General features: G+C 35.9%; 2 protein-coding genes and 1 non-coding gene across 5 annotated transcripts; 1 reads left to right on the top strand and 2 right to left on the bottom strand.

Moving 5' to 3' along the window:
- Positions 1-59,521: 59,521 nt before the first annotated feature.
- On the bottom strand, positions 59,522-103,929 carry SNX5 (sorting nexin 5). Its single transcript, XM_003758152.4, has 13 exons — positions 103,799-103,929; positions 76,839-76,943; positions 76,515-76,625; positions 75,137-75,258; positions 72,699-72,822; positions 71,739-71,834; positions 69,614-69,719; positions 69,435-69,510; positions 68,024-68,063; positions 67,844-67,930; positions 62,582-62,741; positions 61,577-61,662; positions 59,522-60,485 (listed from the first exon to the last, which is right to left on the bottom strand). Exons 1-13 carry the CDS (start codon positions 103,844-103,846, stop codon positions 60,435-60,437), a joined length of 1,212 nt encoding a protein of 403 aa, XP_003758200.1. The 5' UTR covers positions 103,847-103,929; the 3' UTR covers positions 59,522-60,434.
- On the bottom strand, positions 92,737-92,981 carry LOC111718648. The gene has a single exon (XR_002769177.2). It is a non-coding gene; the product is annotated as a small nucleolar RNA SNORD17 (small nucleolar RNA).
- Positions 103,930-104,195: 266 nt separating the features above from the next.
- Positions 104,196-123,726, top strand: MGME1 (mitochondrial genome maintenance exonuclease 1). 3 transcript variants are annotated; one of them, XM_031951071.1, is made up of 5 exons: positions 104,196-104,307; positions 107,207-107,810; positions 114,015-114,234; positions 122,420-122,552; positions 122,980-123,726. In XM_031951071.1, exons 2-5 carry the CDS (start codon positions 107,297-107,299, stop codon positions 123,139-123,141), a joined length of 1,029 nt encoding a protein of 342 aa, XP_031806931.1. In that variant the 5' UTR covers positions 104,196-104,307; positions 107,207-107,296; the 3' UTR covers positions 123,142-123,726. The 3 variants fall into 3 exon arrangements, with proteins under 3 accessions (XP_031806931.1, XP_003758199.1, XP_031806932.1); XM_003758151.4 differs by lacking the exon at positions 104,196-104,307 and adding an exon at positions 104,501-104,588; XM_031951072.1 differs by lacking the exon at positions 104,196-104,307 and adding an exon at positions 104,730-104,989.
- Positions 123,727-144,179: the final 20,453 nt, after the last annotated feature.

The raw sequence follows: 144,179 nt of genomic DNA, 5'->3' as shown, positions 1-144,179 counted from the left end.
TTATCTGGTTACATAATAAGTAATAATATTGTATAATTATGTATTATAATAATGAACTTCATTTTACAAGAGAGGGAGCTAAGGTAAAATAACCACTCTAAGATGTCTCATCTAATTAGTGGTTAAAAAAAAAAACTCAGAAATTTATCTTAACAAAATTATAATCTTCCCTCTGGTTCTCTGAAGTTTCACCAGAACTAGCATTTCCCAAATTGTGTTTTTTTCTTCAAAGGAAAGAAACAAACATGTTTCTAATTTAAATTACTATGACTACTTTATCAAGAGTATATGAAATCCCAGGTGTGTGGTCTTCATTGGAATTTCTAGCTAAAATGGTAGCCCTAAATAGCATCTCCATCTGTTATGAACCTCTACATTTCTTACATCTGTCCCTTTCCATTCAGACCCTCACCACCAGGGCTTCATTGCCTTTATTGACATGTCTTCCTCTTTCTTAGAGTACTCACAGCTTTCATTCTTTCCTTTCTCCCTATCTTCCTCTATCTTCCACAAAGCTACCAAAAGAATCTTCCTAAAGTATAATTTCTGTGATTCTGGACAAGTCACTTAATCCAGTTCACCCCAGTTTCCTCATCTGTAAAATGAGGTGGACAAGGAAATAGTAAACTACTTCTCTGCCAAGAAAATTTCAAATGGGGTCACAGAGTCAGACAGAACTGGAACACAACTTAACAAAAGTACACTTTGACCATGTCACTCCCTTGCTCAAGGAATATCAGTGGCTCTTTGTTTTATTGTCTCTAAAATAAAATAGGAACTCCTTACCTAGGCACTTAAAATTCTTCTAGTATCAGTGTACTTTTGAATTCATTTCATATTACTCCCCTTTGTGGATTCTGCCTTCCAGCCAAACTACCTTGTGGCTGTCATGCAATTTCCCTCAACTGAATTCAACAATTAAAAGGCAGGTAGATGACATAGTAAATAAACCCCTGGACCTGAAAATAGGAAAATCTTAGTATAAATCCAGCCATGAAACCCTGGGCAAGTCACTTTAGCAATTTGACTTGGTTTTCTCAACTGTAAAAAAGGGAATAATAACAGCATATACCTCACAAGGTATTTGTGAGAATTAAATGAAACAGTATTTATAAAAATGCTTAGCACAATGCCTGGCACATACTAGGTGCTATATAAATGTTCGGTTCCATCTGTTTCCCTACTGTAATTCAACAATTGTTTTAAGCATGTGCTATAGAAACATAAACAAAATAAAACCATTCCTGAACTTTTGAGGAGATACAAGGTATATACAGATTAGTAAATACTATATAGTAATTACTATATTAATAAATACTATTTAGTAAATAATATATTACTATATTAATAAATACTACATAGTAAATATAGACAAAATTGCACAGAGGAAGTACAAACATGCACACTGGAACGGACCAAGAAAGGCTACATGTAGAAATTGGCACCTGGGTTTAATCTTGAAGGGAGCCAGAGGTTGGAGAAGATGGAAGTAAGGAAGGAAAATGTTCCAGGTATAAGAGAGACTGCCAAGGAAAATCCAGGATGCAGCATAAAAATATATACTGCCAAGAAGTCAAGAAAGAAGATAACCCAATAATTAAGAGCTCGTTGGTCGCTTTGTGGAGAAAGAAGGTGCAATCCAGTTCTCAAGTTAAAATTTAGATCACAAGGGGTTGGGAAGTGGACATAGTAAAATGAAGTGAAGGTTAGATAATTTTCTATAGGAGTCTGAATAGGAAAAGGAGCAAAAGCTTAAGGCAAGAGCATAAGGGTCAAGTGAGGATTTTTTGAAAAAACTGAGAATTAGACATGTTTGTAGGTACCAGAGAAAAGGATGGGAGATTTGAAAAATAGGAGGGAGGATTAAAGAGGCAAATCTGTGATGGATGTTAAGTATCAGTAAATGAAACAATGTAGCAGTATTCTAATACTGGAAAAAGCTCCAATACTCCATTTGCCACTGCAGAAACTACTACATTAAAAACACACACACAAAACAACATACAGCTAAAGGCATTCAACCAGTAACATTTAGTAACAATAACAAAAATGTAATTAATTCACTGCATCACACCACAGCGCCCTCTGGTACTGGTTTGGCTGAGAATGGGGAGAGAAGGGTTTCAGGCACTCTGAATTCTGTTTGTAATTTGCCTTTTCTCCTATCAGGAATTCCCAGGCCAGCCTATGGCACAGCTGGTGGAGGCCTGAGGCAAAGAAGCTCAGCCATGAAATGATCTCAAAGTTGAGCAGCTGCCTTAAAGTCCTCTCCTCTGGAAACCTCTCCAAGCCTGACAAACCAGATCCTGTGGCTCTGTCTTCCACTCACTTCCATAAAGGGATTGCTCTGTGATAATTTAAAAAAAAAAAAAATCTAAACAAAAGCTGCCTAGGGAAATATTGGGCTGCAACCTCCTCACCACCCCACCACGGGCTGGGAATTTCCTGAGTGGGATCCCCACCTCTTCCCCAGACCCAGGATTTTTTTGTATTGGAACAGTAGGAGTGAATTGGGGGAGAGGGCATGGAATAAAATCAGTTCTTTTTAATGAAACTTTAAAAGGAACCTCCCTGGAGTTTCAAGCAGAGCAGGTTCTGAGACTGGTCCCAGAACAGACTTTATACTTGCATTTGTTATCATCAGGAATCAGTTATCAGAAGCCTCGGGCCTGGGTAGGTTTATTGGAGGTGGATAGCCCACTGTAAGTTCCCTAGGAGTCAATATCTATAATTTGGCAGCTGGTTCTTGACTGCTGGGAAGTGACCCCCACACACTCCAACTTTATAAATTCCCAGTTCTCCTCCCTCTCTCTCCAATAGGTGAACAACAGGTTTTCTGCTTCTGTCCTCAGTTTTTCTCTGAGGAAAAGCAGCCATGGCTAGAAGCAAACCATTTTAACAGTTATCCTCCTCAGGCTCTCATCTACCCCTATTCCAGAACACCTGCTGCTATGAAATCTCTTGGGAGTATGAACAGCTGGCTCATTTCCACATTCTGATTACTAGGGGAGGTCCCTGAGGCCTTAACTAGGACTCACTCCCTTAAATCCCTTTGAATTTTCAAATGAATACTCTCCCACAAACACATTAAAAATACAATTCCACTGGGACTGCTAGTTGCTGGTACTTTATAGGACACCTGGGAGCAGCTAATGGGGGTGAACATGGTGACAAGCCCCACTGGAAAACACCTATTATGCAAAATTCCTTCTATCCCAACATTCTACCCCCTTTACTTTTCTTCCTGCCAGGGATGCTCACTGCCCTAGAGTTTTTACCTCAAGGCTGCCCTTGATATTCATTCTAATAAAAATATTTATCTAAATTTTCTGTGTGGCTTGAAGGTAGGGCAGATGGAGAGATCGGGACATAATATGATTTGCTACAGATCCCATACACTCCATGCAGTCCATTTGAACCTAAGAGAAAAAATTAAAGTGTGCCTAGAGAAACCATATTCTCTGAAACAAAAATTGGGTCAAAAGGTCTTCCTTTTGCAAATGCTTTATTCAAAGTGCTTTTACTTGAAGGGTAGTATGACATAGTTAATGGACCTTGGGAGTTAAGAAGTCCTGGGTTCAAGGCCTGTCTCTGACTTATTGGCCAAATGACCTCAACTGAGTTACTTCTCAATGCCTAAGGCAATTCTCAGAGATTATAAATAGTATATAATAGGTGCCCATCTGCACTAGTAGAGGTATTTTTCTCAGCTAGCATCCTATCAATGAAATGATAGTTGTGGTCCAAGAAAAAGAAAAGCGTACTTTCTTGTCTAGAAATTGAATAGAAAGAAGGAAAGAAGCATTTATTAAATGCCAACTATATGTCAGGTACTTTATTATTTTTTCTAGTCCCCACAGCAACCTTGAAATGTAGGTGCTATTATTAACCTTATTTTACAGTTAAGGAAATTGAGGGAGCCAGATTATTTGACTTTCCCAAGATTACACAGTTACTACCTAAAACCAGATCTTCCTGAAGTCCATCATTTTATTCATTTATTATCTGAGAAAGGGACTGGTCTAAAAAGTCTATAATGTCCAATCACCCTAAGTTTTCCTAACAAAGTCTTCTCTCAACCAGAGCAGGTCCAGAAATTTGGAGTGTTCTGGGCTTTAGTAATAGATTTCATTAACTTTATATTTTCTCAAAGCATTTTCACATATATTAATATTGTTTTATTTTCACAATAGTCTCATGAACTGAAAAAAGCAAATATATTTAGATCTATTTGACAAAGTGAGTCTAAGTTTTGACCACATTAAGTGACTTGCACTGGCTAACATGGTTAGTATCAGAGACAGGATTAGAATGCAGGTTTCCTCATGCTCCTTAGTCTATCGCTAATCTACATAGAAGGGTTGGCTCATAGAATCATACATTTAAAGCTAGAAAAAGACCCCTATGGATCATCTGAACTAAAAAAGCAAGTGAAGAAACTGGGGCCCCAAGAGAATTAAGTGATTTCTCCATATGTGACACTCCTACCACCAAATCATATTGTCTTTGTTCTCAGACATTTGGTAGATTCCTTTCCCTACCTACCCTGTGTCACCACCCTGGGCTTCTGGACCAGGAGAGGAAGAAGGGCAAGGGAAAGATGAAGGAGGCACCTGAGAGAGTGGGGGATGAAATTTCAAGTCTAAATAACATTGGCAGTGGTTCAGCTCTCTTCCTTGGGCAGGGTAGCAAGTCCTGCTTGGCCTATAGCCACCCTGATCCCTTTGTCTCCCACATCATATTTTATTACTGAGAAAAGGGAGCAGTAACTGTCTTACACACAATTTGCTTAACCCATTGTGGAGGTGTAGGGACCATCCTACTTGAATGGCATTATCAGAGAAACTCAGAAATGCTTGGATGTCTAGATAAATAGATTATCTGCCTGTCCGACAGGCTAATTAAAGAAGTAGCCAAAAGTCATTTCCTCAGACTGTCCTAAATCTTTGTTCTTTACATATGAGGGGAACAAATGTAATCTGAGACTCTTGGAGCTATGCTGGGGTAGTATCCAGTCCAATTCAAACACTGAATTTGAAACCATGGGGATATTATGCCAAACCACCCTTCATTTCACTAGGTACATTTATGTGCAAATATATATTATGCCAAACCCAAGATACCCTTTCCAGGAATGGGTTATGTGGATTATGATAACAACAGACAGGCGTGAGCTGCCATGGAAAAAGGCTAGAAATGTGTTGGTAGGAAGAGCAGGCAAGAATAACGAGAAGCCTGAAGCAGACAAGGAAAAAAAAAAACCCAGAGATTTAGAAACAACCAGGATCTTAGTGACCATCTAGCTCAACTTTTTGATTTTAGAGATGAGGACATTAAGGACAGAATGTAAGTGACTTATCCAAGACCACAGAGATCACTAGGTGCAAAGCTAAACTAAACATTCAATTCTCTTAAAACCAATGCAGCATCCTTCCTGCTATAACATGCCAGCATATCAGGTCCTATTAAAAAACAAAACAAAATTTAAAAAATTAAAGAATGAGCGCTACTAACCAACTATTCATAAGCATATCTATTATTGTGTATAAGTGGTATTCAAATGAGGATAATGGGATTTTCTCAGCCTGGGGAAATTTCCTCAGTGCAGATAAGCATATCACTGTATATCTAAATCCTGTGAGTTGTTACTTTGGGGGTAGAGATATGAAGTAGTTTGCCCAGGTTTCTATAGCTAATTAGAGTCTAAGACCCAGCAGGGACTCAAGTTGACTCCATCACAAGTCCACTATTCTATGCTCTATGCTAGGCTATCTCTTGTGTGTGTCTGTATATATGCATAAATGTATATAATAGTAATAAAAGCTAGCATGGAAAGTAGGCACCATTATTATCCCCATTCTATAGATGAGAAAACTGAGACAAACAGGGTTGGGTGACTTGCCCAGAGTCACATAGCTAGTAAGTGTCTGAAGCTGAATTGTTACTCAGATCTGCCTGACTCCAAGGCTGATGCTATCTTGTCCTATCCACTGCATCACTTAATTGCCTAGAAGATGTAAATAGTAACTTGCCATTTTCTTCTCTAACTCATTTTATAGATGAGGAAACTGAATTAAACAGGGTTAACTGACTTGTCCAGAATCACGTAGCTGGTAAGTGTTTGAGGCTGGTTTTGAATTCAGATATTCCTGATTGTAGATTCAGCACTCTATTTGCTATGCTGATTAGCACAGTGTATGTACGTATGATACTTGATATGTGCTAGATATCTACCATTATACACATTTATTTAGAACTTCAAGTTTACAAAGCATTTTCCGCATAATAACCCTGTGAAGTTATATTTCAAGTATTAAAACCATCACTCTTTTACAGAAACTGAACAAAAGGAGGCTATGAGAAATAGAGTCAATCACCCCATCACACAGTTGCTTCCAAGAAACAATGCTGGCATGTAAAGTCAAATCTTCTATGCTGTTTTTACTGTTATTCCCATTCTCACAACAGTTCCCAACCCAGGAGCTGAGAACCCCTGGGGGTGTAGCTGAGTTATTTTAAGGAGTACATTTTCTATTAAATGACTCAGTATAACAGATAGGCAAGCTGAATAAGATCTCACCTATCTATGCAATATTATTTTTCAAACATATGTAGATGCTGTTATAGTCAGTGAAATACCAATTTACTTAAAAGTATTGATGAATTCACAGTAGCTTTTCTGTCATTAGGTATTTTTTCAGTTAATAATAGCTCACACTTACATAGCTTAATCTGTCAATCAACAAGCATCAACTAAGTGCTTATTATGTGCCAACTATTGCTCTAATGATCTATAGAAAGGTAAAAAGGGAAAAAAAAAAAAAAAAAAAAGAAAGATAAAAACAATCCCTACCCTCAAGGAGCTCCTATTTATGAGAGACAATTCGGTACATAGCAGATAGATACATATAGAGTAAGTGGAAAGTAATCTTAGAGTTACAGGGGAGGGGAAGTGGGGGGAGTCTGATAATATCAATACTATTATCCCCATTTACCAACTATGGAAACTGAAACTTTTGAAGATTAAATGGTTTCATAGCCACAAGTGTTTAAAGAGGGATTCAAATCCAGAGCTCCTGACTTCAGATCCAAAATATTATATATGTAACTTTTTAACAGAGCAAATATTAATAACAAAAGTATTCATATGGGTTAGGAAAAATACTTAATATTTTTAATGTTAAAAAAAAGAGCAGTAAGATTACAGATTTAGAATTAGAAAGGTCATTAGAGATCATTTAGTCCAACCCCCTCATTTTACAAATGAGGAAACTGAGGCAAGAGAAGTTAGGGTAGAAAGCACCAAAACTGAACTTCAAATCCAATTCTGACTTTGAGACCAGCAGTTTTTCCATTACACTATACAGGCTGGGAACCTATATACTATCTCAGGAAACTAAGAATAAAAGAAGGTCCTATCTGTCAGAAGTTTATAATTAGGTAATAACAACAGCAATAATTAACAATAACCCATATTTGCAAAGTGCTTCAAGGTTGACAAAATACGTGTTTCAAAATAGTAGGTAGATACTACATGTCTTATTATATACCCTTTATATAGATGAGATTATTAAGGCTCAGAAAATATTTGCCTAATATCTCACAGTTAGAAGATTTAAAGGAGGGGTTTTAACCTGTGCTTTTGCTGTCTCCAGAACTTTTTCAATTATATTACAATATAATACATGAAACAAACAATATCCTAGGCAAATAGCATGACAAAAACTTACATGAAAACATCTGAGGTTACTTCAGCAACAACAAACTATAATAGTTCACATCTGTATAGTTTTATACTTTCATACAAAGCTTACTTTACATAACTGTGACTTTTAAAAGTTAGAGGCATAGTTTCTGGATAATTAATCATTTTATTAATAATGCTAGCATTTTATTAATAAAAGGGTCAGTGACACTCTCAAAAGACAAAGACAATCATGGTTTATATGCCCTTGTGAAAATAGGTGTTCCAAAGATGGCTATCAACCCTTATTGGTTAACAATTAATGATAGCAAAATCTACTCTTTTTTTTAAATTTTTGACAAGGCAATTGGGGTTAAGTGACTTGCCTGAGGTCACACAGCTGGTATATACCAGATAGCTGCCCAGGTGGAACTATTCAATGAGGGACTGGAAGAGTGACATTATGTCACTCTTGGAATGACTCTACAGCCTTGGGCAATCTAGACAGAAGATCTTCCTTTGCCCAATAAACTTCCACAATGGGCAGGAATTCATTTTAGATTAGATGTCTGATTGAGTTGGAAAGGTAGCAAAACTCAGAATGAGGAAAATGTTATTCTTATCTTCCATCAGCTCTGTCCTTGAGAAAGTGGACTTTGAATAAGGAAATAGGACAGAGAAAAAAGCTTTATTTTCCCCAATTTTAATAACTGACTATTAATATGAAAAAGAGAGAGAGAGAAAACACATATAAATATTATATATAAATATATAATGTATAAATATGTATATTTTAAAATCTCATTTGATCTTCACAACAATCCTTCCCCATTTATAAATGAGGAAACTAGTAGTAAAGTATCTGAAGAAAGATCTGAACTCAGGTCTTTCTTTCCCCATTAGAGGGTAAGCTTCTTGAGAGCAGGAGCTGACTTTTGCCTTTCAGAATATCTCCAGTGTTTAGTGCAATGCCGGACAAATAGTAAGAGTTTAATTGATGTTTATTGTCTTCAAGTCCTGACCTTTATCCACTATGCCAAAGCTTCTTAAACTGTGGATTCAATTCAATAACTGAATGTGAGGGTCATGAAATTATGATTTATTATCAGTAAATGTCTGACTAGTATACCTATTTTATATACTTATATACCAGGGATTGTATAAAAATTTCTTGTGCAAAAAGAGATCATGAGTGGAAAAAGTTGAAGCCCTGAATGATGTCATCTCGCTATCTTCTGTCATAGGTACTTTGGGTAATATCAATCAGGCAATCAGTCAACAAGCAATGATTAATCCCCCTACTGTATGCCAGACTTTGCCAAGTGCTGGGGATACAAAAAATGAAAAAGACAGCCCTTCTCTAGAGAAGCCAGCTCACAGTCTAATAGGTGAGACAACATGCAAATAATAACATATACAACAAGCTAAATAGAGAATAATTAAGAATGAAGATACTAGAATTAAGGGAGATTGGGAAACGCTTCTACTATAAAGTGGACTCTTATCTGAAACTTTGGAAGCCAGAAAGGGAAATGAAGAGGAAGAAAATTCCAGGCATAGGGGAGAACCATGGGAGAGATGCCTGGGACCTAAACATAGAGCATCTTGTTCCTTCCAGTTTTGTTGACTGGATCATAGGGTGCACAAAATTAAGTAGGGCATAAAAAGATGAGAAAAGTAGGAGATGGCTAAGTGCTAAATCACAGAGGATTTTCTATTTAGTCCTAGAAGACAGGAAGCCATTGGAGTTGACTGAATGGAGAGGAAAGGAGGTCATGTGATAAGACCTATAATTTAGAAAGTTCAACTATTTGACAGCAAAACTGAAGATAAACAAGATTGGAGGGAGACTGGTAGCAGGCAGACAAACCAGCAATTATTCATTGGGATAATCAAGATGGGAGGTAATGAGATTCTACGCCAGGGTGGGAGCAGTGTCAAGAAAGAAACAGGTATATCAAAGAGATGTTTGGGAGGTAACATAGAAAGGACTTTGTCAATTAAATGTATTCATTTTGTATTTAAGAATATGATCTCTCTAAGGACTGCCTTTCTATCTCCAACTCCGAGTAATAGCACCTTTCCTGCCATATGAGTAATAAGCTCTTAATAAATGCTTGTTGACTTGATTGACAATTTGGAAATCAATCACATCTGTGTGCATATTTTATTGTAATTAATACCATATACATAGAAAATTCTTTTTTATTAGCTTTTCCAGTTCTTGCATAGTCCTGGCTCATTTTCTTTCCTGCTACTGCCATGAAAATGGCATTCAAACCAAAAATAACAACCCTGTCTGAATATTTCAGTTTTGTAGAACCAAACAGGGAGTTTCCAAAATCCTATAAACAATATTAAAATCCATCAATTCACATTCAGTTTTTTGGGTTTTTTTCTAAATCATTAAACTAAAGTCTGAACTCCTGGTTCTAGAAACTAAAAAGATGGGCCTGGAAAAACCAACTCTTTAGCAAGCAGTAGTGAACTTTTAAAAATGTCTTTTCAGCTCAGCAAATAAATTGCTTTTAAATTCCATACTGTCAGGCCTAATGTGGCTGAAGGTAAGCCTAGCCTGCTGGGACCATTTGAAAGGTGATTATTATTTACATGTTAAATCTTTCTTCTATAAAAAGGAGGTTATAAAAGGCAGCTGAACTTTAAAAAAATAAAATAAAATAAAAATGCAATGATTACTCTTATTTCCAGAGGACAGATAATGAAATATGCTTCCTCCCTCTGAGTTGGGGAATAAAATCAAGAGGTTGATATTATATATTATTGACAATGACAGATAGGATCATTGTTTTGGTTTTGTTTAATTGGTTTTTGTTGCTGTTATTACAAGGCATATTGAGGGTGGTGTAATAAACAAAAGAAATCTATAAAACTTCTCTAGCATTGTTTAGGACTGGGATTCCATTAATGAAGGGGATTGTCAGTGAGGAACATACTAGAACTACAACTGGTCTGCAATTCATAGTTATAGAGTTGTTTGGGCACTACCAGCCTGTGACTTATCCAGGATCATAGAGTCAGTATGTATTAGAGGCAGAATTTGAACGTAGGTTTTACAGTCTCTGAATCTACCTCTTTATTCATTTTACCATGCTACTTTTCATATATATGTGTGTATTTATATAAACATACATATATGTCTTCAAAATAAATACATGGTGAAAATATGTTTAGAAGAATTGTACATGTTTAACCTATATTGGATTTCTTGCTGTCTGGGGGAAAGGAGAAAGAAAAATTTGGAACACAAGGTTTTGCAAGGGTAAATGTTGAAAACTATCTTTGCATGCATTTTGAAAATAAAAAGATATTATTAAAAATCTAAAAATAAATCTTTTAAAAATTAAATAAATACATGATTGAGGCAGCTTTGATGGCACACCAACTCTGGATTCAAAAGGACCTAAGTTCAAATCCACTCTGGGCAAGTCATTTAACTTTGATTGCCTCAAAAAAAAAAAAAAAAAAAAAAAAGCAATAATAATACAGGAGAGGCAGAATGACATTCTAAGTAAGGAATCAGACTTGGAGTCTGAGTTCAAGACCTGAATTCAAATCATACCTCAGGTGTATGACTGTGGACAAATCAATTAACTCCTCTGTGCCTCAGTCTCCTAATTGGTAAAATGAAGGAATTGTACTTGATGATCCTAAGGTTCTTCCCACTCCAAATTGATGTTAGGAAATAAACAGTAATTTAATGAAAAATAAGTCATTTCACCTTATCAGTGTTTCAGAATTATCCTCTGCATTAATTTTTTTAAAAAATCTTTTATTTGCTTCTTGCTCCCTACAGCTGCATATAATGAACCAAAATACAGAGGAAAGAGAACTTGCAATTGATAAGTTTGCTAAAGTCAAAGACCACCCCTTCTACCTCCCATACCCATTATAACATACACACACACACACACACACACACACACACTTGCATGTACAATGGGAAAAGAAACTTCTGCTTACTAGGTGATAAACTCAGAAGGAGTGAAAGTGTTGTCAGTGCTCCCCAAGTTCTGTGTCTTGGGACAAAATTCCAGTCATTCTGGACTAGTTCTGGCTCTTGGTCAGCTGGCTCCATTTGGTATACTTGCTGGAATATAAGAGGAAATTAGAGTCACAGAGCATTGCTTATACTCCAGCAAGCATAGCAACCAAATATTGCTCTGTGACTCTATTTCCCCTCATACTCCAGAAAGCATCACAGCCAAATGTTGCTCTGTGACTCTATTTCCTCTCATACTCCAGCAATCATACTAGTCTAACTGACGTGCTGCCTTCCCCTTCAGGTGATCAGTTCCTACCAGAAGGTCCTAGTGGACTCCACCTAGTTAGCAAACCAAACCAACCAGGAAATGCCAAGAAACTAATAGCTGTAGCAGAGTAAGAATAGGTAGCAAGAAAAAGAGGCCTCTTCTGCATCTGTTCCTACCCTTTGAGCAAATACCATACTGTAGATAGATGGCTGGTGGAAAAACAAATATTGACAGAGAAGGTAAGGAACAGAAAGAGTGCCAGGCTGTCTGTGGTTTCACGGAAATCCTGTTCCTTGTAAGGAACTGTTAAAACAATCTAAGGCTTCTATGTCCAGATCTATCTGGCCATCCTGATTTAACAATGGGAGAGATCATAACCAATAATTAATCAATCAATCAATAAACATTTATTAAGTACCTCTGTTTTTTCAGGCTCTTTATTAGGTGCTTTTGTTGTTCATTTGTTTTAGTCAGATCAGACTTCTTATTTGGAGTTTTCTTGGCAAAGATACAGGAGTGGTTTACCATTTCCATCTCCAGCACATTTACAGATGAGAAAACTGAGGCAAATAGTGCTGACTGACTTTTCCAGGGTCACACAGCTAATAAGTATCCAAGGTTGAATCTAAACTCAGGCTCTCCTTACTCAAAAGCTGAAGCTCTATCTGCACCCAGCTATGCTTAGCTGTACTAAGTGCTAGAGGCACAAAAAGAGGCAAAAGGTAGCCCCTGCCCTCAAGGAGCTTACTAACAGAGGGATTTATAATTTGATGGTTATTATTATTATTATTAGCAGTAGCAAAAACAGCAGCAGTAGCAGCAGTAGTAGCAGTAACAGTATTAGTAAGAGTAGCAGCAGCAGCAAAATTAATAATAGAAGAAAAAGCAGCGCCAACATTAGTAATACTAATAGAAATAGTAGTAGCAGCAAGAGCAGCAGCAGCAGTAATGATAGAAGTAATAGCAGCAGCAGGAATAGAAGTTCTTATTCACAACTCTCAATTTGCCTCTGGAGTGAGTGCCCATGCTAGAAATTCCCATGTTAGTGATATTTACATAGTGATACTGTGGTTAGTTCCATAATAACCAGTAATAAGTAGTGGTCAATCAGTCAACAAGGATTTATTAAGCATTTATAACCATTTTAGAAATGAGGGAACTAAGGTCCAAGAAAATTAGATTAGGAGAGGCAGGAAGTCACATCTGAAGACTGAAATTTCCAACTACTATTTTGGTTGAAGAAACAGCTAGGAAAAGAATGAGAACAGGGAGCCCAGTCACCCAATACTCTTGACAGCCTTGATGGTGGAAAGCAGTGCTCTTCTCTTAGGAAAGGTCTTGGAAGATAGCCTAGCTTCCTATTTTGTTGCTGCTGCTACCACCACTGCTACATCTACTCTTTCATTGTCTTCTTTGCTTTGTAGATAGACTTATGTAGATGTGCTTCAGGAATTGCTCAGTGTTGAGTATATAAAAAAAGGACAAAAACAGTCCATGTCCTTAAGGAGCTCATAGTCTAAAGTCCAAACAACATGCAAACAGCTATGTTCATGCAAGATCTATACACAGTTAATTGGAGTTAATCTTAGAGGGAAAGAACTAGCATTAAGAGGGAGAGGGACTTTAAACATATGGATAAACTAACTGCTTTTTTGCAATTGAATAAAAAATATTAAGCTATTTATTCATTTCCTGTAGTCTCAGCAAAAGCAGTTTCAAGACAACTCCAATAGCAGACTTAATAAGGGGAAATGATGTTTACTAATCCTGTGCCCTAAGAGAAAGATAAGAGATAATATATGTCCAGCAAGTAAAAACACCACCACCACCCCTTTAACTACCACCTCCCTTTAGCCTTTGATGGAGATAGAGAATGACAGTGTCCCACAGACCCCTCACTGGTCCATTTTTAAGTCTAGCCTTAACAGCCATCATCCTATGAAGTAAGGAGGAGCTAACCATTCACATCAACTATTTCTAATGAACAGATAAGTCAAGCCTGGTTGAAGCAGCAAGACACTATAGCAAGAGGCAGTATGTGGCAGGACAATTAAACCACTACCATCAGCCCTTAGGCCCCAGTAGAAATAAGAACTTTAGGAATAGCAATAATCTTTAGCCTACCAGATCCATAGCCATCACCAAGTGGAGAAATTGTCATTTAATAAGGGGCCACCTTCCTCTTCACTAGGAGCACCAACGGCTGACCAATTATTACCAACAGACCAATAAACCTAATAGTACCTTCCAGACCCTCAATCTTACTTCATTCCAGCTTTACAACCATCATCCTGGAAAGCAACCCTTTTGATAATGCAGCTACTGACTGCTATAACCACAACTATGGAAAACCTAGGGGGAAAAAAAGTTTTTGCCACCAAAGTCGCTGGTACATTCAAGTGGTTCGAAATCAGAAACTGATATGATCTTGTTGCTAGAAATGACATTAAAGAAGAAATATTATCATCTGGTACCAAAACCCCAGATGCTTTGTAGCTGCATTCTAAGGATCATGGGAACTTTTCCATCTGATTTACACCTGAATCCTTCTATAAATGTTATCTGCCTCCATTAGAATGTGAAATCCTTGAGAACAGAGATTGTCTTATTTGGCACAGTTCTCTACACAGAACAAGTACTTAATAAATGCTTTTTCATTTGTGTTTCTTCTGCTAGGTCTTTACATTTCAAAAGGGCTTTGTTGTTGTTGTGATTTGTTTTTGTTGTTTTTTTCTGACCAGACACTCAAAGGACATCAGAAGCTTTCAGTGTTCTGATCCAGACACTAAAATGAAGCAAAATACACTCCAAGTGTGTACAGTACTAGGGTGAGAGAAATGATTGCTTCTCTCCTATATTGGCTAAATTATTGAATTAGGACTAAGGTTTTTTCCTCTTTTGTCCTGCATCATTTAGAAATCAACTCCTGTAGGTTATTCAGAAAGTCTGTGAAATGCAGGACTCATAATGAGATGAATTCTTGGGCAAAATTGACCCAACTGGAAAACTTGGATCTCATCAAAAGGTAAAGAAATCTTAGGTTAAGCAAATTAATGGATTCCAGACCATTATGTTTTATTCAGACAAGTCTAGGTTAAAGTGGATTCTGCATTTTTTTCTAAAGTACCCTAGATGGAGTAATTTGGATATAGATCAAAATGGAGTGATCAAAGTCCCACCCCTCAGAACCTTATTAGAATAATCTCCCCTCTCATTATAATATGCATTCTCTTATCACTTGTTAATTAGTCAAAGTTAATTTTCACTCTCAGGAATATCTACTCTTCCAAGGGCATTTAAGCTCTGAGTGAGTTCCATGAGGGGTCTTTGGCATTTGAGAAAGCCACTAACTTCTTTTATTAATTATCTGCTAGCATGATTAATAAAATGATTAATTATCCAGAAACCACGTCTCACAAACTTTCATCTGTCAGAAGAGGAAGTGAAGAACATAGAGGATGTGCCAGAAAGGGACCTCAAAACAGATTGTTCTTAGCACAATCACATGAAAAAAGATAGAAGTGTTAGGAAACCAGAAAAAAGATCAGGCCCAAAGAAAGCCTCTTCATCCTTATCCAAGACTATAGAAAAGTAGAATTTAACCTTAGCAAAAATCCTAAACCAGTAACAAAAACTAAAGATACAAAGATACAATAAAGATATGAAGATATGATAAAAAGAACAAAACACAAAAAACCATGAAGGCATTTCCAGCTAGATAGTACAGTGTATAGTGTGCCAGGCTTGAAGTCAGGAGGACTGGTTTTCTTGAGTTCAAATCTGATCTTAGATACTAAGTCACTCTGGACAACTCACTTAACCCTGTTTGTCTCAGTTTTCCTCATCTGTAAAATGAGCTGGAGAAAAAAATGGCAAACAAATCCAATATCCTTGCCAAGAAAACCACAAGTGGGATCAAGAAGAGTTGGACATAACTGAAACAGCTGAACAGCAACAAAATTTATACACGATGTTAAGCTAGAATAATAGGACAACTTCCTAATAATTATAAGCTGAGGGGCCTTGGGGAGGGGAGGGAAAATGACCACAAGAACAATAATGAATAAAAGAAACAAGAGATAAAATTGAAATATGAGCTTTAGAGGAAAAATTCAATAAAACCCAAAACAAGACTTGAGTAAGCTGACCCAAGATAAGAATGTTTGGGGTGGATCCAGGACTTTGAGCAACTAAAATTCTTTGTATCCATCTCCAACATACCTGAAGAGTTACTGAGGTCAAGGTGAGATTCTGGATGGAAACAATATTTAATCACCTTAAGTTGGATTTAATAAAGTATTTTTCACAAATGATATAAAGAATGATGTAAAGAAAAATAATTTTGATAGCCAACTTTGTCTCTAGAGAAAGTATAATGAAACATACTACCCACCTCCTGACAGAAGTGATAGACACAAAATATAGGAAGAAGCATGCATTTTTGGACAGGGCCACCACATGGGATTCACTTAGATTTGACTATTCTTAAGCGTTACAAGCAGTTTTTTCCCCTCTTTTTTGGGTTTTAATTAGGATAAATTGGGGGGGAAAGGAGAGATTAGTAATTTTGTTGTCTCTCCCAGAGAAGAGAACCATTTGATACATTTTTTAAAGTGACATAGAACAAAGTATTTTCAGAAGAAAATACGAAAAAGCTTTAAAAGTAATGTGCAAATTTTATGGGGGTTTTTTTATTAAAAAGCAAAAGTTTTGAATTGGTTTCCCATATAATCCTTTTTGATGTTCTGCTGTGTACATAAAAATGCTCTTTTGGGATGCTAAAATTTAGAATAAGAAATAAAAATGTTAAGAGAGACCATTGGTAACTTTGGAAAGAGAAGTTTCCATTGAATGACTGATAGGGGTACTATCAGTTCTAGACAACAATAAAACCAAGGGCTACTTTGGGTGGGCCTTTGCCTCTATTCTTGCCATTACAAACCTGTATCTCTATTATTGCCTCTAGGGCCAGTCTCAGAGCCAACTCAACCAGGGGCAAGCACTGCCCTCTTGTGTCAAGCTTGAACTCCACTCCCCTATCCCAGAGCCCAGACACTGGGAGTTTCAATGTTTCTGCCCTGCCAGGCAGGAGGGCTTCTGTAAGCACCACCATTATTTTGGCCTTATTTTACCACATGTGCTCCTCTATGGGGACTGGCTCCTTTCTCTCTTCTCTGCTCCCTCTCTCCTGCTACATGCCATAAGCTAAGCTGCTCTAGCTTAGGTCTAACATATTGATGAGGTCAGGTTAAGTCCACACAGGGTGTGGCCTTGGATCTGGCCACTCACTCCAAGGGTTTCTGGCCAAAGGGACCAGTATTTATATGCTTCTTCCTGTCAATGTTCATTCTCAGGAAGGAAATTTTTCCAGATGCCAATTATTCATCACTGAGGGATCCAGGAGTTCCTGATGTCTCAAACTCATAATGCTAATTCCTTAATTAATAAGTCCTAATAATAACAATAATATAAATAATTCCTATCCCAAGACTAGAAATTCATCATAGAATCACTCACTCATCTATACTCAGAGAAAGAAGAGGAAGCAAGAAGTAGACTTTTAGGTTCCATCTTCCATGTATAAGTAGTCACTTGTTAGTTAGATTGGGGTTGGCCATTAATTAGGGTGGGCTCTAAAGAAACTCCTCATCGGTTTGGCAATTGTTAATGCTGTAAAGTTACCCATGCATATATCCTGTAAATAAAAGGTTATAAAAAAAAAAAAAGAAAGAAAGAAAGAAACTCCTCATCGAATTCTTACTGGGAAATGGAGAGGAAAGGCAGAGACACAGAGAAAGTCATGTTGCATAGATTAGAGAAAGAGCAGATTTTTAAACTTTAAAAATTGATACAGACTCTCCTTATCAAGCATTGCCTTTGCCCATTGCTTCAATTCTGGAAGAATCGCTGGGAAGATCAAATATAAGTCTTCCCCAAATTTAGATACCAGAAAATCCCAAACAAGTTCCCTGTGCAAAGTTCCCAAAGGCCTCCCAAATGCTTTTTTTTTTTTTTTTTTTTTTTAAGTCTCAGCAGTTCCTACTAAAACCAAACAGTTCTTTTTTTCCCTAGTCACACACAAATCTCATGGTAAGGCACAACAGACAAAAGCTATTTTTTTGTAACCCTCAAGACACAAAGATTTTGAATTTACATTACAAATAACTCCTTAGAGCCAGGGGCTTTCTTATTCAGTAGACTTTCTAAAGATAATTAGATGATGACCATAAGTAATACAAATCCATCTAGTCCCAGCAGGAACAGAGGCATCTTTTTCTGCTAAGGAAAAAACCTCCCATCTTGAAATTTCAATACCTCCCTGTGGTTTCAAAGATAAAGTGAGTTCTGAGGAAATCCCTTAACCAAGGTTCTTAATTGGAGTCTGTGTGAATCCGTTTTTTAAAATGTTTTGATAATATAATTGGCTTCCTTTATAATCCTATGCATTTTATTTTATATGTTTAAAAATACTATTTTGAGAAAGTGTTCATAATTTTACCAGACTGCCAAAAGGGTCCTGGACACATACTCACAAAATATTAAGAATGTAGAGGCTTAAATAACCAGTTTGGAAGGTCTAAGATCAAGAAATTTGTTAGGCTTGAAATGGAATTCATTATTACTCCCAAATTAAAAAAAACTTTTTGTTACTCAGTTGTTTCAGTCCTGACCAATTGTTCATGAACCCATGTGGGGTTTTCTTGGCAAATATATTAGAACAGTTTCCCATTTTCTTCTCTAGTTCATTTTACAGTTGAGGAAACTGAGGCAAACAGGATTAAATAACTTGCCTAGGATCACACAGCTAGTAAGTGTCTTAAGATCAGATTTGAACTCAAGATGATGTCTTCCTGACTCCAGCCCCAACATTCTATCCACTGGCCACCTCAATGACCGTACAAGAATTATACAAATCCAACAAATTACAATTGCAGTTATGTTCATAATATAATTCCTAAAGATACAGAGCTCAGATAAGCCCCACTGGTCTCTGTTGCTGAATGGCCACAATTAATTAACTAAGTTGAGAGGATTACTTATGATTACCATGATACTTCATTGTAAGGACTTCTTACCATGAAGCAGCTGCCATTTCCAGAAGCAATATCAGAAAGCATGGAATGCCAGAAGCCTGGAGGGAATGTTGATGAGGTTATTCCCAGACAGGGAACCAAATGATGTAGTTAGTAGCGATGCAGAGAGTTGTGGGAACCTCTCTTTGGTCGGTGCAGGTCCAACGTGAAAGAATTCACAAACCCAAAATATTAGACTGGCAAAAGTTTATTGGCACTGAGAAATCAGCTTTTGCTAGAAGACTGACATCTTCAGTGGCAAGGTCCTGACAGAGAGACAAAGGTTCTAGCAGAGAAATCCTGGCAGAGAGATAAAGAGGGGTTAATGCTGAGAAGAAAATGTCTTCACAGCGGGCAGGGGTCCTGGCAGGCAGCTATGCCAAAGAGAAGTCCCTTGGCATGGCATGATTTCTGCTTTTAGGCCTTTGCAAAAAATGAGCCCCAAATTGCCCTTTAATAGAAAATCTGAGACTGAAGTTTCAATTGAATGAAATTACTGCCCCCAGGCACTAGATTTCCAGTAGAATAAGACCACTTAAGTTTGAGCTAAGTAACACCAAGAGAAGATTGTATATGAAAACATACATTTCAAACTACTTGGTTTAAAAAGCATTTTTTAAAAAGGACATAAATTCTGCATTCTACTAAAAGCAATCCTTCCTTTCTGTGCTTCCTTCTGAAAATCCTTTGTTCTTTTCTGGGCCATTAAAAAAATATATTGGCAACATCAAAAAATATTTTGGAAACATCAATATTACTAATATCTCCTTTTTAATTATCTCAGTAGTCACCTCTATATTCCCAGTCTTGACTCTGAGAACATAGAATTCAAGAGCTGCATGAGAAACTATATCCCCAGCAACAAAAGAACTCCCTCCCCCTTATTATCTACACTACATTATTATATATTAATACTTTATACTAATTAATCAATACATTACACTACATATAATACAATACTACACTACATTATTACATATATTACATATTAACTACACTACAGGGCTAGTGGTCCTGCCCAGGGATCTATCCCATGGGGCTTTTATCAAGGAAACATAAGTGGCAGAGAAGGGAAATTGCTACCTTTCCTGCTACTGGATCTTGTATTCCAAACCTTCCTAAATCTACATTAAGATATTTGTGGGGTCAGCTAGGTGGTGCAGTGGATAGAGCACCGGCCCAGCAGTCAAGAGGTCCTGAGTTCAAATCTGGTCTCAGACACTTAATACTTCCTAGCTGTGTGACCCTGGGCAAGTCACTTAACCCCAATTGCCTCAGCAAAACAACAACAACAAAAAGACATCTGTAAAGAATTTTTTTTTAAATATCCAATGACCAAGGAAAGCAGAGCCATCAACTCAGACTCAAACATTATAGTATAAATGTGCTTATAGAGAAACTTGAAATTGCATTTAAAAGAACAGAAAAAAAAGTTTTTATTAAATCTGAACTAGACAAATGTATAAATATAGACATCCATGATGCTGGAAATGGAACAATTTAAAAAGAAATTAGAAAATTATTCTTAAGGTATCTGAAGGAGGCAGAGACAGAAAAAAGGGAAAAAAATTTTGGACTTTATTATTCAAGAGGTAACTTAGAAAATATCAACAACTGTTGTACCTCATACATACTTTCCTATCTGCGTAAATAATAATGAGATATTCTACACATTCACTGAGGTCATCAAGGATATTTATTAACCAGGCAGGTTGAAAGACTGGATGTGATACTAAGTGAAGTAAACAGAACTAGGAGAACATTTTATACAGTAAAAGAAATATTGTGTGAGGAACAATTGTGATACATTTAGCTCTTCTCAACAATACATTGATCCAAAACAATTCCAATAGACTTGGGATGGTCAATAACATCCATATTCAGAGACAGAACCAAGAACTGAAGCATACTATTTTCATCTTTTTCGTTTGTTTGTTTTTTCTTTGTCCTGCTTTTTCCCTTTTGACCAGATTTTTCTTTTACAATATGACTCATATGGAGAAATGTTTGGAATGATTGTATGAGTATAACCTATATTTGATTGCTTGCTGCACTGAGGAGAAGGGAAGAGACATGATAGAGTAGGAAGAAAAAAAAAGAAGTAGGAAAAAAAAGGAAGGGACATGATAGAGTAGAAAGAAAAAAAAAATTGTAACAAGGTCTTAAAGGGATGAATATTGAAGGCTATCTGCATGTATTTGGAGAAATGGGATACTATTGGGTGAAAAAAAACAAAACATGCATTTTTTACAGGAGACCACATCTTTACCATCACAAAATTTCTGGGTTTTGTATAAAAAAACTGTTATTTGGTTCAATAAAGTAAGAACCTGCCTCAAGGCTATCCTTTAATTCCAAAGTTTCTTAACCTAAGGTCCATGTATCCCTAATAGTATATGGCCAAGTTTCAGGAGGTCCAAGGACTTGGACAGGAAAAAAATTATACTTTTATTTTCACCAACATCTAACTGAAATTTACCATTGTCTTCCATTATAAATTTAACAAAAACTATTCTGAAAAGAGGTTCATAGATTTCACTAGATTGCCTTTGGGGTCCATGTTACCAAAAAAAAAAAAAAAATGTTAAGAACTCCTATTATTGACAATACATAAATCAGAATTATATAAGATACTTTAAAAGATATAACAAAGATAACCTTGTTTGATGGCCCTTTCATAATAAATATTAAGTGAGATATAAAACAAAGCCAATATACTTGCTCATGAGGGAGAATCAATGCAGAGTCCAAGTTGAAAGGAATTTTCTGAGAGATGGTGAAATCTACATTGCAAAATCTCCTTCATGAGAGCCCCTAATCAACAAAAATAGTTTGCTTTAACTATTCACACAAAAAACTATCCACAGGAAAAAGTAAAGAATAAAAAGAAAATGCCTACAAATTATTTTATATACCTACACACACACGCATATATATACACATACACGTAAATATATATATATGGCTGTGTGTTGATAAATATACATATAAATTATTGTAAATATATAATTATATATAAATCATAAACAACTATACATAAAATTACAAATATATATTTTAGACAGACAGTAGCAATAGACAATGAGGTCTAAAATTGAGCAGGGAGAAGAAAAAAGGCTGGATTTAAGAATTTAAAGTTTAAAATTCTTTTCATATTTTCAAATTTCTTCCTGAAACAAAATTCTATCTTAAGAACAATATTCTTCTAGTGATATTGCCTAAACATGAGTCATGAAACAGAATAATCTCTGAAAAACTGAAAGTAAGGGTCATCCAAAGTGCAAAGGAGAGCCAAAGTAATGTGTCTAAGCAGATTATATAACAAATTCCAAACAAAGAATTTCAAAGGAGATTTGGAATAAAAGATATCAGTAAAGATACTTTAAAAAAAAAATGATAGGCCAGTAGCATAAAGAGTACAAGGAATAACTAATGAATGACCCTCTTCATGGTGTTAGGACAACATGAAAAAGGCATCCAGCATCTCAGATGGATCCATCCCTAGTGAACTTCTGGGCAGATGTGGATTAGATTTACATAGAATGGCCAGGCACTGACAGATTACAATCCAAATGTCTTCTTTTAAAATGAATTCAATAACTATTTATTGCATATATTTCATATTCACTGGAGAACTGGAATATACATATTGGTCTCTCGTTAGTCTTCCCAGAATAGCTTATTCCGTCAATCTGGTTTTTAAAGGGAGGAGTTTTGTTTTTTTAAACTCTTCTGTGGAAAGTGCTGGAATTATTTTAAAAGGATTCCTAAGAGAACTTGCTTGTTTAATTGTCCAAGTTTTTATAGCTAATATGGACCTCACTTGGACAAAACTTAATTTATAAAGGGACCTATCAAGTTTTAAAATGTAATATAAAAAGCTATTTTAATAAGCAATTCTTCAACTCTCAAGAGACTTGGAGTCAAGGCTATGTTGCAAGAAATGTGCATTCCCTGCCAGCATCATCAGACAAACAATGGGATTTTTATATTTTGCTCAGAGTCAGCAATTGCCTGTTCATATTCATTCATTCAATCATCCCCAGCAAGTCAGTAAACAAACATTTATTGAGTACCTAGGATGTACGCAATGCTGAAAATCATCATGGTAGTGGTGGATAAGAAAAAAATATATAATGAGAACATTGTGTTTCAAGAGTATACAATCTAGTTGAGAAAACAAGGTATACAAACAAAATTAGATCATAAAAGCATAAGTTTAGAGCTATGTAATTTTAGAGACCATCTAGTCTAGCCCCTTTATTTTATAGGTAAGGAGACTAAGGCACCAAGAAGTTGTGTCTTTCTTATATCTCTTATAAGAGGCAATATTTGAAGCCAGGTCTGTAAGTCAAGGGTATAATCAATATTACCACAAATTTGCATATAAAACTTTTTTCTATTTTTTCATTATTTTTTCCTATTCTCTTATGATTGTCTCTTCTTCCTTCCTTCTTTTCTCTTCTACTGTAACTTTTGTCCAACAGGGTTAAAAATCTGAACCTCTTCCCTACACACACACACACACACACACACACAAAACTGCCAAAAATACTTGTAAAGGGATATTCATTAAATGTAATTACAGTGAAGTGCTCTAGGACTCTAGATATGTGAGGGTGTTGGGGCCCTCTCTTATCCAGAACCATAATGAACCTCCCCTGGGCAAATCGGGGTTTGAATTAGGACCAGTTCCTATTTGATACTGAATCCAGTAAAATTTCAAAAATTTGAAGAAAAAGTGATCCAGAAATCACTTGTTGATAAACAAGCTTGGGAAGGAGAAGCCTATGTGACCCAGTCTAGCAGTTGGTCAATGACGGCCAAGACTCCATCCCCTCCACAAAGAAGTGGCTCATCCATCAGCTATGACAAAACAGAAATGAACTTGGTGGGGGAAATGCTTTGTTGATTAATTTAAAGTAGAGCCCACTTTCCCTAGGAACCAAGATAGTATGGATGAGAATCCACTCCTAGATCATTATATACTTCAACAACAATACTATATGATGACCAGTTCTGATGGACCTGGCCATCCTCAGCAACGAGATCAACCAAATCATTTCTAATGGAGCAGTAATGAACTGAACCAGCTATGCCCAGAAAAAGAACTCTGGGAGATGACTAAAAACCATTACATTGAATTCCCAATCCCTATATTTATGCACACCTGCATTTTTGATTTCCTTCACAAGCTAATTGTACAATATTTCAGAGTCTGATTCTTTTTGTACAGCAAAATAACGTTTTGGTCATGTATACTTATTGTGTATCTAATTTATATTTTAATATATTTAACATCTACTGGTCATCCTGCCATCTGGGGGGGGGGTAAGAGGTGAAAAATTGGAACAAGAGGTTTGGCAATTGTTAATGCTGTAAAGTTACCCATGTATATATCCTGTAAATAAAAGGCTATTAAATTAAAAAAAAAAAAAAGAGAGAGAATCCACTCCTATATACTTCAGTTCAGAGGGTGGTGCATATATTTTAATTTCTGTTCATCTTATTAATTTATCTCTGTAAAAGTTCATTGGCATTCATTAATTATATGACCAGAACACTAATCATTGATTTCTCCTACTAATATTGGGGAGAAAACATCAAAAAGCAGTCTCAAGCCCATAGGACTAGTAGAATTCCAGCTCACTAGGGGTACCTCTTAGAACCCTGAGAAGGAGAGGCAGCTAGCCAGACCTCTGGGGACTTGACTCATCTGAGGAAGTGGGTATTGTGATAAGAAACCCTCAGAGTTTGTATTGCTACGTAACAATTCTCATTTATAAAACCCTGCCAAGTCGCAATAACTCTGCATGATTAGTGGTATAAATATTATTTCCATTTTATAGATGGCAAAATGTACTAAATAAATACTTGTTAACTGGTTGATTGATTGATTACCTAGTATCAAACAATTAATTATTAAGTGTTTGAGGGAGAATTCAAGCCAGTTTTCTCACTTGAGTCTAAAACGACATTCATTTCACAATCTTGTTCCCAGACTCTACAGGTCTTTGGAAACCACTCTTTTCTCATTCATATCTAATCCTTATCTCTCCAGGTAGGGGAGAAAGGAAGAAGGGGCAGGTTATAGTAGTATTTTCATTAACTGATAGGAGTCAGTAGGCTGGGAGAAGCATGGCCCTCCTGAGAAATTATAGAAATAGGACATGGGAATAGAGTGGTGGGACACAAAATTACAGAAAGGAAATGGCCAACCCTAGGCACTTCTTATCAAGTCTCTATGTGATATAAACACACATGGATATGGCCCAAGCAGGACAGACTTCAAAAAAAGCCTTCCAAGGAGGACAAAGTGCTGCCTCCTTTAGTCTCCCAATTCCACCCCATTTTCTCCTCAATGATGACCTTCCCTACCTTATACCACTTCAATATATGCATATATATTCCCTGGGCTTGTGTGTGTGTGTGTGTGTGTGTGTGTGTGTGTGTGTGTGTATGGCTATGTAGGGATAAATAGACAGACAGATAGATAGATAGATAGATAAATGTATATTTATACCTATCTCTATCTTCACAATTACTTTCACAACTGACCTCTTCCCTCTCTTTAAATGACTACCACCATGTGAGTGCTACCATTTATATTTATACATGCAATATTTACTTTCATATGTATTTGTTTGTCCTTTATAAGTAGGGTTTAATCCATGGTTTATACTTATATTCCCAATGTCTGGCATAGTGCCCACCAATAGGTGCCTAATAAAAGCTTGTTAATTGATAAAACAGCCTGATTTGAGATCTTTTTTTAAAAAGGCAGATGTAAACTTGTCAAGTATGTCATAAGAAGATTCTATTCACATATAAATTAATTAGATGGCCACAGAAGATACCTTCAACCTTGATATTTGTGTCTCTTTGGGAAATAATACAAGTGCTTTGCAAATCAGTGTTCGCTATTAATATCCCAATGAAATTTGCATTTTAACTGGGAAATAAGCTTTAAGGTACAAGGAATTTCAGTCTTGTACCAAAAGGCCTTTGAGGTAAACTGAAAGCCACTGACTTATTGATTCATTCCTTCAAATCTTTATTGAGACCTACTGTATCATAGGCTTGTGATAAAAGTTGGAACCAAATCTCATAGGGAGTTATCTACTTCACCTACTGGGAAGTCCAGGTGTGAGCCTGAACATTTAGAAGAATTTGGGCCTACTATTGCATAGTATACTGGAAAGAGCCCTGGAATTAGAATCAGAGCACTGTGGCCTTACTAATAGTAAACAGTAATCCTCTCTGGCCCTCAGCTTCCACTTCTAGTTCCTCCCCTCCTATAGGTTGACAGGGAGCACAGTATATTGGAAAGAATACTAAACCCCAAGTTAGAACATTAGCTCTGCTGAGGGTGACTTTGGACAAGTCAACTTCCTTACCTGTATTTAACCACTAGGTGATACTGCTGGTCAAATGTTTGCTCTTCAGTGAAAAGAACCAAGTGTTAGTCACTATTTAAATGGTATAGTGGAATTATCACCAGCTAAGGGGTCTAAGGACCCCAATTCCCAGATTTCTCATCCCAACAGGAACTTTCCCACCAATATAATATAAAGCACTTATTTGCAAATCCCCTTTTTGACTCCTGCTCTTCTCTTTCCCCATTCCAGCAAACCACTTTCCTTCTCTTTCCCCATCCTCTCTCCTCACTCCCTGCCCAGGCCCATTCCCACCTGCCCCAACCATGTATTTTCTCTGCCTGGCAAGTGCATTAGCATCAGACAAGTCAAGGAGGTAAAAACTATAATGACGACAAAACCAGACTTTAGAAAAAACACTGTGCGCAAATAGTCGCTTCTCGGGGACAAAGATTGTGATTTACAGTCAGAGAGTTTCCAATGTTTTCTGAGCTGGGGCAGACTTGGGATTTCCTGCCCTCCATGGCAACAGTCCTGCCCTCACGGAGAAGGGAGACCAGGCCAGTAATTGCTACAGAGTCAGGGACTGATTTTTCACTGTCGACTTGTTTTTCAGATTTAATTAGACCTTTTTTTTTTCTTTTTCTTTCATCCTTTTAATATTTTAGATTTTATGGGTACACACAAATACAGATACACACACAGACACTCTCAATCACACACACCCACAATCTGCATTCAGGCAGAACAGACTTTTGGTATCACAACAAAAATATAAAGATTTCAGTCTATATCGAAAAATTTTAGATCTACTGGTGAGGAGCCTAGAAACTGGCTGGGGCTAGAAATGATTGCTTTAAAGAGGAGCCTGACCTAAAGTCAACCAAAGGCTTATCAATAAACATTTATAAAATGCCTACTATGTGCCATGCAACATTTTAATTGCACAAAAAGGCAAAAGGCAGTTTATATCCTCAAGCTCATAATCCTATGGGTTAGACTTAGAAGAAATCCCTGGTCATCTAACATGGAGGAGATCCGTCAGAATTAAGAATTGGCAAATCATTAGTATCAAAGATTTAAAATTGGAAGGAACCTTTGAGGCCATCTAGTCCAAGCTAGTCCAACCTCCTCATTTTACAAATGAGGAAACCGAGACCCAGGACTTTCATATTAAGTAGAAGAGCTGAAATATAAGTTGAGGTCTTTGGACTACAGATCCAGTGCTGATGAATTGCACAATATGTATGCATGCATGCATGTGTATATTTATGTGCATATTTATACATATATCAATAGTTCACATATTCACCAAAGAATATGTGTACTCATGTGTATATATAAGGAATATAATGTGTTCATATATGTACATATAAGGAATATAATTTATGGATTCATGTGTGTATATATATATATATATACATGTAAGAATATAGTCTATAAATTCATATATGCCTATAAGGAATATCATGTTTGCATTCATATATGTATATATAAAGGATATAATGTGCTCATATAGTATATATGAAACATAATATGTGTTCGTGTGTGTACATTTAAGGAATATAAGCTATGCATTCAGGTGTATAAGGAATATGTGCATATATGTATGTATATACACACATGTAAGAAATACAACCTATGCATACATATATGTATATAAAGAATATAATATGCATTCATATGTGTGCATGTAAGGAATATAACATGTTTGTGTATATGTAAGCAACATATGTATTTATATATACATTAAGTAATATAATATATGCATTCAAATATATATATAAGGAATATAATTGTGTGTTCATATATAGAAGGAATATAATTTGTATGTTCATATACGTATATATGGAATATAATGTGTTCATATATAAATATATGTATATATTAAGAAATATATATATTCATATGTACAAAGAATATAGTATTTGTGTTCATATATGTATAGATAAGGAATATATGTTCATATATAAAGAAACATATTTGTATTTATATGTGTACATTTAAAAATATAATATGCGTAATTATATGTCTATATAAAGAATATAATTTTATGTTCATACATAATGAATGCAGCATGTATATTCATGTGTGTGCACAATGAATACGTGTTTTATATGTATGTTAAGACCTCTAATGTGTGTTTGTGTGTGGAATGTGATATTCGTGTGCATGTGTGTACATGTAAGGAATGTAATATGTGTTCATATACATAAGGTATAAGTGTTTATGTATATTAAGAAATAACATATGCATTTATATATGTATATAAGGAATAAAATATTTGTGTTCACATATATAAAGAATATATGTGTTTGTATATACAAGAAATATATGTATTTATATGTGTATATTAAGGAATATCATATTTGAATTCATATATAGTTAAGAATAAGATATTTGTGTTCATATATAAGGAATATAACATGTATGCTCATCTATATATAAGGAATATGTATATTGATATATATTAAGGAATATAATATATGCATTCATATATGTGTGTAAGGAATATGATGTTTGTGTACATGTGTGCATGTAAGGTGTTGCTATGTGTATATATTTTATATGTATATTAAGAAATATAATATTTGCACTCATATATTATTATAAGGAATAAAATATTCATGTTCAGGTATGTATATATAAGGAATATAATAAAATACATACAAGTCAATCCTTCTTTGATAATTCAGAAACCATTTCAGGAACAGAATTTCTGTGTTGTTGTGGATACAGTGTGGTTTAATGGAAAGAATGCAGGACTTTGAGTCAGACTCCCTGAGTTAAATCAGCTGTGACTTTAGGCAAGTTCCATCATCTTTCTGGACCCGAGTTTTCTCACTTCTAAATTGACTGATTCCGTGAGGCAGCTTGAGGTTGTGAAAGTTGGAAGAAGCCTCAGAAGCATACTGGTCATGTCAGTACCTGAACAGGAATCTCCTAAGAAACAATACATTTGCTAAATTGATCATCCAGCTTTCATGTGTTCCTCTCCAGCAGAGGGGAATCTGTTACCTCCTGACAGGCACTATGGCCATTTTGTATACCTCCGGTGGGAAGCTGTCTTAAAGATAATAAATAACAATAACAATAATGATGACATATTGTAACGACTTCAAAGTTTGTGAAATGTGTTCATTCATTCAATAAACATTTATTATGTGCCCAAAATGTACCAAGTCTATAATAATAACATTTCTATAGCATTTTAAGATTTACAAAGCACTTTATAAATAATTGCCTCGTTTATTCTTAAAACAATAACTGAGAAATGAGTACTATTATTAAATTCCATTATGTAAATGAGAGAACTGAGACAGAGGTTGTGACTTGCCCAGAGTCTAAGTGTCTAAGGCTGGGTGTGAACTCATGCCTTATTGAGCCATCATTCTGTCCAGTTTCATATAGCTGGTTTGAGCTTCACAACAATCCCATGCAATAAGAACAGGTATTATCAGTCCCCTTTTAGGGATGAGGATGCTTGTACTGATCGAAGGTAGGATTTGAATCCAAATCTCTCTGACTTCAAAATCAACCCTCTATGTATTATGTGATAACTCCCACTCATTATTATTAGGGCAAAGTAGAACAGGTCAGTCTTTCTTCCTTGTGTCAACCCCTTAAATATTTGAAAAAAAACAGTAAATCTTCAAATACCAAAATTTAGATATTGACTGATTTTACAACCGAGGGAGTCACTCAAGCTTTCGGAGCTTCAGTTTCTTCATATCTAAATCAGGTATAGTAATATCTGCACTATCTTCTTCAGAAGCTTATTATGAGGAAATACTTTATGCCCCCATTAAATGCTGCATGATTATCAACTACTGCTAAGAACTGGCTATTGAATCATAGATGGAGTACTGAATTGAGCATAGAATAGTTGGCTTGAGGTTGAGTAATACCTGAACTAGTAATAAGACCTTACTTAAAGAAGTCATTTAATATCTCCATCCCTCAGTTTTTCTGTAAAATAAGGGGATTAGAATAGATAACCTATAAAATTTGCATTTGGAGTCAGAAATTCAATTCCATATTACATGCTAGCCATCTCCCCCTGGATGTTCCATAGATATCTTAAATTCAATATGTCCAAAACAATCTTCACCCACCCATTTTCCAAACTTTTGTCAAGGATACACCATACAAAATATTTAAAAGGATTGTACATGTTTAACCTATATCAGATTGCTGGCTATCTTGGGGGAGGGGGAGCTACAAGAAGGAGGGAGAAAAGTTTGGAAAACAAAATCCTATAAAAAATGAATGTTAAAAACTATTTGGGGGCAGTTGATGGTGCAGTAGATACAGCGCCAATCCTGAAGTGAAAGTGAAAGTGAAGTAACCCCAATGTATTTGAGAAATGTATGTATTTGAGAAAAGAAAATTCTATTGAGAAAAAAAAAAAGGATACCACCATACTTCAAAGTCACAAAGATCTGTTACCTCAGAACTAATTTTGATTCTTTTCTCTCCCTCACTGCCCATATTTAATCATTTCTTGAGTAGTAATGATTCTGTTTCCTACAACCTATCTTGAACTAGTCCCCTTTCTCTCCATTCATAGCTACCATGCTAATACATGCCTTTATATCATACATTACATCTGAATTTATGCCTTTATCATTTTTCATCTGTCTTCCTAAATTGTTTTCTTGCTCCCAGAAATTCTCCTTTTAATGCCGTCTTCCACTCAGTTACCAAATTGATGCTCCTAAAGCATAATTCTGATCATGTCATTCCTCTGTTTGTGAAACTTCAGTGGGTGCACATGTATAACCTATATCAGATTGCTTCCCATCTCAGAGAGGGGGAAGGAAAGGGAGGGAAGCAGAAACAGAATCTGGAACTCAAAACTTTTTTTTTTTTAATATTAGAAATTGTTTTAACATGTCATTGGGGGGAAATAAAATATATATATTTTTAATCTTCAATGGAAAAAAGAAAAGATTCTTTAATGGTTCCTTTTAAGCTCTAACATGAAATAGAAACAATTCTATTTGGTCTTTAAAGCTCTTCACAATCAGGCTCCAACTTCTCTCTCCAGACTGTTTTCATATTGCTCTCTATCCCACAATCTGTATTCCTGCCAAAATGACTTACGTATTTTATTGCTATTGAGAGCCACATCAACCTATTGCCCTGTATTTTGAAGTTTCAGAGGAAGGAAATTAAATGAATATTTAAATGTCTTTCAGCTGGGAGGAGAGCTGAAAGAAGTCTACGAATAAGCTATGACTTCTGCTTAAAAAGAGATGCAACAGAAACAAATGAGAACATGCTATTCAAGTATATTGACAAGACCTTCAACAAGGAGACAAAATTTTATTGAGAAACTTTGGTGCTCAAGAGACAAACAAGTTATCTTCCATTGATCTGTTGATTAACAGAAATGTAACCTATACAAAGATATTGAGGGACTGGCCAATTTGCCCTAAAGAGTCCTAGAGATAGGAGAAAGACTGTTTTTCAGTTATGTCTGATCCTTTGTGACCTGACTTGTAGTTTTCTTTTTTTTTTTTTTTTTTTTTTTTTTACTTTCAATAATTAATTTTGGGGCAGCTAGGTGGCACAGTGGATGGAGCATCAGCCCTGAAGTCAGGAGGACCAGAGTTCAAATCTACCTCAGACATTTAACACTTCCTAGCTGTGTGACCCTGGGCAAGTCACTTAACCCCAATTTCCTCAGCAAAATGAAAAGTAATAATAATAATTAATTAATTGATTTTTCCAAATACAGTTGTATTTGGAATATAGTTGTCAACATTCTGTTTTCCAAATTTTTCTCCCTCTCTCTTTTACCTTCCCTCTCCCCAAGCCAGTAAGCAATATGATATTGGTTAAGTATATGCAATTCTTTTAAACATATTTCTATATTTGTCATGTTGTGCAAGAAAAATCAAACCAAAAGAAAAGAAAAATCATGAGAGAAAAAATAAAATAAGCAAAAAAAGTAAAAATACTATGCTTTTACCCTTTGATCCAGCAGTGTTACTACTGGGATTATATCCCAAAGAGATTATAAAGAAGGGAAAGGGACCTGTATGTGCACGAATGTTTGTGGCAGCCCTTTTTGTAGTGGCTAGAAACTGGAAACTGAATGGATGTCCATCAGTTGGAGAATGGCTGAATAAATTGTGGTATATGAAAATTATGGAATATTACTGTTCTGTAAGAAATGACCAACAGGATGATTTCAGAAAGGCCTGGAGAGACTTACACGAACTGATGCTGAGTGAAATGAGCAGGACCAGGAGATCATTATATACTTCAACAACAATACTAGATGATGACCAGTTCTGATGGATCAGGCCATCCTCAGCAATGAGATCAACCAAATCATTTCTAATGGATCAGCAATGAATTGAGCTAGCTATGCCCAGAAAAATAACTCTGGGAGATGACTAAAAACCAATACATTAAATCCCCAATCCCTATATTTATGCACACATGCATTTTTGATTTCCTTCACAAGCTAATTGTACAATAATTCAGAGTCTGATTCTTTTTGTACAGCAAAATAATGTTTTGGTCATGTATACTTATTGTGTATCTAAGTTATATTTTAATATATTTAACATCTACTGGTCATCCTGCCATTTAGGGGAGGGGGTGGGGGGGGGTAAGAGGTGAAAAATTGGAACAAGAGGTTTGGCAATTGTTAATGCTGTAAAGTTACCCATGTATATATATCCTGTAAATTAAAGGCTATTAAATAAAAAAAAAAAAAAAAAAAAAAAAATAAAAGTAAAAAAAGTAAAAATACTATGCTTTGATCCACATTCTCTTTCTCTGCATGTGGATGATATTTCCCACTCCAATTCTATTAGAATTGCCTTGAATCACTGCATTATTAGTCAAGTCCATCACAGTTGGTCATCATAGAATCTTGTTATTATTGTACACAATGTTCTCTTGGTACTGCTCACTTTACATAGCATCAGTTTATGTAAATCTTTCCAGACTTTTTTGAAATCAGCCTCCTCATTATTTTTTATAGAACAATAATAATCCATGACATTCATATACTATGACTTATTTAGCCATTCCCCAACTGATGGACATCCACTCAGTTTCCAGTTCCTCACCACTACAAAAAGGGCTGCCACAAACATTTTTGCACATGTGGGTCATTTTCCCTTTTTTATGATCTCTTTGAGATACAGACCCACCCTGTTTGGAGTTTTCTTGACAAAGATGCTACAACAGTTTGTCATTTTTTTATCCAGTTCATTTTACAGATGAAGAAACTGAGGTAAACAGGGTTAAATGACTTGTCCAGGGTCACACAACTAGCAAATGTCTAAAGTCAGATTTGAATTCAGGAAGATGAGTCTTTCTGATTCCAAGCCCTGTACTTTATTCACTTTGCCATCTAGCTGTCCTCCTAGGATACAGATAGAACTAACAAAGGAAGAAAATATTGAAAATAAGTTTGGTGTTTCAACAACCCTAAACTTCAGTACAGATTTGGAGAAGCAAGCCTACGTTTGTCATAATGAAAATGATTATTAACCATTCCATTTAACAGCTCAGATGTAGGAGTAGAAAAATCAGTAAATTACAGAAGAGTTCCATCCTTTTAATCAGTCTTTAGACCAAGGGCTCTTAATCTGTTTTGTGTCTTTGGCAGTCTGGTGAAGACTATGGACCCTTTTTTTACAAATAATGCTTTTAAATGTATAAAATGAAAGATTACAAAGGAAAATGAATATGTTGAAGGTTATCAAATGCTAAAAAAAAAAAAAATTATTTCACCCCAGATTCGTAATCCTTTCAATCCTGAAAGTTGCTCTAGACTAATCTATGTTATCACTGAACCATAAGAAGTAGTATATACATATCCAAGCAACATTACTAGAGACTGCCCATCCAAAGTATGACTTGCAAGTAATTGCATGTATTTATTGATGCAAAACTTAATTACTGCTCATTTTACTATTTTACTGTCATATTTATTTGCTTATTTACTTGTTATGTTTTAGCATCTACTTGTAACTGTTTCACTTATTTATTTGCATACACACTAATGATTAAACAAAATTTGTTCTTTAGAGGTGTATTGGTATTACTGGCTTTACTTTGTTGGTTTGTTGTAAATTATTGTTTGCTTGTGTACTAGGGGAGATGCTTGTATTATATCCTGCATATAATCTGGACATCTAGTCACCCAAGAATATTGCCACAAGATGCTTTGTATAGGATTTTGTATGTGCCTATGTATGCATTGCTGATGCATTTTTGTTTTCAACAATATAGAATGACTACCTGGAATGTCAGAAAATTAACCTTATTTTAAAATTGTGATTTTTTATGCATGCTGCTTAATTTAAAATCCCCAGTATTTTCCACCTGATATTTTGCAAAGGACTGCAAAATTTCTGGCCCCATGTTGCCATGGAGACACAAATCCAGAATCCATCAACTAATGATGTTTTTGAACTCGGAATTTCTGCAAAGGATTTTGTGGAGATATTTAGGAGGAAGATAATAGAAGAAGTTTGAGCCAAATCAGAATAAGAGTTCAGAGTTCATTCTCCATTGCAGGACTCTGTGGACATTACAGGGTAGAGCCCTGATCAGTATCTGTGGACTTGTACTTTATTATAAAAACCTCTGAAAGATGGTTTGCTGCTGCTGCTGTTTTTGTGGTTACCAATCCTGTTGACACTCTGCTCAGAAACATGAGAATGATTGATGATCATTACTTATCAGCTACTGTGATGGGAACATCAAAATTTCCTTTAATTTCCCTGTATACTTCTGGAGTTTTTATCTTGACTATTGTGCTTGTGGGAGAAACCTTAAGCAGGAAAAGCGAATGCTGATTGTGCATACCTGTTAACTTTCTTTACCCTTTTGTGTTTTCATTCTTTCTTATGCTTTTGTTTATCTTCTTCTATATGAAGCATACAAAAGGTAATTTATCCTTGTTTCATGGTTAATGTTAGCAGTTCAGATTGATGTTTGGGGCGGGGAATGGGCTTAGTTACAAACCAAGGGAAAAAATAGCCCACTTCAGGATGAAGCACAGGAGGTGCCAGAGATGGTGATTCCCACTGGAAAATATTTTGAAAGCACTTTGGAACAGTAGCTCCAAGCCAGTTCAAACTGATAAGTAGGTATAGTTTAAGGAGAGAAATTAATAACCTAAGTGAACCAAAAGCCCCTAAGAATAGCAGAATAAATTTGTGAGCCACCAAGAATCTGGGAAGAAGTGGAGAGAGTAAGTATTCATTGACATGTAGACATGCTGGTTCCCTCTTTGGATTCTTCATAGTTGTTTATATGAGAATATTCTTGTTTCTAATATACCACCCTACCCCTTAGGTTTCCTACCCCCTATCTTTATCACTGGTAGTATAATACCTGAGGGTACAACTACCATCGAACACCTCTGAGCACATATGTAAGAGACAATATACACCAGAGGACACCTCACAATACTCACCTTGATCTGGATAAGTCAGTAAACTAGCATTTATTCTGGGCAATCTATACTTTTGTAAATATTCTTCCATTTCACTTAGATTGTCAAATTCATTGGTATACAATTGGACAAAATAGCTCTTAATTATTGCTTTAATTTCCTCTTCATAGGTGGTAAATTCAGCCTTTTCATTTCTGATACTGGCAATTTGGCTTTCTTTTTTTCCTTTTTCTAATCAAATTAATCAAAGGTTAATCTATTTTGTTAGTTTCTTCATAAAAACCAACTCTTGGTTTTATTTATTAGTTCAATAGTTTTTTTACTTTCGATTTTATTAGTCTCTCCTTTGATTTTCAGCATTTCTAATTTGGTATTTAATTGGGGTTTTTAATTTGCTCGTTTTCTAGCTTTTTTAGTTGCATGCCCAATTCATTGGTCTCCTCTTTTTCTGTTTTATGCATGTAAGAATCTAGTGATATAAAATTTCCCCTAAAAACTGCTTTGACTATATCCCATAAATCTGGATATGTTATCTCATTATTGTCATTCTCTTGGATGAAACTATTGATTATTTCAGCTAGTATTTATTAATGGCCAACTACATGCCAAGCAAAGTGCTCAGCACTAGGAATACAAAGAAAGGCAAAAATCTGTCCTTGCTCTCTAGGAACATATATAAAGGATCCTTTTGGGTGCCTTTCACGTTCAACTCTCTCAACTTTGTCAGATATGGGGATCACCTCAGCATCACTGAAATATTGTATCTGCCACTTACATTTCTATTTTAATAAGTAGTTCCAGTGATAAAGAAGTCTAGAAAAGTAAGTAGCATTTAGCATTGGAAGAAATATGTCTACTTTCTCATTTTGATCTTTTAATACCTTGTCCTTGTGCAGGGGCTGCTATCCCTCTTCTCCAAAAATCCATTTTCTATATTTTAGTGACTTGAAGTTTTACTGTTTCTTCCCATAATAACTTAAAATCTTGATCTTCTTGAAAATGTAGATTTCAGCTAACATTTCAAGCTAGTGGAAGATATTTATACCTTAGGGCAAATGAGTTTCAGAGTCTTTCCAAAGAACTGGTTTTTTAAATAATAGCTAGCATTTAGATGGTTTTGCAAAGCACTTTATAAATATTAATTCATTTAAACCTGACTACAACCCTGAAAGGTTTCTATTTTACCAGTGAGGAAATTGAACCAGAGATTAAGTGACTTGCTTTTAAAGACAGCAAAGTTGAGGAAGAAAAACCAAAAGGCAGAATTTGGGATTTAAAACAGATTCCACATACTTTTCCATTAGTTTTGTCCTAAACTGTCCTCCTTTAGAAATTCATAAAGGAGGGGAAAAAATTGAGGGCCAGAGAAGGTAATAAGCATGCAGCCATATTAATCAGAAGTCCTGGGATCTTTTCCTGTTTACAGTGGGCTGTTGGGCTTTTGTTTTCTCAACTATCTGAGTAATCTCTTTTTAAAGTCTGTCAGATCTAACATTCTATAATTCTACAAGATTCATAGCTAGGGGCTTCTGACTTTCAGTTGGCATAATCTTTCCACAAAAATATAATACTATTATTATTATCACGATTCGATAATTTAATTCAACAAACAAATAATGACTATTATATACAAAGGACTATTGTGCTCTGGATATTTCTTTTTGTCCAGACTTGTGATTTCATTTGTTTAGGACAGTGATTAGCAAAATGATGTTTAGAGACCCAAGGGGGAACTCAAGATCCATTCAAGGGGTCTTCTGGGTTCATACTTTTTTATAATAATACAAAAATATATTCATTTCTAATATGTTATTTATAAATATAACCACATAAAATGTTTTGGAGGGAGTGGTCTTTAAATATTTTTTAAAATATGAAGGTGGCCTGAGACCAAAATATTTGAGTCCCACTAGTGTAGGGAAATCTAGTTAAAGAAAATCCTTCCATTGACAAGTTCAGCAAATCATCTGCTATTCAAGTATTCAGATAACTATGTGAACTCAATGATAAAGTGTTGAACCTGAAATCAGAAAGAGGAATTCAAATATGACCTCAGGCACTACTACCTACGTGACCTATGTCTACTGCCTCAGCTTGCTCAACTTGTAGTGAGTCAAATAAGATATTTATAAAATATTTAGCACATGATTAGCAGGATGATTTCAGAGAGACCTGGAGAGATTTGCATGAACTGATGATGCTAAGTGAAGTGAGTACAACCAGGAGATCATTGTACACAGCAAAAGCAAGAGAATACAATGATTAATTCTGGTGGGCGTGGCTCTTCTCAACAGCGAAGTGAGTCAGGCCAGTTCCAATGGTTTTATGAAGAGAACTATCTACATCCAGAGAGAGGATTGTGGGGGCTGAGTGTGGATCACAACATAGTATTTTCACCTATTTTGTTTTTGTTTGCTTGCATTTTGTTTTCTTTCTCATTTTTTCCCTTTTTGATCTTATTTTTCTTGTGTAGTATAATTGTGGGAATATGTATAGAAGAATTGCATGTTTAACATATATTGGATTACTTGCAGTCCAAGAGAGGGGAAAGGAAAAAATCTGTAACATAAGGTTTAGCAAGGGTGAATGTTGAAAATTAGCTATGCATGTTTTGAAAATAAAAAGCTTTAATTTTTAAAAAATTTAGCACCATTCCTGGCACATAGTATAGTCCCTTTTTCTTCTGGGTTAGTTCAGAAAAGGGAAGTGTAATTCAGATCAGAGAGATAAAGTGTTTCAGGCAGGAGAGAAAAAAACAAAAAATAAACTCCTTTTCTTGAGGACTTTTCAGCTCTGGGGATACAACAAAGATATAAGTAAATAAAAAATAATTTAAGGAGGTGTTTTCCCCTAGGGGTCAGTGGGAGCACTAGTCCTTAGTTGCCACGACTTTGGTATCTCTTTAAAGAAGGCCATACTATCTAGCAAGCAGCTGAGATGATACCTTCCCTGAGATCTCATCCCAATTTTTATTTTTCCAGGTTGACTTAAGGCTTACTCCACAGGCCCATTCTAAATTCACATCTCTCCTCAATCACCAGACACACTAAACCCTCGAAGCACATTTCCACTCTAAAATAAGCAACTTTAAGGGTATAAAGTTATGCCTTGGGTCACTGTATTTTAAGTCAAAAGAATTCTGTGAGAGATTCCTGTTGTATAAAGATGACATCTGGAATTACTTGAAATCTCAGGATGAATTTTTTTCCCCTGCGACCATAAGCACATAAAGGTTTTAACTACAAACAAATTACGTTCGCAGTCAAATTGTGCAGGAATGTTCAGGTATACATTGCATTAATGGGTGGAAAGCCTATGAGCCCTGGCAAATGTCTGAACTAGGTTGCCTTGGTCTGCCACCTACAGACACAAAGTTAAAAGTACAATCCCTTGGAAACTGAGTGGGTGCCCATCAGTTGGGGGAATGACTGAATAAATTGTGGTATATGAATGTAATGGAACATTTTGTTCCATTACATATATTACATATATGGAGAATTAGAAAGATGAGCAGATTCCAGAAAAACCTGAAAACACTTAAATGAACTGATGCTGAGTAAAGTGAATAAAACCAGGAGAATATTGTTCACAGTAAAAGCATAATTATGTGATAATCAACTATGACAGACTTAGCTCCTCTCAGCAAGACAGTGATCCAAGACAATTCCAATAGACTTGGGATAGAAAATGACATTCAGAAAAAAAACTAGGGAGACTGAATGCAGATTGAAACATACTGTTTTCACTTTTTTGTTTTGTTTTATTTTTTCCTGTCTCATGGTTTTTTCCCCTTTTGTTTTGATTTTACTTTCACAACATGAGTAGTATGAAAATAATTTTAAAATGATTGTACATGTATAATCTTTTTCAAACTGCTTGCTATTGTGGGAAGGAGAAAGAGAAGGTAGGCAGGAAGAAAAAAATTTTAAATTCAAAACCTTGCAAAAATGAATTCTGAAAACTATCTTTCCATGTAATTGGGGAAAATAAAATAATATTAAATAGAAAGTGCAACTCCTTTTATTTAAATAGATTTATTTATGACAAGAAATCTCTAGTGGAGTTTCTTTATGCTATATAATTTAATGACAGATCCAGGATCTAAACAATGCCAGTGTTCCCTTCAGTGTGTGGATTATAACCACTCATCCTCTTCATACTGTGCCATTCTTGTCCCTGTTTTTCCATATATCTTCCACAAAATAAACATAAGACTTGGGTCTTTTTACATATCATAGATGCAACCATAAACCCCCAACTGTTCTTCTCTTATCTCTCCTTTTACAGCTACTGAATGGTATTAATACCTAGGGTGTGGCTACAAAATAGTAAAGTAGTTTTTGATTATCTCATTTTACTCACATAGTACAGTAAAGATAATTCCAAAAATGAACAATATGAACTAAATGGCTAAATAAAGAAAAAAAAGATAGAGTAAGCATTTATTAAGTGCCTACTATGTGCCAACCACTGTGCTAAGCACTTTACAAATATCCTCTCATTTGATCCTCACAATCCTGGATGGCAAGTGCTTATTATCCCCTATTATATTATATCCTGCTATTTTACCATCTATTATATTCTGCTGATGGCAGAACCTGAGGCAGGCAGAGATTAAGTGTCTAATCCAGGGCCACATAGTTAGAAAATATCTACAGGTGGCTTTTATCTCAGATCTTCCTGAGTCCAGGCTCTGTGCTTTATCCATTGGGTTACTTAGACGTCATGAGAAAGTAATAAGAAAATCAGAAAGGATAATCCCATTACTCAGAGCAGATGGTAGAAGGATCTTTCATTTTCAATGATGTCAATTAATGCAAGAATTTTTAATGATATTTTGTAATTTTATTATAATTTCTCCCATAAATGCAAATGTATTTTCTATACAAATAATTACAAGCAGATATGATTATTTTATTATGAAATTAAAATTTTCTTCCTACCCTGATATGTGTAAATTTATTATTAATTGACACAATGTGGTCCTTCAAAGTGTTTTAAAGTTTTAGTCCTTCTAGTTAGCAGATAATAGAACACAGAACTATGCAATTTGTATTTTCTTTTTCTTCTACAACAAGGAGAATAATCTTAAAACTGAGAAAGGCACATAAAGGAGTTAAAGCCCAAGACAAATTAATGGAGAGCTGGGGAGCACCTAATTGCATTGAATGTAGTCAGGTCTCCAGTGTCCTAAAAGAACTTACAGATAGGATCGCTCATCTACAAGAAGGAATATTTAGGGAATGATGGAATATGGGAGAGATTGCATAACATGAAAAATGAGCAACTATTGTCCCAATCTTCACAAAGGGGAGATAGTTAGATAAGAATCTTAAAATATTTATTTTTTTCTTTTTTAAAAAAGATGTATTTATTTATTTATTTGTAAAGAGATTTATTGATATATTTTGTTTTTATGTTACCTAGATTTCTCCTTGTATCCCTTTGCTTTCTTTGTCAAAGAATCATCCCTTATAATAGATTTTTTTTTTTTTTTTTTTTTTGAGCAATCATGATTAAGAGACTTGCCTAGGGCTGAGGCCACTTTTAAACTCAGGGCCTCCTGACCCCAGAGCCAGTACTCTATAGCAAAGCTTCTTAAATTGTAAGTTGTGGTTGCATAACTGAATGTGAAGGCAGTAAAAAATTTGACAACAGTAAAAGATATTAACTATTCTAAGATTTAATTCTTTTTTAAAAAATTTTTATTAAAGCTTTTTATTTACAAAACATACGCATGGGTAATTTTTCAACATTGACCTTTGCAAAACTTTTTGTTCGAAATTTTTCCCTCTTTCCCCCTCCTCCCCAGATGGCAGGTAGTCCCATACATGTTAAAAATATTAAAATACATGTTAAATGCAATATATGTATATATATTTATACAGTTATCTTGCTGCACAAGAAAAATCGGATCAATAAGGGAAAAAAAAACCTGAGAAAGAAAACAAAATGTAAGGAAATAACAATGAGAGAGTGAGAATGCTATGTTGTGTTCCACACTCTAATCCCATTATTCTCTCTCTGGGTGTGGATGGCTCTTTTCATCACTGAACAATAGGAACTGGTTTGAATTATCTCAATGTTGAAGAGAGTTATGTCCATCAGAATTGTTTGTTGTATAGTCTTCTTGTTGCCTTCGATAATGATCTCTTGATTCTGCTCATGTCACTCAGCATCAGTTCGTGTAAGTCTCTCCAGGCCTTTCTGAAATCATCCTGTTGGTCATTTCTTACAGAACAATAATATTCCATAACATTCATATACCACAATTTATTCAGCCATTCTCCAATTGATGGGCATTCATTCAGTTTCCAGTTTCTGGCCACTACAAAGAGACCTGCCACAAACATTCGTGCACATACAGGTCCCTTTCCCTTCTTTATGATCTCTTTGGGATATAAGCCCAGTAGAAACACTGCTGGGTCAAAGGGTATGCACAGTTTGACAGCCCTTTGAGCATAGTTCCAAATTGCAGAATGGTTGGATTCATTCACAAGTCCACCAACAATGTATCAATGTCCCAGTTTTCCCACATCATTTCCAACATTTGTCATTATTTTTTCCTGTCATCTCAGCCAATATGACAGGTGTGTAGTGGATATCTCAGAGATGTCTTAATTTGCATTTCTCTGATCAATAATGATTTGTTTCAATTTCATCATCTGAAAATTGTCAACAGACAACAGATTTCAAAAGAATTCTATGATATCCAGTAGCCATGTGGGGAAAAAAAGTTATAATAATTAGAAAAATACAAATTAAATCATCTGTGAAATTCCATCTCACAACCATGAATTTGACAAAGATGACCTCCCCCCCCAAAAAATGAAGAATTTTAGAAAGGCTACAGGAACCCAGGCACAGTAATTACACTCTTAAGTTTGAATTAGTACAGATAGCCTGGAAAACAATCTGCAACTATGCCCACGAAGCTACTAAATAGTACATACCCTTTGACCCAACAATAATACAATTCAAATGATACCCCAAAAGAGAACAAAGAAAATAAGATAACAATGCATAAAAATAGTTATGGTAGCTTTTTATAATAGAAAGGAAATGGAAAATAAAGGGGACATCTATTAATTGCAGAATGACTAAACATCATCAAAAATTAATATAGTAAAATACTATTTTGCAGTAAGAAATGACAGAAGGGACATTTTCAGAGAAACCTAAGAAGATTTGTATGGATGCAGAAATGAATAGAACCAGGAGAAAAATGTACATAATAAAAATGATACTGTAAAAACAAAGACTTAAGAACTCTGATCAAGGCAATGACCAACTAGAATTGGTCTACAATTCCAAGAGACCAATTATGATGCATGCTACCTGTTTCCTGACAACAAAAAACTTCCTGGCTTCAAAAAGAAGAATGAGGTCATCCTGCCATCTGGGGGAGGGGGTAGAGGGGAAGGAGGGGAAAAATTGGAACAAAAGGTTTGGCAATTGTCAATGCTGTAAAATTACCCATACATATAACTTGTAAATAAAAAGCTATTAAAAAAAAAAAAAAAAAAGCAGAATGAGACATTTAGTTTGGACATAGCCAATGTATGAATTTGGGGTAACTTTGTGGTGCAAGGGATAGAGTACTGAGCCTGCAGCCTGAGTTCATATCCAGCCTTAGATACTTAACAGACGTGAATCTGAGCACATCTATTTAACCTCTATTTGTCTTAATTCCCTCGAGAAGGAAATGGCAAATTATTTCAATATTTTTGCCAAGAAAATTCCTAATGGGGTCGTGAAGTGTTGGGGACAACTGAAATAACTGAACAATATATTGATTAGTTTTGCTTGATTTTTCATATTTATTGTAAGAATTTTACTCCTGTTTTTCATGCTGAAGATCAAACCTTCCCCTTCCCCATGCCAGCCATCTGCTTCCACATTCCTATCTATTCAACCCTACCTAACCACCACCACCCAAAGTCCCACACCCAGTCTGTCTGCCCACCTCTATGCCTTCTGGAATCCCCACTCCATTCTACTTCCTCTCCATTCCTTCTCCCCACTAAGACTCACTAAGACTCGACTGGCCATCATTTACAAACTGATTATACTTTCTTTCATATCCACTGACTCACTTGTCCTGGTGACAGTCACAATACTCCTTCTTCCCCATTGCCACTTCCATATTCTTCCTTTATTACCATCACCTAACACTTTTCTGTCTTTGAGATTCAAGTTATCCAAATTTGTCTCCCAGTCCAGACCACAGAGGCTCTTATCTCTGAACTCCCAGGACACTCTTTTCCCAATATGTTCAGTGCCTGATTCACAATCTCTCTCTCCACTACAATTCCTGCCCTCATCCTGAAGGACATCGGCAATCTTCCCTCAAATACCCAACTCCTCAGTCTGCTAACTTCTACCATCTGCTTCTCTATCTCCCTCAGCTACAGAGATGATGATATCTTTGATCTTGGTTACTTCTATGTTGATGAATTCCAGATTTCCTTTATCTCATGGTAGCCAATCTTTTAAACTCTTCTACCAAAGAGTTATATATTTTTGGGACAAAATTTCACTTTGTTTTAAATCTCTGACTATAGAAAGGCTATTATTTTTCATCCTCACCATGATCCCTGGGCTCCCTGGGTTCCTTGGCACTTTCCCATATCATCTCTCTTCCAGCTCCACTTTCTTCCCTTTCAAATCTTGACCCTTAGGGGAAATAGGTTCAATCCAATATTAGGTTCTACTGTCAAATCCTTTACTTTCCAGGCCCATGAATGACTGCCTTGCCAAACCCCAATCCTGGAATATTTTCAATATGCACCTTCTTTACTGCTATTCACAAAACAACAGAATTGGAGAAAGCCACAAAACCATATTGACTGGGTTCCCTACCAATGCTGACTCTATTCCAAGATTGTCTCTATAATGCTACAGAAACATCTTCCTCCTGGTAGTTCACTCCATACCTGGACACTTCACACGCTGGAAGAACCCATTGCCCCTTCAGCCCCCCTGTCTTCAGTTGGCTGATTCCTCCCAGAAACTCCATTATGAGGAGAAAATCCTGGCCACCCATGCCTTCCTTCCACTCCAAGCTACACTTCTGAATCTCCTCTATAATGGAGGTACTTTCATCTGAGTTTCCTTTTACATTAGGATGTAAGTTCCTTTAGGACAGGGACTGTTTCTTTTTATTTATATTCCTCATTCTAAGTACAATACTTGGCAAATTTGTGGTTGTTCAGTCATGTCTGATTCTTTGTGACCTCATTATGGAGTTTTTTGGCCAAGTTAGTGAAATAGATTGCCATTTCCTTCAATAGATTTAAATAAACAGAAGCTAAGTGACTTCTCAGGGTAAGTGCTAAGATTGGATTTGAATTTACATCTTGACTACAAATTTGGTGCTCTATCTACTGAGATACCTAGTGACCTCCAGGTTGGTAAATAGTAAGCACTATAATAATATTAGCTATCATCATCATCATCATTCCCTGGGCTTAGCAGATAAGTTCTTAATTGCTTATTGATTGACTTGACTCTGATCTCAAATGGATCCTCACTGCAGGAAGGCAAACCATCTACTCCTTCCTAATTAATTTTATATAATATAATTAATATAATTAATTATAATTATAACATAATATTATATATATTATATAATGTATTATATATAATATAATATTATATAATTATAATATTATATAATTATAATATAATATAATTATAATTAATATCATTATATATAATTATATAATTATATTTATATAATATTATAATAATATATAATATATAATATTTATATTTATATTATTATTTATATTTATTTATAATTAAAATTTAATTAAAAATAAAAAAGGCAGAGTCAGGATGTCTGAATAAACAGAAGTAAAGATGTCAATATTATATATAACTATAATATATATAATATAATATATTATATAACATTATATTATATTATATAACATTATATTATCTAATATAATTATAATAATAATTATATAATATAATTAATATATTATTATATTAATTAATATATATTATATATTAAAATAGTTATATATAAATATAATATAAATAAATTAAATTTTATGAGAATATTATATATTTTTTAATTTTTAAAACTTTTTATTTTCAAAACATATGTACAGATAACTTGATAACATTGACCCTTGCATAGTTTTGTGTTTTAGATTTTTTCCTCCTTCCTCCCATCCCCTTCCCTAGATGGCAAGCAATCCAATATATGTAAAACATGTTAAAATATATGTTAAATCCAATATGTATAAACATATTTATACAATTCTCTTGCTGCACAAGAAAAATCAGATCAAAAAAAGGATGGGAGGAGGCTATAAATTCTTACTAAAAGGCAGTCAGGATATCTGAATAAACAGAAGTAAAGATGTCAATGAGGTTTATCGGGGATAGTCTTATATTTTGGAATATTTTAGAGGGGTAGTGTCATAAATTCTTGAGGGCAGAAGGAGTTAGGAGTCAGGAAGTCTGATCTCCCCCTCATCTTGAGCCTCACACTGACAATTTATAACCTTAGAGCAAATGGTCTTCAGTCTTAATGGACCAGAGGGGTGTTTTACAACTAAGGGGATTGAGGCAGAACAGTTAAGGAAACTGAGACAGAACAATCCAGGGAAACTCAGTCAGGACAATAAGGGAAACTAGTGCAGGGAAACAAGGTAGAACAGTTCAAAGAGACTGTGGCATAACACCAGAACCTTCTTTTTCCCTTCTCCTCATCTGACATCATCCCCCATTATCACCTTCTGTTTGGCAACTTCTGAGAAAGTACTGCCAGGTGAAGGAGGAGAAGGTGAAGACAGAATAAGGTTAGGGGTAGTAAGATGTGGATAGGGTTAGAATAATTTTTAAAAGTCATAATCATTTAGCAGTGTATCTGTGAGAGTTTGTATAAGGGGAGAAAAGATTCTGGGCTGAAGCAGGAGATGAAAGATAGGATCCTTACTCTGTCCTCACCCACCTTGGAACAGGTATTACCTGTCTTTCCTCCACCCACTGGGTATGGCTTATTCGCTATAATCACCTACCTTGACTGTACTCCTGCATAAGTGATTCTCCTTGAATTTGTGGAAACTAGAACAAAGGTCTTATGATCCAAAGTAGTAATTTGCCCATCCTCCCACCAGTCAGAAATTCCTTCTCAGCTCCCTTTTGTCTGGCAGAGGAGAGGAACTGGATCCATGTTATTACCTAGCTTTAGGAATTTATGAAATATAAATCAGTGATTATCTTTCATTTTCTTCAAGTGACCCCAGCTAGGAAAAAATGTCAACAATTTCTGACATTCTATTTTCTCAATTTCATTCTTTCTGTGGAACAGCTGGCTTACTTTCCCTTCACTCTACTAGATTTTCAATAATGAAACACACAAATCAGAAACCACTTTGTTATACCACATTGTTATCTTATTCTAGCTTTCAATACTAAAAATGTAAATAAACTTTTAAAAATAGATAAATTTTGGATAGGACATAAGTGCTACTGGACAGGGAGAGTGGAGTAGGAGAAGCAAAAATTCCCTGACAGACATCAATTCTCCAGAAAGTAAAATTCAACATCAGTGGGTCACCTCAGATATGCCCCTTTCTGGGAAAAGTCTGCTCTTGCCATGATCGAGGCAATAATGGCAGCTGCCCAAGATATAGTGAATGAAGATGGATGCTCCTCAGATGGCAATTGCACCCTTAAATCTAGAAAATCAAGGGCAAACTGGCTCAATTAATTCCTGCCTCCAATATGCCTTTCTCTCTAGAGATTTCTCCCTCAGGGAAAGGGGAAATTGTCAAAGGGATTTTCCCTAAACCCTGACTCTGAGCCCATTATTGCCCTCCTCAATAAATAATAATTTGCTTCCTATTAACTCCAGAATAAAATATAAAAGTCTTCTGTTAGGTGTTTAAAGCTCAATTGACTATCTTTCTAGTCTGCTTAAATATTCTGTATTCTTTATAGTCCAGATATACTAGACTATGTTCCTCACACATGATGCTTTATTTCCAGTCTCTGCACCTATGTCCATTATACCTGCAAGCTTCTCTCTTCCCACCTCTGCCTCTTCAAATCCCTGGATTCTTTCAGGACTCAGTTCAAAAGCCAATTTCTTAGGGGCAGCTAAGTGGCTCAGCAGACAAAGCACTGGTGCTATTAGTCAGGAAGACCTGTCCTGTCTCAAGACACTAACTATGTGAACCTAAGGAAGTCACGGAACCCTTATTGCCTGGGGGGGAAAGTTGCTTTTTTTAGGAGGCTTTTACCAATCTCCTTGACTGTTAGTACTTTCCCTTCAGAGGTTACTATATCATGTCTATGCCTATTTATGTTGTATTCCTCATTAGAATATAAGCTTCTTGAATTGAAAATGTTTAACATATATCGGATTATTTGCTGTCTAGGGGAAAGAGCAGGGGAAGGGAGGGAGAAAAAATTTGGAACACAATATTTGTAAGGAAATGTTGAAAATTATATATGCATATGTTTTGAAAATAAGCTTCTTGAAAAAAGATTTTGTTTTGTTTTTACAGTTGGGTTTTTTTGACTTGATCTGGGGCATTTAATAAATCAGGAAGTTCTTAATCTTGGTATGTGTGTCCTGGGGTTGGGGGGCTTTCTTTGGCTGTCTGGTGAATGAATAAAATAAAATGTATTGGATCACTGAGAGAAATTATAGTTTCTTTCATATATTAATAATCAATTTTTTAATTAGGACGAAGAGGTTTTTCCCCTCCTCATCCAAAAATCAATCACTGTGGGAAATCTTGGGCAAGATTTACCCACCAGAAAAGCTAAGATCTGATCAAAGAGAGTAAAGAAATTCTAAATTTCCTGCTCCTTATGTTTACTCAGACAGGTCTGGGGAATTGTGAATTCCACTTTTTGTCAGGTGATATGGATATTGAGAAGTCTCTTTGAACAAGACTGGTTGCTTAGTGTCACATATCTGGAGACCTTCATTAGAATAAGCCTGATTCTCATTATAATATTCATTCTCTCACTGATTTCTACCCTCAGATGTACTACTCCCTATTCAAAAGATTTTATAAATATCAAAGATTCGACAGGCTTGGCTTTTTTGTTCATCACAGGGAAATAATGAGTCTATTTTTAAACTGCTAATAAAATTATTTACCCAGAAACTCTCTCAGAACTTTTCAGTCATCATATTACAAAGGAAACAGGTTTTGTTGAACTACAGTTGCCAAAATATCTTTAAAAGTTCAGGGACTCCATGTTAATACATCCTATATTAAATATCTGTTAATTACTTGATATCCTTGTCATTCACAACTATTTACTGGACCCCATTACCCCATTCAAAGAGTCAGTGGATAGACTTAAATCTATCTACTGAGAGGTCTGTGAACTTGAGTAAAAAGAAAATAATATTTTTATTTTCACAAATCTTAGCATTTCTTTTAATAGTTTATAAATATTGTTCTGGGAAAGATTATATAAGCTTTACCAAACTGCTAAAGGAATCCATGATACAGAGAAAGATTAAGAATACTGACCTAGGTGGAACTCTCTTTCTCCTACTGGGTCACCTTATAGCCTTATTTCTATTTACATCAATTCTACCTTTTCTCAGACTATGTAGAACTCTATTAATAAGATCTTGTTTTTTTTATCACACTCCTCTTTTTCCCTAATCTCTTTTTCCTACTTTTTCTATTTGAAATCTGACTTTCTCTGATATGCATCGTTTTCCTGACACCCCTTCCAGCACCAGTAGCTTTTCTTCTCACATCCCAGGACTCACTGTTAAAGGAACAAAAAACACACTCCTTACAGGATCCTCACTGCCCCTGTCACTTCTAGACTCTTGTTTTTCACCATCATTCAATTTCCTATTTTCTTGAAGAGCATGTGATCTAATCATATCACCCAGTGCTGAGCCTAACCCCTAAACCTTCAAGATACTTTTCTATCTTCCTCAGTTTTTAGCTTAGTTTTCCTCTCATTTCCAACTTTTATAATCATCCTTATCATGGATGACTCCAATATCAAATTTGATGACCCATCTGACAACATGGCTACTCAATTAAATACACTTGACTTTAATGACCTCCACTTCCATTCTACCTTAGATTTCACCATCACTTGAAACTAATCTACCTCCAAGAGCTTGATCTTTAATGTTTCCCTCTTATTGAAATTTTCTGTTCATCTGTTGTAGTTCATCCTTGGTTTTCAAAAAACAATGACATCAAGATGTAAGATCTTGATCTTTGAGTAAATTGGATTTAATTGAGGCAGAACTGCATAAAGTCATTAACTTCACTGTGTCCTCCAGAATCATTCAGAGTCCAGTGACAAGACAAAAGTCAAGATGACTTAAGATGGTCCAGCTCCTTCTATGTCTCCCACTAACTTATTCCTTCTTACCCTAATTGTGAGCTTCAAGACCTTCAATCTCTTCTCACTAAAAGTGCTTAATATATATTATGTACTATGAGTTTATTATCATAAATTTTATGAGAATATTATATATTTTTTAATTTTTAAAACTTTTATTTTCAAAACATATGTACAGATAACTTGATAACATTGACCCTTGCATAGTTTTGTGTTTTAGATTTTCTCCTCCTTCCTCCCATCCCCTTCCCTAGATGGCAAGCAATCCAATATATGTAAAACATGTTAAAATATATGTTAAATCCAATATGTATAAACATATTTATACAATTCTCTTGATGCACAAGAAAAATCAGATCAAAAAAAGGAAGTAAATGAATAAGAAAACAAAATGCAAGCGAATAACAACAAAATGAGTGAAAATGTTATGTTGTGGTCCACATTCAGTCCTCACAATTTCTCTCTCTGGGTGTAGATGGCTCTGTTCATCATTGAACAATTGGAAATGATTTGAACCATCTCATTGTTGAAGAGAGCCACGTCCATCAGATTTGATCCCCATATAGTATTGTTGTTAAAGTGTATAACGATCTCCTGGTCCTGCTCATTTCACTCAGCATCAGTTCGTGTAAGTCTCTCCAGGCCTTTCTGAAATCATCCTGTTGGTCATTTCTTACAGAACAATATTCCATATCATTCATATACCACAATTTATTCAGCCATTCTCCAACTGATGGGCACCCACTCAGTTTCCAGTTTCTGGCCACTACAAAGAGACCTGCCACAAACATTTTTGCACATGTGGGTCCCTCTCCCTCCTTCAAAATCTCTTGGGATAAAAGCCCAGAAGTAACTTTGATGGATCAAAGGGTATGCACAGTTTGACAGCCCTTTGAGCATAGTTCCAAACTGCTCTCCAGAGCAATCTGGATCCATTCACAACTCCACCAATAATGTACGTGTCCCAGTTTTCCCACATCCCCTCCAACATTTGTCATTATCTTTTCCTGTCATCTTAACCAGTCTGAGAAGTGTGTAGTGGTATCTCAGCGTTGTCTTAATTTGCATTTCTCTGATCAATAGTGATTTAGAACACCTTTTCATATGATTAGAATGGTTTTAATTTCTTCATCTGAAAATTGTCGGTTCATATCCTTTGACCATTTATCAATTGGAGAATGGCTTGGATTCTTATAAATTTGAGTCAATTCTTTATATATTTTAGAAATGAGACCTTTATCAGAACCCTTAAATGTAAAAATGATTTCCCAGTTAGTTTATTGCTTCCATTCTGATCTTGTCTGGATTGGTTTTGTTTGTACAAAAATTTTTTAACTTAATGTAATCAAAATTGTCTCTCTGGTGTTCAATAATGAGTCCCAGTCCTTCTTTGGACACAAATTCTCTCCTTGTCCACAGATCTGAGAGGTAAACTATTCCATGTTCTTCTAATTTGCTTATATTATTCTTTATGTCTAAATCATGAACCCATTTTGACCTTATCTTGGTATGTAGTATTAGGTATGGGTCAAGCCCCAGTTTCTTCCATATTAGTTTCCAATTTTCCCAGAAGTTTTTGTCAAATAGTGAGTTCTTATCCCAAAAGCTGGGTCTTTGGGTTTGTCAAACACTAGATAACTATAGTTATTGACTATTTTGTCCTGTGAACCTACCCTATTCCACTGATCAACTAATCTATTTCTTATCCAGTAGCAAATTTGTTTGATGATCACTGCTTTATAATATAGTTTTAGGTCTAGCACACCTAGGCCACCTTCATTAGCATTTTTTTTCATTAATTCCCTTGAAATTCTTGATCTTTTCTTCTTCCAGATGAACTTTGTTATTATTTTTTTCTAGATCTGTAAAATAATTTCTTAGAAGTTTGATTGGTATGGCACTAAATAAGTAGATTAATTTGGGTAGTATTGTCATTTTTATTATATTCCCTTGGCCTACTCATGAGCACTTGATATTTTTCCAACTGATTAGATCTGGCTTTATTTGTATGGAAAGTGTTTTGTAGTTGTGTTCATATAGTTCCTGACTTTCCCTTGGCAGATAGGAGAATGAGATATATTAAGAGAACATTAAGTTACTATGTTCTTATGAGGAGGGATTGCTTAGATTATTGTATTTGTATCTCTAACGCTTAGCACATTGTAGGCATAATAAATGTTTGTTGGCAGATTGTTCTCCTGGTCTTAACTTTACTTTTCACAATTCAGAACATAAATTCAACAACATAATTAAACACAACAATCCCATATCCTTGATTTTCTTGCCCTTCTTATCCTTGTTTTTCCTATTATACTAATTTCCAACTTGCAATACCCCTGCTGACCAGGAGACTGACCTTTCTTTAAATTAGGAAAACTGAGGTAATCTAACATATAATCCTTTATCTCCCTTCTTCTTCTTGATCTCATTGGTTGATAAGGCCATACCTCCTTATCAAAGTTAATTCCCTTCACCTGTGCCCATGATTGTCCCTACCCCCTTCTCCCATCTCTATTTATAACCCACTAACTCAAAAATCCCCTCAATCTGACTTCCAGCCCTACCCTACTCTATTGAAATACTTTCAAGAGTCACCAATGACATTTTAACTCAGATCTCGGGGTCTTTACTCAGTTCTTGTCTTCTTTGATCTTTCCCCAGATTTTGACACTCTTTCATCCTCTTTAGAAAAAACTTTTCACTGTGCAAAAATGGAATGAACTGTTTCAAAAAGTGGTGAGTTCCCTCTCCTTGAAGGTCTTCAAGTGAAGTTTGGAAAACTACTTGCCAGGCATGACACAATTAGGTATGTTTTTGTATGAGATGATCTCTGAGGTCCCTTCCAACTCTCAAATACTATTTTTCTAACTACTCTCAAATCCTTTGTCCAATTGTCCTATTGCCATTCATCTTTTGTCATATTCCAAGCCTTTATTATTTTCATAACACAATGAAAAGTATTGGATTAGGAAGTGTAAAACACCTCATTTCAAATCCCACAGTTACTACCTGTATGACCTTGGCCAAATGTTTACAACCTTCATGAGTTTGCTTCTCTACCCACAAAATGGGGATAGGAGAGAGAAAGTGAATTAAACGGGCCCTTCCATTTCTAGTAATACAATCTTATAATCATGCTATTCTTAAACATGTCAATTAACATCCCTGAACTCAAACCAAAGGGAAGGCCCACAGGTGTTAGATATACTGCATGTTTTTAAACTTCTGCAATGAATTGATTAGTTGTACTGATTTTTTCTTTTGTCTTTAAAGATAATTTTTATTATATTGGTTAGTTCTCCAGGAGCTAAAAGGATTCTGAGAAGAACTATGATAATGGAAAAAGCAGAATACATGAATAAAAACTTATCTTTAAAAAAATAAAAACTTTCTTGGGCCTTGGTTCCTTCAATTATTATTTCTTCCTATTTAATAAATTTTTCCCCCAATTACATATAAAGACATTTTTCAACATTCATTCTTGATTTTTGAGGTCACATCACTTCTTGCACAGACTATTGTCTGTGGACTATCTCCCTGCCTCCAGTCTCTCCCCTTTCCAATCAATTCTCCAGATGCTAAGGTGATAAACTTAATATAGTTCTATCCATGTCACTCCCCTTACTCTAAATATCTTCTATATGAAGCCTTTCCTTCTCTCTATACCAACTACTACAGCTCCTGCCCACTCCCCATAGACCTTGTATTTGTTTTTTATACACTTGGGTTCATTCTATCTCCTTCCAATTGACTGGAGGATGGTTAAACCAATGAAGGTGATGGGAACAGAATAAATTATTTCACTGCAAGAAATGACGAAAGAATGACTTCAGGAAAATCTATGAGGAAGACTGAAGTGAACAGAAAATGGAGGACAAATTAAAATGTTTTTAAGAATTCTAAGAATACTAAGGATTCCAATCTAGGATTGGTGTTGAAACATTTCCTATCGCTGCCACGGTGAGAGGCACACCTAGCCAATAAGATGATCTTTGTTGTCAAAGCTTATTTGATACAAGAGTTTTTGTTTGTCTTTCAATAAGAGAGAGGGGGCAGATGAAAAGGAGAGGGCAATTAGCAGGAATGTTACCAAGGTGAGATAAAAAAAAAAAAAATCAGTAGGAAATATAGCTAAGTTTTGAAAAGTAATTTTCCCATAAACCTTCATGACTATATCAAAGCCCTTGGTCAGGTCTACAAATGTTGTATAGACCTCTGTTCTGTTTTCTGGCATTTTTTCTAGATTTGTTGAGCATATTGACTGTTGCTCAGCCCCTTCTGAAGCCACACTGGCTCTCAGGTAAATGAACTTTTCACAGGTATAGTAAAGTTTTTTCAGTCTATTAAGAAGGACTCTGGCAAGACTCTTGAAAAATAATATGTTGCATTTATATATACTTGTAAGAAGTAAACTGGAGGTGTGGCAAGGTAGTTAGAACACAGGACATGGAATTAAGACCCAAGTTCAAATTCAGCTGTGTGAAGTTGGGCAAATCATTTAACTGCTGTTTCCCCCCATGTATCATAGGGATAATAATAGGACCTGCCTCTCTGATCATCCAGGATCAAATGAAATATCGCAAAAGTATTTTGCAAATCTTAAAGCATTATATATTAGCTATTAAAAACTGCACATTATATATAGAATGCTTATCTATTTTTAAGTTCAGAATTTTAAAATTTCTCTTTCTAAAAGAACTTAAATTGCTCTTTAATGCATCTAGGATAAAAATGCATATTCCTGTTTATTTTTAAAGTTTTTATAATCAGGAAGTCTAGTTTTCCAGCCTTATTCTATATAACTTCCCTTCATGCAAGCCAAAGGGCCAACATGATGTTCCTTCCAATTCAAGAGTGGATTTGGAGTGGGGAATAGTTCTAATTTCAGTTATTCCAGTTACTATTAGAGTTCTCTTGGATAAAAGTTTTGTTTGCAGCTTCCTCAAATTTACACAATGTTCTTTTCTCAAATCTTCAGTCTCCTTGACCACTGACACTGTGGATTGCCCTACTCTCTGATTTTCTCTACTCCATAAGCTTTCAGGATACTAATCTCTCCAGTTCTCCTTCTATTAGACTGCTCCTCAGCTTTAACTTTGCTAGATCATCATCTAAAAAACACCCTGTAACCTTGGACGTCCCTCAGGGTTCAAAACTAGGTCCTTATCTTCTTCTAATATCACTGAGTGATCTCATCAGTTCCCAAGGTTTTAATCACCATCCCCATGCTGACTGTCAGATCTCTCCTGCCTGAACTTCTCTGCTGATCTCCGGTTCTATATGTCCATCTGCCTTTCAGATAACTCATACCAGTGGGTATCTAAAACTTAGTGTTAAGAACCGATTATCTTTTTTCTTTAAACCCACTTTCTAACCTTCCTGTTACTATAAGACTACCACTATGCTCCCAGCTCCTCAGGCTCCATCTTCACCTCATTATCTCTTTCCCACTCAGCCCCTCCCGAATATCAAAGCTGTTGCCCCAACCTCTCCATCTCGCCTTTGCAACATCTCACATTGCTATCGTTACCCTGGTACAGACCTCCTCACCTCAGGCCTGGACCAGCCTGCTGGTGGGTCTGCCTGATCTCTCCCTCCCTTCTCCATTTCTTCCTATATTCAGCCACTAGAGACTTTCCCAAGGCCCTTCCTAATCTCCAAGTCCAATTTCCCCTCTTTGTTGTTTCCCATTTGTCCTGTGATCCAGCCTCCTTGCCCATTTGTAGCTCTTGTATTAGAATGAGAGCGCCTCAGGCTCTTGCCTCTTCTCTATCCCTGCTGACCAGCCAGGTACATTTTAATGATTGTAAAATGAGGTTGAACTAGATGGACCACGGAGTTCTAGCTTTACTGATGATCATCTCAAGGGTCAAGCAGTACACAAAGGCCTTCTTATTGCCGGGTCATTGGCTTGTCCTCCCTCTGCTCTCAAATAACCGATGTTCATTTTGTGTACGTTGCATTTATCTCTGAACTCACAAGAAAATATGTTACTTGAAAGCAAAGATAGTTTCATTAATTTAGCATTCCCAGCAACTGGAACTTAATGAATGCTTATTACTTACTATCTCCACATCCCACTCTCTGCTCAACTCTTCAGTCTTCACTAGTTAAATTTGTATCCTTTCACACTAAGTTCCAGCATTACCAAGGTCTTCTTTCTGCATTTTCCCCTTGGTGATCTAGTTATCTATTTCCATATTTACAGTTATCTGTTAAACTGTGCCTTGTTCTGGTCCCCTGACCACCCTCTCTCTACTTATAGTATAATAAATTACTTTGTAAGTAGCCAGTACAGAGGTGCAATAGCAGGAAGACTGCAAAGGGGAACCTGAAACTTGGGCACAAACCGTGGCAAAGATTAAAGGAAAATAATTTATAAATCATACTGTTTATTGACGAAAATTCAAATCTTGGCAATATGTTCTGGACCAGGGGAGGCCACCTCGGCTCTGCTGCCAGTCTTTTGGACAAATTCCAGACCTCCACAGACCAATGTGGACATGTTAAAGTTTTATTGACAACTTTGAAATGATTGGTTACATTAATGAACTAAGCTGGTGTCAGATTAATCTATTTCACCCAAAAAAAAAGAAAACCCTACAGAAATGAGACCCCCAAACTCTCACCCCACACCTGTACTCTTTCACACGGGGGTCCAAGGGCTAGAATGCTCCCAACTCCAACCTTGGTAACATGGCTCCCCCCATCCTCTCACTGCCTATCTTCATTCACTATTATTATGAGCCAGAAGAACTCTGAACTCAAAACAAAGGATTCTTACAAGGTACTAAGTCAGTGGAATTGATAGAGACAATAGTTATCTAATTTCGCATGGTTCTGTAGGATTGATTTAATCCTACAAGGAGATGTTATGGGCCAGAACTTGAAACAAGGCACTAAGTGGAACTGAGGAGACAATGGTTAAATCTAGTTTAGCATTGATTTACTCTTACAACAAATAACGGTTTCCTAGTGATGTAATGATTGGTTTATACTCAGTGTGTAGCATATAAACTAGAAGCTTCAGCCAGAGAGATTCAGAGACAAGAGGGCAGAATGCTGGAGGCCGAAGGCTGGAGCACAAGCCCCTGGACTCAGACACATTCATCCCATCTCACACCTTGGTGCCAGGCTCTCCTCCTTCGCTTCTCCACTGAAACCAAGACTCTGGAAGACGCCCAGAAAACTAGCATTCGAATTGGAAGTTCTATGGGAAGAACTACTCAATTGTCTACCTCTAGTCAGAGTTGTCTGGGAATCAAATCTTGGGTAGGTACTATGTACGAGTCAAATGACAGATCTTCCTAGTCGGTGTACTGGTAGCTTCAATATCATGGATGACCTATAGCTTTGACTGTAAGATATGGATTAAAGATTTCATCTATTATATAAAGAATGCGAAGGGAGGGGAGGGCGATTAAGGCAAGAATAACTGCAGGTATAATTGATTTCGACTTCTGGGGAGTCTATGGTACTGGTATGAGTTTGGTACTGGTATGAGTTAATTTTGTTATGAGAATTAACACAAAGCACTAGTGAGCTAATTAAGAAGACATAGTGAAGGAGATAGGACTTTGAAAGAGACAATAAAGGATTTGCACTTTAATCCCTGACTGTAGTACTTGTGGCAATTACTGAACTGAAATAAAGGCTGCTCCCAGAGACCCCAAGGAAACCTCAACAGAGAACATTACATTTTAGAGAGAATATCACACACTATGCTTTGTGTCTCTATACTCCTTTTCATAACTAGTCCCTGTACTTTTTTTTTTGTCCCCCAACACCCTTTGCCTAAAGTGTGATTGCCAATGTTTCTTGCTGCCAGTTGTGGTCTTTCCCAGCAGGGACCTAAAGAAACAGGCTTGCCTGTTTCCATTTTCTAATTTCTTAAAATAATCAATTCACCCTCTCCATGCAAACAACCTGGGAGCATATCTAGCTGTCTCCCACAAGCTCCAACTCCCATCTCTCCAATTGCCTGCTGGATAATTTTGTGCAAAGCCCTCCTCCCTCTATCCTTTAAAATTCAGCCTATCTTCCCTAAAGAAGCCTACCCCACCCCCATTCTCAACTTAGCTACTTCTGGTGATTTAATCATAGCTCAACCTTGGTTCTAGTATTTTCTCCCCCATATTTGTAAGACTGGCTTTATGTTACTCTCTTACATATAGTTCCTTGACTGCCCCTCTTCTTCTATCCCTCTTTATTGTATTACTTGTGTTGCTTTAAGAACAATTTCCCTGAAGCATCATTCTACTCAAATTTTTCCCTTACTCAAAAGCCTTCAAGAGGAGGGCAGCTAGATGGCACAGTTGATAGAGCCCTGAAGTCGGAAGGGTCCGAGTCCAAATGGGGCCTCTAATACTTAAGTTACTAGCAGTGTGACCCTGGGCAAGCCACTTAATCCCAAACACCTCCCCTCTCCCCTCAAAATAAGTTAAATTAAAACAAAAAAAAAAAAGCCTTCAAGAGCTGCCCATTGTTTATGGAATATGGAAACACTACCTCATACTAGAATGCAAGGTCTTCTACAATCCAGCCTTCCAACATTTCTTCCCCTTCATTCTCGTCCTTCCCTCTTTCCTTTTGCTCTTTTTCCCCATCCTCAGAAAGTATTTCTCCCTACCTCCTGGCTCTACCAACCACCAACCATTTCATTTACTGAAGATAGATAGTCCTCTAGGAAATGGCAATTGGGAATATAGAACTGTGTACTTTTATCAAGACTCATGTTATTTATGCCCACCTGCATTTTTGATTTCCTTCACAAGCTAATTGTACAATATTTCAGAGTCTGATTCTTTTTGTACAGCAAAATAACGGTTTGGTCATGTATACTTATTGTGTATCTAAGTTATATTTTAATATATTTAACATCTACTGGTCATCCTGCCATCTGGGGGAAGGGGTGGGGGGGTAAGAGGTGAAAAACTGGAACAAGAGGTTTGGCAATTGTTAATGATGTAAAGTTACCCATGCATATAACCTGTAAATAAAAGGCTATTAAAAAAAAAAAAAAGACTCATGTTAAGTCATTGTGACATTCAGGACCACTGCCAAAAATAATGATTCAGAGAGGGCTTTCCAGCAGTTACATTCTGGTTTAGCTTTTGCCCCTGACTTAAAAGCATACACAACTCTCTGTCAACATGGTGCAGTGAACCTCCTCCTACCCCATCAAAAAAAGGCCACATTTATTGATCACTAACCAACCAAAATTAAGACAATTTCACATCATAAAGGAAGACAAGAGGCTCAGATATACTTTTAACGCATTAAAAAAAAAAAAAAAAAAAAAAAACCAGGAAATTCCAAGAAATACTCTTTATGTTTTATTATTTATATATTTTGCAATAAACCAGTTTGTGTAAAAAACAAAATAGACATAAAGGAAAAGAAAAGAAGACATACACAAGCCCTTTCTTAAATGGATTTTTATGTTCCCCCATAGCAGGTAGTAGTTTTAAAAAATCAACATGGCCAATGAAACTCTACTAGGCCACTATATTGTTTCCACACCCTTTAGGTATTTTCTTCTCCCTCTGAAACTGCTGACATTCTAAATAGAAGAAAATTTCTCTTCCCCAAGTATATTTATATTCCCACTACAAAACCTGTACTGTACAAGATTACTTACAAAAATAAATCTAATGAAATATTCTTGATCTCCAAATATAATATAAAGACTTGAGGTGATTAAAGAACTATGGAAATAACAAGGGAAAATATGATTAAAGAAAGAATGGAATGCTTGGACATCAGTCATTCAACTCTTCAGCTGATGAATGTTTTGTTTTATGTAATTGGCTCCAAATTCCAATTTTTAATTTTCAATTGGATGGGAACACAAGTAATAATGGGACACTTGTACCAAACTCTCCTGCTAATGCCTCCAACAGGCATATTTTTGGGCACCTTTTCTTACCATTTAAAAATTAGAACTTTTAGAACTTGAAATCTGTCCTCTTTGAGGTATTAGATGTATGTGACAGAAAGATTAGCTATGTCCAAATAATACATATGCAATTGAACTCAAAAGTAAGTTTTAAAAAATTAAACATGGTTATGTGTTAGTCTTTTCTGAGAAAGCAAAATATTTATATAAATTTTTAGACCTAAATTTTTAGTCAAAAGTAAAAATAAATCTTCCATGGCTAATGAAATTGAGTGCAATTGATGCTGGTTTTCACATTCATCTTCAGTTCATTCAGGTTCATTCAGAGAAAAGGCAACTTAGTTGTTCTTGAAAAGGTCAATGCAGCTTTGCAAGAGGGAGACATTATTCTAGAAGGAAGGGGAGAAATAGCTGTGAGGTGGTCTAATAAATCACTTAGTCACCAATCTTAAAATGCTTAAGCTCCAGAACATAATTAAAATCCACTTAGATTGACTTTTCCATTAGACATATTCAGAACTAGATACACATCTTAGTGGGAATATCTAATGATATGCCAAATTTCAAATATCCTAAAAATAGAGTCCTGGGTTTCCTTGTAGTTTATAAAGAAATTCCACCTGCACACTTGCATAGATAACACACAATTCTGACTTCTGAACAGTCATGCTTCAAAGGAGAGAGTTTATGCCTGTACACACACACACACACACACACACACACAACTATGCATGGATACTTGTAATTAATCTTACCTTCTAGGGATTCTCTTTTAAATGTCTGAAGAACTGATCTTAGAAGGCTGTTTGTAATAAAACAGCCTAGTCTTATTTCTGGCATGAATTATTAATTCCTACTACCCATAGTTGCTCTCAAAAACTACACGATTTCTCATTTGTTAGGTGAATGGTCGGTCTACTTTTTATAGAGAACAAACAGGGTGTCCTTAATTAAGTTTTGTCCTCTTTAGTTTACACAATCAAATAAGTATGAGAATCATGGTATCAGAAAACACAATATAAGTTAGTGTCACGTTACTTTGACTTTTCATGATATTGTTTTCATCGAATACTGGCATACCTTGTATATGATGAATAATAGCAAAATCTTTAATAGGTTAAAATTAAATTCTATGGTAAAATGGCACAAACTCATCTGAACATCATTAGGTCCACATTAAGGTTAAGCTCATTTTTCCAATCCAATCTCCATTTGACAATTATGGAAATGGGACAACTTCCCTCTTGAAAACTCAGTGCTCCCTACCAGGAGATTCCCATTCCGCTTAGCTCCCAATAATGTTATTTTGTCCAATGATATAGTTTAATGAAGTCAATTAATAACATTGGGTGAGCATAGCTGTAGTTCTGAGACACATGACACAAAGTTTTAGCAGTAAAGAAAAAACAACCCTCTGCTTTCCAACTCATGAAATAAAAATTTGCACTAAATAATAATTCAATTTGAAGATAACACTTACTTTTGCATGCTTTATTTCCAGTTCAGACATTTCAATTAGGTTTTTTCTAAATGCTGCTACTCTTTTCCGTTTAAAACTGATCAGTTCTACAGAAGAGACAAATGTTCAACTTGAAAAAACATAAAAAATTTGCATATTCTTTTTACACTATAAAAATGCTAAGATTCAAAGTTATAATCCCTTACAATGCAATCAGAGACTGCTTCTCAAAAATTAAACCTTATCTCTATTCAGACTGAGTCAACCCGATCCTAAAACTACTTCACTGATGAACACTGGCATTTCAAGATAAAGATATAATATATCTATTTTACAAATCATGAGCTTAAATGCCTTCCACATGTGTGTAAGTACTATGTAAAGCAAACTTCATATTTATAGTTAAGTTGGAAATTGTAGAGATAGGAGACATTCCCATTAATTGGAGAGGACAAACCTCAAACACTACCATTTGCAGTGTAAACAACTGCATTCAATCCTTTAATCCTTTCTCATCAAGCATCAAGAGCAATGTTGATTTCTATAGATATATGAAGTAGCTTCTTGACTTTTTACAGTTTATATAATCATTGTCCCCCAAGGTACCTCATTATGAGACACAATAACTTATAAATGGAGAGTAATGAACAAATTTTGTACTTAATATACTCAATCCTTCATAAGATTAGTTGATTTGTGCAGTATAAGAATGCCCTCTGATAGCATTAAAGATTACCTAAAGAACTTACTTTCTGCCATACTGCTGGACCCAAGAACTGTTAAGTCCTTATGTAAGAAAACATTAAAAAAAACTTTAGACAGGCATCTTATTCTGTAACCTTCCCTTTCCACACCCACTGCAATCATATTTAGCATTCAGTGCACACTAGTATCTTCCATGTTTCTTAATGGCCCTGGAACAGGTTAATCTATTTTGAAGTAAACACTAAACCAGTTGGGGGCTGTATAACATGCTCTACTCAGCTATATTACAGACACTTGTTGATAGATAAAGCATCATTCCACCTTCTTTTGCAGATTCAGAAAGCTGCTCAAATTTTTGACAGCACTCTTGCTGGTGTGCCTCAGCCAGCTTGACATCTCTGCTTTTTAACCGGGCTTTGTCCAGAGCTTTATTTGAGTTTTCGTAGTCAATAAGAGCTTTTGTACGTCTGTATAAGAGATCCTAGAAAGAAGACATATGAGGCAACTCAACTTTCCTTCTAAAACTCCAAGCTTTTATATGAAGGGAGAGAACCAAAAAAATGACACTGGTTTCACTACTTTAAAACAATCATTCTATGATGGCATAAAATTAAAGTTTAATATTTCCAAGGTAAAATGGCTTAATTGTAGGTATTTTTAAAAACTATACAAGATATACTGTAGCTTTTAGAACTCATTTTGTTAGTAACAACTGGTATATAAACCCTAGCAAGTACCTGGTAGACAACAAAAAGTAATTTTATTTCCTCTCCTCAAAACTATCCATCCTCCCGACTTCTCTATTTCTGTCAATGACACCATTATCCTTCTAGCTACCCAAGTTCACCTCTGAAATCACCCTTTCCTCATTGTTAACCCATCTAAGTCATTAATTTTTGCCTGCACGTCTTTTAAACACACTTCCCTTTGTGTGTATACACCCCTAACTTAGGTTCTTATTTCTAGTATGGACTATTGCAATATTGCAACAGTCTCCCAATTGGTTTCCACACTTCTCCAATCTATATGCTGGAAAAAAGGGTATTCCTAAAACACCCATCTGACCAAATTTCCTCTCTAATCAAAATATCTCTTAGTATTTTTCTAAATCCTCAGTCTGGCATTTAAAGTTCTCTTCCATATGGCTTCTACTTATGTTTTAAGGCATTACATCTTCCTTCCCTTTAAAAAACACACTGTTCTGGTTAAGCTATTTTGCTTGCTTGAGACTCCATCGCCAAACTTATTACAGCAATCTATTTGTAGATTTCTTCTCCCTCTTCACTTCTTTTCAGAATCCCTCACTTAATCCAAAATACGGCATCTCATTTTACACAAAGCTTTTCCTGCCCCGCCCCCCTCCCAATCTCTCAGATGTTAGTTCTCTTTTCTCCTCAAACACTTTATATACTATGTCTTCCAATTCAGAAAAGCAAGTCAAACCATAAGTAATTAGAAAAAAACAGTCAATGTCTTAGAGAACAGATAACAGAACCTCCTCCAACATCATCACAGAAGAGAGGGACTCCAGGATGGGACATTTCTTCTGCAAGGAGCAGGGGTAAGTCGTGCCTCTGTAGCCTTTATGGAAGACTGGTCATCAGGGTGAGAAACTCCAAATGTGGAAGAAACTCCCTCCATCAATGAAAATGAGAAACCTGTCTGTAACTTAAGTCTGCTTATTACCTGGAGGCCCTGGGAAGCTGTGACTTACCCCAAGTGTATCAAACCAAGATCTTACTGACTCCTCGGTCAGCCTTCTACCGCTGCAACCTGCCCTGCACCTTTCAAATGTCAGGCATTTAATATGTCCATGAGACTGAAATAAGGATTCATCCATCAGCGAAGTCTCACAATGCTAATAAATCTCTAAAAGTATCCATCCTTTCATCTTTCTGATTTAAAGATTAACCAGAATTATATAATGAGAACCTACAAATGGAAACAAAAAGTACTCAATTTTAAAAGTTATTGCCTCCTAGAGGTTAAAGGTCTGAAAGCTCACTCTAACCAAGGAGAAATCATAAAAAAATGTTACAACTCAGCGAATTTTACTCAAAGCCACATTTAACCAGAATCCCCAACAGCACGACCCCTGGCCCAAGTAGCCATTTTGCCTCTACAGTAGTCCATTCCACTTTTGGTTAACTATAATGGTAAGAAAGTTGGCCATCCTTGTTCTGCACCTCCAACATCCCGGGAGAAAGGAGGGAAGAGGAATGTCTGGTCCTTCTTCCACATGACAGCTTTCAATATGTGGTTCCTTCTCCAACCCCAGTCCCTTTACCTATCTTTACACAGAATAGACTATTATGGGTCCTTCATTATTCTGGCTGCTCTCCTTGAAGATTCTCTCCTCAATGTCCATTCCAAACTTTTGCCCCCAGAAATTATCACTATAGCACACACAGGGTCAATCGAAGAATATGAAGGAGCTTTTCAGCCCTTTTTTCCTTAAAAGCTACACATCCCTTAGTATAGCCCAAGATCATATTGCTGGCTCATACTCAGTTTGCAATCCAGTAAGATCCCCTTCTAGATTTTATCAGACACACAATCATCTAACCATGCTGGCTTATCTTGTACTTAAAATAGATTTTTGAACCTAAACAGGATTTTACACTTCCAATATATGTTCTTTAGAACTTTACTAATTTTTCCAATTACTCATAGTCTGATTTGCGCTTATGGGTTGGCTTATTAGTATTCTTGTAGTGACTATATAAACTGTTTATAGTTCTGTATTGGTTCAAATAAATCTTCCAGTGTTTCTCTGAATTCCTCATATTTACATAGTAATATTTTGTCATTCATATATTACTGTTGTTCAGCTCACTGCCAATCAATGGGCACTCATTTTGTTCCTCATTCTTTACTGTCAGAAAAAACACAACTGAATATTTTGGTATCTATTTGACCTTTGTTTCAAATTTTTTACTTCAATGTGGTTATATATTCAGTCATGAGATATCTGGGTCAAAGAATATAAACACTTCTCTTCACTTCTCTTCTACAATGCCAAACTGATCTCACTTCACAGCGTGTTAATTGCCCTTCCTACCTAGGCAAAGATGACAAACTATGAGATCAATTTGTACAGTGAGAAGTAAAACCTCAGTTGTTTTAATTTGCATTTTTCTAACTATCTGTGATTCAGAGTTTCATGATCTTTCATATATAACTGACAATATCAGTACAAAACCTGAAAATGTGGTTCAATCAAGTATTAGTACCAGTTGAATATAGTTCAACTGAGTGAAGTTACTTCAATTCATCAAGGGCAGCTTGGTATTTTCTTACTAGTTATGTTTTTTCCTGTCTTTTCCCAAAGGCCAATTTCTTTGGCAATCAGGGGGAAAAAAAAAAAAAAATCAAAAGTGAGCAGGTCCATCTTCCGTTGTCAGCTACCATTTCATCTTCCTAATGAATTCTAACCCTTCTTTCATTCACCTACCCCTTCAAACCCACTTTCTGTTGTTGAGTTTTTATCATCAGTCTCAGTTTATTCTGTGCTTTATCTAAATTATGCCAAACATATTTGTCTTTCCATGTTCTGTATATATCTCTTTTAAAAATCACAATGGATTCTCCATGTACTCACATCAGTCTCTTTAAAGAATTTTAATTTTTATCAAAATTGTTTCCTTGTCTTCAGAACTGACCATCTTTTGGGATATCTTTCTCTTTAGAATTTTAATCTACCCAATCCTATCTTTCCTCAAATTTTTGAGATTTGTTTTCCTCAAAAAAAAAAAAAAAAAAATGCTTATACTGGCTTTTCTAGTCTTTAACATAAAAGTCTATTCCTACCCTCACTAAACCAGGTTAGCCCCTAAGGAACCAGTTAGTTCCTCCCCATTAATAAAAATCAGGATTTTGATTGGCTCTTCTAGCTTTTGAAGGTATTCACTGCTCTTGTTTTGGCAAAAAGAGAACTCCAGCAAAGGTATAAATAATTAAAGTCCCTTAGGACTACTATGTTATGTCTCTACACTAAGCATGTGATCTGCTTTTCCAAACTGCTCAGTTTCTTCCTCTGATGATCTAGAACAGGGGTCCTCAAACTTTTTAAATAGGGGGCCAGTTCACTGTCCCTCAGACTGTTGGAGGGCCGGACTACAGTAAAAACAAAAACTTTGTTTTGTGGGCCTTTAAATAAAGAAACTTCATAGCCCTGGGTGAGGGGGATAAACGTCCTCAGCTGCCACATCTGGCCTGCAGGCTGTAGTTTGAGGACCCCTGAGATTCTAGAAGGTCTGAATACTCTTAAACCAAAAAACCTATCTGTTTCTCCATTCATTTTGAGCCAAGTTTTTTTTTCCCTTTTGTTTTGATTTCTTCTCAAATTTCTTAATATTCAATGCTACCCACACCCACCTTATTCCTTTGTCCCTATTTCATCTTTCTTCTTGGATGTATTCTGGGGATGGCTCTTATTCCTTTAAATCTCAGTGATACCTATTAGGTCAAATTGCCTCCTTGCACTGACCTCTATTTCATCTTGCTTGCTGGTTGAACTTTGAACATTTAAGACCATAGGTTTGCCTACTGTGAATATAAAGATGCCTCAACTGTTATGCTTCTTTCATTCTGACTATTCTATAGGATAATTAGAGCTTTGTGGATATACCCAGGTTTTCTCTCTGCCTCGTCATCTTTTATTCAAAGTTCCTTTGCTAAGATTTCTGAAGACACTAGGTACATAAATTTCTATCAGCTTTTGTTAGTTGCAATTTAACCCTTCCCAAGATCTTTACCTTCTCTGTCTTGTAGGGCATAAACTCATATGAATCACCAGAAATAAATGGTAGCTACCTGAAAAGTTCCAGGAGGTTTTTTTTTTTTTTTTTTTTTTTTTTTTTTTTTTTTTTTATTTTTGGATATGTGCCCGGGGAGACAGCTCTAATTAGGACAATAAAAACATTTCCTTGGTAAAACATGATTATTCTCCAAATCTTCTTAGAGCTTCCCTAAAAGATCTTTTACTTGACAATTCCTGTGGCCCTGCTTCAGAGTTCCTTCTTATGCAGAGCCTCAGGAAAACAAACTCATTTCCCTCCCTTTCAATGTAGGCAATCTAGCCTTTTCTCTGTTCTTTATATATGATGCCCCATTCTCTGCACTGTACTAGTAGTGAGCCCTGCACCCATACACTCCCACACACCACCACCATCCAGATCGGTTACTTCAAGACTCAGCTCAAGCACTAGCTTCTAGAAGAAGCCTTTTCCTTCTCTGCATCAACTATTCCTGCCACTGATCTTATATCTCTTCTATATACACTTAAGTTCACGTGATCTCCTTCCAATGAAGGGGAAGCTCAATGACAGCAGGGACGGTTTCATTTTTATCTGTCTCCAAGGCCTGGCATACAATAAGTGCTTACTTAAATGCTCTCTGACTGACTGACATGTAAAATGTCAAAATGTAACATGATTTTTTAGTTTGGGTTTCCAGCAAAATGTCTTAATTTATGCTACAGAAAATAGAGACAACTTCTATAACTCCCTAATAATCAAGAAGTGTCATTAGTGTCATTCAGACAAACCTGAACCACCTGTCTTAAAGATTTTTAGTCATTACCTTAGCAGCTTCTATGTTGAGCATATAATATCTAAGGAGCTCTGTCAGTTTCAAATCTTCATCTGATGATACTCGACCTTCCACTTTCTACAAAAAGAAACAAAAACAAATAAAAGAACCAGCCACTATTTGCCAAATCCAATTAGGAGGAAAGGGAGATATTAAGACACGAACACTTACCCTTAGCTTTTCAAATAGCTCAGCAACTTTCAGTAAATATCTGAAGGGAAAAAGATATAAAACAACAATCGCATCAATTTCTAACAGAGTATTTGCTCGTTTATGAAACCTGAAGTAAATCTTTTATCATTTGATAGATGACTTAACTACATTAAAGGCATAACTGTTCTCTACATTCTGCAAGCACTAAAAGTATTATTTTAATTTAAATTTGCTCTATGTAGATTAGAGAATTTCTGATTTGCCCGTTCTATACAAACAGAATGTTTTCCTCACACATTTCAAAAACAAAAACCAGAAAAGGTTAAGTTTCTAGCATTTAAAAATTATCATCTTTAATCTAAACATTCTCCAAAGCAAATCTGAAAATTCACAAAATGACCAAAATGTCCACATCCCTTGATTCTTCCACTGGAAAGCATAAAAGAAACATTCTACATATACCCAATTATTTATAGCAACAATTTTTTGTAGTAACAAAGAACTGGATACAAAATATGTGTTTTTAATTAGGAAATGACTAAATAGACACATGGAACAAATGAAATATGAAAAGTCAGAAGAACTCATGCTACTATACGAACTGATGCAAACAAAACCAAAAAAATCAACATATGCACTGACTACACAAACTTTACTCAAAGAACCACAAAACCAATCAAAACTGACTACAAAATTATAATTGCCAAAAATTTAGCCATGAAGAAAAGATCTGAGATTATCTCCCACTTCTCTGCACAAATAGTTGTGGATTTGGAATATTGCTTAAAACATCAGACTTTTCTGATCCTATTGGTTTGTTTTTATAAAACTTCTTGTTTTCTTTGGTATAAGAAATAGCTCGCTGTAAGAGGATGATGGAAGGATACAATGGGAAATGCAGACTTGGGCTTTATTCTTAATTGCCACCAACATGGAGCCCAGATACTTAACTAGGAGAACAAGACAACTAAGGTGGGCTGAAATTTCAAAATTTTACAAATAAATATTTGCCAAGTTGGCAATGTAATCTACTTACCTTTTAGGCTACAAGATTCAAAGAACTTGGATATCAAAGTGCTTTGAGGAGTATAAAATGCTAAGGAGAAACTAGTTTTTAACATTCACAATGCCAAAAAATAAAGGAATTATTAGCACAGTTCCAAATAGTAAGCAAGCCTATTTACAAATATGACACAAGTATTTCCACTTTATTTTTATAAACCAAAATAATCTGTTTCAAAAGAAAGGGCCATGAGCAAAAAGGACAATAATTTTAGAAGTAAACAAAAAGAGGAGAGAGGTCATTATTGTCCCAAACCACTTCTAGCACAAAGAAACTCCAAATTTAAAATTTGGTTTTAGAATTTTAGAATCCACTTTAATTTTCCATGCATCCCTCCTTACTACCATCCTCCCCAACTTTGCTTACTTTTTGATGACGGTTGGTTCTTCTAAAGCTAGGCTATTCAAGCAAGCTGAAGTGTGAATATAATCATCTGCAACATCTGTAGAAACAAGGATAGAACTTTCAATTCTGCTAGAACAAAGATGACAACATTAACAATTTTTCTTTTCTTTTTTAAAACCCAGAAAGTCTATAGTATGTACTTTTATGAGATCTGGTCATTCTGTCGGCTTTTGCACATGAATCCTTGATCCTATTGTAATAGTTGATGAGGAAATTCTTCTCTTGGTCAAAGAAGTCATCTACCTCCTATAAAGGAGAAAAAGATTTTCTTTTAATTAAAAAAGGTATTAAGTTGACCAAACTAAGAGAGAAAACCTGGACTAGCCAAGATAGTTCCATAGGATAACACATCTTTAAAAAAAAAACTAACGTTCACTCTGAAAGTTCCTGAGTTTAGACATTCCAATGAAAGATCAGACTTTAAAATGGCTTTTTCTATTAATTGAGATATATTTAACTATATTACTAGGGGAGAAAGGAAAAGAGAAGAACATGCTAGGACCTAAGCATCAAGAAGAGAAAAAATAAACAACTTTAAAGAGTTCAGTTGAACTTAGCAACTTTCCAATTCTTTTCATAGTAACAAGGAATAGAAAAAACAAATAAATAACCAAAAAAAAAAAAAAAAAAAAAAAAAAACACCCAACTATCATAGGGACTTGGAGGCAAATCCTGAGGTTCAGTACCCTTTTTTGCATCTCCTACATCTGTCACAGTGCTTTGCACACAGAAGAAATTCATTCAATCAATCTGGCAGTATTCTGTAATTTATAAAGAAACATTTCTAGGGTAATGGTAAAATACTGGGTTTTTTTTGTTTGTTTTTTTTAAATCCTCAACAAGGTTGGTAGGGAAAAATATGGAAACAAGAATTCCAAATTGGAAGTATTTTTTTTTTTTAAAAAAGGGTAAGATTAGTGGAGAGGAAGGAGTTGAAAATGACAACACTTCATGAGGACAGGTAAGGTTTCATTTCTCATTAAAGTACAAGGCAGATAGATAAAGGAGTTCTTAAAGCCCAATGACATCTCTGAAGCCTAAGAAGCTTGCTGCAACACAAGAAGATTGTGTTCAAGATGTTCACCCAAGGAATGCCCAAATGGGAACATCTCCCTGTTCTCTCTTTGCACTGTGATCCTTCTGAATTAATATCAGCTGAGTTTTAAAGGCTTTTTTTTTTAAAGGCTTGTATCGCCACCGGAAAGCAACACTATTCAAAGGGCATGCTGCCCAGTTTGGCCAAGAATAATACATTACTTGACTGGTAAAGACAATCCTCTAATAGAGGAAACAAGGGACTCATTCTGTAACCTAGAAGGTATGGGAAGAAACTATGTTCTGTGTACTTGATAATGACTATCTGTTTAAAAAATATATAAACTGAAGTCACAGGCTAAGTTTAAGAGACTTAAAAGTAACAAACAGCTGATATTGAAAGAACCAGGGTTCAATCTTCAATTTATCAGCTTATAAAAACAATAGAGCATAATACTATGACCACTTCATAAGAGCAAAATTTGATATTGAGACATTTCTTGAGCTCGGTTTTGTTGTGGTGACATCTTTCAAAATTGGTCAACTATGTTTTTAGTCTTTTCTTGTTGGTAAAATTAGTATGACAACTTAAGAGGTGTAAGAGATATGTAAAGCCATCTGTATCCTGAGGAAAAAGGACCCTAGACAAATATATTCCAACTACAGGAAAGTTAAAATTGACCCTCTGCTGTTAGGTTCTCTTCTATATATACCCCAATTTTAAGCTCTGAACTCTCTTCTGGCTGTCCTTTTGTTCTTCCCTTCTGGGGTTGCTGTTTATCTATTCGTGAATCCTTGCTGTCTGTCTCTCTTTCTGTTACTATGACCTGATTCTTCCTTCCTCGGAAGGAAGCCCTATCTACATCTTGAGAGCTCTCCCTCCAGCTTCTACTTGCTGAAAAACCTGTTTTCTTTTCCCAAGATTATTCTTGCTGTAGCTGAAGTAGGTCACTGAAACAAAAAGGATATATTAGAGCCTTTTTTTTGATGCTATTTTCCCTTGACTAATACAGTTGCAAATGAGTTCTATACAAAGCACTTTAAAGAAATGTGAACATAAAAGAGAAAATCCAACTGTTTTTAAACAATGTTCTTGTTGGGAAACATTTTTATCATTGATGTGCTCTAATATAGTACTCATTTTCTCTTCTATTAGTAGAGGATACAACTAGTAACCAATACCCAGAAAAAGAAATCACATTTCAGGAAATAAAGTTAAAAGTTATTTACCTTAACGCCAGAAAAAAGAACTTCATCAGCACTTTTCACCACACTTTTAAAAAAGCCACCAAACATCTCCTTGGTGTTTTTCCTCCTAACGCTAAGCTAGAAGTAGGGAGGGAGGCAGTGGTTTTAAAAAAAAAAAAAAAGAAAAGAAAAAAAGAATGAAAAGATTTCAAAAAGATGGTTCATGAAATACAGATGACATTAAAAACTAGAGCCTGTTCTAAGCCATTTTAACATTTTCCCCAGTGTGGTCACTTTTAGAAACTACTTCCTTTAATGGATGTATGAAACATCCAATTCAGCTAAGCTAAACTGAGTTAAGCCTTAGCAAAGGTCTCCCTACTTCTTGAAACTCAATTCTTAAGATATGGTATAACATTGCCTGATCAGCTACAGAGAGTTATTCACATAAATCTGAAACCTTTGTTTAGGCTGCCTACAAAAAGCTAAAAAGGAAAAGTCACATAATTGATTGTATTTTAATATACAACCTTCATTTAGAAAAGAAAAATATTAGTTTAGTTATAGTATGGGAGTCTAATAACCATATAGGTCGCAAGAGACAAGAAATCCAAACATGAAAAACCCCTGCAGCCCTGTCACAAAAACCTCAAGAAGCAGAACAGACATGACCAAAGACCTTTCTCTGAACCATGAATGAGTCTGCACATGTGACTACTCTTTGACCTTAAGGCTTCTGTCCATGTGAGGAGGAATGCAGTGAAGGCCAGAGTGAGTGCTTTGAAAGAAAAAAGAAAAATTCCTTTTCCTATTAAGGAAAGATAATGAGTAAGTTACCAAAATGCTTTCTATAATGGCTTCATTTGAAATCTAAAAGCTTTTCTTGCTAACATGGTATCTCTAGTTGTGTACAACTTGGTGACAAGTTTAGAACTTTCTCAAGTTTTGGGGCATGCAGTATAATCATAATAGACCCTTCTAAAAGAGATGTAAGTGTCTTACATCCTGATCATATTCCAGGAAAACATGAAAGTTTCGGTCTTTGCTGAGGACAGGATGAGAAGAAAGCCGCTGAAGAAAAACTTCATGGGATGATACAGTCTTCTTAAAGACAGCTAGATATTCCCTGAAATAAATGTACAGTATTGAGACCCGTGTTCAATTCTTTGATAGCCCTCCTAATGATCCCCAGTATTGACCTAGTGTGAAAAACAGCATTTGATTAAGTTGCTATCTTTACCTAGGTAAGCAGCAGATCAATAAAAGAACATACTGGCATTAGCAGAAGTAAAATAAATATATAAATTATAAAATCAATAGTAAGTATCATCATGGTAATCTCCCATTGGTCATATGGGATTAACTAGAATCACACTCATTTGTCATGCCACAATTGTCATGCCAACTATAGGAAAGTTAAAATTGACCCTCTGCTGTTAGGCTCTCTTCTATATAGAGAGGAAAACAAGAAACAAGTAAAATCTCCACTCAAAAACAGCCATATAGTTCTGAGAAGCCATGCAATTAATACAAGCATATAGTCTGAAATAAGCAGAGATTTCAATGGATTGTTTTCAATTCTCTTAATCTATTAATTTTTTAACTATCCCACAAATTTGAAGACTATTCTTTGGCTAATAAAAATTTACCAATATTTGGGCACTCATATACAAGCATACTTACTACATGTATGTGTGTATAGGGAAATAGAGGTTTGGAAGAAGATAATTAAAATTAGCAAATATGCCTCTGATTTTTAGAAGTTTACAATCTAGATGTTTGCTGCCAAATATACTTCTACCATGGCAAAGTAAATATGAAATAACTAGTCCAGTTCTAACATATTTACAAATAAAATTTATACAATAGAGAGTTGGAGAACCTAACACAAAACCAGGAATAACTGCATTCATTCTATCATCACATACTAAATGTGCAAAAAAAGTATTTTGACAGAGATTCAAAGACAAACACATGGTACTTGCATGAGGAGATAACCCAGAGAGATAAGATATGTACACAAATAAAAGAATAAAAAATCTGAATGATCAATGATACAAAAAAAAAAAAAAAAAAATGCTATGAAGATTCAAAGGAAAGAAAAATAACTTTTAACTGGGTGGAAGATATGATCACGGAAAACTTCATTAGTAAACAGCAACCCAAGTAAATATTCCAAAGTAGGACAGCCCAGCATAAGAACAAGCCCAAAGTCAGAAAAGTATGAGATGATTGCAGAACAATGAATAGTCCAATTATATTGGAATATATTGTCTATGGATGGTTGTAGTGAGAGAAGACTAAATAGATAGGCTGAAGCCAAACCATGGAACTCTTAACTGCAAGGCTTAATGAATCTGGATTTGTATCTAGCAAACAATAGGAAGCCATGATCAGAACGGGGCATTAAGAAATCTATTCTAACACTGGTAAGCAAGCAAGATAGCTTGGACAAGAGAGTCTAAAAATGGGACTCTGATTATACTGCCACAGTAATACAGTAAGGGGTAGTAATAGCAGGAAGGGACAGATTTAAGAGAGACTCTAAAGTGATAAAACAGGACTTAGCAACATCGTGGAGACAAAGGAAGAAACAGAAAAAATGATGCCAAAATTTTAAATATGACATAGGCAGTATATGAATATTAAATGAAATGGAAAAATCATGAAGAAAAAACTTAGGGGATGGCAATCAGCACTGACATATTGAATGAACAGGTAGAAGACTTCTGGGCAGTCATGTTCAATAGGTAGCTAGACGTATGTATGTGTGTGGAACTAAGAAAGCAGCACATCTGTCCCAGTCATCTGAGGTAACATTTTTATGTAGGACAGGGGAGAAAGAGAGAAGCCAGAGAAAGGCCAAATATAGAAAGAAAACTAGGAAAGCAGAATATTATGAATGAAGCCAATGAGAAAGTTAGGAAGGGATAGTAAATGTAGAGGAGGCAAAGAGGAAGAATAATAAAGTGTATCCTAAAGTTCTGTCCTTGGCTCTCTACCCCTCCCATATCCCATATTTTGACCTGGGACTTTAAGTAGGTTTTCTAAGATATACTAAAAACAATAGAGCAAAAGCTCTTCTGTGCAAGCAATTAACAAAGACAGAACAAAGAAAAGTACATCTTTAGGATATGAAATGAAAAGTGAGCTACTGGTGAGGCTGGGTTTATATGCCAGCTATGCTACTTTATGACATCAGATAATTCACTCACTGCTCTGAGCCTGTCTCCTCTATGAAGTGAAAAAATTAGATGAGATAGTCTATAAAGTCTTCACCACCAGTAACTTTTCTACAATCCTATTAGTGAATAGATAACAATAAACCACATTCACATCCAGTAGGCAACAAATATATTCTGTGTCTATTCTCATCTTGTTCTCAAGTTTTCTCTAAAAGAAGTCAATAACCAAAAGCCACCTTCCAAAAGACTACTTACGCTTCTAGTTCTTGCTTCATTTTTGCAAATTCTTCTTTTGTCATGGAACCTTCACCTTCCCCCAGTTTCTGCATCTTCTCTCTGGGGCCATCAAAGTCAGGTTTTGTAGGAGCAGGTGGTATCTGCATTCAATACAATACTTATAAGGACTCTTGACTACGGCATTAAAGAAGGGTTTTAAGAAATGCTATTTCAGATCATATTTAAAGAATCAATTTTCCTTTCTACATTCAATTGTCTCATTCCAAAGTCACCAAGAATGGGCAATATTTAGGAACAAAACAAAAGGACAGCTGCATTATCTCTCCCCTTAGGAGGATGGCAGACCAAGCAGCCAGAGTAAATCTTATTCAACCCCATCCCCAATTAGTAACTCAGGCATAAGAGTCTTTTGTTTCTTTAGTACCACCAGTATTTAACATGCAAAACTTGGGCAGGGCAAGGGAAGAAGAATGCCAGTCCTAGACAAGCAATTAGCTTTACTTACTGTAATCATTCAAACTTAAATTGAAAAGAAAATGTGTCTTTCCATATTAAAGTCAGCTGGTAGATTATCAGAGACTTTATCCAGCTTTAACACCAGCTTAAACATTTAAAACTCCCAAGATTCAATTTTTCAGAACTGTACCATCACAATCATCATTAAAATTAGAAACAGTTTGTAGTCTTCAAACAAAGGGACTTCATGGGTACGTTTTATTTTGTTTGAAAGTGGCCAAGTAGACATCCCTAATCCACAGGTTCAACTGCCAACCAGGATTAAAATGTCAAGTAGGACTCACCATTTAGGCTGAGAAACCATTTGCTTTTATTGACTACCTGACAGGTCAAACTGCATCTAGTATTCCTTTAAACATCAGGCCACATTTCAAAGATACAAAAAAAAGAACTACAAGATTAAGTAGAACAGAGACCATGGCATGGGCCTAAATCCTTACTTGATAAAAGTGCTAAAATAAATATTAAAAAGTACCAGTCCTATCCTATTATAATACTAAGGATAAACGTTTTTGGTTAGGTTGGTCTACAAAGGTCCTTATTTTATTTAGCTCATGCTAAATAAAGGCTACAGGTCAAAATGAAACAAACTTCAGATAAACTTTATTACTGAACTGTTTGCAGCCAATTCTTCATTAAACAGATCCAAAGACCAAAAGGGAATATAATGCTAATTTTATAACACTAATGATATTTTGGAAAAGCACAACTATTTGAAAGGTTTTATTAGGAGTATCTTATTTAAGTGGAAAAATATTCATTTTGTTAAAATGAGCTGGAAGATAGTAAAACAAATTATAGTTTTTCAAATAAAGCAAGCAATATTTGAAAAAAAGCATTTTAGTAGAATAATTTGCCTCTTTAAAGCTTAAGCTCTTACGATGAGTCCTGCATATTCTTCAGTTTCAGTAAGTGTATCATGTAGCCACACAAAGTCTTCATGTTGTCTTGTAACAGAAAACTCCGGACTCTGAAAAACGGACAGGGTGGTCTATAAAGGAAGAAAAAAGGTTGAGAGATAACTACCAATTCCAAGTAAATGTGGACAATTACCTCTACACTGCTAGTAGTGTGCCATCTTTCCCTTACCAATAATCCAATCCATGGATCTTTCCATATCTATCAAAAGGTTCAAAGTGAACATAATCTAGAGCTTCAGAGTCTCTCTTACCACCTTCCCCTTTCTTTCCACAAATAAAATTACCTTTGTATGCACTGTGAATTTAACCTTATCTCTTTCACTGAGGGCATCAGGGATATCAATCTGGAGTGAAGGATCAACATTCAAATCCACAGACACAGATCTCATCTGGAAAACAAAGTTAATATTCAATTTCTGTCATCTTTCACAACTTACAGAGGAGGAAAAACATTTTAGGTTAAAAGAAAACCTTTTTTTTTATCATTCATTCAATAAGCACTATATGCCAAGCATTATACTAAGCACTGGAATAGAAGAAAAGGAAAAAGACAATTGTAAGGAGCTAACAATCTAATGGGGGAAAACAATACATAACAAGATAAAAAAAGGAGAAGAAAACCAGGTGGGTGGGAACATTAAGACACATGACACAGTGGACAAGATGGTTTCCCTGGGTCCTTCTTTTTGTATTGTCTTCTTTGCTAATTTGCCGAATTGGGGGAATGAAACATCAGTTATTCTGATTTTCAATTCTCTTATTAGTGATTTGGGGGAGATTCTTTCACATAGTTTATTAACTGCCTTAAGTTCTTTTGAGCACTGTTCATATTTTTTTTAACCCCTTCTCTACTGGGGAATGGCAAAACTGCAGGTGTTTTAGTTTCCATTTCTATTATCCTGAATTTGAGGCATGTTTTGTTCTACCAGTTTCCTTTTATTGTTCTGCCTCAGTTTCCCTAAATTGTCCTCCCTCAATTCCATGAATTGTTCTGTCTCAGTTTCCCTAAATTGTTCTGCCTCAGTTCCTTGAATTGTTCTGTCTCAATCCCCTGGTTGCAATCCCCCTCCCCCCTTCCTGACTATTAAAACTGATATAACTTAAGGGGAGTTATTCTAGGGTCATAAACTGTAAATCTTTAATCTCAGATAAGGGGGAGATCTTCTATTTCAAACATCCTGGCTCCTAAATCCTCCTAAGTTATCAAGAATTTATGGGCCTCACTCCTCACCCTGTCAGAATGGCTCGATGGTCCCTTCCTGGAAATTCCCACCGGTGGTCACCCTCACCAGTGGTCAGTGCCTTTTCTCTCCTGATCACTAGAGCCATATAAAAATTATTGGAATCTCACATGAGAGGCTGAATTCTTTGAGACTAAAGTCCAATTCAGCCTTTAGGGGACAAAGTGGATTCTGCCCCTCAGAAAATCTCTCCCTCTCAGCAATTCAAATAAAATATTAAAAACTCTCTAATCTCTATTTTGCCTCAGTTTCTTTGGCATTACATTAAAAAAAAAAAAGTCATGTTTGAAAAACGGGGGGGAGGGGGGGGAGACAAGCAAGCTTATATACTTCTGACAAAACTGTGAAATGAGAGAAGTTGTAAAAGGCCAGAACTTTGGAGAAGTATACTTGAAACAAGGTGTATATAAATCCATCAGCATGGGAGATATTACACAAGCATATAGTAATATAACACAGGCTAGTAGTGATGTAACAAACAATATGAATCAAATGAATCAACATGAGGAATTATACATGTCCATAAGTCCTAGAAGGAGGGTATATAAATAACAACCATACATATACATCCTTCAGCAACCAAGAGTTAGTCCAAAACCCAATCTATTGTCCATTACTTCATGTGTCAGGGAATCCAATGATTCCTGCAGATTTTGAAGTCCTGCAAGTGTCAGGGCCCTTATACACCTTAGTACAATTACATCATTACAGCATACCGATTATGTGTGAACTAAGGAACCATTACAACACCATACTAAGTATACCTATACTATAAGCGCCATGCTGACCTAGATTCATGTACACCTTTTCAGAGTTCTGGCCCTCTACAAGAAGTCAGTAACACTGTTCCTTGATCACTACGGGGCATAGACCCCATGGAGATTAAAAACAACAACAAAAAGTTCAGAATATATCAAAATATTCATAACAGTAAAGAAATGAGAGTAAAGTGGATGTCCACTGACTGAGAAATGGCTGAATAAATTGTGATATATGTAAGAAATGCATAAAAAAAAAAAGACATTCTTTAAAGCCAAAATTAGTACAATAGCAGGCACAATGGTAAGGACATTAAGGAAGGGAAACTACAAAAATAAATGAAAAACCTATGCTGGCCCTACAGAGCACCTAAGGAAATATTCATACCACCCCCTGGACCTTGGTACCTTAAAGATAAAAATTATTGCCTATGATATGTTATGCCATCATTCAAGCACTTTATTTTTTTTCCCCTTGGGAGAGTTGAAGAAGATAACCAGAAATTACTGGCATTTCCTCACAATTTAATCACTAAAACCAAATAATCCCTAAAACTCTCTCTATGAAATAGGCATATTAGAGCACTAGAAGAACAATGAGGACAGAAGAAGTCCATGACAAACCAACAATTCACTTGTTAACTCAAATTTGATTAAATGGGTTAAAATAGAGTAAATTCAAATTTTGGGATTCTCCCCCAAAATCTTAATAGTCCAAATAAAAGGTAAAACGATCATGTGATGAGTGGAAAATATATTACTACGGAGTCCAAGAACTCGAGAATTCTAACCTAGATTCAGCTACTTGCCCCCTCCTTCAACCTAGTTATTATTACTTTACCCTCCTCATCTATAAACATGCGTTAACCTAAGTGACATTGAAGTCACTTAAACTAATTTTTTTTATTTCACGAGGCAAAAACCAATTAACTTAGAAAAACATTTGAGTAAAATGCCAAATGAAGCTTATATATCTAGAGTCAAAATACATATACATATTTCCTAATGCTGGCTCCCTGACAGCACTTCCCTAATGCCAGGACCTATGCTAAGCTCCACAGATAGAATGAAAAACAAAAAAAGCTCAGTTCCTGTTCTTATCAGCTCACAAATTAATAATGTGAGAGACAAAATAGGAAACAATGAAGAACAAACAAACTCTATGTGGAATCAACTGAGAGAAATCTCAAAGGGAAGCCTTAAGATTAAGGAATACGAAGATTTCTTACTGAAGGTGAGACTTTAGCTGATACTTAAAAGGAAGTAAAGCAAACTCGATAAGATGAGTAGAGGGAGTTCCAGAATGGGGAAAACAGCCAGTGAAAATTGCTCAGTTTGGAGATAGTGTCATGCACAAGAAACAGCAAAGAGGCCAGGGCCACCGCATCACAGACTTACATAGAAGGAAATAAGTGTCAAAAGACAAAAGATAGAAGGGCAAGGGAACATGTTATGAAAAGGCTTTGAAAATTAAGAGCAAGTTTATATTTGATCCTGGAAGCATGAGTCATTGAAATTTACTGAATGGGCACTGAGAGAATAGGGAGTGAGTTGGGGTAAGATGTTAAGATTTGCACTTTAGGGTTCTGATAAAGGCCTCATTTCCAAAATATATAGAGAACTGACTCAAATTTATAAGCAATTAAGCCATTCATCAATTGATAAAAATGAATAGAACCAAGAGAACATCATATATGGCAATACCAAAATTGTTTTCAGATTGATTTTGACAGATTAAATTATTTTGAATATTAATTATACCCAATTAACTATAAAGGACATATAAAGACACTATCTGTACCCAAAGAAAAAATGATAAATAGAAGTATGTCCAGAATAATTTTACATATATGTATGGATGTATGGGTACGGGTGTGTGTGTGTGTGTGTGTGTGTACACATTTATGTCTAATGGTAGCCATATCAGGAGAAAGAGGAAAAATTCATGATAATTTTGTTGCATATTTGAAAGAAATAATATGTTGATTTCATATGCAAATCATCTTTTTTATTGTACTACAGTATGGGGGGACGGAGAGAGACATAAAGGACACCTGAAGGAAAAAAAAAATCTACATAAGTGTCAGTATTATAGAATTTTATATACACACATACACATACTTTTAAATATACCTATGTGTCTAATAATAGCCCCATCTCAGGACAGGTGACAAAAAGAAAATAAATTTACATGCTAACTGTTGCTTATTTGAGTTTCATGTACTTCTTTTACTATACTATACTACACTATACTATGTTATGGAAACGCTTATTTTCTTCCATAAATTATAAATAAAAGAAATGATGTGTGGTGAATATACAAAATGCTAACAAGAATAAAAATCGCAACAACCATTATGATGCAAAATTACAAACAAGCATGGCTAGAATGAGGAAATAAATGAAAACGTACTCCTATCCCATTCATCTGCAGAGATGAGAAGTGGACAAGCATTTCACACTGTATTTAATATGTTCAGACTTTTTTCATGCATTGATCAGTTATTCTGATTTTCTCCTTTGATTCTTTTCTTTTAATATATATTATTGGTAAATGGGATGGCTCCCTGGGCTGGGCAAGAAGATTTTATATATATATATATATATATTTTTTTTTTAAAGTCATGACAGGACTTGGTATGAAAAATGCCATATGCATCCAGAGAGAGAACCATGGAAACTGAATGTGAATTGAAGCATAATATTCACACTTTTTTGTGGTTATTTTCTTTGTTGTGATTTTTTTTCTCTTCAAAAAAGGGATTTTGGTTTGATTTTTCTTATACAACATGACAAATATGGAAACTTTTACAAGGAATGTAGGTGTTTAATCTATATTAGATTGCTTGCTGTCTTGGGAAGGGGGGAAAAATTAGAACACAAAATCTTCATTGAAAACTACCCTTACATGTATTTGAAAAAATAAAATAGTACTGAGAAAAAAAGAAAAAAAAATGTGATGGGTGAAAAAATTTGAGATATCCAATAAGCAGTTGGAGATAAGCAACTTTAAATTGGGAGCAAGGTTAGCCTGGGCAAGTAGAAATGACTCATCTGCATAGAGAGGATAACTAACTAGTACAAAGAGAATGGGGCCCAGGACAAAAAGAGAGGACTTAAACAACACATGAACAAAGCAGAGAGAGAGAAAAAAGGCAGTCTTTACAAGACTTCAGAGGATACAGGTTACAGACAAAAACCACATTAAAAAACAATACAGTAGCAGGTCATGTCACACTATTTCTCCATTTTGTTACCTGTTGTGCTTCAGTTCACATTAGAAAAACAAAAACTCTAAATCAGAAAGCAATCTATGTATCTCCATCATCTTGAGTTTACTGGTCACAATGTTTGGATATCATGCAGCATAAAGTAAAAGTCTGTCTGAAACAACCTAGAACCTAAAGGAAAAATACGAATAATGGTGGAATGACAAGCCATCTTATGACATGAAGTATTTCCTAAGTTAAATTTTGAAAGGCTATACACATTATTTTTAAAACTGAAAACCCAGATGCTAAAATTCTTTCAATTTCTACTCCAGAAATTCTCTCTCCTACTTTAAATGCTTTGTGATATTTGTCTTTTCGATTAGAAGGGAAGCAATAAACTGGGAAAATATTTTTACAGTCAAAGGTTCTGATAAAGGCCTCATTTCCAAAATATATAGAGAATTAACTCTAATTTATAAAAAATCAAGCCATTCTCCAATTGAAAAATGGTCAAAGGATATGAACAGACAATTCTCAGATGAAGAAATTGAAACTATTTCTAGTCATATGAAAAGATGCTCCAAGTCATTATTAATCAGAGAAATGCAAATTAAGACAACTCTAAGATACCACTACACACCTGTCAGATTGGCTAAGATGACAGGAAAAAATAATGATGATTGTTGGAGGGGATGCGGAAACTGGGACATTGATGCATTGTTGGTGGAGTTGTGAACGAATCCAACCATTTTGGAGAGTAGTTTGGAACTATGCTCAAAAAGTTATCAAACTGTGCATACCCTTTGATCCAGCAGTGTTACTACTGGGATTATATCCCAAAGAGATTATAAAGAAGGGAAAGGGACCTGTATGTGCACGAATGTTTGTGGCAGCCCTTTTTGTAGTGGCTAGAAACTGGAAACTGAATGGATGTCCATCAGTTGGAGAATGGCTGAATAAATTGTGGTATATGAAAATTATGGAATATTACTGTTCTGTAAGAAATGACCAACAGGATGATTTCAGAAAGGCCTGGAGAGACTTACACGAACTGATGCTGAGTGAAATGAGCAGGACCAGGAGATCATTATATACTTCAACAACAATACTAGATGATGACCAGTTCTGATGGATCAGGCCATCCTCAGCAACGAGATCAACCAAATCATTTCTAATGGAGCAGTAATGAACTGAACTAGCTATGCCCAGAAAAAGAACTCTGGGAGATGACTAAAAACCATTACATTGGAATTCCCAATCCCTATATTTATGCACACATGCATTTTTGATTTCCTTCACAAGCTAATTGTACAATAATTCAGAGTCTGATTCTTTTTGTACAGCAAAATAATGTTTTGGTCATGTATACTTATTGTGTATCTAAGTTATATTTTAAATATATTTAACATCTACTGGTCATCCTGCCATTTAGGGGAGGGGGTGGGGGTGGGGGGGTAAGAGGTGAAAAATTGGAACAAGAGGTTTGGCAATTGTTAATGCTGTAAAGTTACCCATGTATATATCCTGTAAATAAAAAGCTATTAAATAAAAAAAAAACAAAAAAACAAAAAAAAAAGATATTTGTCTTTTCACTAAGTCAATTTAGCCTTGCCAAAGTAGAACATAGAATACATGATATATAAAATAAGAGTTAAGTCTAGGTATGGAATGCAAACCAATTAAGTTAAGTAGATACTTAGAAAAGGAATCTTTTTTTGAAAAAGGGAAAGCAAGGATAGGACTGAGTCAACTTTGGGGGAATTCTAGAGAATTGTAACTACAGGGAACAAATACTCTGGGTGTCATACCGATTAGAATGATCAGAATCAGAAGAAATAACGTGACTCCCCAGTTGCATGGATACAGGGGTACTGGAGGAACCCGAGTAACTGAAAATAATGGTAGTACTTTACTTCTCCCTCTCCCTCTTATACTCATCCCACTCCTCCCTTCACACAGCTCTCCCACCATCACAATGATTTCCTCTTTGCTCTCTCTCTTCAGGCCAGCCTGCAAATATTTCACAATTAATATTCCTAAAAGCAGAGATTCAACCAAATTACTCCCCAACTCAAAAAGTTCCACCTATAAAGATAAAAAATAACTATTTCTGTGTGACTTTTAAAGTTTGTTCCAATCTGGCTCCAGCCACTGCCTTTGCAGACTTACTGCCCAGTAGGCTTACACACTATAATCCATCCTAATTGGCCTCCCTGCTGTTCTGTGTACATGATGTCCCAGCTCCCATCTCTGTGCCACTGTACTGTCTCTGAAACCTACTCCTTCCCTCATCTCTAGCTGGGGAATGCCTAGCTTCCTTCATATCAACTCAAGCATCTTCAGGAAGCCCTTTCTGATCTGCTAGTTGTTATTGTCATCCCCTCCTGGAAATCACCTTGTCTATATTTTAAATTTAGGTTTCTTTGCACCTGTTTCACTTCCCCTAATCCCATAGAGGTTGTTATCTCAGGGCATGAAAGTACGCAGCATTTCATTTTTATCTTTTTATCTTCAGCACTTAATATAGTATTTGGAACATAGCCGACACTTAAGAGCAGCTTACTGAATGAGTGAACTTCATGAAAGCACTTTTATTCTGTTTGTTGTACTTAAAAAAGACAAAGAAAGTATTATCTAATTATGTATTAATTTCTAAAGCAAAGGTAAAGTGGATAGTGTGCCAAGCCTGAAGAGTCAAGAAGACTCCTCTTCCGAGTTCAAATGTGGCCTCAGGCATATATTATTAGCAGTTTGAATCTGCGTAATTTAATCCTATTTGCCTCATTTTCCTCAGCTATGACATGAGATGGAAAAGGAAAAGGTAAATCACTTCAAAATCTCAGCCAAGAAAACCCCAAATAGAGTCACAACAGAGTTAGACGCAATGGAACAACAAAAGGAAAGCTTTTCTGATCATTAAACTCATTATACAAATGGGCAGTAAAAGACCAAGTGCCAGAAATTCCCTACAACTGCTTCTATGCACATGTGCACAAATATATAAATAAAAAAGAGAGAAGCTATAGAAGCCTAAAGACTTCCAAACTCTTGGTCAAAACAACAGGGAATGCCTCCCTATTACAGGGATATGTGGACTATAGGCATTGGGAAAGGCTCTGTATTTGCTGCCCAATGATTCCAGAGATCATGCCAGTTCCATCCAGCCCCAGAGGGCAGAACTAAGAATAGGCGGAAATTGCAGAGGCAAATTTTGGCTCAAAAGGAAGAGGAACTTCCTATCAATTACAGCTGTCCAAAAGTGGAATGAGCTACCTCAGCAAAGAGTGATCATCTCATTCCTGGACACTCTCAAGGGGGCCACCTGCTGAATATGATCATAGAGAGGACGGCTTGGGTTGAATTCTATGGTCTAAGGTCCTTTCTAATTTAGATCCAATATTCTAATTATTCTTCCTTCTCACCTTCATTAATCTACTTTCTAGTTCTGTAGTTTAGTGAGAAAAAAATTAAAACATGAAAACCAAGTGAGATATTTAATTAAGTGATTCTGTGAGAAATCCTAGAAAGCAAGAACAAGAAAGCATCTAACAAGTTTCTGGCAAGGAATTTTGAAGTTTTCTTAAGCTTATCTAGTTACCTCTCACAAAAAGTATCTTTTTCAGGTCTAATTTCTTTAATCAGTATTTGCTTCAATACACTTTTAAACAAAAGCTTCAACAAACAGCTGCAATATTAGAATAGCCTGGGATGAGTCTCTTTTGGATCTCTTCATTTCAGGGTGGATTCTAGTTTATTCCTAGCTGTTTGTCAGTTTGGTCATGAATTCTACTGCTGTCATATGACTCTTTGTCCGTCATATGGTCACCTGATGTCAGATGATAGTAACTTCCTATAAATGAAGATAATGCTAAAAAGGTCAGAGATCTGCTCATCTGTCACAGCTGAATCTAGCTTAGGCATCCTTCTAATAACACTTCCTTCCTCTTTAAGAGAAGTGACCATTTGTGGAAGAAGTGCATTAATCAAAAAGATCCAAGTCAGCACAAATAGACACTGAATGTTCAAGTTTCAAAATAATATGCACCACAAAACTTCTTATTTCAGTATAGAGGTCTAGGGGATCTATGTTTTCCAAAAACTTCAAATATGCTTGTTGGAAGTGAATGCTACAAAAGTAATGACTAAGCGTGGTCCCAAAGAAGAACTATTAGATACTGCCCTATTGCTGCTTTGCAAAGGCCAGGAATCGTGGGTGTGGCACCCTGCTTATTGCATCATCCTTTTTTGATGATCTGGTTGGTAATAATCTTTTTTATAAAGGATAGTTTACTGGAAAGAGACAACAGGAAGCATACAGTGAGAATTGCAGGTGATGTATAAAACAGAGTATGTCATCAGAAATTTAAAGCACTTTTGAATTGGATTATTCACATACTCAAGCCTCCTACATTACACCTGGCAAGAACAGTGATATTAGGCCCCCTGCCTATTAGTATATGTATGCTTAATTAGGCTTAAAAAATTATCACTAAACTATCAAGCTACATTTCAGAGTGAGGCAGGCAAGTTTGGTCAACATGCAAGACATTGTAAACCTCCAGGGAAGTCGCAGAAGTACTACTTATAACTGTCTTAATAATACAAACTTAAGAAGATTGGGAATACCAAAAGTCCAGTACAAGGCAGTAAGGCAAGTCAGTTTTATAGAGGAAATAATCACAAAATGAAAAAGTCCAGGAAGCTGAAGCGGGGAACTCCTGCTGGGGTCCTGAAGCTTGATCACCCCTTTCCCTACACCAATAAAATCTGGTAGATTTGCATAAATTTTTTTAACCTGCTCAAGAAATTGAAAAAAGAAAAAGTTCTATATCTGGGACTAAAGCAGATTCTTGCAAGGTGAAAAGTCTCAGAGAATAGGAGACTAATTTATATTCAAGCTCCCTGGTTGGAAGGAAAAAACAGGGCTTTTAAAAATTGTGATTCTCAAGACTAGATCAGGTGACAAAACCTTCCTACAGAATTCTCCCTTTATCTGGGTAAGAAGGCTATTGTGGTCATTACAGGCTCACTTGCACAACTTTACCAATGCTGCCAATGCTTCAAAGGGCAAAAGCAGACCTTGCTATACAACAAACATCCAAATATCCCTAAATCTTCAATTATCTTCTCCAGGATCTCAGAAGAGGCCTGCACCTCCACCAACATTTGGACAAAACGTTGTGATAATGGAAGTTGTAGGCAAAGTTCAAGGCCTAGGGCAGCTAGGCACCCAGCCTGGAGGTCAGAAAACCCAAGTTAAAATCTGGCCTCAGACACTTACTGGCTTGTACTGGACTTTTGGTATTCCCATCGTTCTTAAGTTTGTATTATTAAGACAGTTATACATACAGTTTCAATTGATCAATGATGGACAGAAGCAACTACACCCAAAGAAAGAACACTGGGAAATGAATGTAAACTGTTTGCATTATTTTTTACCTTCTGAATCCAATTCTCCCTGAGCAACAAGAGAACTGTTTGGTTCTGCACACATATAGTGTATCTAGGATATACTGTGACATATTCAACATAGATAGGACTGCTTGCCTAGGGGAGGAGGTGGAGGGAGAGGGGGGAAAAATCAGAACAGAAGTGGGTGCAAGGGATAATGTTGTAAAAAAATTACCCTGGCATGGGTTCTGTCAATAAAAAGTTATTATAATAAAAAAATAAATAAATAAAAATTAAAAATTAAAAAAAAAAAAAAAGAAAAGAAAAGACAGTTATACGTAGTACTTTTGCGACTTCCCTGGAGGTTTACAATGTCTTGCATGTTGACCAAACTTGCCTGCCTCACTCTGGAAATATAGCTTGATAGTTTAGTGATAATTTTTTAAGCCTAATTAAGCATACATGTACTAATAGGCAGGGGGCCTAATATCACCATTCTTGCCAGGTGTAATGTAGGAGGCTTGAGTATGTGAATAATCCAATTCAAAAGTGCTTTATTCATATTTTAAAGATAAATTTCTGATGACATACTGTTTATCCCACTTAACCTGTTTGCCTCAGTTTCCTCATTTGTAAAAACCACTCCAGTATTTTTGCCAAGGAAACCCCAAATGTTATAAAAAACTAGAATGAATCAACACAAAATTCAAGTTCACACCTTGTATACTACCTGTGTGATGTTACTTACTCATTTAATCACTCTGACCACCGTTTCCCCATCTGTAAAAATAAGGCAGTTTGCCTAGACAACCTCAAGGTTTCTTTTAATTTCAACTTTTTTAGAATTTTGGGATGTTCTCTTACTCTCATAAACTTAGGCTTAATTCTTTTCAATGAGCTTACTTATACCCTTTACCAGAGTTAGATTATATTGTTTAAAAACACAAAATAAAGGTTGAACAATTTCACTCTTCAGTCATCTCTTAAACCATCTACATCAAGTAATAAATCAACAACAACTTCACATTTATGTAACACTTTTTGTTTACAAGTGATTTTCTCACAACTCTTGATCAGGTAAGTAATGTAAATATTATAACCTGCCCCAACCCCCCACTTTATAGATGGGGAGACAATCTATAGCCATATAGCAAATTTAATAAAGCAGGAAATTTTGGATCCAAGTTTAAGTTTCTCAGCCTTAGAATCCCAATGAAAGTTCTCAATTGTAAGTGATGCCCGAGACTAACTACTCATTCAAGCCACACCCTCTCCACCAGCATTTCTCAAAGGAAATTTCTTTGTAAGTGGAACTGAAATCTGCCTCTATGCAATTCCTAGCCCTAGTTCCTTGCTTAGCTTTAGAAGCCAAGAAGAAGTCTAATAATTTTTCCATATGATGGCTCTATAACTACTTGAAGTAGTTATAACTAGGTCTGTCATCAATTCTCCTTTTCCAAGTTATCTCTAGCCACTTCAATCCATCTTCATGTTACGTACTAAAGGTCTTCCTGTCCCATCCTTTTCTTGAGAGGTATTCCTAAAATATGGTATCCAGAATTGTACATGCACAATCTTCCAAATGGGAAACAAGTATTTCTTCACTCCAGAAAATGTTCCTTTAAAATAATATTTTGCTCTAATCTTGCAAGAGCAAGAACAAAACCAGGATGACAAAAATGTTTTTGCTGAATACGGCACTAATTCTGGATACCTATTATCACCCTTTTCATTATCTCTTTTTGGTTATATTTGCTTGATTCTATCTTGGGGGGAAAAATCTGAACTCATAACAATTACAAGTCATACACAACAGCATGATACTTCAATTTACAGCCAATAGAACTCAACCAAAAACAGAATGGCTAATAATTTAATTGCCATAATGATAATGTTATCCTTTAAAAGGTAAAAATATCCAAAAGGGAAAAAGCTAAACAATGAGGAACTAGATATTTTTTTGGGGGGGGAGGGGGGGAAGGGGAGGAGTGGAGGGTGGAAGTGACCATGGAATCTTATAGGAAAATTACACATGAATCCTACATGGCCTAAAATCCTAAAGGTTAGGACCAAGAGAAATGAGAAGACATTAAATGAAACTCTGAATACATTAAAAATATTTATTAAAAATAATTAGGATGAGGAAAAAAGGAAAATTGCCTAAGAGACTAATGTGGATGCACAGAGAAATCAAGTTTTAAATTTTAAAATTAAATTTTAAAAAGTTGAAAGAATAGGTAACAAAAAATAAACACAAAATGTAGCAGAGGGCTTTTAAATAGCATCTGACACACCAAAGCACAAAATAAAGAAAACGTAAGGACAGCAAAAAGGAGGTTTTTAGGGGAAAAATGAATTAAGCAAAAGGAGAATCACAAAAAAGCATTTAGAGCACTGTTCACTGCAACTGGGATGTTAAAGAGTCAAAGGGAGCTTTTTTTTTCTGTCAAGGAAAGTAACCTTTAAATTAGAAAAGACAGAATTAAAATTGCTTAAAAAACTTTTGATACCCAAGATAAGTAAAGAGATGGTAAAGATATGCCTATCTACCTTTCATGAGATCATATTATTTACTTTGAACATAAATAACCAAAGTAAATCCAAAAAAAACAACATGACTGCTAGGATACACTCATTAATCTTTGGATAAAAAAAATCATGGAGAAAAGAAGTGGCCAAAAGACTGAAAAAAGCAAAAAGAAGATTGAACTTTTTTTTTTTTTTTTTAAAAGAGAAGATCAAGAGCAGAGTTGACTATTGCTCTCCAACAGCTGCCTCATTAACTGAAAGAGGGTCCTTACCTGGATCAGCCATTTTGTCAGTTTTCTGGGCTCTACTACAATCCTGTGAAATCAAGTTTCATACTAAATTCTCCATTTCCCAACTCCCTGGTATTTTCATTATGTAACCCATGTCTGGAATGCTCTCCCTCTTTGACTCCATTTCCTGGCTTCCCTAAAGTCTCAGCTTAAATCACACCTTCTGCAAGAAATCTTTCTTGGTTCTTCCAATTTACCATGTTTACAATGTCTGTACATAATTCTAGGGTGATTTTGCCCATTAAACTGTGGACTCCTTGAGAGCAAGAACTGTTTGTATTTTACCTTTCCCTGTATTCTCAGAAATTAGCACATAGTAGGTAATTATTTAACAAATACTTGTTGATCTGACTCTACGAACTATAGGCTAGTGAAATTGGCTTTCATTCTTGCTCTCATATTAAAATAGCTTATTCAATGTTTTTTAGTTTTGGAAACTGCTAGAGTAGTTCAGTAGATTCACAGCTGGGAAATCTTCAATTCTAGTTTGGGGGACATAAACTGACATGTCATATATACAATTCCAAATCATAGAAGACGGATTCATATTGGTAGAACAGACATATATGTCAGCACCCCACTACCCAGAAAAAATGCCAATGGTTCTCTTACAGCACTTCCAATTACAAAAATGTTATTACTCTGTAAAAACATAATCTGCAAATACTGTATCTCCCTAGCAAGAGAGGAAGATAAAAGGAGAAAAAAGGGCTATGAAAATCAGACTTGATTATCACCTTTTAAGATATGAGAGCAAAAAAGTTAAGAGATTAGCAAATAACCGATTTCATATGATGCTACAAAGCAATTATTAAAACTAGTTAGTACTAACTAAAAAGTTAAGCAGTGGAAGTGATTAGAGCTCCAATAAACCTAAAGACCTCAACTACTGAAGTAAGAACTCATAACTCAATCAAAACCTCTGGGATAACTATCAAAGAAAACAAGCTGGCAGAAATTAGGTACAGACCAACATCTCGCACTATATATTAACACGCTCCCAAATGGATATATTATATACAAGGTCACATCCCAAAGTAGAGAAATAAAGAAGGAATTATCTTTTGCAAGAGTTCATGACCAAATAGGAGAGAAAGGATCAGAAGAAAAACGTATGTAAACTTTTATAGTTTACATAAAATTTAAAAATGTTTTCAGGGGGGAAAAAATGCAGCCAAAATTAAAAAGGAAACAGTTAATTTAACATCTTTGCAAAAAAAAATTTCTAATTAAGTTCTCATCTTTAGGATGTAATAGGATATTGATTCAAATTTAAAAGAACAAGAATTATTTATTGTCTAATACATGAATGATCAAAAGGATAGGAAAAAATTCAAGTTACCAATGACCATAAAGCTACAAAATTACTAAAAACAGAATGGCAAATTAAAGCAACTATTAAGTTCCACCTCACACCCATTAATATGGCAAAGACGATTTCTTTAAAAAGAGCAAACAATAATGCTCTATTGATGCAGCTGTGAAATGATACAGAAATTCTGGAAAGTAATTAATGTGGCACTATGTCTCAAAAGTCACTAAACTGTGCATTCCCTTTGACTTGGTGATAACCTTCTACTACTAAACCTATCCTTCAAAGAAAAAGGGAAAAAAAAACCATCCGTACAAAAATACTTACAGCATCAGTATCTCTTTCTAGAACTGAAAACAAATGAGAAATGGCTTAAGAAAGACATTCATGAAATGGTATAATTTTATTGGGCTATACAAATGATAAAAGGGATAGTTTCAGACAAATTTGAGAAAACTTCTAACATTTATTTGTACAAAAAAGGTTAGCACAGAAATTAAATGAAATTTCCTTGTCCTTTACAGAGCCTTCAATCCAAGTTCTACTTCTGATAAATGTAAGCTAGCTGTGTCACCACTAAACTTTTAAATGATTATTATGTGCCAGGCTCTGTGCTAAGCAGTGAGTATGCAAAGAAAGCCAAGGAACTCCCATCTTATTTGGCAAGATAACATACAAAAAATTGTAACGTATAAGGTATATACATACAATATAAATAATCTTGGAGGAAGGCTAAAAATACTGTGTGCCTCAGTTCTTTAAGACTAAACTACAGATAAAAAGGATGGAAGAAAGTCCCTACATTTCCCTATTTCTGTTTTTCACTATCAAAACAAAAAATATGTGCAATAAGTGATTTCCTAAACAATTATATACCTGAATTCTTAGAAAACCAGACAAAATAGATAATTCTGCTAAAATCTAAATCTGCATTTTACAATGTTACTATTAAATTTAATTTCAGTTTTTCAAAAATTGATACCCAAATTGAACAGCTGTACTAAAATATTCTACAAACCAACAAAAATGATGACTTATTTCCCCTTTTACTGGCCCCTCTACAACCAGTAAGTTAAAAATCAACTAGATTTATAGCAGTTGTGCAATTTTATTGTAAACTTACTAAAGCATAACAAGCAACTTTACAGCAATATTTCCAGGAACCACTGCCTAAGATGTATCAGTAAGTTAGCAGAGATGGCGCTAGAATTCAGGTCACATTCCCTCTCCACTAATTCATCTTAGTCTCTAAACATTTCTTTCCATTAATCGACAAGAGTTTATTAAGAACATACCATATCTAAACATTAAAAAGTCCCTTCTCTCATTTTAACTGTATCTTAATGAGCCAGTGGTATCCAAAGGTATAACAAAGGCCTGATGTGAGTGTTCATAATCCATAGCTCAGCAGATAAGTCAGTATCAAAGAAATAGGCTAGGCTGCAACATGTGATCAGACACCAGTCATTCGTCTTGGCAAGATGGAACCTTAAATAGAAAAGGTTCCACCTCTGCTGACACCATCCCTTCCTACCAGTATGGCCACCAAACACCCCTGCCAGGTACAGTAGAACACTGCAAGCCTGGAGGGCATCTGGAGGTCACATAACCCAGTTCCCAGAACAGGAACTGAGAGCAGCAGGAAGGGTAGAGCAGCACACTCAGAGAATGGATAAACTTCATCATCATTTCACATATGCTGCAAGCCAAGGACACAGCTCCAAGTGTGGAAACAAAAAATAAACATTGTCTTAGTCTACCTCAAAGGAATGTAATCAGCTTTAAAAACTACTTCACCTACACAGACTGACCTGACATCTGAAGTACACAGGTTTAAATTCTTTCCCAGTATGATACAGGATCACAAATCTAGATCTGGAAGGAATCCTAAGAGTTCCCTAGTCCAACGCACTCATTTTACTATAAGGAAGCAAATGCCCCAGAGGGTTTCAGTGACTTACCTTAGGTTATAAAGATAATAAATAGCATAGTTCAAATTTGAACTCAAGTCTTCCAATTCCCAATACAGTACTCGTCCTTATTCTCCCTGTCTATAACAGACACAATTCAAATGGAAGTGATTCCTCCCTGGCCTGGTAGTGGTAGACAATCCAGGTTTCACAGGCATACAACAATGAGGTCAGCACAACAGCTCTGTAGCCTTTCAGTTTCGTAGTCAGACTAATCTCTCTCTTTTCCCACACTTTCTTTCTGAGCCTCCAAGCACCGAGCTAGCTCTGACAATGCATGTGTCAATTTCATTATCAATTTGGACATCTCTGGGTAACAGAATTTATCCACTGACTCATTTGAATTGTTTTAGGAAAATTCTGACGATCACCCAGCAGGATAAAATATCAGATCCCAAGGTCCTTTTTTTTTAACTAAATTGCCAAGCATTCCAACTCTTACTGCAGAGGGCGCAACTCTGTTGGGCTGGTCAACAATTGTTCAAATGTCAAATACATGCTTGCCAAAACGATTATTTTAGGGATAAATCACACAGGGCAAACGCTCACAAGGTGGTCAAAAAAAAAGTCATAGAAGGATACTCTTAAAGTCTCTCTTAAAAACTTTAGAATCGATTGTTTTACACGAAAAACTGGCACAGGATTGCCCAACACGGTGTGCCCTCATCAGAGAAGGTGCTGTGCTCTATGAGCAAAGCAAAATTGAATTAGCTCAAAAGAAACATGAGATGCACAAAGATAGAGAAGTTACTGCAAATGTTCATAGGGATTATTTGTATCTTGCTTGTGGCAGCGCATTCCAAACTTACATTGATCTGTTCAACGACAGTAAGACTCTAACATAGTGTGATGTCATTCCAGAAGGAAAGACAACCAACCAACCGGTGCAATACTGGCCCTGGATCCAAAGACCAACACTCAAAAACTGTCTCCAATGGCTACTAGCCAAATGACCACGGCCATTTCAGGAGGTTTGAGATGCTCCTGTAAATAAACATGTAAATAATTACCTCTTCAGGTTGTGTCCAATTCAAAGTTAAGGACATAATTTGTACAAGATGCATCATCTCTATCCTCAAGAAGCTAGCATCCAGGAAAGCTTAAGAGTTGGGTTTCCAATTACCAATATCCAAAGGAACTTTGGACAACTTCCTTGATTTCTAAAGCCTCTTCTAGTTCAATAATGCTAAGGTTGTCATGTTAGCCACAAAAATGAGCAAAAGGAGCAATCGGGAATAGGCAAGTAGTTCCTTCAAAATTAGGTCTCTACCCACTAAGGCTTCATTTAGAATCAGTGCAGTCACGAATAACAAAAAATTCACTGGTGACGTTCATTAAAACAAATCAACTATCCAAGTGAAATAGTGAAGCCTCCAAGATGACATTCCATATTCAATAGTTCTGTCTCTTCCTTCTTAAGACAGCAAGTTTCACTATTTTCCTAGAGTAACATTTAGGGTGTGTCTCAGCAGTAACTCAATTATAGGTTTGAGGCAGTTGAGGGAAGCCTAGGAAGAACATCAGGGGGATGGGCTTGGAAGATGTCCCCTAAGGTTCCTCCCAGCTCTAAAACTAAGATCCAGCATGAACTTCATTTTGCATGGGTTACAAATTTCAAAACTGATCAGGAAAGAAGGAAGAATCATGAATAATTGGAGAATCTAAACTGGAAGGCATTTTACTAGTTCTATAATCCACACTGAAAATTTGATTTTCCATAAATACAGGTCTGACTAAGTCATTTCCCTAATTCAATAAATGCCCAGTGGTTCTGTATGGTCACTAGTATGTCAAATATAACTTTTTTTTTTTTTTTAAAGCTTTAGTTTGTTTAGTTTTTAAAGCCCTTCATGAAAACTGGCCAGAACCTGATCATCTTTAATAGAAGTTAACTCCCTTCCCCATTCTTCAAATTCAGCCAAACTGATCTCCCTTTCTGGTTTTCAATACCTCTGGGGTCTCACAACTAGAAAGTTAGCTCCTTAGAAGAGGATTGTTTCATTTACAGTATTTATAGTACAATGTTTAGCCCATAACAATAAATGTCGGTTGATAATTATCCTTTAAAAAGAACATTTCCCTTGAAACATCATTGATGAAAGCTCTAAACTTCCTTCAGAATTAACAAAAGGAATTCTAAGAGAAAGTTAGTTCTTACAATAAAAAAATGCTAATTAATTTCCTTTCACAGCAGGTACTACTAAGTCAAGCTTAGAAGTTAAAAAAAAACTAATCACCTTCCACACAAAGCCCTTCCAAATGTTTAAAAAGTTAATAATCCATAGCCCATCAATCCCTCAAGTCTTCTCTAGCTCCTTACTGCTTATGGCATTAGATTCCATCTCTCTTACTGCCTCCCCTTCACATTTAACTGAATCAAATCATGTTACATTAAAAAAATTTCAATTCAGAAATTTATTCTGGGGGGGAAAAAAAAGAAAGAAAAGGTCTTGCTTATGAATCTGGTTTTTTAAAAATGGTATAATAAAGTTCAGATAATTATAAAATTACTGCATCTAATGATAGTCAAGTAATCCTATATCAAAAAGGATTCAATTAATCTTAAACTTAAGATTTTCTGAGCTGCTTTCCTTCTTGTTGCAAAAGCAATGGGTTTGTTCATTTCTAGTTAAATTCCAACTATGAAAAGAATTCTTGCATTTTACCCAAAAAACAATAGAGATAGTTTTGAAGTGTTTTAGATCTAACCTTACAGTCGGATCTAAATGTTTTCCCCTTCATTTTCATCTTTAACCTCCATTTAATTTTATGTAGATCACTGGCTCAGCATTAACAACCATCTTAAAATGAAAAAATGTTAGACGTATTTTTTGTCACATAGAAAAGCTGAACTTTTCTTAGCCAAATTATAGGCTAGACAAAAACAAACAAAAAACCCACTTCATTCATCATCACAAAATTAATGATGTTTTTGCTTCTCCAAGTGTTCAACCTTTACAATTTAATGATTCAACCAAAACTTTTAAGTCCATACGGAACTTGTGAGATGAATTCATGCCCATCATTTCAAATCTCTATTGTCCCATAGGAGTACATTAATTATAGGCTAGAGAATTAAATGTAATGTGAGAAAAACCAACGAAAGATGAAATATTGCTATACTCTTATTATCTTTTGAGAACCTGCTGGACAAAAAAAATTACTATTGCTAGTCCAGAGGTCTGACTTTGTTGGAAAAGGCTCTTCTTTGGCAGTATAGTCAAGTCTACTGATTCCTCGGTATCATGACTAAAAAGCATAAAATGAAATGGAGATGATTATAAAGGAAACTAATTACACTGAAAAACATTTAAATAACAATCTGTTAAAAGTCAGATGCCAAGTTAAAATCCTCTGCTAATAGTCTGACTTCTACAAAAGTTTGTATTAGAAATTTGAGAAACTTAGGCAAAACAACAATGTCCTTTTAACATATCTTTGTCCATAGTTTCATAAATAAACTGATATTTTAAACTGTATTTGATAAATCATTTAATATGTAATTTTTAAAAAGTAACTTTGGACTGCCAATCTATAAACTTTTTTTTAAAGGTAAAATAGAAAACTCAGAAATAATAATATACAAAGGGTGATGATGTATGATGCAACAAGATAATTTAAAATCCAAGAGCATGGATTTTAAAATACCAACTTTGTTATTATTATCTGAAAGTGACCTTAGGGTTTCATCATCTGGAAAGTGAAGAGGCTCAATATCATTTAACAAGCATCTACTTTTGTATGCACTGAACCTAGCACATAGTAGGTACTTAAATTCTTGACAGATTACAGCACTGAATATACAAAGAAAAACCAAAAGCCAACTCTTATCCTTAAAGAATATACTATGGTAAGAAACTAGAAATTTAGAAGGCAAAAATAGAGGGAGAACATTCCAGGAAGAAAGAATCTGAGAAAGAGAGAGAGAGAATGTCAAAAAGTCTAAAGATCAGAAAAACAGATTAGTTGGGCTAGAATGAAACAATACTAGAAAAAGCAGGCTACAGCCAGACTGCAAAAGGCTTCAAATGGTACCCAGTTGAGGAATCTTCATTTTATCCCAAAGACAATAAGGAATTGAAGGTTCTAGGGCAGGAAAGTCATATTCTCAGACCTATATGTTTGCTTTAGGAAAATGATTTTGGCAGTTGTGTGAATGACAGATTAGAAAGATGAAATCAAGGAAACTAAAAATGAACTTCAATAGTTCAAATAGGAAGTTGCAATAGAGCGGTAGTGTCAAACCAATTTGGTCATGAACACAGGGTTTAAAATAAATGATACAACACATAAATGCTGATCTGGGGAAGAAGGAATTGAAGATATGGAGTAACAAAGATATTGGATAAAACACAAGAGAAAACGGGAAAATGCTCTATTTTTAGTAAGAAGAAAATTGCTTACCAGAATCCTCATGGAACCTTTGTTCAAACAGACGAAATGCAATTGAGGAAAACATATAAAGGAACATTAATAGCATCTAGATCATATGATCATAATGTCCAAGATTTTAACTGCCTACATCTGACAATCATTTGGTTAAAAAACTGTGAAAACAGGTACAAATTTAAGTATTCACCAGCTGAATTAAGATATTGATTGGGTATTAAAGGCCCTAGATCTTCCCATCAAACATTCCAATGTGGGAGGTGCTAGTCCAAACTTTCACAGAAGAGAGGATTAGAATTGATCTGCTAAAGTTGTTTTGGGAGAATAATGGAGAAAAAGGATTGTCATGGCTAGGCTCCATCTCAATTTGTTTTGATTCTTTCCCTCCTACTCCTATGTATCCTTAAAAATAGCAGTTTTCCCATTCATTCTAAGGAATATGCATCTTTTAAATTGTTTAAATATATGCTGGAATCTATAAACACTAGTGTCTAGGGGGATATGAAGGAATAAAATACCATGAATATAAAGAAAAGATCAAAGAAATTTGCAAGCAAAAAAAAAGTGAAAAAATGCTGCATATAATATTTTTAGAGGGAAAAATTGTTCTCACCCATTCAGTATCATTTTTATTCTTCTTCTCGCTACAACACTAGATGTTCAGAAAAAGTTAACATTTATCCCAGAGCCCTACTAAAAAATCTCTCTCTTGAAAAAAAAATAATAAGTCTTTTATTAGGTTAGATTTTGAATTTTGTTCCAACGTGGCTCTGAAGACTCTTTTTCTTCTTCTTACACTTTTCCTTTCATAGTTTCTTTGACTTTTCTTCTATGGGGAGGAGTGAGGTGGAAAACCGGAAAAAAGATTAACAGGACAAGATCAAAGCACATTTGACCATTTGCCATTAGTCTTAAATACAGATTATAGAGCTACAAAGATGATCCCAATAGCCTAAGGAATCCCTCAAAACATCATCCAGAAGAGGCAGTCTGACAATATAGAAGAACCTGCTCCCGACTACTTCAAATCCCTTGTTTCCTGAAAAAATATGGTTAATAAAAAATGGTTAATAAGCAAAACCTAAGAGAACTCGGGAGAGCAACGAAGAGGAACCAATTAAATGTAATAAACAAGCTTATGATTCCAGCAGCACATATTAGTTTTCAGTGAGGTAATTTTATCTATAAGATATTTTTGTGGGACTACCAGTCATTTTATTTTCTTGTAATGCTGGCAAAAATTTTTTAAGACTAAATATAAATTAATGTGTTTTCCTATTATGGTCATGACTAAGTATAAGGCTCAAATTTTAGTTTTAAATGTGCAGTCTTACAGGAACATAATCCCTTTATAACTATATACTTATATGTATATAAATATTAAAATTATTAATAGCTGATACCTAAATTAATAAAGCTTCCCAAAAAACTATACATATCTCATTTCACCTTCACAACTTTATGAGTAATAATTTAATATGACTATGAGCTGAATCTCACATTTAATTCAAAAGAAAACTGAGGCTAAGGTTAAATGACTTGCTCATGTAATACAACTACTAAGTATCAAAAGTAGGTTTCTGATTATGGTAAATCCAGCACTCTAACTTTTTTGCTGGGGAAAAGTTAAAACACAACACTTAGTCTTTCTATATGCTGTGGAGATCACTTTTTAAGAAAGAGGCAAATGTCTTATCACGCGAACTTTTATCGGTCTCATTGAAAATACAACCTGCAGGGTACATCCAATGACCAAAATAGATTTGGTCCAATCTCATACAACAAATTATTGATCTAAGATCTCAAAGGAAAAGGCAACTTTCTTATTCTTTGCTATAATGATCATATTGTCATCTTAATAATATTTCTAATAATGGTTGAGGCAACTATAACAGGAAAGCAAAAAATTAAAATGCTAGTTTTAAAAGATTCAAATAGAAAGCCCAATGTTCCCTAAGCAATCCAATTGTTAACAATTATATAGTAAATACAAAGAGCAACCAAAGTTGCTACAATTATCTTTTCATCCAATCTCTAAAACCATTTGCATGGCAAAAACAGTGTTTCACGTCCTAAAGGCCAGTTATCTTCCCTACAAAGTTGGTCAGGAGGATCAGAAAAATTGGGAGAACTCTTTGAACACTTGGAGGGAGGAAGGGGAAAAGAGGAATAAGATAAACAGGAAATAGAAAACCGAGGAATGTAGCAATGTCAGCTGAACTCTCCCCTCCCACTCCTTTGCAAAAAACAAGACAAAGTTGAAAAGTTGGCTTTCTTAAGAGATATTAGTGATCTTAAGTAAATTAGAAAACATCCCCTTATTAGAATTAAGATTTCCAGATGCTAGTCTCAAGAGAATAGTAAGTAAAATAAACTGAGAAGGGGAAAAAAGAAAATTACAGAAAAACAAGTTGATGACAACATCCATCCTTAAATACTTATATGGCTAGTTTTCATACAATATCAAAAACAATCATGAAAGAGTACACTTATTAATCCTGACTCTCACATGCCCACAAAAAATACCAGCTTATTAACACCTATTGTCATATACCAGAGAAACTGAGGCAAGACAGATTGGTTTTTAATCTTTTAACGGGAGAGTTTAGGCTAGACAATCAGATGGGACTCATGTCCAAATTATTCCAGCCCCGAGGAAGTAAGGCAGGGACGTACATAGGGTTTTTGCTAACTAGGGTTTGTAAACAGAATATATAACCTGAGTATACAATCATATAGAGGGGAAAAAAGGCAGCTAAGGGGAGCAGGAACACTGGGTGGACAGACAAGCCATAATTCCAGGAAAGGATCGATCATAACTTAATTCTGACAAGATAGGAATTAAGATAAGAAGGTAAAGGACAGGAGACAGTGAGGGCAAGGGCCAATAATCAAACAGAGAGGGATAATGCACCTGGAGTTTATGACACAATGGTATGTAAAGTGGTCAGAGGGTCAAGATTTTTTCCTGACTCAATTCTCCCAATCCTAATCGCAAGGAAGGGGGTGGGATAGCCATAATAATTTTATTCAGGGAATAACATACACACACACAAAATGTACACCAAACTAAAATCTCTGCCACACAAAGTAGCATTTCAATAACTCATATAGGAAACAATGACCATCTTATTGAAATAATCAAGCTCTGTTTCATTTGAGCCAAAAAGTCATGTTAAAAATGCAGGAACCTGACCAATAAGAGCAAATTTGCTTAATAATCCATACAATAAAAGCTTACTATTAATGGGAAAGTCAAAATTTTTTTTAAAGAAAATTTCCATATAATGGGACTTAATTCCAATTCACTTCCAAATACCTGCCAAAGTATTTTTTTTTTTTTGCGTACAGAACTTATGTCAGATTACAACCAAATATTTATTCTTAAAATTCTATGAATCAAAATTGCAGTTATGGAAGGGTAATGAATGGAAAAGATTTAAGATTTCAATAAACAGTAACATGAAGTCATCATAAAGGGCACATGACTGGAAGAAGTGAACATTAAGGTGATCATTAAGCAATGATAGACATCCAACTCTAGTCCCACATTAATATTTTGGATGAATAGTCTCCAGTGAATGGTACTGATATAAATTTAAGGAAAGACATAGTAAAAAAAAATCACAAACTAAGAGGTTCAAGGGAGTGTTTCAATTATAAGCTAGCAGATTTCATATATATAAAATCTTTTTTTTTTTTTGCCTTCTCCATGGTTGTGGGAAATGGAGAGGGGAAAATTGGAACTGAAAATAAAAATTAAAAATAAAATGTTAAAAATTGTAAACTAAAATTCTTGTGCTAGTGGAATTACACACATTCACTTAAAAAAAAAAATCTTTGCGGGGCACCTAGGTGGCATAATGAATAGAACACCAGTCCTGAAATCAGGAAGACCCGAATTCAAATTCGGCCTCAGACATGTATTACTTCCTAGCTGTGTGACCCTAGGCAAGTCACTTAATCCCAATTGCTTCAGGAAAAAACAAAAACAAAAAAACTTTGCTCCAAAATATAAAAGATTTTGTGTATTACAATCCACATATAAACTGTCATGTTTTTGCCTGGTCTAGGAGTAAAAGGATCAGTAAGAGGGGATAACTTGGTTATGGTTTGCTTGCATTTTTGTTTTCCTTCTCAGGTTTTCTTCTTTCTAGATCCAATTTTTCTAGTGCAGAAAGATAATTGTATAAATATGTATACATATATTGGATTTAACATATTTAACATGTATTGGACTATCTGCCATCTAAGGGAGAGGGTGGGGAGGAGCGGAAAATTAGAACAGAAGGTTTTGCAAGGGTCAATGTTGGAAAAATTACCCATAATAAAGCTATAATATATATAAAAAAAAAATTAAATCCCTGTAGAGATCTAAATCATGAGCAAAATCATCCCATAGACTTTCTACTGTGGGAAATTGTGCTGTTTGCCTTGACTGGTGTTCTAGTTGTTGTTATTGTTTTTAAATAAAGCAAATGAAATAAAAAAAGAAAATAAGAGGGCCTAGTTCTTATTCCAAGTCTTTGAGTTAGTTTAAAAATTGGCCAGTTTAAGTTCTTTCATCATTTTCAACATTTGAACAAAAAAAGGGAATTAGTTTACATAATCCTTGACAATGGAAAGTGTAAATTCAACTCAACAAGTACCAGTCACATGCAAAAAAAAAGGAAAAAAAACTGCAATGTATGAAGTATGTAATTTTTCTTAAATTTACTGGACTCCTCTCAATATGAAGGCCAAAGTTCTTCTTGAGAGGAATTAAACTCAAGGACAAAACAAAGTGAACGATGCCAAGTTCAATTTTTGTTTCTAAAAAATTGACAAAACTCTCAACATTTATTCCATAGCCAAAAAAAAAAAAAAGAAAGAAAGAAAAAAGCTAGTGTTTTCATTAACCCAAAAACCCGCCAAAGGCAAAAATTTCAAGAGACAATAATGAATATCTTTCACAGACTTTTTATTATATTTACAATCAAACTCATAGCTCTTATCTTTCCCATCCTCTCTGAAACTATTAACTATACCTCAGAGAAACCATCACAGGGAACTGTTCAGAATATCACAGTACTTAATTCGAAATAAAGTCACTTTAAGAATATAGTTCACCCCGTGATTCTGTTCAGCAAACATTTATTTTGCACTTAAAAGGTGCAAAGTACTTCTTTCATTAGAACTTTTTGTTCTTTTTTGTGCTTTTTGCGCTCTAATGTAGTTTACAATCAACTGGGAAAATACAGCAAGACTTGCACCGTGAAAAGAGTGCAAAACCCGAGTTCAAATTTTACCTAAAAAGAATACTACCACGAAGCTTAGAAAATCACTTAGCCTTTTGCGGGCTATTTCTTCACCTGTAAAATGAAAATCGCCTACCTCACAGGGATTACCAGAAAACATGAGTTGATATAAACATACTGCTCGACAAACCTTAAATAAGTGCTAAATCATTAGTTATTATTCTTCCACCGAGCGCAAACACAACCTTAAAGTGCTCAAATGTTTTTAATTATTATCATCCCCCTGAGAATTCACAACTCACACAACCTTACAGTGTGTGTGTGTGTGTGCGTATATATATACATATGTATGTGTGTATGTATATATGTGTGTGTGTGTATATGTGTATATGTGTTATAGTCAATTCTACTGGGAATAACACAAACACACGGTCCCTCTCACCCCTCCAAAAATTCACCGATAAGCTCTGAAAAGCAGCTTTCAAGAGAAAGACAGGGGACTGGGACTCGGGGGAGGGCGGGGAGAAAGTACAGTGTGTTTAGTTCAATCGGCCCGCCCGCCTGTCAATTACCAGGTGAATGTCAGGAGGAAGAAGGTGTGTAAAAGATAGCATGTCAATTTCGGGAAGCTCAAATTTAGCGTGTCAATTTCAGAGGGCAGGCAATGGAAGAGAAGGGGATGTGGGGAAGACCAAGTGGAAGAAAAGAAAGCCTAGAACCACGAAAGGAGAAGGACGCAGGGACGGGCCAGAGAGGATGGGGAAGTCTGAGCTATTAGAAACGTGGCGGCAGAGAGCAGGAGACAAAAGAATAAAGGGACTTCTAGAGGACTGCCAGCTAGCGACCCAGGAAGGAGGGCGGGTGAAGAAAGTTGGCAATCTGCGAAAGAGGCGGCTACGCCCCACCTATGCTCACCTTGCTGCGGTCGTCCTCCTGCTTCAGCAGCTCGGGAACGGAGGCCATAGCGAACAAAGTGGCGATAGGAAGAGAAGCAGCGACTGCGGCTCCTTTTGCTCCCGCCTCCGCTAAAGTACCTACTCTCCCGTCGGTCCGTGGCTCCGCCCCTGCCTCTCCACGCCGCTGGACTCCTCCACCATCCCAGCAACGCCCTAGCGAACCGCACGTGGCAGTTTACAAGGCCAGGCCTGACTCCGGGCCCGCCGCCTGCCCACCATTTTGGAGCCGGGCAGAAGAACGCGTTCTAAATCTAATCCCTTTCTCACATACCCTGTCTGTCCTGGTCGCTAATTTCAAGTTTAGAGAGGAAAGGAAGAAAAGAAAGGATGCTATCTGCCCCACCACTGAGAGAAGCCGACTCTTCCTGCAGGACGACTCGCCTCGCAGAATTCACTGCTCCTGCCGGAGCCCTAACTCAAGATGGCGGTCTGAAAGCTAAAAGCAAGCAAAGAGAATCGAGAAATGAGGTTGGTCACGTGAGCCTCACCCCACCCCACTCCCGACCCTCAGCGCCTCGTTGCAGTCTGTTTTAAGGGATAGCTGTCGATAGGGACGAAAGGGGGTGAGGGGCGGAGCGGGGAATGGCAGTCGCAGTGCATGACGGTTGCGGTCGCTCCTTCCCGCCAACCTGCGTCCAGGTCTGGTTTGCGGGACCTGATAAAACCAGGGATCGTGACTCTTGCGGGAGCTGCCGCCCGCCACATCACGGCGCTGTAAGGAGCTGTCAAGAGTCTGCGGCTCACGAAAGGTACAAACAGGGGCCTGCCTCCCATCCAACCTCACGCCAGCCATCTAGCTAGCCCTCCGCTGCTGCTAGAGCCTTAAATTGACTACACTGTTAGGTTGCCTGCCGTAACCCCATTCCCTCCCAATCAGCTTCAGCCGCTTTCCTTTCCCGGCCTCACGCCTCTGCGTCCCGCGCACGCGCCCAAGTCTGTGTACGTTCTTCACGCTCTTCTGAGGACGCACTCTCGTCCAATGAGCGCCAAGTTCTTTTTTCCCGCCACCCCGTAGTCTGGGGCTCTATAATTACTGCCTATTATTATTTTTATAATGAACATGGTCATAAGAAAGTCACTTGAATGCTGTCAGCGGCCTCTTTGTCTTCTCCCGGGATTGGGGCCCACATTTGTAGCTGCCGCTATAAAGGTGAGGGAAGATTAATCCCCTACCAGGTGTGTTTAGTAATAATAGCGATATCCCATTTCCAGCTTTCGTTGCCTTTGCCCAGCGCTTTCCCAGCGTCTGTAAATGTCCTTCCTTTCCATCTCTCTGGGAAAAACAACTCGGGTGCCATCTCCCTCATGAGACCTTTTCTGACACTCATCCCACCCGAGCTCTAACTTTGTGTGCTCTCCTTGAAATTACTTTGTAGAAATTTTGCATTTGTGTTCGTGTTATATTCTCTGAATAGAATTTAAAATTCCTTTGAGAAAAACTTTTCTTATTGTCTCTAAGTGCTTTCCACAGTTCCTTGCCTATTAATAATTGCTTTTTATAAGAATAAATGCCTTTTACATGGCACTTTTAAGGTTTACAAAACGCATTACAAATATGTTATAGCCTCACAGTATCCCTGGGAGTAGGTGCTGTTATCTTCCAAAAACTGAGACTGAGATTGAAATGACCCGACCAGGGTAGCCTGGATTTTAATTAATTTGAACTCAGATACTTTTGATTCTCAAGTCTAGGTAGCTGGTCCTTCTAACTGCCTTCTATCTTATGTGTAACTGACAAAATGTTTTATGGAGTACTTGAGCCTCACTGACAATACCTTGAGTTAGATATTAAAGAGCTTAATGAAGATGAGTCTTCATTTTATAAACAAATTGAGACTCTGACAGATGGTCATAGTGCTAGTGTCAGAAGTAGAATTTAAAACTAGATGCCATAGAATTATTCTATAAGAAATGATGAACAACCAAATTTCAGAAAAACCTGGAAGGCCTTAAATGAACTGATGCAGTTCATTTAAATGAGCAGATTCAGGAAAACATTTAACAGCAACATTGTGCTGATGATCAACTATGATAGATTTTGCTCTTCTCAGTAATACAATGATCTAAGTCTTAAGACAATACTAAAAATACTCTTAATGGAAAATGTATCCATATCCAAAGAAAGAACTATAAACTCTGACTGCAGATTGAAGCATGCAATATTCACTTTTTTGTTGTTGATTTTTCTTTCTCATGGTTTTTCCTTTTTGTTATGATTTTTTCTTTCATGACATGACTAATGTGGAAATCTATAAGTGAATGTTGAAAACTCTCTTTACCTGTAATTGGAAAAAAAAGATTTATTAGTGAGGAAAAGAATCAATTACAAGGCCAGTATGTGTTGATAAACACTGTGCAATTGTTAGTTCTTATCATTATTATTGTTCCAAACTGGCTTTCTGGTATTGACATCTTGCTGGTTTTCACAGTTTATTGCTTCCCAACTCAACAAAATGTCAAGTACTTGCTATGTATCAACTGGGTTTTTTTATATTCCTCATAAATGATATTCCCATCTCCCTCCTCCATATCTTTGCACTGGCTCTTTCCCCTGCCTGGAATGCATTCTTTCCTCATCTATGCCCCTCATTTTCACTAGAACTCAGCTCAGTCACCACTTATGCATGCAATTTTTCCTTATTCTCCCAGCTCCTCATGCTCTCCCTCCACTAATCAGTTAATTAGTTTATCTTCTATTAATTTTAGAATATGCTTAACATGACTACCATTAAATTTAAGTTCCTTAAAAATGATAGAAACTGGAGGGGTTTTTGTTTTGTTTTGTTTTAGGAGAGAAGAAGAGAGGTCTGTACAGTGTCTCAACTTAATTGGCACTTTATAAATGTTTGTTGACTAATTGATAGATATCTCTTCTATAGGGCACCTGATGAAAGGATTAGAATTGGAATACAGTTTAGAGATCATCTAAACTAGCTTCATCATTTTATATTTAGTGCCACTTTGTTTTAAGTTCTATTCATATGTTTTTGTTAGTTTACTTATAAAGAAGATAGATTGTATAATCTATGATCCAGCTTTTTCAGCTTTGAAATGATTCTGTGACTATTGAGAAATTCATATTGTGTACCCTAAGAACCAAGCAACAGCTGTCTACTAATTCTGAAACTTGCACACACCAGGTGTCCATCTTTTTGCATGATTTGCAGAGAGAGAGAGATCAACCATATGAATGATTAACATAAATGGCTCAGTGCCCTGAAAAGTCAAGTACAAGTTTTGCTAAGTAGGAGTGCTATCATGGAAAATTAGTGGAAAAAAATGTTAAATTGCTGTTAAATTACTTTCTTTGACTTATTTTTATTGGTCAAAATACTGACTGCTAACATTAATTACTTTTCTCTTTTAGGACACTCCCAAAATACCCATTGAAATTTGAAGTAAAAGAGGGAGAACTTTGGACCAAATTATATTCCATATAAATCTAGAACCCAAAAAAATGCAGTCACTATCAGGCATATGTAAGAAACTTGGAACATCAAGTAGGTTTTTCCTACAACTAACTCCTTCTGTAGGTTTCTCTACTTCATGTTACTTTTTTATCCAGAAAAAGAAAAAAAACCCTTATCAAGAAGTTGACCAAGACAAATACTCTAATTTAATACGTTCTATTGTGTCAACTAGAATTAGTTCTCAAACACCAGAATCCTTGTTTCAAGAAGATGATTTATTATATGGACCTGTGAGTAAATATAAGGCCCAAGAGCAAGAATCAAGACCAAAAGTTACACAAAATACAGTTCTTCTCCTCAATCCAGAAAAAAGAAATGGATCAGATACTTTACCTGATTCCTCAATTCCTTTGAAAATACCTTTGCAGAAGAATAAAATGCCTAGTGTTACTCGAATCCTTCAGCAAACTATGACAGCAAAACAAATCTTAATCCTAGAGAGGTGGAAACAACGAATGATTCTGGAGCTGGGAGAGGATGGCTTTGCAAAATATACTTCAGGTAATTGTTGCTTAAAATCCACTACAAATTTCCATAGTAGCATTACTTGTTTTCCATCATTTAGGGATAGAAAGTGGACACATAATTTCATTTTTACATGAAACTACTGGATAAAGAAATTTCTGTTAATACAGTTTGACACCTTTTCCACATGTAATCTAAGAATACCTTGCCCACAACACTCCCAAGTATTGCCCAAACGGGATAAAATGTAGTTCCTATCTAGTTTTAATGTGTTGATATTTTAATAAAAAATAAGTACGTGAACATAATTGGCTTTATATGTCAGTATGTAACCTGTAAGGTTCCTTATATGCTCCTAGTTCTATTTGACACCACTGTTTTAGAGTTACTTCTTCAGGTTAATTGATATCCTTAACATCTGCCATTATTGAAGGCAGAATCCAGTGAGGCCAGCTTTCTGTCCACTATGCCCTGATAAGTACATCATCATAGGTGTCAATCTTGTAGAACTATATTAAGTACTAAATACATGTACATAGAGAATTCTTCTCTTAATTCCACTGAGTTAACACCTTGTAAGATTAAATCAATCATACTGAAATAGAGAACTATTCATCACCATGCTAAACTTGATAACCATTGTTTTATCAGTTCTACTGAGTTACACTTTCAAGTATACTTCTCCAGAGTTCTGCCCTTTACAATTCCTTCCTGTGATTAAAATTGTTTTCACCTGTTCATATTGCATAGTATTCAAGCTAGTAGGAAATAAACCCTTTTAATTCAAATTAAGTTGACTTTAATATCATTGAAAACACTGTCAATAAACTATTACAAATGATCTGAATTCAGATCTTGGTAAACTTTGCTAACATCTGATTGAAAATTGAAAATAGGTAAACTAACTAGAACACTCTCGGCTCTTAAGGCACACTTTGAATGCTAAGTATCAGACTTGGCATTTTTAAGACAAAAGTATCTCTCATCAATAGAAATTCTATTTGGATAAGTGGAGACCCCCAGCAATTAATAACAAAAGAAGCAAAAAGGAAACTATCAAACCACTAGGGAGCCAGATGTATAAGGAATCTAGAATCATTGAAATCAAACAGATTTAGAATCAGAGCCTCAGAAAATCACATATCCAACCTCATTAACAAATGAGGAAAAGAAGCTGAGAACTTAAGTAACTTGCCTGAGGTCACTTGAGTATTTCATAGAAGAGGCAGAATTTGCACATAAATTTAGGTATTCTTCATCCTCTGTCTAACTCGTTAGGATTTTCTCTATCCTCTACAATTTCTTTATCCTAAAAGTTTACTCCACCTCTTTGCCCCTAAGGCTTCACCTTCTTATTGGCTGATTCCTGCTGAGGCTCAGGCTTCCTTAAAATGATCCCTTAACAAGATTTCAACAAGTACTCTAAATGAATTGGCTCATTCTTTTATGGCAATCAGCATTAGTTCTCAGACACCAGAATCATAGTTGTAAGAAGATGGCTTATATTATGAACCTGTTGAGTAAATGTAAGGTCCAAGAGGAAGAATCAGGACCCAAAGTTGCACAAAAATACTTTTCTCAATCCAGAAAAAAGAAATAGATGAGATACTCTACCTGATTCCTCAGTTCCTTTGAAAATACCTTTGCAAAGTTCCATGCCTAGTGTCACTCCAGTCCTGTGGGACGATGACAGCAAAACAATATTTTCATCCTCCTGGCCACAACATTCCTGGAATGTAGTATGTGGTCAATAAATGACTGTGACTGTCTTCTGTTTGGAGATCTCCACTAATGTAGAGCTTATTTCCTCCTGAGGTATCCTATTACACTTTTGGATCGTTTTGACCCCTCTCTCATAATAAGCACAACCTATCCAATCCCACTTCCACATTATTCTCTAAAGAGAAGAAAACTGTAGTGCTTCCTACTTCAAATTCATTTTAGTTTTGCTGACATTTGTTACTTTGTGCTAGGCACTGGAAAAACAAAGGCAAAAATGTCACTGCAACAATAAGTTTATGTTCTTTCAAGGAAAATACAATATGAACACAAGTCAATGAAAGCCATTTTGAGCATGAGTTAAATACCAGAAAATGTGGGGATCTGCAAAGACTTTCAGGAGGTCATATCTAAGATAAGCCTTGAACAAGATGTTTAGTCAATTAAGGGTATTTGTTAAGTGCCCATTTTATGCCTGGCACTGCACTAAACTCTGGGAACACAAAGTAAGGTGGAAGACTATAACTTTCCTTATATACTGCCCTTATATATAAGGCCCTTACTGGAGCTCACATTCTAATGGATTTAGAAAGGTGAAGTGATTTCCTCTGCCTTCTCTTCCTCACCCAATCCCCTCCATGGAATTACTGAGATAGCCTGAGGTAAAGAATGAAGCCTTATATTCAGGGAAGACTAATAGACTAATTTAAGTGAATGTAGGGTCATCAAGTACAATTCCTTCATATATAAAAAACTAACACAGAAAGACTCGGATACACAGGGTCATAAAGCTTGCAAGAGACTAGGCTGGTATTTGAACATAGGTTATCTGACTACAAATTCTAGTCTCTTGCTCCTGTACCATTCTGGGGAAGAACAAGAAATTAAGCTCTGCCCTGGAATCTTTTCTCTATATACATCTCATTATCATATCTGCCATTATAAGTCCAATTTTCTCTATGCATTTTGACTCCTAAATCTATATGACTAGTACTGTTCTCTCTCACAAACTCCAGTAATTCATAACCGACTCATTATTGGACATTCCATATATAAATTCTATAAGCATTTATTACATGGCCAAAATGGAATTTCCTAAAATGTTCTTTTCCTATATTTCTCTGTTTCTACTCTTGAGTGCCACTCTTTTTTGTCATGCAAGGTTCCAACCTTACAGTTACTCTTGAATGATTCTCTCACCCCTCATGTGCAAACAATTCCTAAGTTCTTTTAGTTCTAGCTTCACATCTCTCACATTCATCCCTTCTCCCTCTAGTCATGGGACAGCAGCCTTATGATCACCCATCCCCAGATATTTGCATAATTGGTGTCCCTGCCTTGAAACTGTCTCCTCTTCAATCTGTCTTTCAAAGAATTATCCAATGAATGAATAGTCCTAAAAATCTGACCTAACCATATCACTCCTCTACTCAGAAATCTTAAAGTGATCCCCTAGGATAAATATATGCCAAATTTCAACCTGCCATTTAAAACTTCACAGAGTAGGTTCTGCCTCCTTCTCCAGCCCAGTGTTATTTTATATTAACTCCACTTTCCAGGCAAACTGACCCAACTTACTCATGTACACTACTGTATTTCCCTTGCATGTGTAGTTGGTCACATGTCTGAAATGCATTCTCTCCTCAACTCCACCTTTTATAATTCATAGCATTCTTCATATATCATTTGGCAGTAATAAGAACACCTGTCCCACAAGGTGGTGAGGGTTAAATGAAATACTGTATATATATTGATGAGTTAATTTGAAGCACTTTTCTTTGAAATTCTTTTAGAACTACTAAAACGGTTCAGTAAATGTAAAGAGCAACAAATGTAGATAAGCAGGTTAAAGGAAACTTTTCTTATACCTTGTTCACAAGTTCATGCTTTCTTTTGTGCCTTTCACACGAAAACTTGATTAGGTAGAATCAGTATGCAGATGATTAAACAGTCTTAATAATAAAAATAAATATTAGCTATTAAGAAGACAAACCAACTGCAGGACCCAGGAAAGGCTGGATGCTAAAATAGCCATCCAATCTTTGGAAAGAGATCATGCACTAGATAGGGGCTATTTACATTCCATGGCTACAGTCCTGCTTGTCACCGTCTCCACTAAAACATGGCACCCAGAACAATTCAGTGCCCCTTATTAGGATCCAATCAGTTTCTGGTTTTCTAGGATCAGTCCCAGAATAGGGGAAAAAATAGTGCTTTGTGGGGTGTGTATGGGTGTGTGTGTGAACACGGAGACATACAAAGAACGGTCTTCAACCTTTCCATGCCTAGAACCCAGAACCAAGAGAGACATGTTTAGAGCTGGCATGCTTTTTTAACTTGAGCAATTCCATAAGTACCAGTTTACTGATCAGAGTTTGGAAAAGAGAAGCTAAGGTAAAAAGAGTGTAGATTTTTCCTAACAATTAGTTTTGATTATTTTTAAATCTTAAAGTTACTGTCTAGATAGAGATGTTTCTAAAAGTTTTCCTAATACCACAATCTCCATATCTGTAAAATGAGGGTTAACTATGTTTCTCATCAGTAAATACATACTAGTATTGTCAGTAAAATACAGGCTGGATGGTTTATTAGATAGAATGCTGGGCCTGAAGTCAGGAAGACTTACCTTTCCAAGTTCAAATCTAGCCTCAAATACTTAATAACTATGTGACCCCGGGCAAGTCACTTAAAACTGTTTGCCTCAGTTCCTCATCTGTAAAATGAGTTGAAGAAGGAAATAGCAAACCACTCCACTGTCTTTCCAAGAAAACTCCAAATAAGTTCATGAAGAATTGGATGTGACTGAAACAATACTTTCAGTGATATTTATGTTTTTAGTAAGAAAACGTTCATAATGTACTTCAAATAATTGTATACATTATTATAACTTTGCTTATGAGGAAATTCTATTTTTAAAAAATCCTATTGCAAATATTTTTACTCCATCACTTCTTTAAAGTAAGATATGAAAGAGACATAATGGATTAAAGAGGACTTTGATCCAGAAGACCTGACTTCAGCTTCCACCTTTGACATATATTGGCAGTCTGATCCTAAGCAAGTCCTTTATTTAATCAGTGCTCTAGGCTAATTGCAAAAAAAGTACTAATCTTAATTAAGAAAGTTTCCTCCCCTAAGCAATTCCCTAATCAAGTGAATTAATAAGTCTGATTCCTATTCTTTAACCCTGGCAAGCAACATATTTGAACTTTCTATTATATATTTCACATAAGGGAACCAGGTTTGTAATCTTACTTGCTAACAGCGCATGGAAAAGGTTGACTAGTGCTGAAGAATGGGCATTTGTCCAAAGTTCAGAAATCTAAAATTTATCACATTTATAAATGTCATTGTAGAAACAAAAGTTCACATTTTTATATTTATAGGATAAGTATTTGAAAATACAGTATAATGATTGTGATATTCATTACAAAGAAAGTATCATCTTATTGTATTTTCTATATCCATTTCTGTATAAATGTTTGGGTATTTCTCTGTCTCTTTTTCTTTCTCTTTGGTTCCATCTTAGTGTATATATAACGTTGTGCCTCTCCAGGTCTTCATCTGTATTTGTCTTTTTTTTCTTTTCTCTTCTTATTCCTGTCTTAATCAAAATGTTTTTTAAATTTGTTGTTTTTTATTCATATTTTTATGTTTCCTGTTTTTAATGTTAAAAGTAGATGAGTGAGATGATTTATATTCCCTCCAAAAATACTAAAATAGGTTACTTTTAAATTGTGGGGCTTTTTATTTATAATCATTATCCCATGGATGATATTGATAGGAAAAAAGGGTTGCTATTCCCTTAAGCTTATGAAATTATCCTTTAATTGAAATGCAAACAGAGCCATAATTCATTGGTTTTCCCATTTTCCTTCCTGTTTTAGCAGCCCCTATTTTATTTTTCCTTTGTATATGTAAATTCATATTATTATAAAGTATAAAGGTCATTCTGTGGCTTCATCTCTTTCAAAAGTTGTTTGCCACTTATCAGAGGCCTAGTTAAGTTTTCATTAGAGTATCCTCATGGAATATTTATTTAAATTATTTTCATTACCTTAAAACAATAAAGATTATTACAGTTTTGAAAATATTTTTGATTTTTTCTGTTCAGAAACTTTTATTAAAGAAAACGTTTCTGGATTGGGGCTACAATAGGGTCACTGCTGTGGAGGCTTGGCCAAACACACCAAGTTTGTGAGAGCTTATCTGGGAAGGGTGTGGCTTTGATTCTTGTGAGAGGGTCAAGTTCATCAAAAAGGGGTGGAAAGTTGCATCAGGGCAAGAGGAAGCAGAGCTCAGCATGTCCAGCTGCCATGAGGAAGGCTGCTGCCAACAAGGACTAAAGTAGTCCTCGCCTAGCTTTGTCCCCTCACCTAATAAACAAGGATTTGACCAAAAAAAAAAATTGTTTCTGTAATATGGTTTTTAAATATTTTAATAAAATGTGCTTGTTTTTAATCAGGAAATTTCTTAGTGCCATTTCTGAGTTTTCCTGCTTTTTTTTCCTTCTTCTCTTAGATATCTTTTTGCAAGGGAAACACTTCCATGAAGCATTAGAAGCCATACTTTCATCCCAAGATCAGTTAAAGGAATTAGATGAAAAAACTATTAGCTCTGGCTATGTAGCAAGTGTCCAGCATGTCCTAAAAGACATAAGTGGAGTAAGAGCTCTAGAAAGTGCAGTTCATCATGATACCCTTAAATACCTGGGACTACTGGACTGTGTAGCTGAATATAGGTAAGTGCTACATTGTAGATATCCATAGCAGCTGAAAAAAAATTAAGTAACATCATCTTTGCCAGATAGTGCCTTTTTTTTTGGTCATTATTCCCAAGAGCCTACTCCTCTTCTTCAGGGTTGTCTCTACCATGCCTGAAAGTACTGCTTATTTAAAATAGGAATGAGAATGATGTTAGTCCCTTTGTTCATAACAAAATCAAGGTAATATCTCAGTAGTTCTGGGAGTAACTTATTCCTCCTGTCTACCAAGCACCAAGGCAGTCTACTGTTCCCAAGAGACCTGATCAGTTATCAATATATCCGATATTGAAAAGAATTAATTTTGACTTACTGGCAGACACTGTTAGCTATAGCTATGTCACTGAGAAAATGACATCATCTTTTTAAATCTTAGTTTCCTTATCTGCAAAATGGAATAACAATCACCTAATCCAGGGTTGCTGTTAGGATCAAATGAGATCTTGTTATCATCAATTGATTAAACCTCTTGTTCTGAAACTTTAAACCAAAAATGGTTGGTTCTGCTCGCAGTGCTAAAAGTACAAATAACTTGACTTTCACTGAATGAAGAGATAGCAAAACTTATTTCTTCATGGCTTTCTTCCCCATTTTTCACTATGATCTGATATTGATTAGAGTTAAAAAGTTAAATCTGTTCTTGGTTCTTCCTCATTTTGTGACCCAAGAAAAAACCTTGGGCATTACAAAAATTTCCTCTGTCAAACTTTTCCGTATTTCTAAATTCAGAGACAACTCAAAGATCTTCTGTAACCTGGAAAAACTGCAGTTACTCTTTATCTTTTTTCCAAGATATTCATGAAAAAGAGCTGAGAATGTAATGCCAAAGAAACTGAGCAAGATAGAGATTAGAGACCAATTCAATAGTTTATTAAATGGAGAGAAATACTGGGACCAGATGGATCTTGGTCCCAAGTCTGGACGAGACTATCATCTCAAAGAGTCCAGCCTTGAAGTACTCAGAAGGCAAGTCTTTTATGGGATAACAAGAACAAGGACACAATGGGGGAGGTACCTGGGTGGGGATAACCTAATGGGGGGAGAGCCCTAGGATAACACAATGGAAGGAGGTTACTGATATTCTAATGACATCTAAAATGGATAGATCTTTATCCTGTCAAACATTAAGAAGAAATGTCTATAACTTAAAGATATAAAACCTTTATCTCATCAACCTTTTAAGAGGGAATGATTATAGCCTGGGGTTTTGGGTGAGCAACTGAGGTAGACCTTTATCTCATCAGACATTAAGAGGTTAAGACCTGAGGCAGAATAAGTAAATAAGACAATTGGAGAATCTGGGTCACGAAATTAAAAAAGGGAACTTTGACACAACAAGAACAGGAAATATTCTGGGGTATAACTTGATGGGGTATAAGATGATAATCTTAAAATACAGTTTAATGCCTTTTATAAAATTTTTTAAAATTTTATAAAAATTGAAATAAGATGGTGAGTTGGGATATTCAGCAGTTTAAAGAGTAAAAGAAGGAAGGTATTAGCTCCCACTTTCTATCTAGATTACTTGTTTCAACCACTTAACAGTTATGTGCTTCAGTTGCTTCATCTGTAAAATAATAACCATTGTTGGTATTGTTCATTCATTTTAGTCATGGCCTCATTTGGGGTTTTCTTGGTAGAGATACTGGTGTGATTTGCTGTTTTGTTCTTCAGCTCATTTTACAGATGAGGAAACTGAAAGCAGACATGGTTAAATGACTTGCCCAGGATCACACAGTTAATAGGTTTCTGAGGACAGATTTGAACTCAGGAAGACAACTTTTCCTGACTTTAGACCCAGTACCCTTTATCTACTTCACCACCTAGTTGTCCATACATTCTTAATTATTTCAGTGGAATATTAAGAGGGTTAATTAATAAAAGTTAGTTTAAAAAAAAAAAAAAAAAAAGCTGTGCAAATTATCACAAACCAAGACCCAAAATCTTATAAAGTTATATGTACATACACTGGGTATATTTTTTAAAATTTTTACTGCTCTTACACTGGTATATTTTTTTAAAATTTATTTTATCATTGTGAATAGGAATTAAAGCAATTTTAATGGGGTAAGATAGTATATTTCAATGTTGTTAATTTTCTTTTTTTTTTTAATTACAGTATTTTGTTTCCAAATACATGCAAAGATAGTTTTCAACATAAACCTTTGCAAAACTGTGTGCTTGAAATTTTTCACCCTCCTTTCCCCAGATTGCAAGCAATGTGATATGGGTTAAATATGTACAATTCTTTCAAACATATATCCATATTTGTCATGCTGCATGAGAAAAATCAGATCAAAAATGAAAAAAGCACGAGATTAAAAAAAAAATAAACAACCACAACAATACAAAAGTGAAAATACTATGCTTTGATCCATATTCAGCCTCCATTGTTCTTTTTCTGGATACAGATGGTACTTTCTATCACAAGTCTATTGGAATTACGGTAGTTATTTTCTGAAAAGTATTTTATAAAATTCTATAGTCCAAACACTTAGCACACATGGATGCATGTTAACAACAAAAATCCTCTTATTGTAGCAAATGACAATCTTTTATGCTCTTTTTTTATCCTTCTTCCTCTCCCCTCCACTTAGAGAAACCACCACAGTATGATATGGGAACTTTGAGGACCCCCCCCCCCCCCAAAAAAAAAAAAAAGTTCCTCTAAACCTCATGATTATATAGTTAGGGGAAAAGAAGAGTGCAGTGAGGTGCCTCAACATCAAAATAACTCTTCAAAATCCCTTTAAATTTTACAGAGCTTTTCTTACAAATCTATGAGGCAAATAGTATATGTATTATTAAACTCTATAGATGGTGAAATTGAAATTCAGAGAAGTTAATGATTTACTTAAGATCACAGCTCATCAATTATAGAGCTGCTGTTTCAGCTGGGTCTTCTGATTCCAAATTTAAATTCTTTCTAGATAGCATGCTGTTTTGACATTCATACCTATATTTTACTCTAAAATTCTGGCCATTATGCCCAGGACTATCTTTAGAGAAGAAAGTAAAATGCCCAGAAATAAGGCTAACATCTATCATGTTCCCATTAAAATTTCTTTTTTTGTGTATGTTTTAAGAACTTTTCTGTTTCCAAGCATTCCCTTTAAGAAATTATAAATATTTTTAGGAATACAACATCTTTGTTTTTAAAAACCTTGGTTAAAAAATAAAGAATAGAGAAAATGAGGAAATCTGATATTTTCTCTGATCTTCATGACCTCTCAAACCTCTTTAAAATAGGTGAAATTACTTTACTTCTTGAATTTAAATTCTATCTCCATGGTCCAGGACACAAAGAACCTCAACAAGGTGAAAACCTGACGAACTAATAGCAGAGAAGGCTAATTTTACTATTCAGCACCTCTTCCTTCACTGCCCACCTCATTCAGGTAGAGCACATAACTTCACTGTGCTGTGTAAAACCAAAAGGCAGATGCTTGCTCTGGCTTGGAAAAGCAGCTTGACAGCTCAAGCAAAGAACTGAGGAACCAAGGAAATGGATACATGTGCGTGTTCAACTAAGCCTAGACAAAGTCCAGCATCCATCCGGGGCTTCCTCTGGCTCTCCAGAAGTCACCTAGGACAGAAACTGAGGCAGGTGAAATGTGAATTGCCTAGTCTAGGAGGAGGATGAGATGGCTTTGAGATCTAACTCCTAGGGAAACCACCATCAAAGAGAAAGGAGTCAAAAAGTGTACAAGAGGACAAAATAAGAAATTAAAAGCATTGGAATTACCAAAGATCTCAGGAAGAAGAAAACTCAAACACTTTGAACATACACAGATAAGCCAACAAGGAGGATATTAATAACAGAAAGTAAAATGGCCTCCAGATCAGGGGAAAGTACAAGTATCTGTGAATAAATATTTCAAGATAAAGAAAAATAAATCAATACCTGATAATCAATAAGAGAACTTAGGATCATAGCAAGGTGTTTCTGAATGGAACATAGTAGAAAAACATAGTATTTCTATACTATACATAATAGAAATAATTAGCAGATCTGGGTTAAAAATCACAAAAATTGCTGGGAAAATTGGAGAATAGTGTAAAATAAACTAGACATTGACCAACATCTAGTGCCCTATACCAAAATAAGGTTGAAATGGATTCATGATTTAAACATAAAGGATGATGCTAGAGCAAAGAATTGTCTACCTATCAGACCTGTGGAAAAGGGAAGAATTTATGGCCAAAGAAGAACTAGAAAACATTATGAAATGCAAAGTAGATAATTTTGATTACATTAAATTTAAAAAATTTTGCACAAACAAAACCAATGTAACCGTAATTAGAAGGAAAGCAGAAAGATGAGAAACAATTTTTGCATTCAGTGTTTCTGATAAAGGCCTCTTTTTTTCTTTAAGTATTTAAAGATTTTTTGTTTTATTGAAGCTTATTTTCAAAATATATTTATTATGCAAGGATAATTTTTCAGCACTGACCCTTGCAAAACCTTGTATTCCAATTTTCCTCCCTTCCTCCACCCCTCTCCTAAATGGCAAGCAATCCAATATATATTAAACATGGTAAAATATATATATATGTAAATCAAATATAGGCATACATATTTATATAATGATCTTTCTGCACAAGATAAATATCAAAAAGGAAGAAAAATGAGAAAAAACAAAATGCCAGCAAACAACAAAAAAAGTGAAAATGCTATGTTGTGTTCCACACTTAGTTCCCACAGCCCTCTCTCTGAGTGTAGATGGCTGTCTACATCACAAGACCATTGGAATTGGCCTCATTCATGTAATTGTTGAAAAGAGCTGCATCCATCAGAATTAATCATGACATAATCTTGTTACCACTATATATAATGATCTCCTGGTCCTGCTCATTTCACTCAGCATCAGTTTGTGTAAGTCTTCCCAGGCCTTTCTGAAATCCTCCTGCTGGTCATTTCTTACAGAACAATAATATTCCATAATATTCATATACCACAATTTACTCTGCCATTCTCCAACTGATGGGCATCCATTCAGTTTCCAATTTTTAGCCACTATGACCAGGGCTGCCACAAACATTTTGGCACTTGTGAGTCCCTTTCCTTTCTTTAGTATCTCTTTGGGATATAAGGATATAGTAACATAGCTGGGTCAAAGGGTATGCACAGTTTGATAATTTTTTGAGCATGTTATTCATTCGGGGAAATGCTATTATCAAGGGCTCCAATTTTTAGTGGTACTAGTCAGTTACCAAAACCTCCAATCATAATAGGTATTACTATGAAGAAAATTATTACGAAGGCATGGGCTATGACGATTATGTTGTAGATTTGACATCGCCGATTAGAGTTCCAGGTTAGCAGTTCGTCCAAATCATCATCCGATGAGCATAAATGATATCCCTACACCTTCTCATATGATGAAAAGTTCCAAACTGCTCTCCAAAATGGTTGGATCCATTCACAGTTCCACCAACAATGTATCAGTGTTCCAGTTTTTCTACATCTTGTCCAACATTCATTATAATCTTTTCCTATCATTTTAGCCAATCTGAGAGGCGTGTATGATACCTCAGAGTTGTCTTAATTTGCATTTCTCTGATCAATAGTGATTTAGAGCACCTTTTCATATAATTAGAGATGATTTCAATTTCTTCATCTGAAAATTGTCTGTTCATATCCATTGACCATTTATCAATTGGAGAATGGCTTGATTTCTTATAAATTAGAGTCAATTCTCTATATATTTTGGAAACGAGTCCTTTATCAGAATCTTTGACTGTAAAAATGTTTTCCCAGTTTATTGTTTCCCTTCTAATCTTGTCTGCATTAGTTTTGTTTGTACAAAAACTTTTCAATTTGATATAATCAAAATTTTCAATTTTGTAGTCAGTACTGATCTCTAGTTCTTCTTTGGTCATAAATTCCTTCCTCTCCCACAGGTCTGAGAGGTAAACTATCCTATGCTCTTCCAATTTATTTATGATCTCATTCTTTATGCCTAGATCATGAACCCATTTTGACCTTATCTTGGTGTACGGTGTTAAGTGTGGGTCAATGCCTAGTTTCTGCCATACTAATTTCCAATTTTCCCAGCAATTTTTGTCAAATAATGCATTCTTATCCCCAAAACTGGGGTCTTTGGGTTTGTCAAACACTAGATAATTAAAGTTATTGGCTGTTTTGTCCTTTGAACCTAATCTATTCCATTGATCAACTAGTCTATTTCTTAGCCAATACCAGATAGTTTTAGTAACCGCTGCTTTATAATATAATTTTAGATGTGGTACAGCTAGGCCACCTTCATTTGATTTTTTTTTCATTAATTCCCTTGAAATTCTTGACCTTTTGTTTTTCCATATGAACTTTGTTATTTTTTCTAGGTCAATATAGTTTTTGGGAAGTCTGATCAGTATAGCGCTAAATAAATAGATTAGTTTAGGTAGTATTGTCATTATTATATTTACTCGCCCAATTCAAGAGCATTTAATATTTTTCCAGTTAGTTAGATCAGACTTAATTTGTGTGGAAAGTGTTTTGTAGTTTTGCTCATAAAGTTTCTGATTTTCCCTTGACAGAGAGATTCCTAAATATTTTATACTATCAGTAGTTACTTTAAATGAGATTTCTCTTTGTAACTCTGACTGTTGGATTTTGTTAGTGATATATAAGAATGCTGATGACTTATGTGGGTTTATTTTATAACCAGCAACTTTGCTAAAATTGTGCATTATTTCTAATAACTTTTTAGTAGAATCTCTGGGGTTTTCTAAGTATACTATCATATCATCAACAAAGAGTGATAATTTGGTTTCCTCATTGCCTATTCTTATTCCTTTAATATCTTTCTCAGCCCTTATTGCCATAGCTAGCATTTCTAATACAATATTAAATAGTAACGATGATAGTGGGCAACCTTGTTTCACTCCTGATCTTATTGGGAATGGTTGCAGTTTGTCCCCATTACATATGATGCTTACTGATGGTTTTAAATAGATGCTACTGATTTTAAGGAAAAGTCCATTTATTCCTATATTGATCTGATTTTTCTTGAACAATATACAAAAATGAAAATGTGGTTAGAAGAATTGCACTTGTTTATTAACATATCAAACTGCATCATGTCTTAGGAATGGGTAAGGGAGGGAGGGAAAAAAATTGTTTTTTACAAAAATGAATTTTGAAAAGTTTTACCACCCGTGTTTGGGGGGGGAAAAAAAAAAAATCCCATCCTCAAAACAAGCCTGGGAATTATGTGCTATTTTTTTTCCACTTTACAGATGAGGAAATTGAGGCACAGGGAGGTCAAGTGACTTTCCCCAGGTCACATAGCTAGGATATGTCTGAGGACAGGGCCTTCCTGACTCCAGGCCCAGCGCTCCATCTACTGCAGCCCCTGCAGTGTCAATAGAGTGGCCTTTTTCTGTTTGGTTTCTTTGTCATCGTTTTTTTATAAAAATAGGAGTCCTGCTTTTTAATTATTCATCCTAATGGACACCTGAAATAAACTATAATAGCTGATCTCTAGTTGGTACTTAATGTTTATCAAGTACCTTATCTCATTTGGTACTTTACCTACCTTATCTCATTTGATCTTAATGACAATCCTGTGAGGCAGATTTTGCAGTTAGCATAATCCCCATTTTACTGAGGAGAAAATTGAAGGCCTGACATACCCATCAGTCACACAGCTACTCAGTGCCCAGGCAGTGTGTCAAGCTTGGATGTCCACTGTCATTTTTCTCTCATGCTGGCGGCACAAAGGAAGCATTAAGGAAAGTACCATGCCAGAGCTAAGAGGGTGAGGACTGGAGTGAGCATCTGCTTCTGCTCCCATGTGCCTCCTCTTGAGGCACTCACCATAGCACCCCAGGAGGCAAACTACATTGTGTGCCCTGAAAGGCAGCAACCAGTAATTACCTTGAATTAGCATGTCAAGGAAAGGTTAAAGAGTTTCTCACTGGGAAAAAGGAGCTAACAAAGTTATTATTAGCAGTGGCGTTTTTCTTCTACTAAAAGGATTAAAAACCCAAGGGGGAAAGTCTTTTAAAGTGGAATGCACCTTACTGTGGAGAACTGAGACCACGGCTGGAAGGCCATGAGCAGTAGGTAGCGACAGCAGGTCCTGAGGCCTCTACTCCAGAGCTTTCTTGCCTAGCGGCCTAACCTGAAAGTCAGGCTTTTGTACTGTTTTCATTGTAGGGGTAAGCTGTGTGTGATTGATTGGAAGACATCAGAAAAACCAAAACCATTTATCCGGAACACATATGACAACCCTTTACAAGTGGTAGCATACGTTGGAGCCATTAATCATGATGCCAACTATAACTTTGAGGTCAGTCTTTTGACTTGAATTGTGAACTTTGCTGGGTATTTGTTTTAAGGGCCTTGCTTCATTTGTGCTTTATGTCTTCCATCTTTGAGGTAGGTCCTTTATCACCAATTTCTTTCTTGCCCCCTGAGTCAATCTGAAAAAGATTTCCTTTCATTCCTCTTCCTCTCTGGACTTCTCTATTTATCATCTTCCATTCCAGTCCTTCAAGCATTTATTACTTTCTGCCTGTTACCTCCAGAGCCATCTGATCATGATGAATGTGTAGCTTGGTGCAGTCTCATGCCAAATACACCTTGGTGACTCTGAAAACACCATGTAGATTGCTTTATAGTGAGCTTAGATTTCTTGACTTGGAAGGAAAAGAAACTATACCAGAACTCTAGGCTATTTTAGAACTTGTTGAAAATATTATTTCTTTTTTTCTTAGGTTCAGTGTGGTTTAATTGTGGTGGCCTACAAAGATGGATCCCCTGCTCACACGCATTTCATGGACTCAGATCTCTGTTCCCAATACTGGTCCAAATGGCTTCTTCGACTAGAAAAATATACAGAAAAAGAAAAGAACCAAACTACTCTGAATCCAGACTAAGATACAGGATACTTTTCAAAGCCAGTTTACCCTTTCTCACAGTTTGGGGAAAAGGATACTTCGGTAATTTAGTAAATCCATGATCTCTCTAATGGGAGACCCCCCTCCAACTCATTTACTCTTTTGCTATCAAATGAAATCTAAAAGTGGTAACACTTAAATGTTGAATTTTTTTGATGTTGATAATGGCTCATTGATTTTTAGTTATGAAAACATGGAACTCCACTTAATTCACTGTAACTGAAAAGAATGAAAATCTAGAAGACTTTCTCAGTTGAAGAGCTGTCCATCAATACAAGAAAAACCTGCTGTTAACACATTGTCTTGTTACTGTGGCAATCATCATTTCCTTGAAAAGAAAGGAAATAGTATAGACAAAGATTCTAGTTAATCTTGGACTGTTATAAAACTTTTTATGTCATTTCCATTTTGAGCATTAAATGACTATATCCTAATGGGCCCAAAATATTGGAGCTCAAGAAGTCTTTGTTGATAGAATTTAGTGAACAAAGCCTATACCTAGATAACATTTATGTTTTTTCCCAACTACAAATAACAAATAAAACTTGTAAATTGTGTGAACAATTATAAGTGTATGTGTATAAATGTATATACATATAATATGTACATGAGTGTGTATATATCACATGTGTGTATATCAATGTAAGTATTATATATACATGATTGTATTCACTGGTAAATCACTGGGGTAGAAGCCAACCCACATTTGCCTTTTTATCCTGTTATTCTTGTTAACCAATTAATAATTAAACCAATTAATAAATCAAACAGTTAGTAAACATTTATCAAGTACCTTTCATATATGAAGTACCTACCATATATCAAGCACTGTGCTAAGTGCTTAGGATACAAAATGAGACAAGACATTCCCCGCCCTCAATGAGCTTACAATCAAACAAGAAAGAAAACATGTCAACAGATATATTCAATGCAAGCTCCATATAGAAGAAATGGGCGTGATTAACAGAGGGAAGACACCAGAATTAAGAAGGGTTGGGGAAGGCTTCCTTTAAGAGATAAGATTTTATGTTGGAATTTAAAGGAATCCAAGGAAGTCAGCAGGTATAGTTAAGAAGAACATTCCAGGTATGAGAGACAGACAGAAAAAATGCCTATATCTGAGAGATGGCATGTCTTGTTCATGGAAAGACCAAGAGAGCAGGGTCTGGTTTATATAGAATTTGGAGAGGATCTACCCAGTGTACTGGAAATTTTAGATTTTAAAAAACTTTTTATTAAATGACACATCCTGGAAAAAAATATCAAAATGGCTACTAGGTAAGAACTCACTTAACAATCAAATATATAGTAACTTGTGTGTTCAGTTTATATATGGAAAAGGTTGGGTCTGCATTTTTGAAGATTGTTGGAATAGTACCTACAATTTTGCTTTCCAATGATAGGAGTTTTTAAAATCTTCTTTATACTACTTGCAAACACATTATCTGGTGATATAATATTCCAAAGTAAAAGCTCCAGAATAAAACTTGGGCAGAAAAAAGATAAGAGGTTAATTGATTTCAAAGAAATCTACATAACAATTTGTGGCCCTAGGAGTTTATCCTCTCTAGGGCAAATCCAGCATTTGTTTGTCAGTTTTGCAAACATTTTAATAGGCTACAAAATCAGAAACTACATAGACATTCCTTAAGCTGAATGACTTCAGTGACTAAAATAATTTGCAGATTAAAAAGAGATTAACAAAAAAATATGAGCAGACTGTTCTATGATCCTATTAGAACTTTCTTTCTTAGAGTCCTAAAATGAAATAAATTGTTCTGTGAGTTTCATCATAAACTCATTCTTAGACAACATCATTTAATATCAGTAAACAATCCTATAAACTATGATCCTGATAACTCTCTGAAGCTCAATGGTGGCAAAGTGAGTCTTTTGAAATATGAGAACTTCATAGATTAATAACTTTGCCAAAAAAAAAAAAACCTAAAAAGAAGATAAATTTCTATTTTATTTTTAGCTTCATTTATTTTTATTTTATTTATTTATTTATATTATTATTTTATTTTAAGCTTTAGAGCTACTAGAAAACGCTTCCCTATAAAATCCTATTGGTGATGATTTATATAAATATAATTCCCATAAAGATAATTCACAGCCTTCTTGGAGTTGGCACATTTATGTGACCGATTTGGGACATGGCCACCTCTATTAAGTATAGAGGGTGAGTTTTACAAAAGCTCATGAATTGGCAATTCGTGGCGCTACGAGCTCTTTCATTTCTAAAAATAGACTTTCCTGGGAAACTACACGTCAGAGTGGATAGAACGCCAGGCCTGACGTCAGTGTGACTCTGAGCAAGTCGCATAACCCTGTTTGCCTCCGTTTCCTCATCTGTAAAATAAGCTGGAAAAGGAAATGGCGACCGCTCCAGGGTCTTTGCCAAGAAAACCCAAAGAGGGCCGTTACAAGCAGGACTGAAGTGGCCCGCCAGCGAGACTGTCACAAAGCTGCAGGCTGCCCAGGCCCGAGTCCGGTTCTCTAGAGGCCAAACCTGCCTTGGGTCCCCCGTGAGGACAAGGGGAAATCAAGGGAACAGCCGCGTCCTCCAGCGGCAAAACCGCACCCGCCTGATGCAAATTTCACGGTAACCGCAGGGGCTTAGCAGGAAAGAACAATTAAGCTAAAGGAAAGGTGAAACGTAATTCTTGCAGCAGCAACCAGGGCTGAGCCTTGAAGCTCGGAGGGCAAGAAAAGGGAGCCAGAAAGCTCACCTGCAAAAGCCAGTCACCGGAAAGGGAAAGAGAATGTTTTTGGAGTAGCTCCGATCTATGAGGTTTTGTGGCCACCATCGGGGAGCTTAAAACCCGCCTGAGGATACGGCCAGAAAAGAGGGTGCCGGCTTTCCCCTTCTGGACACAAAGGGGAGGGGGGGCGTGGGAGGGACGGAGGGACTGACTTCCCCAGGGAGCGGGCGCTCTCACTCGGCAAAGGAAGGTGGTCACCTGCAGCCCCCAATACGTTTCAGGTCAGTCCGCGATGCCCCGAGAGCAGACGCAGGAGCTCGCGCGGGGAAGCCAACAGCGGCCTGGTCCCCGGGGAGGCCCCCCGCAGAGGCGGGGGCTTAGCTGGGCCGGGACGGGTGCGGGCCAGCCCCGCCTGAGGGGCGCGTTCTGCATCCGCGTCCCGGCTGTGGCGGGAGCGGCGAGCTCCGGACCTCTCCGTAACTAAACTCTAACGGGAATGCGGTCCTTTATCAGAAACTCCGGGCTCGCGTGCGCCGCCTGGTGGCGAAGTCAGCACAGCGGCGGGCAAAGAAGGCTTCCTCAGTAACCGTCAGCGTGTTCGGTGTAGGCGGTTAGACATCTCACCTGCGCTAGTCGTTCTCATTGAGGGGTGGATATCTGAACCCGGCTGCATTGTTTGTAAGAGCTTCTCATACGTGAGCGGTAGCTTTCAGATCCCTCATTTTTAACAATAGCTTTTTATTTTCATAACATATACAGATACTTATTGTGTATCTAATCTAAATTATAATTTACTCTAATTTTAATATATAATTATAATTAATCTAATTAATATTGTGTATCTAATCTAAATTATAATTTAATCTAATTTTAATATGTAATTATAATTAATCTAATTGTGTATCTAATTTAATATATTGTGTATCTAATTAATATATTATAATCTAATATATATCTAATATATATTTATAATTTCTTAACATCTACTGGTCATCCTGCCATCTGGGGGAGGGGGTGGGGGGAAAGAGGGGAAAAACTGGAACAAGAGGTTTGGCAATTGTCAATGCTGTAAAGTTACCCATGCATATATCCTGTAAATAAAAGGCTATTAAATTTTTTTAAAAAAGAATAACATATACAGAGATAGTTTTCAACATTCACCCTTGCAAAACAGGGTGCTTCTGACCATTTTTTTTAAAGAGAAAGGTCGGCGTGTTAGAACTACGAGAAAGCTTGGAAGAGAAATTGGAGTACAGAGAGTGACGAGAGCCCTGGGTTTAGGGTTAGAAGAACTGGCTCTATCATTTATTACCTGGGGGAACCGTTTAATCTCTGTGCCTAAATGCCCTCATCTGCAAAACAGAAGCGAATGAATTTCGAGATACTTTTAGCACAAAATCTACAATCCTACAAACTAACTAGTGATTGCTGGGACTAGAACCTCATTCTTTTTTGAAAACATTGAAGAATGTTTTTCTTTTAAAAAAAAAAAACCATAAATTAATATAAACAAATGTGAACATCTCTCTACAAAGAAGAGAAAAAGAAGACTGAACATGAAGGTGTGAATCTGTACTACAAAGATCTGTGGTGTTTGGCTTTTTTGGATATACTTCCAATTTAACATAGCATTAGAACCAAGCTCTTGACCCAGTCCAGGGAGTTTTCCTCCACACCAGAGGTGCCCAACACCCCGCCTTCCTGGAAACCTCATCTTTGAAATGCAGCAGATTAAAATTTTATTGGGAAATATTTGACAAAATAAAAATACAATAAAACATAATGTTAATTTGTGGTTTAGGATCATTATGTACAGTTTAATGGCCTCTGTTTGTATTTGAGTATGATATCCCTGCTGTATGATACACTACATTGCCTCTTCTGACGTTGTCCTTAGAATCTCAATCATTGAATAAATTGTGGTATATAAATATTATGGAATATTACTGTTCTGTAAGAAATGACCAACAGGATGATTTCAGAAAGGCCTGGAGAGACTTACACGAACTGATGCTGAGTGAAATGAGCAGGACCAGGAGATCATTATATACTTCAACAACAATACTAGATGATGACCAGTTCTGATGGATCAGGCCATCCTCAGCAACGAGATCAACCAAATCATTTCTAATGGAGCAGTAATGAACTGAACCAGCTACGCACAGAGAAAGAACTCTGGGTGATGACTAAAAACCATTACATTGAATTCCCAATCCCGATATTTGTGCCCACCTGCATTTTTTATTTCCTTCACAGGCTAATTGTACACTGTTTCAGAGTCTGATTCTTTTTGTACAGCAAAATAACGGTTTGGTCATGTATACTAATTGTGTATCTAATTTATATTTTAATATATTTAACATCTACTGATCATCCTGCCATCTGGGGGAGAGGGTGGGAGAAAGAGGGAAAAATTGGAACAAGAGGTTTGGCAAATGTCAATGCTGTAAAGTTACCCATGCATATAACCTGTAAATAAAAGGCTATTAAATTTAAAAAAAAAAATGATGATTTTGAATAAAAAACAAGGCTTAAATAATCTTCAAAAAAAAAAAAAAGAATCTCAATCATTTCAAGTTGTGCATGGCAGATTGGCAGTTTAATTTATATTCATTTTTTTATTGTACTGTTATAAAAATGCTCGTTTTACAGTGAGTTGATTCAGGCCAATTCTTATGGTCTTATGATGAAGAGAGTCCTTTGCACCCAGAGAGAGGAGTGTGGGAACTGAATGTGGTTCACAACATAGTACTTTCACTCTTTTTGTTGTTTGCTTTCTTTTTGTTTTCTTTATCATTTTTCCTTTTTAATTTGATTTTCTTGTGCATCGTAGAAATATATATGGAAGAATTGTGCCTGTTTAACCTATATTGGATTTCTTGCTGTCTAGGGGTGGAGGTGGGGAGAAGGAAGCGGAAAAAAAATTTGGAACACAAGGTTTTGCAAGGGTGAGTGTTGAAAACCATCTACACAAAATAAAAAGCTAAAAAAAAAAAGTATTTTATTCCATAAACTTAACATTTTTTTTTAAATGATAGAGAAGGAAAACTAGGCGTTAAAACCAATCCAAACCAACAAACACTTACTAAACACTGTGTATTAGGCATTGGATGTAAAAAGAAAGTGAAAACCTGCCCTCAATGCGCTTACATTCTGGGTAGCAGGGTCCAGATGAGTGGAAACCCACATCCACAAAAATTCTTCAATTTACAGTCTTTGAGAGTTATGGTGAACAGCAGGGTCATATAGCCAAGAAATGTCAAAGATGGGATTTCAGTCCCTAATTGCAGCTCTAGCTTTTATCTCTGTTGCCTTCAGTGAGCCCAAGACTACCACCTGAAAATAGGCAATTGTGAACACAGTAGGGAGATTGAGAACACTAACAGTTAAGAACTTTAAGAGGGTTTTCCCACCCGAGATGGTTTCTGAACTGAGTCTTGAAGAAAATATGAAATTCTAAGGAGTAGAAGATAGGTCAGAATGCATTCCAGGACCTAGGAAAAAGAGGAATATTGACCTAAGCAATTAAGACAATTTGGCCAGATTGCAGGTTGCAGGAAAGAAAATAATGTGCAATGAAGTAGTCTGGAGCCAAGTTGTAAAAGACTTTAAACACCAGATTTTCTTTTCATCCAAGAGGTAATAGGCAGGAACTGATAAATAACAAACATTAAGCACTTAGTGAGTGTTAAGTATCTCACGAGGCCCTACAGATACAAAGGCAAAGACACTGCCCTCAAGAAGTCAGAAAAAATTTGCCTACCATTTTTTCATTATGAATTCTTTGATATTGTCTTTAGATCACTATGTTGATCGGAGTAGCCAAGTCTTTCATAGCTCATCATCATTACATTATTGTTATTGTGCACAATGACCTCTCAGTCTGTCTCATTTTACATTCATATAGTTCTTGCCACGTTTTCTGAAACCATCCCTCTTGTCATTTCTTATAACACAATAGTACTCCATAATAATTATAAGCCACAACTTGTTCAGCTATTCCCCAATTAATGAGGATTCCCTCAGTTCTCTGCTAACATAAAAAGAGCTGTTACAAATATTTCTATACAGATAGGTCCTTTTTCTTTTTTTTTTAATTTTTTGAAAATAAAAACCTAGTAGTGGCACTGCTCAACCAAAAGATAAGCAGTTCTTTGGGCATAATTACAGAAAGGTTGGACCAATCTGCCAACAATATATTAATTTATCTGTTTTCCCTTATCCTCTCTAGCATTTGTCATTTTTGATAAATGTGAAGTGGTACTACAATGTTATTTTAATTTTAAATTTTTTAATCAATAGTAAGAGCATTTTTTCATATACATATAGGTTATATCGTCTTCCAATATAGATATATAAACAGTTTATTGACCCTCTCATGGTTACTCTTTCATGTTTACCTTTTTATGCTTCTCTTGAGTCTTGTGTTTGAAGGTCATATTTTCTATTCAGCTCTGGTCTTTTCTTCTGAAATGCTTGAAAGTCCACTATTTCATTAAATATGCATTTTTTCCCTGAAGGATTATTATCAGTTTTGCTGGGTATATTATTCATTGTTTTGATTTTAGATCCTTTGGCATCTAGATATAACATACAAAAAGTTAGACATAATTTCTAAGTTATTACTTTAATTAATTATAACTAGCAAATAAATGGATGGTCATTTGACCTTCTCTCATTAGCTAAATTTCTCTCATGGAAGTCTCTTGATGCTTACATCGCTTTGTAAGAGTGGGTATTCCTGCCAGGTGACAATCATCTCTTGAGTATTATAATGAGAGGTAGACCTATTCTAATAGGGATATCTTGGACTAAGAGACTTAAGTCTATCCAGATCCTCACCTAGGGCAATCTAAACAAAATGGGTAGGGGTCCGCTTCCTCACAGATCTGTCTGACTAGAACACAATGGACCCAAATTCACCTAGACTAGAATCTCTATCTTTTAATCAGATCTAAACTTTCTCAGGTGGATAAGTCTCACCCAAGATATTATCTCATCAGCAGCCTTGTCATCATCATTAGTTTAGAGGACTAAGCTTTGATCTAATAGGAAAAAAAATCCTGGCTCTCCCCGATATTAACAATTGGTTATTTAATAATAATTTAACTCACAGAATATATATTCTAAGCCCTCCATTTCTTTAACATGGAAGTTGATAAATCTTGTGTAATCTTAATTATGGCTCCAAATTTGCAGTCTCTTTCTGGTTGCTTGCAATATTTTTATTTTCCCTTTGATATGGGAGCTCTATGGAAATTGGCTATAATATTTCAGGGAGTTTTCATTTTGGGCTCTCTTTCAGGAGGTGATTGTTGGATTCTTTCTATTGCTATTTTTTCCTCTGGATCTAAGATATCAAGGCAGTTTTCTTTGATAATTATATCAAGGTTCTTTCTGTGATCATGGTTTTCAGGTAGTCCAATAATTCTTAAATTATCTCTCCTTAATCTATTTTCAAGGTCAGCTAATTTTTCAATGAGGCATTTTATATTTTCTTTTATTTTTTTCATTCTTTTGACTTTGTTTTATTGTTTCTTGATATCTCATGAAGTCATTAACTTCCACTTACCCAATTCTAACTTTAAATTCTACAATTATTTTCTTCAATGAGCTCTTGTACCTTTTTGTATTTAATCAATTTTACTTTTTTAATTAAAGCTTTTTGTTTTCAAAAATATGCATAGATAATTTTCAATATCCACCCTTGCAAAACCTTGTGTTCCAAATTTTTCTCTCCCTTCTCCCACCCCTCCTAGACAACAAATAATCCAATATATATTGACCATGTACAATTTTTCTACACATATTTCCACATTTAGCAAACTGCATAAGAAAAATCAAATTAAAAAGAAAGAAAATAAAATTCAAAGAAACAAGAAAAAAAGGTGAAAATATTATGTTGTAATCCACACTTAGCTCTCTGGATGTAGATGGCTCTCTTCATCACTTAACAAGTGAAACTAGTTTTAATCCTCTCATTGTGGAAGAGAGCCATGTCCATCAGAATTGATCAATGTATAATCTTGTTGTTGCTATGTACAATGATCTCCTGGTTCTGCTCATTTCCTTTAGCATCAGTTCATGTAAGTTTCTCCAGGCCTTTCTGAAATCATCCTATTGATCATTTCTCACAGAACAATATTTCATAACATTCATATACCATAACTTATTCAGCCATTCTCCAACTGATGGGCATCCATTCATTTTCCAGTTTCTGGCCATTACAAAAAGGGCTGCCACAAACATTTTTGCACATGTGGGTCCTTTTCCCTCTTTTAAGATCTCTTTGGGATATAAACCCAGGAGAAACACTGCTGGGTCAAAGGGTATGCACAGTTTGATAACTTTTTGAGCATAGTTCCAAATTGCTCTCCAGAATGGTTGGATTCATTCACAACTCCACCAACAATGCATCAGTGTCCTAGATCTTTATATCCCCTCCCATATTCTCTCCAATATTCATCATTGTCTTTTCCTGTCATCTTAGCCTATCTGAGAAGTGTGTAGTGGTATCTCAGAGTTATCTTAATTTGCATTTTGATTTTCTCTGATCAATAGTGATTTAGAGCACCTTTTCATATGACTAGAGATGGTTTTAATTTCTCATATAAAAATTGTTCATATTCTTTGACCATTTACAAATTCTTTTTAAGATATTTTCTTCAATATTTTTGTGCTTCTTTTACCAAGTTGTCTTTTCATAATTTTCTTGCCATCAGTCTCATTCTTTTCCCACTTTTTATTCTATCACTCTTTTAATTCTTTAACTTCTAGGAATTCTTGTTGCACTTATGTCCAATTATCATTTTTCTTTAAGGTTTTGCTTGTAGTTGTTTTAACATTGTTGTCTTATGACTTAATGTCTTTTTCTTCCATCCTAGTGTCACAGATTTCTCCTGCTGTCTTCCTAAGTTTTCTCAGTTTGGAAAATTGTCTCAGCCTGATCTTTTGTTGGTTCTACTGCTCCAAAATTTTATTTGAGGTATTATTTTAAAGTTGTTTAGAGGGAAATGTTAAGAGTTCAAATAGGTTACTGACTTTAATTTTCCATCTTGGCTCTGCCTCCTATTTTTCCAAATTTTATAGCATTCATTGTCTAGAATGAACAATTTTTCCCTTAAATAACAAGAATTATAGGGGCAGCTAGGTGGTGCAGTAGATAAAGAACTAGCCCTCAAATCCAGAGGACTTGAGTTCAAATTTGGCTTCAGATGTTTAACACTTCCTAGCTGTGTGACCCTGGGCAAGTCACTTAACCCCACTTGCCTTAGCAAAAAATAAAAAAATAAAAATAACAAGAATTATAATCAACATGATCAAATATATTTTTTCTCAGTATTTCTTGCTAGTTCATCTTATTTCTCCAAATAGAGTATCAGAAGGAGCCATGTTTTCTTGTTTTTGATCTCTATAGCACAGAAATAGGAAATGCTCTTTAAATGACCTTGGATTGAGTAGTGGACAATTCTTTCATCTCATCTCATATGATAGCCTCATCTGAGCAGGGTGGTTCTCAGATTTATGGAGGGAGATGGCTAGTGGGACATAAAAGTAGCAGTAACACATAAACAGGATCCTCAAAGAACCTATAGTTTACTTGAATTGAAGAGTTTGAGGTATAAGGACACTCCTTCTCCTAAAGTAGATCTATAAGAATGCTAACATTTATAATCTTAGAATTACCTGGGATAATTTTAAATTTAAAATATTTAATATTCCATACCAGTCCCTTATGGTTATTGAAGTAACAAACTGGACAAAAATGCTTTACAAAGAGTTTCTTGGGCTAAATTATCTATTATCTGTTTATAAGCTATAATCCAAGAATGAAAAGTTGAAAAGTCCTAATGTTGAAAAATCAATAATCAATTATCAAATTATTCCATTATTTTAAAGTAAATTCCAGTAACTGAATATTCTAGGAAAATGAAAAAGAATAACATGCTTCTATTGAGAGGTTAAATAAAAGCTACATATATATATATATATATATATATATATATATATATATATATATATATATATATATATATAAAATCTCCCTTTTCAAAATCTTAACCAAAAAGGGCCTCCATGAGTGCCTGCTTTGTCTGGCAAATAGGTGTGTGGTGCTGAACCAACAGCAATGGTACTCCTCTAAATCTTGACACTCAAAAAGCAAAGCCAGTAAACTATAAGTAAATGTGTCTAAATGGTTTAACTCCTCTTGAGGAGTTTTTGATAGATGGTAGAAACACTGAGCATTACAAATGCTGTTGCTGTTTTGGAAGCAAAGATCTTATGTGTTAAAACTGCACAAAAATATCTTTTGCAAATTGCAAACCACATTCCAGTCTGATGGTCACAGGGCCTTTTGGGGTGACAGCTGTGCTATTTGGAATTGCCAAGATTAACCTTAAAATGACTACTATGTATTTATTCCTACTGTCCAGTTGTTGATTTAGTTTCATATATACCTGACCTGACTGTATTTCTCTTGGACCTAAAATCATTTTTACCAACCATATTTCTTCCTAAAATTTTTTGGATGACAGTGGGTGAAGATGTTGCAAAATACATGCATATGCAGCTTTTCTCTAGCTCTTGTGAGCTAGGACAGTTGCAAAAGTGTGATTGTGTAGGGGGAAAGCACACCAGGCTAATTTTAAGTATGCAGGCAAAGCACTGAAAGCAGCCCATACAAACAGATGCCCATAAAATCATGAATGATCAAGCTCAGTCTAGACTAAAGCCATACTGGTAGAGCTCTGTGTGTCAAAAGCAGCATCACACAGCTACAAGTTGCAGCATCAGGGCCAATTGAACTTGGTAATCATGTCAACAGTAAGCTCTCCATGATTTTTGGGTTGGAATAAAAAGCTAATTAGTTTACATGACTGTAGCTGCAGGTCTATATTATACAATACATTTTTTATATAAAATCTGCATCTGAGAAAGCCAATTAAAATGAATAAAAACTAACTGAAATAATGGAGAATTACCTGGAAATGTATTTTATAAAAATTAAATTAATGGAAGGTAGTTAATAGTGAGTAGAAATAATAAAAAGAGAAACAACCCCCCCCAAAAAGTGTGCAGTAAGTGGAATATGTAGTATGTGCAAGGAGTCGTAAGAAGGTCTGTTTCTCTTTGTGAGGAGAGATATAGAAAGCTGGCTGGCAGGGATAGATTAAATGAGGGTTTCTGAGGGTGGGGGAGATACAAGCATGTTGACAGACGGGTACCAGGGGCAGACAGGAATTGAAGATGTGAGAAAGTGGGAAGGACAGAGGAGGCAATCTGCTGGAGGAGAGGAGGTGTCACGGGATCCAGGTTCATGCATAGGGGTTTGCCTTGGCAAAAGGTTACTTCTTAGAAGAGAAGAAGGGTATTGTGGGGGAAAAGACCTGAGTGACAATAAATGAGCAGGCAAAAAATTGGCCTCCACTTTTTATTGTGAAATATGAGACAAAGTTTTCAGCGAAGACAGTGGATCAAATGTCCAATCTTCTAAAGCCTTTCATAAGCTGCTCCCTTCCCATTTGTGGTCTTCTGATACTTAGTGCTCTCTGCTGGCTCCAAGTGTTTTTACTGGCCCTCCCTCAGGTCTAGAACACTCCCTGTCTACCTCCTGGCTTCCTGAAGTTCTCAGCTAAAATCCTTCCATCTGCAAGAAGCCTTTCCTGGTCTTCCTTCCTCCTAAAGCCTCCCCTCTGAGACTTCCCCCAAACGCTCCCGTCTCCCGCTTGCATGTTGTCCTCCTCCTTGGATGACGAGCTCCTGGAGAGGAAGTCTTTTCTTTTTGCCTTTCTTTTTAGCCCTGTGCTTAGCTCAGTGCCTGGCACATAACAGGAGCTTAATAAAATTGACTGGCAGACTGGCAGGGAGGAAGCGTGGCCCGAGAAGTTAGAAGGACAGAAAGGTTTGGAATGCCGGTGCCGTGATCAGTCAGTTCCCAGGCCTGAAAGGGTGGCCTTGCTGAAGTGAGGGGAACCCCCTGATGTCACCCAAGATAAAAGCATGATAGTCTGGCTGTCCCATGTAAGTGGGATCATTATGAACTGTCAGCTAATTGAATATGGAAAGTAAGGGGAAAAACATGAAGGTTACTCACCTAAAGGATAGAAAGGGTTGTGGCTATTTCAGGGAAAGAAAGCAGCTTAGAGAGGTGGATTTAAGGAGGAAATAATGAGTTCCATTTAAACTGTGAATTTAAGAGACCTATGGAACATCTATCTGGAGATGCCCAAAAGGCCTCTGGTACAAAGCAAAGCTGAGAAAATATGTTTGAATATTATTAAACATGGGAGCTTGCTGTGTAAAGATAACTGAACCTATGGAAACAAATGAGATTACCAAGAAAGAAAGGTATAAAAAGAAAAAAAAAAAAAAAAGACTTGGACAGAGCTTTATATTCTGGTAGAAGCTGGGATATTATTTCAGCAAAGGAGTCTAAAAGGGATCAGTTAAACAGGCAAGAGGAGAACCAGGAAAGGAGAATCAGGAAAATTCATGGGAGCATCTGCGAGCAGCAGCATGGTTGAGCCTCAAATGCTACTGAGAGGTGAAGAAAGTAGAAAGGATTGAGAAAAAGCCATTGGACTGAGCAAGTAAGAGGTTTTCAAAACTGCGAAGATTAGCTTCAATTGAGTAATGAGGTCCCATAATAGATCAGGTTAAGAAGTTAGTGGGAGGAAAGAAAATAGAAGCAACCAGCTATAAGGTTCCTTTTCACTTAGTATAATCCTACTTAGAAATCTGAAGGAGCTTTGCTTAAGCAGTACTAATATTCAATGGGAAAAGCTGTGAAATATATACATTAGTCTAATTCCTTCCGTGATATACCTTTAACAGGAATTAAGCTGTTAAAATAATGTGCCTTTTAAAATTTTATTATAAGAAATGATTTTTTAAAAAAAGGATCTGGGTGGGGGCAAAGGACAATTATATATGAGGAAATGAAGGTGTAAAAAATAAAAGATAACAATAAAAATTATGGTTAAAAATAATCTGCCATAGGATGCTTTCAGAAAGGCCTGGAGAGATTTACATGAACTGATGCTAGAGTGAAATGAGCAGGACCAGGAGATCATTATATACTTCAACAATACTATATGATGATCTATTCTGATGGACGCGACCATCTTCAACAATGAGATGAACCAAATCAGTTCCAATAGAGCAGTAATGAACTGAACTAGCTACACCCAGCAAAAGAACTCTGGGAAATGAGTGTGAACCACTACATAGAATTCCCAATCTCTATATTTTTGCATTTTTGATTTCCTTCATAGGCTAATAGTACACTATTTCAGAGCCCGATTCTTTTTGTACAGCAAAATAACTGTTAGGACATGTATACTTATATTGTATTTAATTTATACTTTAACATATTTAACATGTATTGGTCAACCTGCCGTCTGAGGGAGGGGATGGGGGGGAAGGAGGGGAAAAATTGGAACAAAATGTTTGGCAGTTGTCAATGCTGTAAAATTACACATGCATATAACTTGTAAATAAAAAGCTATAATTAAAAAAAAAAAGACAATGGATAGTAGAATTCAGCATATTTTCTTCCCAATTAGTTTTGAAGGGATTTTGACATGTATTTCTTAGAAAGAAAGTTCAGATTGTTTATTATTTTATTTCTATAGGACTTTTATTTTTGTCTTTTCATGGGAGGCACATGGCAGAGATATAACAAGGATATTTTGTGTAGCACAATTTCAATTTATACAATTTGTGATAGAGTTTTATTCATCTGTCAAGGACTGAGCATTCCATCAAAAATGGATAGATTTAGGATTATATATTCATAAATTCTATTCGGACAATCTTTAAAAAGATACTGTTATTTTATGGAAGAACTTGATACAGAAAATAGCTATGAACATAAGTTTCCCAAAGAGATACTAAAGAAGGGAAAAGGACCTATATGTGCCAAAATATTTTGTGGCAGTCCTGTGTTCTAGCCCTTGTGGCCAGAAACTGGAAAATGAATGGATCCCATCAATTGGGAGAATGACTGGGTAAATTGTGGTATATGAATGTTATGGAATATTATTGTTCTGTAAGAAATGACCAGCAGGATGAATACAGAGAGGCCTGGAGAGACTTACATGAATATGTAAGATGCTGAGTGAAATGAGCAGAACCAGGAGATCATTATATATTTCAACAACGATACTGTATGAGGATGTATTCTGATGAAAGTGGATTTCTTCGACAAAGAGAAGATCTAACTCAGTTTCAATCAATCAATGATGGACAGAAGCAGCTACACCCAAAGAAAGAACACTGGGAAATGAATGTAAACTGTTTGCATTTTTGTTTTTCTTCCCAGGTTATTTTTACCTTCTGAATCCAATACTTCCTGTGCAACAAAAGAACTGTTCGGTTCTGCACACATATATTGTATCTAGAACATACTGTAACCTATTTAACATGTATAGGACAGCTTGCCATCTGGGGGAGGGGGTGAAGGGAGGAGGGCACAAATTGAAACTTAAGTGAATGCAAGGGATAATGTTGTAAAAAATTACCCAGGCATATGTTCTGTCAATAAAAAGTTATTATTATTAAAAAAATTTTCTAAAAAGAAGATGGAATAAAAAATTATTAGGCTTTCTGAAACATTATGCTTCTTTTAGAGGCAATATTGTACAAAAGAAAGAAGGTAGGATCTAGAACAGCAAAAACCTAAGTTCGTATCCTGAATCTTATATTTAATTGCTATCTTTGGGAAGTTCACAATTTGTTTCACTTACATTTTTATCACCTATAAATAATAATGGGGTTATTATTATCCATAGTACTTAAATCACTAGATTGTTGTAAAGCTCAAATGAGGTCTTTCGTCTAAAATCCTTCTCTAATTTTAAACAAATTTATGCATCAGAAAAAAAATAATCTGCCATGCTTATATATTTTTAAAATAATTTGCCTACACAGAATTGCTGTGCCAGTGGGACTGATTTGAATTGTGTTATTAGACTTAATGTCTCCAGAGTCAGAAGACTTGGGTTCAAATTATGACTGTGAGGCTTCCCACTTGTGTGACCTTGGACAAATAGCCTAGTCATAAATCCATCTAACCATCCATGGTCTTTAATTAGCTCTAGATCTCTGATCCTACAATTGAGTGGTTGTAATTAAAGGATGAGCTCTTCAGACAAATTTGGCACCTTACTGTCCAAAACACCCAAGACATTCTTTGTTTTTGTTTTTGTTTTTTTTCCAATTCATTCTTGAGTTCAAAGCTTTGCTTATATCCTTCCTTCTTCCTTCTGCCTATCATTCCCAATCTATCCATTCTTCAAGACTTAGCCCAAGCTCAGTCCAGATCTTCTTCATCTTTGGATATTTTTGTCTATATCATTTGCCTTGGCAGTTAAACACATATTTCAGAGGCTCATAACTTTTAGAAATAGAAGACATGTTAATATCTATCTGTTCTAACACCTTCATTTTACAGAGGAAGAAAATGAATCCAGAAAAGTTAAAGGACTTGCCTGAAGTGACACAGGTAGTAACTGGGAGAGCCAGGATTCAAATAGAGGTCCTTGGATAGCATAATTTTTTCCCCTTGGACCACCCTATTACTTACATTTCATAGATGATGTGATAGTTTTCCAAAAGTATTATAAATACAGGGATAATAGTTCTTTGCATCCCTCTCAACTCTTAATACAATATTATGCATAAAGGAGCGCTCAATAAATATATTGTTGAATAAATTAATTTCCCTGAACTCTAATACCATTGTTAATCAAGACTTACTAGATTTTATTTATGATCTGGGTAGTAATGTTTATCAAGTTTATAAAAAATGCTTTAGCATCATAGATTAGAGTTTAATCCAAAGCCCTCATTTTAACAAAGGTGAAAATTTAGATCTAGAGAAGCTAGACTTAAACCTAGTTCTTAAATGATTTACTCAATGTCCCACACATAGTAAAGGAAAGAACTGGAATTTGAACCTACATACTCTCACTTCAGCTTTGGTGTTTTCTCCTGCATCATGTTGCCTATTTGGATTAGAATTCAAAGGCTATGAAAAGTGGGGAAATCATAGAAACAAAAAGAAAGATTTCAGCTGCTGGAAGTGTAGGAAGGCAGCAAAGTAGGGCAAAAGGGAGCAGGGCTTCTGATCAGTCTTCTGGAATGCCCTGGGAATCATGTCTTGGACTGGCATTCTTTAGGATTTTTAATTTTCCTGGTGTAAGTTAAAAAAAAAAAAAACAGGCAAGTTCTGTGAAGTTGTATAAAGCAGATAGAGCCTAGCCCGCGTAGGTCACTGTGTGATCAAGGGTTCCTGATCTTCAAAGGGATGAGACTGGATTTTATATTTCAAATCACTCCTCTCTCCCACATGCTATGACTAACGCCCAGCCAGGCACATGCCACTAATTTCACACAACATGCCTGAAGTTGCACTTAGAGCACGTGGATGTGTGGCCACCACACAAGGCTTCCGGTGGTACAGGAAAAAGCAGTGCTTCGCTCTAACCACCATCCTGCTATTTGTCATCCCATCCATCTGCTGCCCCCGTGAAACGCTCACCCACGTCAACTAAAATGGTAAGTAAGTGGTATCCGGAATCCGCCTGGTAAATGTCAGGCCAGCCAACTAACAAGATGTGTACAAGGAAGAAAATCAAAATAGCAACTGGGCAGAAGGGGGGCTACAGATCTGTCCCTTTGTGGCAAAGCCACAGGCCCTCCGCTTATCGAACCATTCTCTGGCCAGGCCCTTCCTGATTTGTCCAATGTCATAGTTTGAATTCAGGTCTTCTGACCCTCACAATGCCTCCTCGAGTACATTCCCTTCCATGTCTATCCTACTGATCAACGTATTCCATTTTTTCCTCTTTAAGGGCTCTTGGTTCCCCAAGTCAAAGTCCCATCAGTCGGCAGGGTGGTTCCCAACTGCATATCCCCTGGAGACTTTTCTTCTCACTTTATCCTCACTTTCTCCCAATTATCACTGAACCTTTTGCCTCCTAGTTTTACTAAGTGCTCTCTTTACTCCTCAAAAGTGTCACTGGGGCTGAGGCAACACCCGGTGTTTCTAATCCCCCAAAACCAGGGGGTCCTAAATAGGAGAGGGTAGCATAGGCTGAATGAAACCTGGCTAAGGGCTCCACTTCTCACTGCCTCCGTCCCATCAGCTCAGTCTGATGCCTCTCTAAGAACAAAGGGAAATAAACATTTATTAAGTGCCTACTATGTACTAAGCACTATTCTACACATATTACAAATAATATTTCATTTAATTCTCACAACTCTAAAAAGAAAGTGCAATTGTTATCTACATTTTACAATTGATGAAACTGAGGCAGATAGCCGTAGGTGACTTTGCTTAGTTACACAGCTGGTGAAGGCTGGATTTGAACTCAGGTCCAGCTGACTCCAGGATCCATGCACTGTGCCCCCCAGCTGCCTTTCTAGCTCTTCAGGAGTTCTGTTTATTTTGGAGTGAAGTGTAGGAAGAACAGGGGACGGAAACACTTTATCTGGCTTGGTTTACTACAAGACAGGAGTAGAAGAAAATGAATGTAAAACCAAAGAGGGGAGAATAACTTACCTTACACAGAGATCAAAGGCTACAGCATCCATGAGGCCTTCCCTGACCATCCCATCAGGTACCTCCCCCCCAAGCTCGACTAGCACTTAGGCCCCAGACACACTCATGCATCAGGGGGACAGGCCCTCCACCCTGAGGCTGAGTTTTGGCACTCTCGCTTATTTGAGGATCTGAGGCTTAGAGGCAACCAAGCAGAAAGGGGATGATGGCTAGCATCAGACACATGGGCAGCAGGGAAACGGACAGGTGGCAAGCCATCAGCGGATAAGGCAAGATGGAAGAACGCAGGAAGAGATAGAAGTAGAGAAATTTGGGCTTGTTTGGGGGAGGGGCAGGCTGCAGGACACCATACTCCTGGAGGGCATCCCTCTGGCCTGAGGGTCCTGAGCCCTGCCTTCTAAACTAGGTGCCCATGGGCAAGCCATTGAACCTCTTTTTTGCCATTTCCACATCTGTGCGAAGGGTATAACCATGGTATTTACCTAACAATTCTTGTGAGAATCAAATGAGTTACCTAAGTAAAGTGCTCTGCCTGTTTGCTATTTTTATATCAAATCTTGATATTCATAATTAAGCCCCTAAGCCATTAAGAGAGGATTTGATTGCACATGTTTTAACATATACTGGATTACTTGCTGTTTAGGGGAAGAGGTAGAGGGAAGGAAGAGAAAAAATCTGGAACACAAAGTTTGGCAAGTGTGAATGCTGAAAAGGTTGAAAATTATCCATGCATATGTTTTAAAAATAAAAAGCTTTAATAAAAAAAAGAAAAAAGAGGATTTGAACCCAAGGACTTATGAGTTCAGAATCAGTACTTAGTTCTCATCATACCTTATATTTCAATACTGCTTTGAAGTTTACAAAGACTATAAAGAAGTTAAATTATAACTATAAATTGTTTGGAGTGTAACTTCGTTTTTGTTGTGGTTGTTAACAATTATTTTATTTAAAAGAAAAGGTCAGATTCTGTTCAGTACACTGTGTCAAAAGGCAAGGGAAAGGCTGACATACTTTAGAATGATTTTCATTTCCAGAATGAGAAGCAGGTGTAGCAAATTGAGCTGGCCCTGGAACCATTTTGAAGAAAGGCCCAGACTAGCCTTACTAATTCTCTGCACTTTGGTATCATGTCTTTGCTGACTTGTCCCTCCTCTGCCATTTTGAGGAAGGTCCCAGATTTGCCTTCCTTTATTCACCAGACTATCATGAGATTCCAGAAAGCTTCTCCTTCCCTGCCCCACCCTTAAAAGTCCCTTATATTTGTCGTCATCTCATTAATTTATGAAGATAAGTATCTCTACCTAATCTTATTCACTTGGATATTGGGGAAAGAGAGATAAAATAGAAGTCAGTCAACCAACCAAAAATCTCCTGCTTTTGTCGGAATGACCCATTTGTGAATAAAGCAAGGTTTGTCTTAATTATCTATTATCTTACCAATACTTTCACTTTCTAAGATCAACATTTGATCGTATTTTATAGTGTTATGACCAACAGTATCCTTGATTACAAATAGAGACAACCAAGCAATTTGCCCAGGAAAAGTCATCTAGGGTGATATGCTATGGCTCAAGAATTACCGGGGATTTCCAGTCATTCCTCAGTTGGCCTAGGGCCTTTATTACCCATACAAGTATAGCTAGTTTGGAAAATGCTCCAGTTCACAGACTTATACTAACTTATTATTATTATTTTTTTTTACCTTTTATGTATTTATTTTAATTGAAGTTTTCTTTTTTTATTTTCAAAACATATGCAAGGATAATTTTTTCAACATTGACCCTTGAAAAACCTTGTGTTCCAGTGTTTCCCCCCTTACTCCCAACCCTCTCCCTTAGATGGCATGTAATGCAATATATGTTAAATATGGTAAAAATGTGTTAAATCCAAAATAGGCATAGGGGGAGGGGGCTGAGGCAATTGGGGTTAAGTGACTTGCCCAGGGTCACACAGCTAGGAAGTGTTAAATGTCTTAAGCCAGATTTGAACTCAGGGCCTCCTGACTTCAGGGCTGGTGCTCTAGATGCACTGCACCAACTAGCTGCCCCAAGAACACATATTTATACAATTATCTTACTGAAAAAAAAAATCAGATCAAAAAGTAAAAAAAAAAAGAGGGAAAATAAAATTCAAGCAAACAACAGAAAGAGTGAAAGCGCTATGTTGTGGTCCACACTCAGTTCTCACAGTCCTATGAGTGCGGATGGCTCTCTTCATCACAAGGTCGTTGGAACTGGCCTGAATCACCTCATTGTTGGAAAGAGCCACGTCCTTCAGAATCTTACACTAACTTCTGAGCCTCCTAGAAACTTCTATGGGCCAGGTGAGGATGGGCCAATGTGAGAGGACCCAAAGGTAATCATGAACTGATATTAACAATATAGAAGAGTAGGGATCCTCAGACTACGGCCAGATGCAGCAGCTGAGGATGTTTATCCCCCTCACCCAGGGCTATGAAGTTTCTTTATTTAAAGGCCCACAAAACAAAGTTTTTGTTTTTACTGTAGTCCGGCCCTCTAACAGTCTGAGGGACAGTGAACTGGCCCCCTATTAAAAAGTTTGAGGACCCCTGACCTAGAGGGAAGATAGGAGGAAGATAGGAGCATTTATTAAGTGCTTACTACATGCCAAGTTCTAAATGCTGGGGAAACTAAGAATGGCCAAAAAAAAAAAAAAAAAGTCCCCATTCTTTAAAAACTCGAAGTCTGTGATCCAATCATCCTGGAGAAAAAAATGGAAAAAAA

Source organism: Sarcophilus harrisii, chromosome 2 (genome assembly GCF_902635505.1).
Source record: "Sarcophilus harrisii chromosome 2, mSarHar1.11, whole genome shotgun sequence".
Lineage (NCBI taxonomy): Eukaryota > Metazoa > Chordata > Mammalia > Dasyuromorphia > Dasyuridae > Sarcophilus > Sarcophilus harrisii.
Note: the sequence above shows the minus strand (reverse complement) of the source record. Positions and strands in the feature narration are given on the sequence as shown.

What these genes read in the sequence shown, in the direction of transcription:
- SNX5 (XM_003758152.4), bottom strand. Translation starts at nt 103,846, where the DNA reads ATGGCCTCCGTTCCCGAGCTGCTGAAGCAGGAGGACGACCGCAGCAAG. An exon ending in TCCTGGAATATGATCAGGAT is followed by an intron (nt 71,835 to 72,698) that starts GTAAGACACTTA and finishes CCCTACTTCTAG; the next exon opens with CTTAGCGTTAGGAGGAAAAA. An exon ending in TCAACATAGAAGCTGCTAAG is followed by an intron (nt 62,742 to 67,843) that starts GTAATGACTAAA and finishes TCTTCTTTCTAG; the next exon opens with GATCTCTTATACAGACGTAC.
- MGME1 (XM_031951071.1), top strand. Translation starts at nt 107,297, where the DNA reads ATGCAGTCACTATCAGGCATATGTAAGAAACTTGGAACATCAAGTAGG. An exon ending in GACTGTGTAGCTGAATATAG is followed by an intron (nt 114,235 to 122,419) that starts GTAAGTGCTACA and finishes TTTTCATTGTAG; the next exon opens with GGGTAAGCTGTGTGTGATTG. An exon ending in ATGCCAACTATAACTTTGAG is followed by an intron (nt 122,553 to 122,979) that starts GTCAGTCTTTTG and finishes TTTTTTTCTTAG; the next exon opens with GTTCAGTGTGGTTTAATTGT.